This window comes from Choloepus didactylus, chromosome 19 (genome assembly GCF_015220235.1).
Source record: "Choloepus didactylus isolate mChoDid1 chromosome 19, mChoDid1.pri, whole genome shotgun sequence".
Lineage (NCBI taxonomy): Eukaryota > Metazoa > Chordata > Mammalia > Pilosa > Megalonychidae > Choloepus > Choloepus didactylus.
Genome location: NC_051325.1, coordinates 60,615,756 through 60,750,913, shown reverse-complemented (window position 1 = coordinate 60,750,913; position 135,158 = coordinate 60,615,756). Strand labels below are relative to the sequence as shown.

At 44.5% G+C, this 135,158-nt stretch overlaps 2 protein-coding genes and 1 pseudogene across 2 annotated transcripts; all 3 read left to right on the top strand.

The window, feature by feature from the left end:
- The first annotated feature begins 14,086 nt into the window (after positions 1-14,086).
- On the top strand, positions 14,087-76,550 carry LOC119515322 (putative serine/threonine-protein phosphatase 4 regulatory subunit 1-like). Its single transcript, XM_037811169.1, is given in 12 exon segments — positions 14,087-14,145; positions 26,134-26,297; positions 33,106-33,121; positions 37,806-37,912; positions 39,186-39,328; positions 65,930-65,967; positions 65,969-66,055; positions 66,859-66,919; positions 68,749-68,904; positions 69,518-69,666; positions 70,606-70,717; positions 76,275-76,550. Coding segments are annotated over 12 exon segments (1,368 nt in total).
- A 4,980-nt stretch (positions 76,551-81,530) lies between these two features.
- On the top strand, positions 81,531-92,423 carry LOC119515321 (annotated as a pseudogene).
- Positions 92,424-94,251: 1,828 nt separating this feature from the next.
- ANKRD60 (ankyrin repeat domain 60) lies at positions 94,252-105,776 on the top strand. Its single transcript, XM_037811397.1, has 4 exons — positions 94,252-94,556; positions 98,570-98,700; positions 100,267-100,432; positions 102,485-105,776. Exons 1-4 carry the CDS (start codon positions 94,412-94,414, stop codon positions 102,784-102,786), a joined length of 744 nt encoding a protein of 247 aa, XP_037667325.1. The 5' UTR covers positions 94,252-94,411; the 3' UTR covers positions 102,787-105,776.
- The last annotated feature ends 29,382 nt before the right edge of the window (positions 105,777-135,158 follow it).

The following is a 135,158-nucleotide window of genomic DNA, read 5'->3' as shown; positions in this document are numbered from 1 at the left end:
TCTACTCATCTGTCCATACACTGAATAAAGGGAGTGTGAGCCACAAGGTTTTCACAATCACACGGTCATACTGTGTAAGCTACGGTTATACAGTCGTCTTCAAGAATCAAGGCTATTGGGTTGCAGTTCAAGAGTTTTAGGTATTTCCTTCTGGCTATTCCAATACACTAAAAACTAAAAAGCGATATCTATATAGCACATAATGTCCTCCAGAGTGAACTCTCATCTCCATTTGAAGTCTTTCAGCCACTGAAACTTTATTTTGTTTCATTTCACTTCCCCCTTCTGGTCAAGAAGATTTTTCTCAATCCTATGATGCTGAGTCCAGGCTCATCCCCGGGAGTCATGCCTTGTGTTGCCAGGGGGATTTACACCCCTGGGCGTCAGGTCCCACATAGTGGGGATGGCAGTGAGTTTACCTGCCGAGTTGGCCTAGTTAGAGAGAGAGGGCCACATCTCAGCTACAGAGAGGTTTTCTGGAGGAGACTCTTAGGCACAATTATAGGTAGGCTTAGCCTCTCCTTTGCAGTAACAAGCTTCATAAGAGCAAGCCCCAAGATTGAGGGCTCAGCCTGTTAAATTGGTAGTCCTCAATGTTTGTGAGAATATAAGTAATAACCCAGGTGGGGAAGTCCCACATTTCCACATTTTTCCCCAGTAAGGAGCCAGGATATTAGTCCATACAAAGGAAAATGTTTGTTTATATTAAATAAAAACAAACTAATTTTCAGTGCTGGAATAAAAGACATTATTCTTGCATATGAATATGACCGTATTATTAGTGGGGATATATTTCTTTGATTATACTAACCCAGTATATTTCAGATACCAGTCATCATGTGTGTACCATTATATACCGCATTTTTCTTTATATCAAATAACTTATTTTATTTAAAGACATTTTGGAAAACTCGCATTGGTTGCTCTAAGTGAAACTTAACCAAAATGTCATAAAACAAAAAATGAAATAACAAGACTAAATGCCAGGTAGATAGAGTTTCCTGCCAAGGTTCTGAGCGTGAGAACTGTTCTGTGTCAAAAGGGAGATTAATCAGTACAAGGGAAAGTTTCAAGACACACCAACACTGAAAGGAAACTTTTCTTTGATTTAATTAGAGCCGAGAAGGGAATACTTCTCACTGTGTGATTTAGTGATATTTAATGAACCAGTTCATGTGCCTCATGTGGGGACACGCTACCCCACATTGTCCATGCTCTGAGCCACATGCCCTTGGTGACCAAGCTTTGCCCGTGCAGCACGTTGGCGGGATCAAGGCTGCCGTCCGACAGTGAAGAACCAAGCGGTGACATGATGAAAGCCAGTTTTCCTTGACTGTGCTCAGCTACCAGCAGTCTATTAATGCAAAACTCCATCAGGGAGGAAGTGATTACACAACCTGGTTCTTTGTTCCATAGAGAACTAAAGTTGTAATTCCATTTCTTAAAATAAAACAAAAATTCCTATAATACGGATTTCTTACTATTTCTGACAGATTTTACATATCTTTCCTTTCTGTGCCCCTCCGTATGTATTCAGTGTGAATTTACCAAAATTTAATTCTTCAACCTGCATTGTTAGGGTGATTGAATACTTTTATTTAACTCATGCACATTATGTTGAATGTTACAATTCAATAATTTTTTTTTAGCTGTTAGTTAAAAACTATGATAGTTTTTCTCATGTTTTGAAACTAAGATGCCTCATTTTTGTAAGCAGAAGTGAATATTTCAGTGTCTTTGGTTGCTTTATACCTCAGGTTGTGGGTATGGGTCTGGGTGGCTCCAGGCTAGGTGCTGTACCTCACGTTTGTTTTTATGGAAACTAAATTTTCTCAGCTTTCTCAGGGGCTATTAGGCTCTCATAAATTGAATCCTGCTAATCACAGGAGACTGATTTCTACAGAAACCAATATTTGTTAAGTGCTTCCTATGTGCCAGGCACTCAATGACATGGTTCCAACTTTTAAAGGGCCTCCAAGTCTTACTGTGGAGACAGAAACTGTCTACTTAGTTAATATTGCCCCACTCTGTAAAATGTTAAAACCAGACAACTGATGGGTCCATTTATTGCCCCCTTCCATACTTTGTTATAGTTCTCATATATAGTACATCTACATATGTTATAAATCTCACAATACAAGGTTATAGTTTTTGCTTTAAACCGTCATACATACTTTTAAGAAATTAAGAGGAAAAATAGTTTTTTATATTTACCCATATATTCACCATTTTCAATGCTCTCAATTCCTTTTGAAGATACAGTTTTATACCTGTATCGTTTTTCTTCAGCTTGCAGAATTTTTAGCATTTTTGGTAGTGCAGATTGGTTAGTAATAAATTCTTAGTTTTTCTTGTTGGTTTGTTTTTGAATTTGATAGTGTCTTTATTTCATCTTCATTCCTGAAGTGTATTTTCACTGGATATAAAGTTCTGTGTTGACTGTTTTCTTTCAGCACTTTAAAGATGCTGTTTCCCTGTCTTCTGCCTCCACTGTTTCTGGCGAGGAGTCAGAGATTATTCAAATCATTACTCCATGTATGTAATGTTTGGTTTTCTCTCCTGGTTGTAAGATTGTCTTGGTTATCAGCAGTTTGACTATGGTGTGTCTAGGTGTAGTTTTTCTGTGTATTTATCCTCTTGGGGCTCAGTAAGATCCTTGAATTTGTACCTTTATGTTTTTCACCAAATTTGGGGGAATTTTGGTCATTATTCCATCATTTCCATTCTTCTAACTATACTTGGTGAATTTTTTTTCCCCACATATTGTTCCAATTCCAGAATTTTAATTTGGTGCTTTCTTATAATGTTTTTTTCCCCCCTCTGAGATTCCTTACCTTTTCATTCACTATAGGCATATTTTTCTTTATGTCCATAAGCATAGTTATAATGGTTGCTTTAAAAATCCTTGTCTGTAATTCCAATATCTGGGGCATCTCTGAGTCAATCTATTTAATTATCTTTTCTCTTTGTATTAGCTCATGTTTTCTTCTTTCTTTGTATGTTGAATAATTTTGAATTATAGCCTGGATATTGTGAATGGTATGTGTTGTAGAGTCTCTGGATTCTGCTATCATCTTCCAAAGGGTGTTGATATTTCTTAAATTTATTTTTTATTTTATTAGGCACTTAAATTGACTGTGGTCAAGCTGTTAACTCTGTCTGTCCCCTTCTCCCATAGTGGCTAGTAACCCAGAATTTCAGTTCAATTCTTTTAGCCCTAGCTATGCTTAGCTATGCTTCTTGGAGTCCGTCCCATAAATGCATATATCAAGGTTCAAGCCACAGTTTTGGCAGATTTTAATATGGAGGTTTTCCTTCTCTGATTCTTTCCTTTCTGGAATCTCTCCCCTAGTACCTTCCCTCCAGCTGCCACCTCCTCAGCTTTCTCATGGTTGTCACTGCCCTGAACTTTTAGGACAGAAAATAAACAAAATCAGTAATATACGATCAGTGATGTAATAATAACAATACCAACAACAATAATAGCAGCTGATATTTTCAAAGTGCTTGTATGTGTCAGATGCTATGTGTATTTCTCTCATGTGATTTAATCTGCATTACAACAACTATCTGAGGAAGGTTCTAGTATACCTATTTTAAGTTGAGGAGACTAAGAATCAGAGAGGTGAGGTAATTTATCCAGTATTACACAGAGGCAGAGTTGGATTTCAGAATCAGGTCTTCTGAACCAAGGCTTCACATGCTTATTGATTGTACAGTTTGCCTCTGACATCTCTTATGTGGGAGATCTGGGATTTAATCTTAATTTTTTCTGTTTTGTTTTCTTTTTAGATGTGTTTCTTTGCCTTTGATGCATCTAGGAGTGGTTTTGCTTTTAATTATTCAGTTCAGGATTGTACTTCAAATTGAATATTAATGCCTTTTTTTCAGTTGTGGAAAATTGTTAGCCATTATTCTTTGAATATTAACTCTTCCTCATTTTCACTAATTCCTCTTTCTGGAATTTCTGCTGCATTTATGTTAAACCTTAGCATTCCATTCTTAATGTGTCTTAATTTCTGTCTCATATTTTCCATCTCTATTTCTCGATGCAGATTTCTGTGTGATTTTTCAGATTAGTCTTCCAGTTCACTATCTTTCTTGAGCTATATCTAAACTGCTATTTAAGCCAGCTACTGAATTTTTAATTACATGGTCTCTAGTTTTCATTTCTAGTTGGTTCTTTTTCAAATGTACCTGTTTTTCTCTCATATACTCTCCTTTTCTTTCATTATGATTTCTATTTTTTAAAACCAAGTCGTTTTAAGCATAATTATTTGATAGTCTATTTTCAGAGTTTTTCTAATATTTCTAACCTCGGGTGCAAATTCTTATTTGTTGTTTCTATTAACTCTTCCTCATGAAGGCTTGTAACGTGTAGTTTGAAATTTTTTACTGCCAGATTGGGAGTTGTTTTATGAAGGGGTTGTTTTATGAAGTTCCATGTATCTTGGGTTGCAAAAATATCTCTTTAGAACAGTTTCCTCTTTGCTTCCACCATGGTGCTTGTTATTTGAATGAATCCAGACAGTGATCCTGTTAATAGCTCAGCTTGGGCGCCTGGATTTGCACGTGGTGTAAATCTGGACTCTACATTCACAGGTGGTACAGATCTGTGGTTTTGGTTTTTCAGGAGTGACTATCCCTCTCTGTACTCCTATGCCAACTAGTCCCCTTTCCATACCTGTCTTACACTGGGGGCTTGGTGTTAAATTCATTACCATATCTTTTATCCCCAAGTGGGTATCAGAAATTCAGCCTTTAGACTTGTTACCTAGGTCTTAAATGTTGACCACAGAGTGTCAGCTTCTGATAACTACTCTCATTTTTATTTTTATCTTCCTTTCTGGCACTTGGGGATGTCCATCCTACTCTCCCTTCCTTCTTCCTCCCTTCCTTCCTCTTTTCCTCCCTCCCTCCCTTCCTACCTTCTTTCCAATATGTATTTTTAAATATTTCATCTAAATTTCTGTGTTTTTTTCGGGGGGAGTGGATTTCATCATCTTCAGCTCCACCATCAAGTTGCTGGAAATTCCAGTAACTGTGATTTGAGCCCAGTTCATCTGAGGCCCCTGCTCCATTTGGTGTACTACACTGAGTTAGGGTAGTGATATTGGGGATAGAAAAAGGGTACTGATGTCGGAATAGAAATCAGAATGTCAGTTTACTATTTGTTATTGTTGCCTAGAAGGCTAAGATATTCAGGTTGATATATCAGTAACTTCCACTTCCCGCTGGACAAAGTCTAGAAGAAGTGAGAAGTTGATAGTGCTTTTTCATCACATTCAGGGGAAAATAGGACCTTATCCACAAATATTATTAGCCTGAAATTTTAAGATACCTTCTTGCATAGTTTTAAAATGAATGAAAATATCCCTGAAGACTCTGCCACTCCCTGTGGTCTCATTTCATAAGTACTATGTGTTTCTCTGGATCTTAATTGGTATTCTCAAGGGAGATCGTTAAGATCACAAGATCATAAATATGGAATCAGAGCAAAGGGAGTTAGATACTCTTGGGGTTGTTTTTCATCACAGTGGTGCCAGCAAACTTGCCAAGTAGATGGGAATTCACTCTGGTCTCCATAAGAATGGGCTTGGGACCCATAGAAGAATGGACACATTTTATGTCTTTCATTCATCTTCTTTTCTTTTTTTCTTTTTTTTTTTTTTAAGTCACCTTTAGAAGTATAATTCACATACAGTAAAATTCGGCAATTTTAATTGTACTGTTAGATAAGTTAACACAACCACGTGACTACAATCAAGATATAAAACATCTCCAACACCCCAAAATTCCCCTTGCCCCATTTGCCATCACTCCTTTCTCCACCGCTGATCCCAAGCAATCACTGATCTGCTTTATATTATATTTTTTACTTTTCTAGAATTTCATATAAGCAGAATTATGCAGTATGAAGTCTTTTGTATCTGGCTTCTTTTATTTGGCATAATGCTTCTGAGATTCTTCTGTGATGTTATATGTATTAGTAGTTCATTCCTTTTTATTGATGAGAGGTATTCCATTGTATGAATAGACAAAAATTTGTTTATTCATGTATCAATTGATGGATATTTTGGTTAATTCCAGTTTTTTTCTATTATTAATAAAGCTCCTTTGAACAGACAAGTACAAATCTTTGTGTAAACAAATAGTTTCATTTCTCCTTGGTAAATACCCATGTGTGGGATTTCTGGGTCATGTGTTAAGAGTATGTTTAACTTTTTAAGGAACAGCCAAACTGTTTCAGTGGCTGCACCATTTTGCATTCCCAACAGCAGTGTATGAGAGAGCCTGTGACTCCACATTCTTGGCCACGTATTTGGTATAGTCAGTTAAAGAAAAAAAATCAGCCTTTCTATAGTGGGTATGACGTGTTATCGCGTGGTTTTAATAGGCATTTCCCAAATTACTAATGACGTTGGACATCTTTTCCTGTTCTTAACTGTCATTTGTATATCTTCTTTGGAGAAATGTCTATTCAGATCTTCCATCTGTGTTAAAAATCAAGTTATGCTCTTTTAATGAGTTCTAAGAGTTCTTTATATAAAATCTGGGTACATGGATGGAGGTGGCCTAAGGGTACATTGACTATGAACAGAATGGTGAACTGTGAGGTATGCATACAATAGAATATTGAGCAGCTACAAGAAGGAATGAAGCTGTGAGACATGCAACTAGGTGAATGGACTTTGGACTTTGAGTACAGCATTTTGTGTGAAGCACACCAGAAACAAGAGGACAAACATTATAATGCCTCTCTAATATGGACTAACTATAATGTATAAACTCTGAGAACTGAATCTTAGAGCACAGCCTATCAGGGGAACACTTATTGTAATGGTCTATAGATTGTAAGCTCTTACAGCAGTGACATCTATTCCTGAGTGGTAATGGTTATCTCTGAATCCTGAGATGCTGAGCTCCTTCTGCATAAGCTGGTCGGTCTCTGGAACTTTGGGTATCTGTGTGACACATGAGACTCAGAGCTAGAACTTGGCAGCAGTGAATGTCAGTATTACCCCAGACGGCAACTGTTGAAAGAGCTGAAAAAAAATTGAGACTTTAATTAGAGATATGAACAAAGAGGATCTGGTTAGGATTAAAGCAAATCAGGCCCAAGGGTAAAGGACGATACTTATTGGGTTTTAAAACTACGACTTACGTGTGAGACCAAGGAAGGAGATGTTTATGTGGTGCAGGATCTGTATTTTCTGTAGCACATTAGATAATTTAACTTGTACCATCAGTTTGAACACCATAGGTGCAGGGAGTAGTGAATGAGAAGCAGGATTTGGTGAGTTTGTTCAGGCTGGGTTAAATCCCGATACATCCTGAGTGATATGGGCAGAGAGTATAAGTGTATTTGTGGGGCCCCCTGAGGAACTGGGGAGAAATGCGGAAATGTTGGACTTCCCAACCTGGGCTAATGCTGATTTTCCCGACAACATTGAGGACTGCCAATTTAGTGGGCCGAGCCCTCGATCTGGGGGCTTTTCCCTGTGAGGCTGGTTGCTGCAAGGGAGAGGCTAAGCCCACTTATAATTGTGGATTGCCCCCCAGGGAGCCTCTTTCTTGCTCAGATGTGGCCCCATCTTTCTCTAAGCCCATGCAGCAGGTGAACTCACTACCTTCCCCCCATGTGGGACATGACTCCCAGGGGTGTAAATCCCTCTGGCAATGCGGGAAATGACTCTTGGAGATGAGCCTGGACTCAGCACTGTGGGATTGAGAGGATCTTCTTGACCAAAAGGGGAGAAACAGATGAAACAAAATAAGGTTCCAGTGGCTGAGAGATTTCAAATGGAGTCGAGAGGTCATTCTGGAGGGTATTCGTATGCACTCTGTAGATATCACTTTTTAGTCTTTAGTGTGTTGGAATGGCTAGAGAGAAAAACCTGAAACTGTCAAACTGCAACCCAGTGACCGTGATTCTTGAGGACAGCTGTATAACTATGTAGATTGCACAGTGAGACTGTGTAACTGTGAAAAGTTGTGGCTTGCGCTCCCTTTATCCAGTATATGGACAGATGAGTGAGAAAATGGGGACAAAAATTAGATAAAGAATAGGGTGGGATGGAGGGGATGGAAAGATTTAGGTGTTCTTTTTTGCTTTTATTTTTATTTTGGAGTAAGGAAAAGATTCAAAAATTGATTCTGGTGGTAACGTGCAACTCTTTGATGGTGCTGTGAATAACTGTACACTGTGGATGACTGTAGGGTGTGTGAATATAGCTCAATTAAACTGTATTAAAAAAGTAAATGAACAATGGGAGGGGGAAATGGGATGTTTTAGATGTTCTTTTTGTTTTAATTTTAATTTTATTTTTTTGGAGTAATGAAAATGTTGAAAGTTTGTGGTGATGAAAGCATAACTATATGACGATACTGTGAACAACTGATTGTACACTTTGAATTATTGTATGTTATGTGATTATATCTCAATAAAATTGCATAATAAAAACAATCTGGGTACAGATATTGCAGGTATTGCAATTATTTTCTTCCCAGTTGTGGTTCAGTATTTCAGTTTCTTAACAGTGTCTTTTGAAGAGTGAAAGTACATAATTTTAATGAGGCTCGATTCATCAGTATTTTCTTTTATAGCATGTGCTTTCTGTGCCCTTTCTTAGGTTAAATTTTTGCCTAACTCAAGAGCACAAAGATTTTTCTCCTATGTTTTCTTCTAGGGTTTATCATTTTAGATTTTGAGTTCATGTCTTTGAACTATTTTGAGTTAGTTTATATGACGTAAGGATCAAGGTTCATTTTTACCTACTTGTTTGTTCAGTTATTCTAACTCTGCTGAAAAGACTGTCCTTTCCCCGTTTAATTACCTTGGCATCTTTGACGAAATGAATTGACCTTATGTTAGTGGGTCTTTTGATGGATTCTCTCTTAGGTATCATTATCTGTATGTTTATCCTTACACCAGTACCACAATGTCATGATAGTAAGTCTTGAAGTTAGGAATTGTGAGTCATCCGACTTTGTTTTTCTTCTTCAAAATTGTTTTGACTATTCTAGGTCCTTTGTATTTCCATGTAAATTTAGAATTAGTTTGTTGATTTCTACAAAAATAATTGCTGGGATTTTGACTGGGGTAACATTAAATCTCTAGGTAAATTTGGGAAGAATCAACATCTTAACAATATTGAGTTTTCTGATCCATAGAAGTGGTATATCTGTCTTTTAAATAATTAAAAAAATTCTCTCAGTACAGGATTTGTACATATTTTGTTATGTTTATCCCTAAGAATTTCATATTTTTGATGCTATTATAAATGCTATTTAAAAAAATTCAATATCCAATTGTGTTGCTGTTATACACTAGCCTTTTTTTAAAGCATTTTTTTATTGTGAACTTTAACATATATACATAACAGTGATAACTTTCAAAGTATGATTTAACAAGTATTTAGAGGGTAAATTTCAAAGAATGTCATGGGTCACAGTTCTACAACTTCAGCTATTTCCATTATCGTAAAACATAACATACATACTTCCGATGTACATCTCAACAAGCAGTTATAAAGGGAATTTCAAAAATTGTTATGGGTTACAGTTCCACAGTTTAAGTTCTTTCCTTAGTATGAAATAGAAGGTATATTCAGAAAGTGAAGACTTTCAAAGCACAATTCAACAGGTAGTTATAAAGCAAATTTCAAAGGATGTTATAGGTTGCAGTTCTACCATCTCTTTTACCTCCTTCCAGCTATTCCAACACCCCAGCATTGAAAAAAAGATATATAAAAATATACATTTATATATTTATGTAAAGTTTCAGTATTCATAGACCTTTGTTAAATCTTATCTTGTTTGTTGCTATCGCTTCTTCTCACTTAATCTCTTTCTCCATCTTCAGGGATGTCTTGGCAGTGAGCACCCTAACTTGTTCATACTGAAAGGTGGTGTCGACAGTATGGGGAAAGGGGCTGCATCTGGTTGTTGTTCTTAAAGAGGCTGTTGCCTCTGTGTGGTTTTAGGACTTGTCTGGCATAGGAACACTCTGGTAGATCTAAGTTTCTGAAGATAAAACTTAGAGAGTGTGACTATTTTATAGAATCTCAGATAGGGACCTAGGTATTTGGGGGCTACTTTTGATAAGGGCATGGTTTACTGTGGCCATTTGGGATGTCTAGCTGGAGCTTGTAAGAGAAACCTCCAGGACAGCCTCTCGACTCTATTTGGGATCTCTCAGCCACTGTGACCTCAGCTTGTTACCTTTCTTTTTTCCCCCTTTTAGTGAAGTAGGGATTTCTAATCCCTCACTGCCAGGGCCAGGCTCATTCCTGGGAGTCATGTCCCACATTGCCAGGGAAATTCATTCCCCTGGGAGTCTTGTCTCTCATGGTGGTGGTGGTGGTGGTGATGGTGGTGGGGGATGGCGTTAATGAATATATTTGCTGAGTTGGGCTTAGAGATAACAATTGCCTTTTATATATTTACTTGTATCCTGCAAAACTCACTATTTCTATTTACCTTTTTGTAACTTCCACCTGGACGATCATGTTATTTAAGAATAAGGATGGTTTTACTTTTTCATTTTTCCAATCAGTATGCCTTTCATTTTGTTTTCTTACCTTATTGCTTTGTACTTCTACATACGCTATAAACCCTACAATACATTATTATTTTTGCTTTAGTGGTCTGTTTTCTTGTAAAGCAATGAAGAAATGAGGAAAATGGTTTTCATATTTGGCCACATCTTGAGCATTCCTGCTCTTCTTTATTCCTTGGGTTAGCTTCAGATTTCCATCTTGTATCGTTTTTCTTCTGTCTGAGAAAATTCCTTTATAGTGCAGGTCTGATGGCATTGAACTCTTTCAGCTTTTGCTTGCTTGAAAAAGTCTGTATTTCCCCTCAAATATTTGAAAGATATTTCACTGGGTGATTCTTGGTTGATGATTTTTTTAAATTTCAGTACTCTGAAGATATCTCTCTTTTCTCCCTGGTAGCATGTGGTTTTTTGACATTAAGTCTGGTGTTCTTTTTTCATTTTATTAATGTAATGTGTTGTTTTCTTCTGCTTTTAAGATTTTTACTTTATCACTGCTTTTTTTTTTTAGCAATGATTATGATGTGCCTTGGTGTGATATTTATGTGTATCCTGCTTGGAGTTTGCTGAGTTTCTTGAATCTATAGGCTTACAGTTTTTATCAAATTAAAAATATCTTTTCAGCTATTATTCTTCTAATATTTGTTATGTTTTCTCCATCTCTTCTTTCCTTCTGGGACTCTAATTACACTATATTATTCTGGTTTATCTTATTTCCAGATAACTGATGCTTTATTCTTCTTCTTAGCACTACCCCCCACCCCTGATTTATTTTATTTCTGTGCTTCATTTTGGATAATTTCTGTTGCTAGATCATCAAGCTCTGTGATTTTTTTCAGTTGTCTAATCTGCTCTGAATTCTTTTCAGTATATCTTTCATTTCAATAATTGTGTTTTTCATTTCTTGAATTTATATTTGGGTTTTTTTATATTTTCAATTTCTGTCCTCAGTATTATCATGTTTTCCTGGAATATTTGGAACATTCTTTTAACAGCTATTTAAAGGTCATTTTCTATTAATTCCATCATCTCAGTCATTTCTGGGACTTTTTGTGTTTATTTATTTTTTTCCTGGTTTGGGTCATATTATTTGGCTTCTTTTCATGCTTGGTAGTTTTTTTTTTGGATTCCAGATTGAGATTTTGTGGTGATAATTGCTACATTTTATTGTATTTCCTTAACATTGGGTTTTATTATGATGTGCAGTTAACTCTCTTGGATTAAGTTGTATCCTTTTGAGGCTTGTTTTTTTTTTTTTAAATTTAGTTTTATTGAGATATATTCACATACTATACAGTCATCCATGGTGTACAATCATCTGTTCACAGTACCATCATATAGGTGTGTATTCATTACCACAGTCGATTTTTGAACATTTTCCTACACCAAAAAGAATAAAAATAGAATAAAAAAAAAAGTAAAAAAGAACACCCAAATATTTCCATCCCCCCATCCCACCCTATTTTTCATTTAGTTCTTGTCCCCATTTTTCTACTCATCCATCCATACACTGGATAAAGGCAGTGTGAGCCACCAGGTTTTCACAATCACACTGTCACACCATGTAAGCTACATAGATATACAGTCGTCTTCAAGAATCAAGGCCACTGGGTTGCAGTTTGACAGTTTCAGTTATTTCCTTTTAGCTATTCCAATACACTAAAACCTAAAAAGCAGTATCTATATAGTGCATAAGAATGCCCTCGAGAGTGACCTCTTGTCTCCATTTGAAATCTCTCAGCCACTGAAACTCCATTTGGTTTCATTTCTCTTCCCCCTTTTGGTCAAGAAGATGTTCTCAATCCCATGATCCCAGGAATCATATCCTGCATTGCCAGGGAGATTTACACCCCTGGGAGTCAGGTCCCATGTAGTGGGGAGGGCAGTGAGTTCACCTGCTGAGTTGGCTTAGAGAGAGAGGCCATACCTGAGCAAGAAAGAGACTCTCTGGGGAAGACTCTTAGACCCAATTATAAGTAAGCTTAGCCTCTCTTTTGCAGTAAAAAGCCTCATAAGGGCAAACCCCAAGATAGAGGTCCTGGTATACCAAATTGTCAGTCCTCAGTGTTTGTGAGAATATCAGCAGTAACCCAGGTGGGGATGTCCAGCATTTCTGCGTTTTTCCCCAGCTCCTCAGGGGGGTCCTGCAAATATATTTTTATTCTCTGCGCAAATTACTTCGGGATGCGTTGCTATTTCACACTAATGTGTACCAACCTACCAGATCTCACTTCCTATTCAAAGTACCATGTAAGTATGGTGTTTGAATAAACTGACCATACAAGTTAAACTATTTAGTGTGCTGTAGAAGATTTATATCCCGCACTGAATAAACATCTCTTCCCTTGGTCTCACACAGAAGTTGAAGTTTTAAAACACAGTCAGAATTGTCCTTTGCACTTTGGCCTGATTTGTGAGGCTTGTTTTTAAGCTCTGTAAGGGTGGGCCCAGAGAGGACCTTTGTCTAGACTAATTTAGCTAAGGCAATACCCTTTTTGAGGATTCTGTTCCTGTATTACCAGGTCTTTGTTCTCTGGCTTGGGGGAATACAGACTGCTCCTCATTTTGCCGGCTCCTTTCCGATGGTTCTTTCCTCCGCCTCGAGGAATTTTCTCTCATGTATGTCCTGATCAATACTCAGCTAAACTTGTAAGAGGATGGTCTGTTGATCTCCGCAGCTCCCTCCCCTCTGGTACTCTGTCCTGTACATTCTAACTTCTTTGGCCTTTTCAAATTTCCATCTCTGCTGCTGGAAACTGCCTCTAGGTGGTAAGCCACTGCAGTCGTGGGGCTGCTCTTGTTTGTGTCTTTTCTTTGAAGGTTCATGATCATCTGCTGCCCATTGTCTTGTGCCTGGAAACTGCTGTTGGTTTGTTTTTCCTGGTTTTCTAGTTGTTAAACAGGGAGCCTTGTTAATCACATCCCTCTTGTTCCATTTTGGCTGGAATTGGAAGTCTCTCTCACCTCCCTTTATTTGCCTCAGAGACCGTAGCCCTCCCCTTTGGCTTTGTTATTCTTTCAGCCGTCATCATAGTAGATTTTCCCACATATCCCTTGAAAGAACAGTGGGCTGGAATGCAGACTTCCAGGTTCTAAGAATTCTAGTTCTGCCACTGGCTTTTGGAGCACATCTGTTTACCTAAAGTTCTAAGCTGCCTTATAACTTCCTTATTTTTTGATTATACATTAAAATATTCAGTTTTTTCAGTATTCCTTTTCATTCATTTAAGCTTGTGGTGATGGTGTCATTCTGTCATTGAATACTTTATGGGCACTTGCTACTTGTCGGGTACGCTGCTGGGTGCATGGAGCTTGCCGAGTGGTTGGGAAGCAGGCATTAATAATCACCAGACCTCTGTCAGCACCCGCGTGGCTAGTGTCAGGAGGTAAGAGTCCATGGCACAGGGAGAGGCTGAATTGGAAGACGGGCCTTCACCATGGGTTCCTGGAGAGCTCCCTGGAATACTGACATTCAGGTTGGGAAGGGGAAGAGCAGGGAGTATGGGTGTCCCAGGCAGTGGGGATAGCATGTACGGAAACCCTGAGGTGAAAGATTTGGGTGCAGTTGAGGAACTAAGGGAAGACCAGTATGTCTGAAGCCCAGAAAGGGAGGTGGCAGGGATTTTTTGTGTATGTTTGTGTGTGTGTGTGTGTGTGTGTGTGTGTGTGTGTGTGTCTGTGTGTTTAAATGAAAATTAAAATTTAGGTTTCCTCTCTTGCAGTATAGCAGTATAATGCGATGTCTAGAGTCTCACTGTTTCGATTTAAATTCTGTCACTCTCTAGCTGTGTGACCTTAGGCAAATGTCTTAACCTCTCTTAACCTCTTAACAGAAACATGAGAATAATATGGTTGTTGTAAAGATGAAATGAACTATTTCTATACCAAAAGCTCCTAGCACAGTTCCTGGTTTACAGGAAGAAACCAATAAGCATTGGTTATTATCCATTATTTTATTGGATGGTAGCTTTTATTTCCTTGCATATTATTAGCATAGTTTCTTTTTGTTTTTAATCATTACTATTCTCTAGTGAAACTATTCTTTGGTGGAACTAATTGCTAAGTTCTTTAGTTCTCTGATAAACAGTTTCTTGAAGAGTGAGTATTTGCTGTCATTTTATTTATTTATTTTTATTTTTTATTTTTTTTCAGATTCATCTATGTATTTTTATTCATAAAATATTTTTTCATATCACATTGAAATCATCAGTAATTTTTTTTTAAACTATGTTCCCTCTAATTTTTCCCTTTTCATTGCTTCTTTCCTCCATATGCTTGTTTTTTCTCCATCTTTAATGCTACAATCTCCTCATATATCTTGTTATCATTGGTGCCTGTTCATACTTATGTACTTTGGGTAAACAGCTGAGTAGAAGCCATGTGCAGGTAGGGCCAGTGTCTTTTAGTGCCCATCTGTGGGTTAACTGTGGCACTTTACCCTTTGCATTAGCAAATGCACATTTTATCTTTTAGCAGTGTTTGGACACTGTCCTGTTGTCAAAACCCCTTATGTTTACTTCCTTCTTTGGGGCTTAAACCTCAGTTATTCCCCTAGCAATGTGCTGCTGGAGAAAAGGAAATAAGTGAATTCCCAGCCAGGTGTGAGAATAGAAATCAGCATAGACAATTCCTACTTCCTGGGAGAATGTGGCCATCTGAATAACAGGGTATCTTTTTGGCCACAGGTCTGCATCACTCTTTTTTTTTTTTTTTTTTTTTTGATTTTTTTTTTAATCTTCATTTTATTGAGACATATTCACATACCACGCAGTCATACAAAACAAATCGTACATTCGATTGTTCACAGTACCATTACATAGTTGTACATTCATCACCTAAATCAATCTCTGACACCTTCATTAGCACACACCCAAAGATAACAAGAATAATAATTAAAGTGAAAAAGAGCAATTGAAGTAAAAAAGAACACTGGGTACCTTTGTCCGTTTGTTTGTTTGTTTCCTTCCCCTATTTTTCTACTCATCCATTCATAAACTAGACAAAGTGGAGTGTGGTCCTTATGGCTTTCCCAATTCCATTGTCACCCCTCATAAGCTACATTTTTATACAATTGTCTTCGAGATTCATGGGTTCTGGGTTGTAGTTTGAGAGTTTCAGGTATCCACCACCAGCTACCCCAATTCTTTAGAACCTAGAAAGGGTTGTCTAAATTGTGCATAAGAGTGCCCACCAGAGTGACCTCTTGGCTCCTTTTGGAATCTCTCTGCCACTGAAGCTTATTTCATTTCCTTTCACATCCCCCTTTTGGTCAAGAAGATGTTCTCCGTCCCACGATGCCAGGTCTACATTCCTCCCCGGGAGTCATATTCCACGTTGCCAGGGAGATTCACTCCCCTGGGTGTCTGATCCCACGTAGGGGGGAGGGCAGTGATTTCACCTTTCAAGTTAGCAACAAAGAGGCATTCGGGAGGAGGCTCTTAGGCACAATTACAGGGAGGCCTAGCCTCTCCTTTGCAGCAACCGTCTTCCCAAGGGTAAATCCTATGGTAGAGGGCTCAACCCATCAAACCACCAGTCCCCTATGTCTGTGGTCATGTTAGCAACCACTGAGGTGGGGTAGGCCAATACCCCTGCATTCTCCACAGGTTCTTCAAGGGGGCTCTACATATTTTTTTTCCTTGTTTTTTTTTTTTTTTTTTTTTTTTGCTGTCATTTTAAAACAGCAGTTCTCAACCTCTGAAGTACAGGGATGACTTCAGGGGTCTTTTGAAACCCTTAATCTTGCATGAAAAGTTCCTTGTGTATATACTGTGGGCGTTTTCAGGTTCCAAAAGCTATCCATGATCCCAAAAGTTTAGGAGCCATTGCTTTACACATTAATGTTTTCAGGTGGTGCCAGGCCGAGTCAGCAGGCACTGTTAAACATTTGTGGGGTGGAGGCTGCATGCTCCTCCAAGATCCTGAACTGTACTGAGAATGGTGCACATGAGGTAGCTGTGCTTGTGGGGCTTGCTGTGCTGGGTGTGGACTATTCATCCAAAGCAGCGGCAAGGCAGGGGACCGCACATGTGTTGAAAACTGCATGTATGGTTTATTAAAATTTTAAATAAAATTTAAACATTCTGTTAAATATTTAAATCTTTATTAAACTTCTCTGAGTGTCTGTTATACATGGTAAACTTTTATTGCGATTTTATTGAGATATATTTACATACCAGCTAATCATCCAAAGTGTACAATCAGTGGTTCACAGTATCATCATATAGTTGTGCATTAATCACCACAATCAATTTTTGAACATTTTCATTACTCCAAAAACAAAATAAGAATAAGAATAAAAATAAAAATAAGGAAAAAAAAAAAAAACACCCAAAACATCCCTTACCCCTTATCCCTCCCTATTATTTATTTATTTTTTATCTTTGTTTTCTTACTCATCTGTCCATACACTGGATAATGGGAGTGTGACTTATAAGGTTTTCACAATTACACAGTCACACCTTAAGAGCTATATAGTTTTACAATCATCTTCAGGCATCAAGGCTACTGGATTACAGTTCAACAGTTTCAGGTATTTCCTTCAAGCTATCTCAATACACTGAAAACTACAAAGGGATATCTAACACGTAAGAATAACCTCCAGAATGACCTCTTGACTCTATTTGAAATCTCTCAGCCACTGAAACTCTATTTTGTTTAATTTTTCTGCCGTCTTTTGTTCCAAGAAGGCTTTCTTAATCCCACGATGCCAGGGCCAAGCTCATCCTTGGGAGTCATGTTCCACATTGCCAAGCAAACTTACAAACCTGGGAGTCAAATACCACATAGCGGGGAGGGCAGTGAATTTAGCTGCCTAATTGGCTTAGAGAGAGAGGCCACATCTGAGCAACAAACGAGGTTCTCTGGGGGTGACTCTTAGGCATAATTTATAGGTAGGTTTAGCCTCTTCTTTGCAGGAATACGTTTTGTAATGGCAAGCGCCAAGATTGAGGGCTTGGCCTATTAAATTTTTAGTTCCCAGTGCTTGCGAGACTATCAGGAATTCCCCAGATGGGGAAGTTTAATATTTCTACCTGTTTCCCCAGTCCCTCAAGTAGGCTTTGCAACTACTTTTTTATTCTCTGCCCAAATTACTCCGGGATGAATCGGGGCATCCCACTAACCTGTAGAGACCAACAAGGTCTTACTACCTATTCATGGTTCCATGTAATTATGATGTTTGAAAAAACTGATCATACAAGTTAAATTAGATGATATGCTGCAAAAATATAAGTTTTTGCACCAAATAAACATCTCTTCCTTTGGTCTCACACAGAAGTTGAAGTTTTAAAACACTGTCAATATTGTCCTTTACCCTTTAGTCTGATTTGCCTTAGTCCTAACCATATCAACTTCATTCATGTCTTTAATTGAAGTCTGATCTTTTTTTCAGCTTTTTAAACAGTTGCTGTATGGGATAATACTAACTTTCAAAGCTGCAGAACTCTAAGCTCCTGAGTCTCAGGTGTCACACAGATATCCAAAGTTCCAGGTTATGACCAGGTTGCCCAGCATCTCAGAATTTAGCAATAAACTGTAACAACTTAGGAACAGATGTGACTGTTGTAAAAGTTTATAATCTAGGAACCTTTACAATAAGCTTTCCCCTGATAACCCATGCTCTCAGATTCATTCTCAGAGTTTGCACATTATATTTAGTCCATGTTATTGAGTGGTTACATTAGTCTTTTCTTTTCTGGTTTATATCACTCAACATACTATCCTCAGGGTTCGTTCATCTACTCTCATGCCTCACAACTTCATTTCTTCTTGCAGCCGCTCAGTATTCCGTTGTGTGCATACACCACAGTTCACCCTTCCATTCTTCAGTTAATATACCCTTAGGCCACCTCCATCCATTGCAAATCATGTGTACTGCCACCATAAATAACTGTATTTAGATATCCATTTGTGTCCCTGTTTTCAGTTCTTCCAGGTATATACCTAATAATGGGGTTGCAGGATCATATGGCAGTCCTATACTTGGCCTCCAGTAGAACCACCACACTGCCCTCCAGATGGGCTGCACCATTTTCCTTCTCCACCAACAGTGAATAGGTACACCTATACCCCCTCCCTATATTTTCTCCAGCACTTGTATCTTTCTGTTTATTTTTTAAACAGTTTTATTCACACACCACACAATCCATCTGTGCTGGTTTGGATGTATTATTTCCCCCAAAATGCCATTATCTTTGATGCAGTCTTGTGTGGAAAGGGAACGTATTGGTGTTGATTGGGTTGGAGACTTTTGATTGGATGTTTCCATGGAGATATGATCACTCAACTCTGGGTGAGATCTTTCATTGGATAATTTCCATGGAGGTATGGCCCCGCCCATTCAGTATGGGCCTTGATTAGTTTACTGGAGCACTATGTAAGCTCAGACAGAAGGAGCAAGCTTGCTACAGCCAAGAGGGACACTTTGAAGAATGCACAGGAGCTGAGAGAGGAACTGCAGTGAACAGAGACATTCTGGAGACGGCCTTTGAAAGCAGACGCTTGCTCTGGAGAAGCTAAGAGAGGACAAACGTCCCAAGAGCAACCAAGAGTGACATTTTAGAGAGAAGTTGAAGCCTAGAGAGGAACATCCTGGAGAAAGCCATTTTGAAACCAGAACTCCAGAGCAGATGCCAGCCACATGCCTTCCCAGCTATTAGAGGTTTTCCGGATACCATTAGCCATCCTCCAGTGAAGGTACCTGATTGTTGATGTGTTACCTTGGATACTTTATGACCTTAAGACTGTAACTGTAACCAAATAAACCCCCTTTTATAAAAGCCAATCCATTTCTGGTATTTTGCATCCTACAGCATTAGCAAACCGGAACACCAAATAATAGAAATAGAAAAATAGTAAAATAGAAATAAATAAAAAGATAAAAATAAAAAGATAAATAAAAACCACCAAGAATCCCATACCCCTCCTTTATATCCTCCACTTATTGACATTTAGCTTTTCAATATTGCCTTTGTTACATTTCATGGAAGTATATTACAACATTACTGTTAACTGTAGATTCTAATTTGCACTCATTGTCTTTTCCCATATACCATCCCATTTTTAACACCTTGCAATATTGACACTCATTTTTTCTCCTTCATGTAAAAACATTCTTATATTTGTACACTTAATCACCATCTTTTTCCACTCTACTTTTGCTGAGTTATACAGTCCCAATCCTTATCTTCTTTCTTCCCTTCTGGTGTCATACATGCCCCTAGCCTTCCTCTTCTAACCCTACTCACACTCAGCTTTGTTCAGTGTACTTACAATATTGTGCTACTGTCTACCATTTTGTCTTTGGATTTTATATGTGCTATCTTATTTTTTTATTGTTTTTCCTCTCTCTTTTTTCCCTTACTGAAAGTCTTCATTTTTATACTCTTCTCCAGACTTCTCTTTCCTGTCTTTTCCTATCTGCCTGTAGTGCACCCTTTAGTGTTTCTTGTAGAGCAGGTCTCTTGTTCACAAACTCTCTCAGTGTCTGTTTGTCTGAAATATTTTAAACTCTCCCTCATCTTTAAAGGTCAGGTTTGCTGGATATAGAATTCTTGTTGGCAGTTTTTCTCTTTCAGTATCTTAAATATATCAGACCACTGCCTTCTTGCCTCCATAGTTTCTGCTAAGAAATCCACACGTAGTGTTATTGAGCTTCCCTGGCATGCGATGGATTGCTTTTCTCTTTCTGCTTTCAGAATTCTCTGTCTTTCACATTTGACAATCTGATTAGTAAGTGTCTTGGAGTAGGTCTGTTCTGTTTGGGGTATGCTGCACTTCTTGGATCTGTAATTTTATATCTTTCCTAAGAGTTGGGAAATTTTCAATGATTATTTCTTTCATTATTCTTTATTATTTCTTTTCCCTTCTTTTCTCCTTCTGGGACACCCATGGCAGGTATATTTGTGTGCTTCATGTTGTCATTCAATTCCCTGAGACCCTGCTCATATTTTTCCATTCTGAAAATCCTGCACACAAAAGAACAGCTAGGATTTCAGATGTGCTGTCCTCTAGTTCACTAATTCTTTTTGCTGCATCTTCATATCTGCTGTTGTAAGTCTCCATTGCGTTTTTCATCACCTCTGTTGTGCCTTTCATTTCCAAAAGTTCTGCCAATTGTTTTTTTTCAAACTTTCGAGTTCTTTCCTATGTTTGCCCAGTGTCTTATGTCCTTCATCACTTTTGCCATATCTTCCCTCACCTGCTTGATTTGATGTTAGAATTGATTTAGCATATTTGTTTGAACATCTTTAATTAGGTGTTTCAAACTCCTGTTATCTCATTTGAAGTGTTAGTTTGTTCCTTTGACTAGGCCATATCTTAGTTTTTCCTAGTGTGACTCATAATTTTTTTGTTGGTGTTTAGGCATCGGGTTTCCTTGATTCATTTTTTTCTGGAGGTCATTTTCAGTCTTTTGCCTAGGTTTTCTTGTTGGTTTGCTTTGTTCTCTATCTGTTCTTTGGCATTCACTTCAACTCATTGTAGACTTCTAGCCTAGTGTCTGTTTAACTGGTCAGAATTTTTCATCTCCTGTTATTCTGGTTCTTATCCTGCCTACATGGAACCACTTTTTTTTAGGAGGGTCTACCCAGATACAATCGACCCCAAACAGATTTTCCCAGATCAGGCAGGCCCAGGGCTCAGGAGGAGGGTGTAATCAGTATCAAGTTTCCCAAGGGATGAGACCCAGTAGGTTGTCAGACTTTCCTGTGAGCCCTCTAGACTCTGTGCTTTTCTATCCTGTCCAGCAGGTGGTGCTTGTCAGCCCGTAGTTTCCTACTAGGGTAAAGAGGTGTGGTCCCTTTAGTTCTCAGTGGACCCTGTTCCTGCCAGGGGCATGGTTGAGACAGAGTGAGAGGTAGAAGGGAAGCTTAAGCTGTTTCTGTCCCTGCCCCTCCCCCAACCCCCGGGATCTGAATTCTCTGAAGGAGGTCTGCCACTTGAGCTGGACCCTACCCCCCTTTTTCTTGGGGAGGATACACCCTTTAGGGAATTACATCCTTCACTTGACTCCTTACTTATCTGTCAGACCTATCTTAACTCCATCCTTGCCTGGGTCAGTGCTGACAATTGAAAATGTCTGAGACTTTCTCTGGTGAGCTACTTCAAATAGTTTTAAAAAGAGAAAAAAAATTCCCTTTTCACAGTCAGTCCCCCAGCCTCCCCATTTCCACCATTAAAGAGCTAGAGTTGGTACCTGGCTCTATGAGTCCGTTTTTTGAGGTCACAGCCTTTTTCCAGTATTCTGAGCTTGGCTGACTCCAGAAGCCTGTGTTTTAAATTTGTTTATTTTATTATTATTTTTTTTCCTGTTGGCCTTGCATCCTCTCTGCCTAGAGACACCTCAGGGTTCCTTTCCATATTGCTCTGGGTTTATCTGTGCTTATAGCTTGTATTGAGTAGTCCAAATTTGTTAATTAAATCCACAGTTGGAGCCTGATTGAGGTACCTTCCCTTGCTCCCAGCAGAGACTGCTTCTTTTTCCCACAGGGAAGTGTTTCAACTCAGCCTGCCATGCCAGTGGGAGAGGGCTCCAGCTCCACAATTGGGGGCTTTACTTACAGTTCTAAGCTGAGGTTTCGGCCCTGTCACTCATTCCAGACTGGTGTATGATATGTGTAGCTTGGCTACCCACTGCATTGGCAGGGTGGTAAAGCCTACCCTTGGTCAGGATTCAGGCAAAAGCAGGCCTAACGAGGGAGGGTAAGGATGAGCACAGGTTCATTTTTGGTTTGGGTGAGTTGGAGGGATACATTAGACACCTGCGTGGTGGCATCTGGTGGGCAGTTGCAAGGCCAGAGATGTGCATGGATGGGAATTGATATCATAATATGGATGAAGTTATATGAGCATACTAAGGGCAGACTTTCTGTCAGATTCTTGCTAATAAGGCCAAACATTTTTTTCCTTTGACCATTTTGAACTTGTTTGAATAGAACTACAGCACATGACAATTATTTCGTAGAGGAGACCCTCTCTGTCCCTTTGCTCCTGAGTTCCCTAATGGAGGTTGACTAGAGGTGACTTATATACGAGGCAGACAGCATTAAGCTAAGGGTGTCCAGCTTTTCCTCATGACTTTGCATTACCCCCTTCTCTTTGATTGTACAACAGCATGCTGCATTTTAGATGGATTCTCGAGGTTGCACTTCTCAAAAGGCTTCAGTTGGAAAGGGCTGTGAAGGTAGACAGCATCCAGCAAGGCCATGTCTTCCTCCAAGTGTAACTTCTCACAGTTGGGGTACACTTCTGGGTGGTTTTTTTTTTAATTTTCATTTATTTAATTTTATTTATTTATTTATTTATTTATTTATTTTTATTGAGATTGTTCAGATACCATACAATTATCCAAAGATCCAAAGTGTACAATCACTTGCCCCTGGGTACCCTCATACAGCTGTGCATCCATCACACTTAATTTTTGTTCAATTTTTAGAAACTTTTCATTACTCCAGACAAGAAATAAAGTGAAAGATGAAAAAAGAAAAAAAGAAAAGGAAACTCGAATCCTTCCCTATCCCTAACCAACCCCCCTCAATTGTTGACTCGTAGTATTGATACAGTACATTTGTTACTGTTTATGAAAAAATGTTGAAATACTGCTAACTGTAGTATATAGTTTGTAATAGGTATATAGTTCTTCCCTATATGCCCCTCCATTGTTAACTTCTAATTGTATTGTCATACATTTGTTCTGGTTCATGGAAGCGATTTCTAGTATTTGTACAGTTGATCATGGACATTGCCCACCATAGGATTCAGTTTTATACATTCCCATCTTTTGACCTCCAACTTTCCTTCTGGTGACATATATGACTCTGAGCTTCCCCTTTCCACCTCATTCACACACCATTCGGTGCTGTTAGTTATTCTCCCATCTTGCTACCAACATGCCTGTTCATTTCCAAACATTTAAGTTCATCCTGATTGAACATTCTGCTCATACTGAGCAACCACTCCCCATTCTTAAGCCTCGTCCTATATCTTGGTACCTTATATTTCATGTCTATGAGTTTACATATTATAATTAGTTCCTATCAGTGAGACCCTGCAATAATTGTCCTTATGTGTCTGGCTTATTTCACTCAGTATATTGCCCTCAAGGTTTTTTCATCAACCCATTTTTTTTTTTTAATATGGTTTTGTTCACTCACCATACATTCCATCCCAAGTAAATAATCGATGGTTTTCTGCATGGTCATACATTTATGTGTTCACCACCTTCACCACTATCTATATAAGAGCATCTATATTTCTTCCACAAGGCAGGAGGGAGAGTCAAAGAAGGTAGAGAGGCAAAAGAAAGATGAAAAAAAAATGACAGCTAGGAAGCAGCAAAAGGAAAAATAACCTTAAATCAAAGTAGAATAAAGAATCAGACAATACCACCAATATCAAGTATCTAACATGCCTCCCCTATCCACCCCCCTTACCTGCATTTACCTTGGTATATCACCTTTGTTACATTAAAGGAAGCATAATACAATGATTCTATTAGTTACAGTCTCTAGTTTATGCTGATTGCATCCCTCCCCCAATGCCTCCCCATTTTTAACACCTTGCAAAGTTGACGTTTGCTTGTTCTCCCTCGTAAAAGAACATATTTGTACATTTTATCACAATTGTTGAATACTCTAGATTTCACCAAGTTACACAGTCCCAGTCATTATCTCTCCTCCTTTCTTGTGGTGTCTCACATGCTCCCCACCTTCCTCTCTCAACCGTATTCATAGTTACCTTTGTTCAGTGTACTTACATTGTTGTGCTACCATCTCCCAAAATTGTGTTCCAAACCATGTACTCCTGTCTTCTATCACCCTGTAGTGCTCCCTTTAGTATTTCCTGTAGGACAGCTGTCTTGTTCACAAAGTCTCTCATTGTCTGTCTGTCAGAAAATATTTTGAGCTCTCCCTCATATTTGAAGGACAGCTTTGCTGGATACAGGATTCTTGGTTGGCAGTTTTTCTCTTTCAGTATCTTAGATACATCACACCACTTCCTTCTTGCTTCCATGGTTTCTGCTGAGAGATCTGCACATAGTCTTATTAAGCTTCCTTTGTATGTAATGGATCGCTTTTCTCTTGCTGCTTTCAGGATTCTCTCTTTGTCTTTGACATTTGATAATCTGATTATTAAGTGTCTTGGCGTAGGCCTATTCAGATCTCTTCTGTTTGGAGTACGCTGCGCTTCTTGGATCTGTAATTTTATATCTTTCATAAGAGATGGGAAATTTTCATTAATTATTTCCTCTATTATTGCTTCTGCCCTCTTTCCCTTCTCTTCTCCTTCTGGGACACCAATGATACGTACATTATTGTACTTTGTTTCATCCTTGAGTTCCCGGAGATGTTGCTCATATTTTTTCATTCTTTTCTCCATCTGCTCCTTTGCGTGTAGGCTTTCAGGTGTTTTGTTCTCCAGTTCCTGAGTGTTTTCTTCTGCCTCTTGAGATCTGCTGTTGTATGTTTCCATTGTGTCTTTCATCTCTTGTGTTGTGCCTTTCATTTCCATAGATTCTACTAGTTGTTTTTTTGAACTTTTGATTTCTGCCATATACATGTCCAGTGCTTCCTTTACAGCCTCTATCTCTTTTGCAATATCTTCTCTAAACTTTTTGAATTGATTTAGCATTAGTTGTTTAAATTCCTGTATCTCAGTTGAAGTGTACGTTTGTTCCTTTGACTGGGCCATAACTTTGTTTTTCTTAGTGTTGGTTTTAATTTTCTGTTGTCTAGGCATGGTTTCCTTGGTTATCGAAATCAGGTTTTCCCAGACCAGAACAGGCTCAGGTCCCAGAGGGAAGAAATATTCAGTATCTGGTTTCCCTGAGGGTGTGTCTTAGAAAATTGCTCCACCCTGTGATGCCTCAGGTCACTGTGCTTTTCTGCCCAGCAGGTGATGCCTGTTAGCCTATAATTCTTGACTGGTGGGAGGAGGTATGGCCGTGTTCCCCCAGAATCTTAGGTCTGGTTCTGAATGGAAAGGGCCCCACCCCTTTCCTCCTAGAGAAGATAGACCCCCTAGGGGGAGGTCATTAGCATTTCAATGGTCTCTCTCTCTGCTTGTGCTGTCTCCACCCTTCCCCGAGTCACAGCCCTGGAAACTGAAAATGACTGGGGCTTTCTCCACTGAGCCAAAAAAGAAACAGATAGTCCCCTTCAGACCCAGTCCAAGGCGACCCTCCGGCTCTCCCAGGTCAGTCATCACCCAAAGCCTCTGTCTGTTTTTTGGGGATGCGTACCTGTAGTGAGCAGTTCACACTCGCTACTTAAAACCCCAGTTGGAGCTCAGCTGAGCTATATTCACTTGCTGGGAGAGAGCTTCTCTCTGGCACCATGAGGTTTTGCAGCTCGGGCTATGGGGGAGGGGGTCTCATGACTTGGTTCTGCAGGTTTTACTTACAGATTTTATGCTGTGTTCTCAGGCATTCCTCCCAATTCAGGTTGGTGTATGATGAGTGGATGGTCTCGTTTGTCCCCCCGCAGTTATTCTGGATTATTTACTAGTTGTTTCTGGTTTTTTGTAGTTGTTCCAGTTGGACTACTTAGCTTCCACTCCTCTCTATGCCGCCATCTTGCCCCTCTGGGTGGTTTTATAGTTGTTTTTTTTCTTCTCCCCTTAAGATGGGTTGAAGACTACGGTCCAGATTGTGATAGCGTGAGGCTCACTGCCTTCTTGGACATTCTGGGCCAGGATAATTTGCCTCCACTCACTCACCTGGAAAAGTATGCTTTCAGAGGTATCATCTGCTGGGAGCATTCGTGCGGTTACAGCCCACTGTGGTTTAAGCTGACACTGATGGCCACTTCTCTGGAATGGCTTCAAGGGGACTCATGTATAAGATGTGGGATGTGGACTGTCTCCAGGATGCTGGGATTCTGTCTGAATGGCAGAATTTTATTAGGTTTCTCCATGACTTTTGTTACTGTTTTACCGATCACCTGGTTAGAAAGGAGGGAAATGGTGATGAAATTTAATGACGTTTCAACAATTGGGATTGCTAACTGGGTTTCTTTCATACACGCAGTACTCAGAATAGTAAAACGCATCACTTAATTGAGAAGCATCTGTTGGGAGCAGTGTCTGCTTGTTTTTTTGTTGTTGTTGTTTTGTTTTGTTTTGTTTTTTTCTGCTGTAAATGTTCCTATGATCTTTTTTTAAATTTTTTTTTATTTTGAAATAAATTCAAAGTTACATGAATAGTTGCAAAAACAATACTAGCCCCATACACAGAATTCCATCATACCCTGACCTCCCTCCCCCGATAGCTCAATCCACCAACTTTAACATGCTGTCACATCACTATTGCTTTCCCTCCCTCCCTTCCTCCCTATCATCCATTATCTATTGCTCTGTCTTCTGAACATGAGAGTTAGCTGCACACATCCTTGAACATACACTATAATTCACGTATGTACTTCCCATGAACAAGAACGTTCTTTTATGTAATTCCATTAAGTGCAGCTAAGAAGTGTAAGAGATTCAACAATGATACAATGCTTACATTCTATATTTCCTTTTCCTTATGTCTCAACTGTGTCCCTTTGAGCCACCTGTCCTCCACCCTCCAATCCCATCCAAGTTCATCCTTAGCATTCAATTGTCATCTAGTTAGACTGTCTTTTTTTTTTTTTCTTTTTTCAATTGTGGAAACATATACAGCCTAAATCTTCCCATTCCACCCCCTCCCTAGCCTTCCATTAGTGGGATTAATCACATTTAGAATGATGTTATGCTCTTTCCCACCATGCATTACTAGAAATTTCTCTTCACCTCAAACAGCAACCCTACACTCCTTTCTTAACTCCCCATTGCCCCTTCCCCCATTTCTCCTAACCCAAACTCTACTTTTCATCTCTATGGTTATATTCTCTGATAATTTCTTTGTGTTTACTGTCGGGCTTAAAATTAACCTCTTAAATACCTATCAATCTTGTTTTTCTTTGATACCACCTTCACTTCAATAGGACACATAAACTATGTTCCTATACTCCTTCATTCCCCCACCTTTATATATTTGTCTAAAATTACATATTTTACATTGAGTTCAGAACCACTGATTTGTCCTTAGAGTTTGTGTATTTTTTATCATGTAGGAAGTAAATAGTGGAGTTATAGTTCAAAAATTATTGACTTCTATTTGTATTCCATTGTGTTTGGAGAATGTTCTTTGAGTATATTCATTTTTTTTTTTTTTTAAATTTCTTGAGGCTTGTTTTATGTCCCAGCTTATGGTCCCTTCTGGAGAAAGATCTGTGATCACTAGAGAAAAATGAGTGTCCTGGTGATTTGTGATGTAAGGTACTATATATGTCTGTTAAAATTCTCTATATCTCTTTCTACTTTCTTTGTCTCTCTGTTGGGAGGGCTTCCTTTAGAATCTGAAGTAGGGCAGGTCTTTTATTGGCAAAGTCTCTCAGCATTTGTTTGTCTGTGAAAAATTTAAGCTCTCCCTCAAATTTGAAGGAGAGTTTTGCTGGATAAAGAATTCTTGGCTGGAAATTTTTCTCTCTCAGAATTTTAAGTATGTCATGCCACTGCCTTCTTGCCTCCATAGTGGCCGCTGAGTAGTCACTACTTAGTCTTATGTTGTTTCCTTTGTATGTGGTGAATTGCTTTTCTCTTGCTACTTTCAGAACTTGCTCCTTCTCTTCCGTATTTGACAGTCTGATCAGAATATGTCTTGGGGTGGGTTTATTTGGATTTATGCTATTTGGATTTCGCTGGGCATTTATGCTTTGTGTATTTATATTGTATAGAAGGTTGGGGAAATTTTCCCCAACAATTTCTTTGAATACTCTTTCTAGACCTTTACCCTTCTCTTCCCCTTCTGGGACACCAATGAGTCTTAAGTTTGGATGTTTTATTTTATCTATCGTATCCCTGAGATCCATTGCGACTTTTTCAATTTTTTTCTCCATTCTTTCTTTTGTTCTTTCATTTTCTGTTCTGTGGATTTCTAGGACACTGAGATGCTGTTCAGCTTCCTTTAGTCTTGTATTGTGAATATCCAGAGTCTTTTTAATTTGGCCAACAGTTTCTTTTATTTTCATAAGATCTTCTATTTTTTTATTTACTCTTGCAATGTCTTCTTTATGCTCTTCTAGGGTCTTCTTTATGGCACTTATATCCTGGGCCATGGTCCTCTTGATGTCCTTTAAATCCTTTGCCATGTTTTCATTCTTTGATTGTAGTTCTTTGATTAATTGTGCGAGGTACAATGTTTCTTCCTAAATCTTGATTTGTGTGTTTGGAGCTAGATTCTCCATATCATCTGGTTTTATCATATGCATTAAGATTTTCTGTTGTTTTCGGCCTCTTGGCATTTGTTTTGCTTGATAGGGTTCTTTCAAGTTGTATCAAAAAAAAAGGATATCTATCTAATTTTTCAGAGACAGAGTTTGGTGACATACACTTTCTCTAACTAACCAGCAGATGGCGTCTGTGAGTCACCTATATCCCTCAAGTCAGTTCTCAACCTTTTTCCACAGTGTGTGGGGAAATGATTCTTGTGTGTTCAGTTGGAGAACTCAGTTTGGGTGTGTTGCTGGAGCCATCCGCCCTGAATGTGGGGCATGTATATGGGTGGCCAGGGAGGAAGGGCAGTTCTACTGTTCAAATATCCCGGGTTCCAGGAGATTCAAGGCCACTGCAAGAGTCTAAGCCTTCATTTCATTTCAGCCCCAGACTCTCTCTTTTGCTGGCCCAGAAACCACCAGACTTGGCATAGTGCCCCTGGGTTCTCCGAGCGGATCCCCCCTCCCAGCCATGATCCTCCCTCATCCGAGGGAATGCCGTGCTACGTCATCAGTGTGCGCCGTCCCTCAGGGGAAGCCCTGGGCCGCTGGGCTGTGCCGTGGGGCTCTCAGTTCGTTTCAGAATGGAGAATGTCTGAGGCTGTCTTTACTGCAATGCCTTGAGGGCTGAGAACAGCTGAGGTTTTCTCCACAGAGAGAGAGCGAGGGACAGAAAAACTCCCAGGTTCACCCATCAGCCAGATATAACAGCCAATCCTTTGGGCTCCCTATACTGAGACAGATATGTCCCCCAATTTTCCCAAAGTCAGTTGTCACCAAAAGCCTCTGTCTGCTTGTTGAGGATTCGCTGTCTGTATTGAGCAGTTAATATTAAAACCTCACTTGGAGCTGGGCTGAGAAAGTGCACGATGCGGCTTCTGTGAGGGAGGGGCTCCCGGCTCTAGGCTCTCGGCTCTCATCGCGGGTCCGCAGTTTTACTTACAGATTTTATGCTGTGGCCTTGGGCATTCCTCCCAATTCAGGTCGGTGGATGTTGAGTGTACAGTCACGTTTGTCTCCCCGCTACCATTCCAGGTTATTTACTGTTTTTTTGTTCATTTATGAATTGTTCTGGGGGAGACTAAGTCTTCCACTTCTTTCTATGCCACCATCTTCCCAGAATCTCCTGTGATCTTTTTGTGTGTGTGTGTGTGCCATTGCTGTCCTCTGTTTTACTTCCATGTATGTTATAGACCTCACAATACATTGTTATTAGGGTTGCTTTGGACAGTCAACTGTCTTTTAAAAGCAACTAAACATAAGGAAAACATCTTTTATGTTTACCCTTATTTTTACCATTTTTGATACTTTTTATTTTTGTAAATGCACGTTTCCAACTGATATCATACTCCTTTTGCCTGAAGAACTTCCTTTAACAATTCTTGTTAGTACAAGACAGCTGTCAATGAGTTCTCTCAGCGTTTGTTTGTCTGAAATGATCTTTATTTCATCTTCATTTTTGAAATGTATTATTTCTGGGTATATAATTGTGGGGTGTTAGTTTTCTTTTTTTTTTTTTTTTTAATTTCAAGACTTGAAAGATTTTGCCACATTGTCTTTTGGCTTGTGTAGTCTCTCATGAAAAGTCAGCTGTTATTCTTATTTTTGTTCCTCTGTATGTAATGTGTCTTTTTCTCTGGCTGCCTTCAAGATTTTCTTAACAGTTTATCTTTGAGGTGTCTAGGGATGTGTGTGTGTGTGTGTGTGTGTGTGTGTGTGTCTGTGTCTGTGTGTGTGTCTGTGTGTCCGTGTTACTTACTTCTCCTGTTTGTGGTTGCTGAGCTTTTGGATCTATTTATTGTCCTTTAATACTTTTGAAAAAATTCTCAGCCATTATCTTTTCAAATATTTCTTTTTCCCTGTTCTTTTCTCCTTCTCCTTCTGGGACTCCAATTATATCTTTCTGCTGAAATTCCTTAGCTGTTCAAGCATGTTCAGTGTTTCCTCTAGACCTTTAATAACATTGTCTGATACTCCCAACATCTAGGTCTGGCATTCTCACCCCTCCATGTCTTTGTGACTTACTTGTGCTTATCCTCTCAGTCTTACCTATTTGACTAGCTCCTCTTTGTTTTTCTTCTCTGATTAAATAATACCCTATAGGCAAACAGTATCTCATCAATATTCATCATTGATTTTCTTGCCCACCTCTGGGCCTAGACTATAATAAGCTCCCTTAGGGCAGAGCTAGAGACTTGCTCACCTCCATATCCCCAAGCTGCTTGTGCTGAGTGTGGAGCTAGTTGGCCTCAACACGATTGTAACTCAATGAGTGGGCAAGGGAAGAAGGAACAATGGAATGAAGGGTTATATGAAGCTTTAACCTTACTCAAAGAGAGATCTGGCCTTTGCTCTTGGCTACTGGGAGGTGATCTCCGGCCTTTGGAATGTAGTACCTGATAGGGATGTCTTGTTTTCCTGGGGGTTTTGGCCATCAGACAGTCTAACATTATGATTTGTAATGGTGGCTTTGGACCATGTGTTATCAGTTCTGATTCTGGAAGGGACTAGAAACTGAAGGTATTAGCCTGATCTCTGGGAAGGTTGGAGACTAAAGGTCAGCCATGAGGACAGTATATGAACGAGCCCCCATAAAAACTCGACACCAAAGGCTTGATTGAGCTTCCCTGGTTGGTAATATATTCCATGCATATTATCACATATCATGCCAGGAGCAGTTAATACTATCCGTGACTCCTCAGGGACAGGACAACCGGGAGCTCTGCATATGAACCCCTCTTGGACTCTGCCCTGTGCATCTCTTCCCTTAGTTGATTATAATCTGTATCCTTTGCCTCCAATAAACCGTTGCCATGAGTATAACAGCTTTCAGTGAGTTCTGTGTGTCCTAGAGAATTTTGGACCTGAGTGGTTTTGAAAATTCCCTGAACTTGCAGTTGGTATCAGAAGTAAGGGCAGTCTTAAGAGGTCTGTGCTCCCTCTAACTGTAGTTGCTGGAACTCCTCAAGTTACTTCTGTGCCTACATTTCCAGGGGAACATTGGCTACATTGTAATCTGAAATTGACCGCCCTCTTTTTCTTTTTCTTTAAAAAAAATTTCACAAAACACTCCTTGAAATATTCAGCAGTTTCAAGAGTGTAAGTAGTAAGAGTTGCCTTTTCTCCCCTGTTACAATCTTAGGTAATAGCTGTAAACAGTTCGGTGTACATTTGTCCAGACTTTTTTCTAAATGAGTATATGTATAGATGTATGTGTATATGTACATACTTATTGCACATATATACTTAAATATAATTTGTGTTAAGACTCCTACTATATGTAAAGTTCTTCACTTTATTTGTTTTGCTTACTGTATCCTGGGCATCTTTCTAACTCACTGCATTATTTAGCGGTATCTTTAAAAATGGTTCCATAGTATTCCAGTGTATGGATACATGTGAATTTATTTAATATTTTGTCTCTTGATAGATATTAAGGTTGTTTGCCGTTCTTTGCTTCTAATTGCTGACACTATAGAGGGCTTACTGAGTGCCAAGTACTGTGCTCAGAGCCTTTTATGTATTACGTCATTTAATCCTCCTAACACGCTTCCGAGGAAGGCTCTGTCATTCTCTCTAAAGGGCTTCTGTCTCCTTTTGTCTCATTAACGTAGTTGACAGCACAGAGTATTGAGGGTGATGTTTCTGGACTCTGCTTAGCCACCATGATCTCTCTGAGTCATGCAGATGAAAAGCAGCCAAGTTTTCCAAAATGGTATCACACCAATTTGAGTCTTCAGCGCTCTCCTGTTCTGTATTTGCACTGTATTCACTGCTGTGGATTTGTTCCTGCTTTGGAGCCTTCTTATCCCTTTTCTCTCTTTCCTTAGAAGGACAGGTCCCTTGTGAGCACTTGAGGCTGGATGCAGATTTGTCTGTCTGTTCTATGACCCTAGAAACAGATTGGGGATTGTGGTTGCTTGATTTCCTAGGGGAGGCTGATATAAATGTGGTTCAGTGAAATGTAATCAGTGACTTTCTCTCTAGTGTCTATTTCCACTTTCCCAAATCTCCCGGCTGCCAGGTCTTGACCTTTCATCCAAGGGTGGTGTAAGTCTCTCCCAGTACAGGCTTGAGTTGATGGATTTCTTCCTGTGTACTCTGGACCAAAGGACTGCCTCTTTGAAATTCACATTTCTAGTCTTCTTTTCCTGCAAATCAAGGTGGATTTTTGACTTCTGCCTATTCTCTTTATGTCTGGCCAGAAATGACTTGTATTATTCCTGGATTGCCAGTGGCTCAGAGGAACAGAAAATCCTTTCCACTCGCTGAAAGAAACCTTTCAGGGAGCTCTGGTTCCTCTTGCTCCCTGAGTCATCCAGGCCACCCTAGGCAGCTGCTGCCCCCACTGACTTTCCCTCCATTGTTGGTGTCTTTTTTTAAAACAGCTTCATTGAGGTATAGTTTACATACAGTAAAATACACTCATTTTAAGTGTAGAGTTGAATGAGTTTTGGTAAATGTACACAGTCATTGCAACCACCACTACAAATCAAGTTTTGAACATTTCCACCCTAAAGTTCCTTTGTTTGCCACTTTGCAGTCAATCCCTGCACTTCCCCCCCGCCCTGGCCCAGTCCCAGGCAACCCCTGATCTGTTTCTGATGCTAAGGTTTGCCTTTTCTAGAATTTCACATAAATGGAATCATATAGAATGTAGACTTTTGTGACTGGCTTCTTGGCAAAACACATTTGAGATACATCCATACTGTTATCAGTAGTTTATTCCTTTTTATTGCCTAGTAATCTTTCATTGTATGGATATTCTGCTTTTCATTTATACATTCATCAGTTGATGAACACTGAAATTTTTCCATTTTGTGACTATTAAGAATAATGCTCCTATGGACATTTGTGTACAAGTCTTTATGTGAACATATTTTTTTTCATTTCTCTCGGGTAGATACCTAAGAGTGGAATTGCCGAATTAAATGATGTGTATATTTAACCTTGTAAGAAGCTGACAAACTTTTTTCGAAATTGCCTGTGCTATTATTTTGCATTCCTACCAACAAGGTATGTGAGTTCCTTTTGCTTCCTAGCTCTGCCAGCACTTGGTATTGTCATTTTTTCTAATTTTTGTTCTAGAGGGTGTGTAGTGGTATCTCAGTATAGGGTTGGGTTTTTCTTTGGGAGAGAGAGGGTCTTTTTGTTTTGCGTTTAGGCTTTTTATTTTGAAATAATTTTAGATTTACAGAAGATTTACAAAGATAGTACAGAGAGTTCCCTTTTCCCTTTGTCTCAGCAACCTCTAATGCATTGGTTTTCAACCAGGGATGATTCTCCAGGAGACATTTGGCAATGTCTGGAGACACTTTGGGTTGTCACGATTGGGAGGAGGTTGCCACTTACAACCAGTTAGTACAGGCCAGGGATGCTACTAAGCATTGCACAATGTAGAGGAAAGGTCCCACAACAAAAAATTACCTGGCCTCAAATGCCAGTAGTGGCAAGGTTGAGACCTCTGCTCTAATGTTTGCATCTTACATAACCATGATACAGTTATCAAAACTAACGTTAACATCAGTACAATGCTATTAACTAAACTTCAGACTTTACTTGGATTTTACAAGTTTTTCCACTGATGTCTGTTTTCTGTTCCAGAATCCCAACCAGGGTGCCACTAAATTTAATTATGTCTCCTTAATCTCCTCCAATCTACAACAGTTTCTTGATTTTCTTTGTCTTTCATGACTTCTCAGTTTGTCTGTCATTTGGGGTTGTCTGATATTTTCTCATCAGAGGTTGTGAATTTGGAAGAAGAATACCCGCGAGGTGATGTGCCCCTCTTATTGCATCATATCCAGGGTTCCAGGATGTCAACATGACTTATTAGTGGTGATGTTAACCCGAGCCACATGATTAACATGGTGTCTGTCAGGTTAATTGTGATTTGCCTTTTCCTAAAAACCTGTGATGGTCAAGCATTTTTTCTTATGCTTGTTGGCCATTTGTATATCTTATTTTGTGACATTTCTGTTAAAATCTGTTGCCCATTTTTTTTAGATTGTGTATTAGTCAGGGTTCTCTAGGGAAACAGAACCAACAGGAGATATCTGTAAATATGAGATTTTATAAAAGTGTCTCATGCAACTGGTGGGGATGCATGAGTCCTAATTCTGTAGGTCAGGCTGCGAACTAGCAACTCTGATGAAGATTTTTGATGAACTCCCTAGAAAAGGCTAGGTGGCTGAAGAAAAAATGAAAGTTTGCTCTTCTTCCTTAAAATGTCTTCAATTGATTGGATTAAATCCAACTGATTGGATTCTCTCATTGTGAAATACACTCCCTTAGTTGATCATAGATGAAATCAGCCACAGATGCAATCAGTTAACTGATGATTTAATAAACCAGCCTTCTGGTTTATTAACTAGCCATGAAATGTCCTTGCAGTAACGATTAGGACAGTGCTTACTTGACCAAGATACCTGCGCACCATCACCTGGCCAAACTGACACATCAGTCTAACCATTACAGATTGTCTCCTTCATAAATATATTTTGCATATGTCTTTTTCAGATATTCTCTCTACTCTATGGCTTATCTTTCATTTTGTTAAGGGTGTGGCTTGATGAGCAAAAGTTTTCAATTTATCAACTTTTTTTCTCTTATGGTTTGTGCATTTTAGGTCCTCAAAAATTTTGCCTAACCTAAGGTCTCAATGATTTTCTTCTGTTTTTTTCTTTTCTAGAAGTTTTATGTTTTAGCGCTTACGTTACATTTATGGTCCATTTTGAATTAATTTTTATGTATGTGTGAGGTAAGAGTCAAGGTTCATTTTATCCCATATGAATATCTAGTTATTCCAGTACCATTTATTGAAAAGACTATCTTTTTCCTATTTAATTATTTTGCCACCATTGTCAAAAAATCACTTGATCCTATATGTGTGAGTCTGTTTTGGACTCTTACTTCAACTTTTATCTATTTCTCCTTGTAGTTCTATTGGTTTTTCTTCTTATATTTTGAAGCTCTGTTATTAGGTAAGTAAATATTTAGGGTTATTATATCTTCTTGATGAGTTTATCCCTTTTCCATTATGAAATAACCTTCTTTGTTCCTCTTGATATTTTTTGCCCTAAAATCTATTTTGTCTGATATTAGTATAGCCATTCTAGCTTTCTTTTGAGTAATGGTAGCATGGTATGTCTTTTTACATTCTTTTACTTTTAACCTGTCTATGTCTTCATATATAAAGTGTGTTTCTTGTAAGCAGCATATAGTTGGGTCTTGTTTATTTTTTATCCATTCAGACCATCTTTGCCTTTTAATTGGAATATTTAGGCCATTTACATTTAATGTGATTATTATTATGGTTAGGTTTAAGTTGATCATCTTGCTATTTGTTTTCTATCTGTCACATATTTTGAGCCCTTTTTACTCTTTATCTGCCTCCTCTTGGATTAATTGAGTGCTTTTTTGTGTTTTCAATTTATCTTCCTTATTGGCATATTAGCTATAATTCATTGTATTGTTATTTTAGTGGTTGTTTTAGGATTTATGCTATACATGTTTAACTTATCAAAGTACACATTCAAGTGATATTTTACTCCTTCAAGTATCTATAAGAATCTTCCAATAGTGTACCTCCATTTCACCTCTTCTGGTCTTTCTACCATTTTTGCCGTGCATTTTATTTATACATATGTTATAAAGTCGCAATACATTATGAACTTTTTTTTAAACTGCCAATTACTTTTTAGAGTTTAAATAATAAGATAAAATCTTATATATTTGTGCATGTAATTACCATTTCTGGTATTCTTCATTCCTTTATGTGGCTCCAAATTCCCATATCATATCATTTTCTACCTGTCTGAAGAACTTCCTTTATCATTTTTTCTAGCACAGGGCTGCTGGTGATGATTTTTTTTCCCATTTTTGCATGTTTGAAACAGTCTTTATTTCTCCTTCATTTTGGTTTCCTGTCTTCAGGTCACCCAGGGCCACCCACCGTTCATATTGTCTTTCTGAGTCTGTGGGTCCACTGTCACAGAAGGCACCACATCTTCAGGATGCCTCATCTACTAATCAGAGGAGTTATTTGGCATTTAGGGTTAGGTCTGCAGGTCTGCAGTAGCTCAGATCATGCTTGCACATGTGATATTGTCACTTGGCCCTATGGTGACAACTACATTTTCTTCCCTGATGGCCAGAGAGGGCTTGTATTTGCAATGCTCAAAGAGCATTCAATTCTTTGGTTGCTTGATCTCTTGTGGGGAACAACCCTCAACTTCTTTTGCTAAGTCTAGGCCTGACCTGATCCTCAGCCCCTGCTATCTCACTGTTTTCCTGTCCTTTGCTGCAGGCCCTGGAAACGAGGGTGGCTTCTTTTTTTGTATCTGCTACCATCAACTCTGTCCCTTGGCTCTCAGTTCTCTCAATCAGTCCTGCCTGCATTGTGGAATGTGGTCTCCTAGCTCCTTCTTTTCCTTACTACCCTCAAAACCAACAAACAAACTCCTCTCACTTTATGGGTTTACTCAGCACAGGAAGATGGAAAAATAAAAACAACTGTGGGGACATACCTGAACTTAGAAAAAAATCCCTCAGGGCTCTAGTAATCTGTCACTGAAAGGGCCATTGGCTTCCTCTTTGGGCCTTTTCATTCTGTATTATTGGTCACTTAATTTCCTCCCACTGCCATTGGGCCTCTCTTCTATATATATATATATCTAGGCCTGTGTATTAGAATAGGAGAAAAGGGTTTTCCGTTGTCTAAAGTGGAACATTTGATGATTGCCGGACTGGTGAATATGGGATTTTGACCCACTTTGGAATGGCCATCTCTGGATGTTTCTTGATAGTCTCCCTCATCCCTCTAAAAAAGGTTACTGACTTTCTTTTGCTTCAAGGTTGTATTATCTGCACTTAGCACAATGCCTGGAACTTAGCAGACCATCAGTAAATGTTGTCCAATTAACATGATGGATCACTTCTCATCTCCATAGTCAGATTACTGCCAGAGGACTACTCGGTATCTTCCAGGACTTTCGTCACAGTGAGGAAGGCTTCTTCACGGTAATAGAGGTTATGCTTGGATTGTCAGAAGATGCAGGTTTGTATAATAATTGTAGACTTTCATTTTTCTAACTTGTGTGTTTCCAAGAAATTGTATATAACCTATGGTAGATAATTTTTTAAAAACTGTTTATTAATCAATAATTTTTAAGCACCGTCTAACCACATGTGGATTTTGTCATGAAGAATGGGCCTCTTATTTAAATGTGACTCAAATTATCCTTATTTTCAGAAATTAGAATGACTAATGGCCGTGAATTATATTTGGCCTGGCAGTTAGGCCATTGTATTTCATGAATTTTGCCACACTATCGATTGCTAAGAGATCTCAAATCAAAAGAAGTCCTTGGGGTTAGAAACATCCCAGTCATTCATTGTCCTCACCTGTGATCTCTGCAGGTAATCTGTCTTTCTCCTTCAACCTCACCCTGATTGCTGCCCTGGAAGAAAAGCACACTGCCATGCGGTAGACAGTGTGATGTTGTTTTCCCCACACACAGCAGAGATGAGTAAGATGAGTAAGTGCTGGGCTTGCCAGAACTGACAGCTGCTCTGCAACTCCCCACTTCCCCACATTTATAACGAATGGTGAACAGCTTTGGAAAGTTTTGTAAATCTTAGGTTTACTTAAGAATTTCATCATTTTAACTGAAAATGGAAAATAAGCTTTCCGTATCTCTCCCATATTAGTTTAAAATATTCATATGAATGTGACACATGCTTTTAAAAAGGCCCACATGGATGTTTTTGAGTCTTTAAATGGATTCCCTTTGTAAGCGAGTCGCCATTGATGGTGTTGCAGCAATTATATATTTGTGTTAAATTTAATGTGTTCTATTAGAGCTAGAGACTGCTCTTTTGTTTAATGCTTTGCCTCAGAAATAATTAGGGTGCGTGGATTGTGGGGGAGTGCATTTATGAAGGAATTATTTATAATGTATACATATTATGGCTGGAATTTAAATAAGCACAACCCATAGGTCTGGTATAGATGCCATTAGTTGTAATGGCTTTTGGATAGTGGCCCAGCATGCAGACTTCTTGCTCCCTCCTCCATTTATATATGGCTTGTTATAATAGAGTTGTCATTCTCTCTCTTTTTATGTTTTTATATTGCAGTATAGCTTATTAGCTTTTTAAGCCTGTCTGTAGCATAAATACTCTAAATGGGAAATGATTTTTAAACTACATTTGTCTAATTTCCTTGATGAAGTATTTTAGCAAGAAAGGCTGGGAGTTATCAATATATACTACATAGGATGCTTGGTTTGTTCTTAATATAATTCTTTTTTTTTTTTTCACTGCTGCAGAGCCCACAGTATGGATGGAATTGATGGAACAGATTCCTCTATTGTCATTTTTTTTACAACAAAACAGATCACATTTTCCAGTGGTGTTCTCTGAATATCTTGTACCTATTTTAGTGAGGTGCCTCATAGATCCAAACATTCAGGTTTGAGAAATTTTGACCTTATGATCTCTTTAGCAAATTTTCTTTAGTCTTATTTTGTCTAATATTCATAATTCAGACAAGGGTTTTTACAGTTAAGTGATTCAAGAACAAAAGGTCATTTGTGCCCAGTTCCTCTAATGATGTAGGAAGATAGACAACATTTATTCTTATCATCATGAGATATTCCATTTAAAAAAAAATTTTTTTTAATATGGAAAATTTCAAATACACATAGAAGTGGAGGGAATATTAAAATGAATACCCAGGTACCCGTCACCCAGCTTCAATCATCATTATCATTTGACCAGTCTTTTTTAATTTATCTTACCCAGATAAATTCAACCCAGAAAAAAAGCAATTCTTAGACATATCATTCCAACTGTAAATACTTTAGTATTGCTCTCTAAGAAATAAAGACTCTTTTTTAAAAAACATAATAACAGTATCATCACAACAATAAAAATTTTCATTGATTCTTTAATGTCATCTAATTTCTAGTCACTGTTCTTGTTTTCCCAGTTCTCTGATCTGTGTATTTTTGCAGATGGTTTGTTTAAATCAGAATTTAAACGGGGTCCATGTGTTGCACTTGGTTGATATGGATCTTAAATCTCTTAATTTAAAACAGTTCTCCCTTCCCCCTTTTCTCCTTGTTATTTATTTGTTGAAGAAATCAGGTCATTAATTCTTTAGAGTTTCTCACATTTTAGATCTGACTGATTGTGTGTCCATGGTGTTATTTAAGATGTTCCTCTATCCCCAGTGTGTTCTGTAAAGTGGTAGTTAAGGATGGAGGCTTGATCGGATTCAAATTTTCTGGTTTAGCAGGAGTACTTTGTAGGTGGTACTCAAATCAGGAAGCACAAAAGTTCTCGTGGCTTTCTTTTCCTGTTGTTGAATTTGGTCACTGGATTCGGATGGTGTCAGCCCGACCCTTTCATCTATCTTTAACCTAATGATAGGAGCAACCACTAATAGGCATTGTCTAGAGCCAGTATTTCATTAGAGGTTTCAAAATCGTCATAGTCCAATTCCATTATTTCATTTAAACTTAATAGCAGGAGTGCTTCTGTAAAGAACTTCCCCAGTCAACTGTTTGGTAATCCTGAAATCCTGTTTACATAGGAAAAATGGGGTAAAGTCTTTATTCCCCCCTCCCTTTTTTTTAACTAGTTCCAGAATAATTAGTTGATAGCCTGATAATCTACAAAGATTACCACCAGTTAGGTTTTTAAAATTTGTTTGTTTTGAATATTGTTATGAACTTCTGAATTTTAATATATTTTTTATGTTTCAGTCCATTGTAATTATTATTCTTTAATATTCTTTTGAATGTTATTATTCAATTCTTTCAAATTTTCCCAGCTTTGGTCAGTGGGAGCTCTAAATCTTTTTTTGACAAGACCCGGTAGACTTTGATAGCTCACCTTTACCTGAAATCAACCATTTCTCCTTTTTGAGAGAAATGATAATAAGATACCAGAGTCTCAGTGCTGAGGGTGCTCATTGCCACAGGGTTGGTCAGTGCTCCTTGTAACAGTGCTCCTTGTAACAGTGCTCCTAAGTCTATATTGATATTTCTAACTCAAATTAAGGATTGCAGGGTTTTTAGTTAACTTTGTTGATCTTATATTTGTATCTTTTTTAATGATGTCAGTCTTGCTTTTTAATGATATTAACATGGCTTTGTATCCTTTTCAGCATAAAAATACCAGCATTATTACTAACATTAGGGTCACTGAATACAGTTCAAAATTTCTTTGCAGTTCTCTTTGTCTCCCACTAGAGATGTGCAGTCTTATTACTGTGTTTTAAACTCACTTGCACTAGCTCTTCTCTTTATTGTGAAGCCACTAACTTGGTACACAGGCGCATTACTTTTCATCTTATTTTTTACTTTTAGTTATTGCTTTGGTTTTCACATTTTGATTTATAATTATTTAAAATGTTTACACAATTCTTAATTAAAAACTATAAAGCAGAGTACTTTCAGAGAAGTCTGACTTTCATCTCTGTCCTCCCCTTACCCCCACCCTCATTCTCTCCCTTCCCTGGTAGGTAACTATTTTTATTAGGTTTTGATTTATTCTTATCTTAACAAAAAAAAAGAAAAACAACTCTAAGCAAATCTATGCATGTCCTTGTATTCCGCACCCGCTTGTCTCTTTCTTAGATACAAGGTGGCGCAGTACATCCACAGCTCTGTACCTTGCTCTTTTTTTTTTTCCTTTTTAATTTTTATTGGGATTGTTTAGACACCATACAATTATCCAAAGATCCAAAGTGTACAATCACTTGCCCCTGGGTACCCTCATACAGCTGTCATCCATCACACTTAATTTTTGTTCAATTTTTAGAAACTTTTCATTACTCCAGACAAGAAATAAAGTGAAAGATGAAAAAAGAAAAAAAGAAAAGGAAACTCGAATCCTCCCCTATCCCTAATCAACCGCCCTCACTTGTTGACTCATAGTGTTGGTATAGTACATTTATTACTGTTCATGAAAAAATGTTGAAATACTACTAACTGTAGTATATAGTTTGTAATAGGTATATATTTCTTCCCTATATGCCCCTCTATTATTAACTTCTAATTGTATTGTCATACATTTGTTCTGGTTCATGGAAGCGATTTCTAGTATTTGTACAGTTGATCATGGACATTGCCTACCATAGGATTCAGTTTTATACATTCCCATCTTTTGATCTCCAACTTTCCTTCTGGTGGCATATATGACTCTGAGTTTCCCCTTTCCATCTAATTCACAGACCATTCGGCACTGTTAGTTATTCTCACATCTTGCTACCGACATGTCTGTTCCTTTCCAAACATTTAAGTTCATCCTAGTTGAACATTCTGCTCATACTAAGCAACCGCTCCCCATTCTTAAGACTCGTCCTATATCTTGGTACCTTATATTTCATGTCTATGAGTTTACATATTATAATTAGTTCCTATCAGTGAGACCCTGCAATAATTGTCCTTATGTGTCTGGCTTATTTCACTCAGTATATTGCCCTCGAGGTTTTGTCATCAACCCATTTTTTTTTTTTTTTATATGGTTTTGTTCACTCACCATACATTCCATCCTAAGTAAATAATCGATGGTTCTCTGTACGGTCATACATTTATGTGTTTACCACCCTCACCACTATCTATATAAGGGCATCTACATTTCTTCCACAAGGCAGGAGGGAGAGTCAAAAAAGGTAGAGAGGCAAAAGAAAGAGGAAAAAAAAATGACAGCTAGGAAGCAGCAAAAGGAAAAATAACCTTAAATCAAAGTAGAGTAAAGAATCAAACAATACCACCAATGTCAAGTGTCTAACATGCCTCCCCTATCCCCCCCTCTTATCTGCATTCACCTTGGTATATCACCTTTGTTACATTAAAGGAAGCATCATATAATGATTCTGTTAGTTACAGTCTCTAGTTTATGTTGATTGCATCCCTCCCCCAATGCCTCCCCATTTTTAACACCTTGCAATGTTGACATTTGCTTGTTCTCCTTCGTAAAAGAACATATTTGTACATTTTATCACAATTGTTGAACACTCTAGATTTCACCAAGTTACACAGTCCCAGTCTTTATCTTTCCTCCTTTCTTCTAGTGTCTCACATGCTCCCAACCTTCCTCTCTCAACCGTATTCATAGTTATCTTTGTTCAGTGTACTTACATTGTTGTGCTACCATCTCCCAAAATTGTGTTCCAAACCACGCACTCCTGTCTTCTATCACTCTGTCGTGTTCCCTTTAGTATTTCCTGTAGGGCGGGTGTCTTGTTCACAAAGTCTCTCATTGTCTGTTTGTCAGAAAATATTTTGAGTTCTCCCTCATATTTGAAGGACAGCTTTTCTGGATATAGGATTCTTGATTGGCGGTTTTTCTCTTTCAGTATCTTAAATATATCACACCACTTCCTTCTTGCCTCCATGGTTTCTGCTGAGAGATCTGCACATAGTCTCATTAAGCTTCCTTTGTATGTAGTGGATTGCTTTTCTCTTGCTGCTTTCAGGATTCTCTCTTTGTCTTTGACATTTGGTAATCTGATTATTAAGTGTCTTGGCATAGACTTATTCATATCTCTTCTGTTTGGGGTACGCTGTGCTTCTTGGATCTATAATTTTATGTCTTTCATAAGAGATGGGAAATTTTCATTAATTACTTCCTGTATTATTGCTTCTGCCCCTTTCCCCTTCTCTTCTCCTTCTGGGACACCAATGATGCGTACGTTATTGTACTTTGTTTCATCCTTAAGTTCCCAGAGATGTTGCTCATATTTTTTCATTCTTTTCTCCATCTGCTCCTTTGCACGTAGGCTTTCAGGTGTTTTGTTCTCCAGTTCCTGAGTGTTTTCTTCTGCCTCTTGAGATCTGCTGTTGTATGTTTCCATTGTGTCTTTCATCACTTGTGTTGTGCCTTTCATTTCCATAGATTCTACTAGTTGTTTTTTTGAACTTTTGATTTCTGCCTTATGTATGCCCAGTGTTTTCTTTACAGCCTCTATCTCTTTTGCAATATCTTCTCTAAACGTTTTGAATTGATTTAGCATTAGTTGTTTAAATTCCTGTATCTCAGTTGAAGTGTACGTTTGTTCCTTTGACTGGGCCATAACTTTGTTTTTCTTAGTGTAGGTTTTAATTTTCTGTTGTCTAGGCATGGTTTCCTTGGTTATCCACATCAGGTTTTCCCAGACCAGAACAGGCTCAGGTCCCAGAGGGAAGAAATATTCAGTATCTGGTTTCCCTGAGGGTGTGTCTTAGAAAATTGCTCCACCCTGTGATGCCTCGGGTCACTGTGCTTTTCTGCCCAGCAGGTGATGCCTGTTAGCCTATAATTCTTGACTGGTGGGAGGAGGTATGGCCGTGTTCCCCCAGGCTCTGGGGTCTGGTTCTGAATGGAAAGGGCCCCACCCCTTTCCTCTGAGAGAAAATAGACCCCCTAGGGGGAGGTCATTAGCATTTCAATGGTCTCTCTCTCTGCTTGTGCTGTCTCCACCCTTCTCTGAGTCACAGCCCTGGAAACTGAAAATGACTGGGGCTTTCTCCACTGAGCCAAAAAAGAAAGAGATAGTCCCCTTCAGACCTAGTCCAAGGTGACCCTCCGACTCTTTAAGGTCAGTCATCACCCAAAGCCTCTGTCTGTTTTTTGGGGATTCGTACCTGTAGTGAGCAGTTCACACTCGCTACTTAAAACCCCAGTTGGAGCTCAGCTGAGCTATATTCGCTTGCTGGGAGAGAGCTTCTCTCTGGCGCCACGAGGCTTTGCAGCTCGGGCTATGGGGGAGGGGGTCTCGCGACTTGGATCCGCAGGTTTTACTTACAGATTTTATGCTGTGTTCTTGGGCATTCCTCCCAATTCAGGTTGGTGTATGATGAGTGGATGGTCTCGTTTGTCCCCCCGCAGTTATTCTGGATTATTTACTAGTTGTTTCTGTTTTTTTTTCAGTTGTTCCAGGGGGACTACTTAGCTTCCACTCCTCTCCATGCCGCCATCTTGCCCAAGCTCCTGTACCTTGCTCTTTTCTGCTGTACAGTGCATCCCGGAGATCAGTCCAGAACAGCATGTGGAGATCCTCCAGCTTCCTTTCCACGGTGGCACAGGATGCCAGTCTGTGAGGGTGCAGGGTGCATAGCATAGTTTACTGGTAGATGTTTGGATTATTTCTAGTCTTTTACCACTTTAAAATTTACTGAATAGCCTTGCATCATTTCTGTCTGTGCCAGTGTATTTTGGGGATGAGTTTCCACAAAGGGTAAATGCATTTCTAACTTTTGATATTCTGCATTTTCATTAAATTCTAAAATTTTGGCTGGTATTTTTCCCTTGATTGAAGCATTTCTAAAAGGATAAACACTCACTTTTTACTGTTATACAATGTGATGGGATTGAAGGAGTTTTCAAATAAGGAAAAGCATCAACCTATTTCCATTCTCCTAACATCAGTATTTTGATTATTTTTGTGTCTTCCTCTCTAGGTGCTTACATATTTTCCCACAAAGGTCTAATCATAATATGACACAACTTCTTCCATTCATTAATTTAGTCCCTCAGTTTCTGAGTGCCCATTAGGAGCCAAGCGCAATGCTGGGTGATGGGGTAATGAGATGAGCAGGACAGATTTTCCACCTTCAGAAAGCTCATGTACGTGTCAAAGGCATTTTACTGTGTTTCTTCGTAATCTTCATATTTTTAATTGTGTTGAATGCTTAGATTTCTTCTATCTTTTTTTTTTTTTTTTTTTTTTCAGGATTAAAAAAATTTATTGAATCAAAATCAGTACTTTCTTTTTAGTATCTACCAACACTGAATTTGCTTTATTCAAGAATGAAAACAATGTACAAAATGTATATTTGTATTATAAAAATGTCACTTTTGTCTACTGGGCACTGAACAGACATCACTTTAAACAAAATCAAGACACTTCTATATAATTCTTTGAGACTAAGTTCTACACTGCTCTCTATAATAACACTTCTATAACTTAATAACAAAAGTGAAGGTTAATATACTCACAAAATCATTTTAAAAGCCCACAGATAATGCTGCATTGCAAGTTGTGAACTCAAATCACTATAGTTACATTTATGATTTTTGCTCATTGTCACCACTTCAAGTTGTGTCATGGAAAATACCTCTTTTGATCACTGTTAATATAACCCATGTGATAGTTAAATCTTCAGTTTTTCTGGCATAACAGTTATTAACATGAATTTTGGCAAAGTATTAATAGCCTAATAATTTTGAGTAGGAAAATCCTTTTTATATATTACCTTTTATTTTAAAATGAGATGCATTTTTATGTGGAAAAATGACATTACAATATTTATAATCCAATTTATGAATGGGGGAAAGTGATCCCTGCCCACACTTTCACACTCAAGTACCCTCAGTCCTCCCTAAAATATGTGTCCAAGGTTAATATCATATCTCTCTCTCTCTCTCTCTCTCATCATTTTCTTTTCCCTTGCACTGATTGGCACCTTCCCAGGAGCCCTTAGCAGATGCTCTCATATAAAATACAGTTTCTGTTCCTATAAAGTCAGTGGCAGCTGCAGAACAGATACAGGCTGAAGACTCCAGCCTTTGGCTTAGCACTGGATAACACACCAATGCTCATGGGAATATTTGGTCCTTGGAGAAGCAGAAAAGATAGAACAGAAATAATAAAATAACACAATGAGTTGGGAAAAAAGAGACCCCAGCCCCTTCATTGTTGATCCAGGGGTTATGTAGCAAGTTCAATAAATTGCACTAATGTTAAAAGTCAAAACAGAAATAAACTAAAGAGCATCACACTGACTAATGCCAGTAAAATGCCACCTATACTTTAAAGGGCTCACATATAGCACTGCCACTGGCAGGAACCTGATTCTGGCTGGGTAGAATGACAACGGTCCTCAGGCAAATCCCAAAGTATAATATCCACACAGTGAATTAGTGACAACAAACAAATTAAAAATTAGAAGCTATTGAACTACAAAATAACTATTTTGATTCTAATTATGTGACTCCTAAGATCTAAACATTTTTTCTAGACTGATTCTGTCTGCATTTTGTTCTGACATCTCTCAATGCTGAAAATTGCAGAAATACCAGTAAGAGTATTCTGGAACACCACTTGTACTGGGGTAAGTTAACTTCAAAAGATCCTTTCATGTTTTGCCTACATAAAACCTAACATTTTTTCAGTACTTGTTTCACAATATTCTGGGATTAAGGTGAGGAGGTTGGGATAAAAGAAAGCAGAAGATAAATGATTGCTGTTTCTTTATTGAATTACTTAATTCCTTCTAGCTCTCCAAATCAGTTCTCAATTAAGCCCACCTTGCTGCAAGAAATGCTAATCCTGTCAAATGTAGTTAGATGTGGCTGAATTAGATATATGATTTAAGCATTTTAATGAGAACATGAACTGGCTGTTTTACACAACCCTTATAGGGAAGGAGGAACTTTTACAGAAATATTTGAACTGTTTAATATTAAAATACACTGTTCACAATTGGTGAAAGTATAAATATATCTTGGAATCCGAGAAAAGGCTTCTTACCAATACCATAAATAGTGATCTTCCAGGTTGGTTTCACTGGCAATGATCCAGCCAGGTCTACGTATTGTCCTTGGCAACTTCCATGGCCCCCAAATTATGATGGTTACAGAAAAGTCAATGTTTCAGAAGGTCTACAGTGTGTAGCAGAGTCCTGAAGTTCAACAAACTGCCACTGCTGAAAACTTCACTGAAGGATGGCCAATGGTGTTCAGTAAACCTCTGTTAGCTGGGAAGGCAAGTGGCTGGCATCTCCTCCAAAGTTTTGGTTTCAAAATGGCTTTCTCCCAGGATGTTCCTCTCTAGGTTGCAGTTCCTCAAAAATGTCAGTCGTAGTTGCACTTGGGGTATTTGTCCTCTCTTAGCTTCTCTGGAGCAAGAGTCTGCTTTCAATGGCCATCTTCAAACTGTAGTTCCTCTCTCAGCTTCTGGGTGTTCTTCAGAGTGCCCCTCTTGGCTGTAGCTCCTCTTCAAAACATCACTCACAGATGCACTGAGTTCCCTCTGCCCATCAGCTCATTTATATGGCTCCACTGATCAAGGCCCACCCTGAATGGGTGGGGCCATGCCTCCATGGAAATATCTCATCAGTTATCACCTTGGTGCTCGCTCTGCAGTCGCAGACGCTGGTTGTACAGACTCTTCTCGGTGAGGCGCCGGATCTTCAACAGCCCCTGCACAATCTGGAACGCGGTGCCGTCGAGCAGCGCCAGGGCCAGGTCGCTGAACGTGGTGTAGGACAAACACTGCTGGAAGGAGCTGCGAGCGGGCGAGACGTCAAGGCCTGCCGGACCCGGGCCTTGGCCCGCCACCGCCTGCCTCGCAGCACACCTGGACAGCTCCTTGACCAGGCTCTGCAGCGCCAACAGAAGCTGCTAGTGCGGCTCCTGCTGCCAGGTCCCATCCGCCGCCTCCTCCAGGACGCCAACATAGCGCTCCATGGCACCCCTCTGCTGCCGTGACGCTTTCACCGCCTCTGACCTCTTCTATCTTTTTTGTACTGTAGATGTAGTGAATGTCCTGAAGAGTGCAATTTTGTTCTTCTATTGACTTTTCTTTTTCCTTTGGATAAATTCTTGAAAATAAGATTACACTGGGTCAGGGGATCTGACATTTTCTTGGCCTTTGTCGTATGTTATTGCCATATATTTTGTTCCAGAAGGGTGCAGGCAGGATCAAGCCTGGGGCCTGCCACTCAGCCCATGTTTGCTGGGCAGTTACCTTCAAGGCCGAGAGCAGGGGCTCCCCGCTGTTCCCGCAGCTGCTGTGCCCTTGAACGGCCGCCTTGCCCACGCCCACTATTGGGTCGGCTTCCTCATGCCTCTGGAACTGCCTTATCTCTGAAATCCCAGAGATGGCTTTCCACTCTCCAACCACCACCCTCGGCCTTCCTGCCCCGATGGCCTCTGGCTCCCCGATCCCCATAGTTTTCCTCCCTTCCCTTCCTTTTCCTCCGTGATTGTTCCCTCTTGCATCCACCTTTAGGGCAATCCCTACCATCACCCTCCATTTTTATCCTTTTGGCAGTGCTTCTGCTATACTGGCTCTGCCTGCCCATCTTCAGCCCGCCAGCTTCCTCCACTCCCAGGGTGCTGAGCTCAGTGGGGGGGGTCAACATGGGGTATCGATTGGTGCCATTGCAAATTTATGGAATCCAGTCGCAGCTTGTCCCTCATCAGCTGCTTTTCACATTATCCTTGGCAGCTCTTTTAGACCTTTGCCACTTTCATCAAGCCTTCTCACCTCGCCCCGCCTTGCTCCAAGCAGGTGACCTTGCCTTTCACTTCACAGAGAAAATAGAGGCCTTCAATCTTCATCCCCTATTTCAATGAATGAATCCACCTTCTATTTGCTCAGTTCCCCAGAGCTGCAAGCTGGGGACTGTCAAAATCCTTTTCTCCCTCACATCCTACATGCAGTTGGAGCCCCAGCCATGCCTTTTTTATTTCCATAATAGAAACACGATCTCCTGAATGCACCCCCCTTCTCCATCCCCATCATCGTTTTTAGTCAGTCATGTTTTACTAACATTTTTCAGACTCCTTAATGCCCTCAGCTCTGACCCAGAATCGTTAGCAAGGCCGCCTGTACCTTTCCACCTTAGATCCTATGGGCATCTGCCAGGGCCCTTTTCATTCTGAAGCTTCTGACCTCCTTCTCTTCCCAGATGTCCCCTCCTGCCTTATTGCCATTGGTCTTTGCTCACTTTAACTGAGGCCAACCCTTCAGATATCCATATGTGGGCCACTGGGAGTACCCTGAAGGTGCCCATGAGTTGGGATTCTTAATTCGACAGACACAGTCAGATTTTTTTGCATGTAGGAGTGACGATGCCAAATCTCACCCAGCATCTGTGTCTCATGCCATCCTGTTCCCTGCTCATTGTCAGGTACTTTTCCTGGACTTTAAACATGCAGTAACTTGTGGGACTTGTGAAATTCACAAATTTGGGCATGATATCAGCATTACTCCTACAACTGCTACTACTGCTACCAGCCATCCTCTCTTGAGCTCTTCCTATGTGACAGGCACCCCATGCTCCAGGATTAGTGTGGACGACCTCATGTACTTTCCTAACCACCCTACAAAGTATGAGAACCTTTACTAATTCATCACTGCTTTATCAGTTAGGAGACCGGGGTGCAGAGAAGTGAGGTCATGTGCCCACACCCTGGAGGGCGTAGGCAGCCAAGCTGAGCGGGGGCATAGGATGTCTGACCCAGTCTCATGAGGGTCATCAGTTGTATGTTTGCAGATTGTCAGGGCCCCACCAGACACTATGCTGTGAGTCCCTAATGGTAGGAACTGGCTTATTTTATTATTTAACTCCATGACCTAGCTCTGGGCTGGCACCTAGTAGATTTTTAGTAAAGATTTGTGGGATTACGTCAGCTGTAAACTCTCAGTTCCCTCTATTTTCTAACTAGCCACATTTCTTCAGTTGTTCTGAGCTAATCCTCTTCTGCCTCAGGGGAAGGGGCATCCCACCCCCTTTTCAAGCCCAGTGTCTTCATTTCTGTCTTTGCTCCCATCTTCTTACCTTGTTGCTTGCCTTCCACTCTCTCTCTTTGGCTTTTCTCTTTCAGTTATTATCTTGCTCCATCTCCCTCATCCTGCTGTTCCCTGGCCTTGACCCTGAACTCTCCAGCCACTCCTTCCCCTACTGTGAAGCTTCTGGAAAGAGCAGTCTCCCTGCCCTGCCCCTGGCCTCCCGCTCAGGCGTCAGCTCGCTGACCTCGGTGGCTCTGCTCCTCAGAGCTGGTTGACAGGTGTCTTGCCAAGGTTGCAGCTAATTTTCTCATTGTAAAACCCAGGGTTGCTTTAAAAATTTTTTTTCAATTTTTAAAATATGAAATATTTTGATACACAGAAGAAGATGGCATAGTCAACACTTGTACTTACTGCTCATGCACAGATGTTAACTGTTGGCACTTTGGCCTTAAACCTTTTTATTTAGGGATTACAAATAGGGTTAAGACTGCTTTTTATTGCCGCACCCCCCCCATCCCATTCTCCATCCCTCGTTTTCATAGGAATCCAGCACTCTGAGCTTGTGCATCTCCTTTCCATCCAGGTTTTTGTAGTTACACTGCTGTGTAAGTGTCCCTGAATGGTCTAGTAACTTGTGTGGGTGCTTCCAGACCTCAAATGTATGGCATCACAATGTTCATTCCATTCTGCTGCTTGCTTTCACTCTGTTTTATAGATCTCTCCACATTGATCTGGAGGGCTCTTGATCATTCATTTTCACTGGTTGATAGTATTGCATTTTTGCATTTGTATTTTTTTCCCACAATGTATCTGTTCAGTGACTTCTCTTCTTTTCTCCTTTTCTTAACCCATTTGCACTAGTTGTCACTGTAAACTACTACTTTTGGTTCTTTGAAGAACTTTATTGGGTGCCCACTAACTTTTCATTTTGCCCTACCCTAGACAGTGGGCTGCGGAAGTGATGAGGACATGTTCTGATCTTCCTGGAGCTCATTATCTGGCAGATTTGGACTGGGGTCCTCTTAACACTTTCTTCCCCTGGCTTCTAATCCTGATTTGAAAAACAATAATAGCAATGTTCCTTTGGAACATACCACATGCTAGGCTCTGTTCTATACCCTTTCGTCTATCAAGTCATTTCATCCCCACAACAACTCTGAGCTAGGCACATTATTATCCAGTTTTACAGGTGAGGAACTGAGGCTCAGAGAGGCTTAGTCATTTGCCCAAGATGACTCAGCTAGTCAACTGCACAACATGGATTGAGGACAGCTCAAATTCTGCAGCCAGAGCCCGTAACCTCTGCACTGTCACCTCTTGGGCTCTTGGCTGTCCTCCTCGGCCTTACTCCTTGCCCTTGTCTCCTCAGTCTTTGTTGCTAGCCTCTGGTCCTCTGCCCACCTCTAAGGATTGGTGTTCTTCAGGGTATTGGTTTTGGTCTTCTTTTCCTCACAGTTCCAGAATTCTCTGGATGATGTTGTCTGTTGCACGGCCCAGGGAGAATCTACATGCTTGTGACTACAGACGGTGCTTTCTCCCCCAGCTCTCTAGAGTTCTTCAGTCGCTGCCCTCTGTCTCCACAGGCTTCTGGAGGGCTCTACCTGGAGAACCGTCGTATCACATAGCGTGCAGGAGTCCAGAGCCCAGGCCTGCCTCTGTCTTTACCCTCAGTCTTTCTTTCCTTCCGTTTTCTCCACTTCATTACTGGTGGCCTGAGGCAGAGGCGTTAGTCATCTTTGGTTCTCTGGGATGGTGCTCAGCAGCCTCTTTCAGCTATCTGGGGATCTCTCTCAAGTCCACCCTCTCTTTTCTGTCCCCTCAGCCCCAACACCGTGCTGTGGTTAAAGCCCACAGCATCTCTGTCCAGGAGCCCCTCATCACATGGTGTTTCCAAACTGTTACCCTCAGTGGAACCAAATCTGAGCTTGTCAGTTCTTGGTTTTTAACTCCATGGTGGCCCACTGACCCAGGAGAATCCCCAGAGTTCTTAGTGGAATATGGAAAACTTCTTCCAATCTGTCCTCAGCTTGCCCTTCAGCCTCAGGTTCTGCCACTCACCAGGGATTCCCTTGTCCCTGTCATCCAGAACCTCTCCTGCTGTCCAGGGGATGTGGGCCCAGGTTCCATCTCTCTGTGCCTTTGAATGTGCTCTCTCTGCACCTGGAAGGCCCTCCCTTCCTTGGCTAGTGGGACTCTAACCACCCTTTGCCCTCAGGCTCTACATCTCCCGCCCAAGGCCTGTCCCCCCCACTGGGGCATCCTCTCGGTCCCCCTGCCCTTCGTGTCCTTGGCGCATCACGTGAGTGCAGTGTGGGGCGATTGCGTGGCTGGTCCATCAGTGGCCCTTCTGTGCTGTCAGCTCCCGGGCAGTGCTGACTTCTAGAGTTATTGTGGCTTTTGCCTCTTCCAGTCGCACAGCGGGTCCCCCCAGTCCTGCCTGGGAATTGTTGCCAGGGCCTCACCTTTCCTCCCTGCTGTCAGCCCGGCCTCATCCCCTCCCACCTGCAGTGTGGCAATAACTACTTTGCTGACCTTTTGGCTCCCAGTCTTTCCTTGCCTCCAATTTACTCTGAATGACACTGCCAGAATGATCCTTCTCAAATTCTGTTTTCATCCTGTCACCTGTTCTCCTCTGTGGCGTCAGTCTTGCAGGCAGGCCATGTCGCCCTGGTCCTCTTTTATAACCTGCTGTTGATGAATCCGCTACGACTCTGTCAACACACTCTGGACCTCATTACTGTCTTCCTGCTGAACCATCACTTGTGATGAGTTGCGTGTTTCGTTTCTTGCTCTGTAGCTGGGAATCTCTTGTACTTTCATTTCCCCAAAAATGTCTCCTCAGCTTCTGAGGACCCTCTGCATTGTAGTGTTTACACACTCCTTGTAAGCCATGCACACTGCAGAGGATGGAGAGCTCAACCGTGGGCTTCTCTGGGCTGCCGAGCCTGTTTTCTGTGGGAGTGGCTCTTTGGGCCCCTTTCCTGTAGTATCTGTCATCCCAGACATAATTCTCATTTCCGATAGGGCAAGCCAGGGTTTTACCAAGTGGTAGGAGAATGGTGCAGGGTTTTCCAATCCCTATGCCTGTGGAAGGAAAAATACACTAAGTCGTTCATTCACTCAACAAATATGAATTGAATGCACATATTCTGCCAGATGTGGCCAGGTCCTGAGGGTGCACTAGAGAGCAAATTGGGCATGGTTCTGCCCTCTGGAGTCCATTGTCAGTGGTGGGGGAGACAGCTGGCAATTGAGTAACCATACCAAATATATATGTGTGTGTGTGTGTATATATACATATATATATATATATATATATTTTTTTTTTTTTTCCCCCTGGGGTAAGAGCTGTAAAGGAAAAGAGCAGGGTGCTACTAGAGATTAGACAGTAGAATTGTGACCTGACCTGCTCGGGCTGGGATGGGGTTCAGGGAAGGAGGAGAGCAGAAGAATGGGCAGGAGTCAGTTAGGCAAAGGGACAAGGGTGTTTCGGGCCAAGGGAGATGTGTATTCACAGGCCTTGGGAAGGAAGCATGAGAGGCAGCAAGATCAGCGTGGTTCCCGCGCACACAGCAAAAGGGAAAGCAGGCAGGGCCAGCTTGGTGATGCCTGCTTGGGGAGTTTGGTCTTGACCCTAGGAGAAATTTCACTTGTTTTGTGTTTCACCTTTTGCCTCTTTCTCTCTTCTCGGTTAGAAAATCAAGTCAGGAAGTGCTATTGATTCTATTGGAACAGGATCTGATTTTTCAGCACGACATTGAAAACAAAGTGTGCCCAATCCTGCTGGACTCTCTGCCCCAGGTAGTAATGAAGAATATAAAGCAGAAGCCATGAATGTGAGTCTGTCCAAGAAATGGCTGCCCAGCACCTTTCTCAGGACTTTCCCATGAATTGGCTCTTGCATGACTTGAAGTCTCGCCCGCATTGGATTTTGGTCAGCACTATTTCCATGAACAGGGTAGCTGGGTGATTTGGCCAGGGCCAGAGGAAGCTCCTGGCTGAGTTCCGAGCACAATTTTGATCACCAGTTGCTTTAAGAAAGTAGAGATTGGGGAATCACAGTGATTTGAACGTAGTTGGCCTAAATGTCTACTGGGCAAGATGCTGAGATTTACAGGTAAATCTCTGAACCTACTTGGATCATGGGCGTGATTCCCAAAGGAAGAAACCCAGTGTGGTATGTGAGATTACTTTAGGTGATACTTGGAGAATTTTTAAAAGAAATTTTTATCAGCACATATATCTGTTTTATAGATTAGGGCAAGACTAAAGGAGGTCTACAAGCAAACAAGTAAAAGAATCATTTTGAAGAATGCAGCTGTGGCAAAGATGTTTATAGCAGTTTGGGAAACAGTTTTGAAGTATTTGTACATTAAAGATGTACAATTCAAGGAATAGTATAAGTACTAAATGTCATCTACATTTAATAATTAATGTGTTATCATTGGGTTTGTAAGAGTCTGTGTCCATTGTGAAATGAATTGTACAATCAAGGACTTTCTCCTTGCTTCCAGAACCCTCGTTCTAAGACTAGTTGTTGCTGAGCCGGTACTGGCTTTCTTATCCCACCATTACCCCAGAACTCTCCCAGGCTGGGCTCCAGCTCTGTCTGTGGCTCCGGGGAAGGTACCCTACCATCAGGGGCATCTTGTTTTCTTTCGCCATCTCCCTCCCATCCACCTGAGCACAGATGCTGCTGCACGACGTGGCCCTTCCTGTAGGCATCAGGGAAGCAAATCGATCCAGGGTTATTCTAGCATTTTACGGAAAATTTATACATAGGTGATTTAAAAACTCATAAGCCTCAATTATGAGTACAATAAAAGATATGGAAAATAGTAATTTTCTTGGTTGGAAAAGAACAAAGTTAGAGAAAGGAATTTTTTCTTTTTCCCATTAAACACCATGGAGCTAAAAAATTGTATTACAGCATCGGAACATTTGGCAGTTATTCTTAATTTATGTAAAAGTTTTCCTCAACTGTGTGTTAAAGGTCTGGCTTTTAAAAGTAATTTAATTTGTTTGCATATTCCATATGTTTATAAGATGAATCATGTTGAAGAATAATTGATTATTAAAATTCAAATTCTCCAGTTTTTTTTGTTTTTATAATTTCAAGTTTCCCTACAAGAAATTAAATTTATTTTGCAAAATGAACCTGGATAATATCATTTAGTTGGGGTATTTGGCAGTTAACCAGTGAACTTTGCCAGCTAGATCTTCTTTTCTGTTTGAAAGTTGGTTAGGCGAGTTTCCAAGGTCACGACTGACAACCAAATATCTTATCCCTGAAGACTGGTAATACCACGAAAAATAATGCTGGGGTCATTTTTGTTTGTTTTTTATTTTGCGTTGTTCCCAAACACTCTACTCTTGTCAGCAATATTATTATTATTATTATTTTTTTTGTTGGTAGAAATTTTCGAAAAATATAACAAGCCTTCAAAAAGCTATCGACAAATCACTTGCAGAACAGATTAGTTCACATAAATTGTATTTTTCATTCAAAGTGAGTTGCTGATATCATTATTGGAATGTATAAGCTTTCAAATGTGGCTGCAAAGAACAGGAGCACTCTCAAAACCTTCCCCAGGTTAAGCACCCATCTGCAGTCCCCATGGTGTCCCTGGAGGAACTCCCCTTTTCTTCTCATGGAGCAGTGATGGAAGCAGTGTTTGTGGTGTCTTGTCTAGCCCATGCATACTTTGGTGATTCAGAAACTGTTTTGACTTCTTTCCCTGGGAGTCTGGAGGCCAATGGGCCTTAGGCACTTGGGGGCCATGGAGCAAAGATGGATCTATCTTCTTTTTTGGAAGGAAATGAGAATATGGGTGGAGAGTGGTTTTCAAGAAAGAGAAGGCCATATGTGTGCCCCTTATTGCTTCCCAGAGCTCCCCAAGGATGTCAGGCTTTGGATTTATCTGGGCTGGGAGTGATACCCCAGACATTGTGGGCACCAGCACTAGGTACTATGTGATGAGTCAGGGAGCTGTAGGCTTGAAGGGTTGGTGTCTGCTACCCTCTGTGCTTTCAGGCTCTTTTTGCTGCCATGTGGTTTGAACACTGCTTCCTGCATGTTCCTAATCACACACACACTCAGAACCATGCCACTTGGAGGGAATTTCTTCTTGCTCCTGAAGAAAATGCTTGCCTACATGGCCAAAATATGTGTCTGTTCATTAGACTTTTCGTTTTCATTGTAAATTATAATCAGTAGCTTCTGATGCTAGCAACTGTAGTGTACATATGATTGGGAAAATCAAAGATCACTTCCTGCATGTGCCCTGGGCATTTAAAAATTGAGTTATGCATCACAATTTTCATATATAATGCCATGTATATATGCGTTTTCCTTTGGAAAGTCTTTCTAGGTACTCGAAGCAAAGTTAGTCACTCCCACTTTATGCAGTCAGAAGGCTTGGTTCAAATCTGTCTTCTTTCACTCTGCAATTGAGTTTTAGTTGTGAAGTTCCATGTGTTTATTTCTCCCTCATGATGGTGAGCTTCTTAAACATGGGGCCCCGTCAGCTTTACATCCTCAGCACCTAGCACTGTGCCAGGTCCAGAGTCAGTACTAAATAAATGTTAGTTGTTGAATGAATGAATCGGTAAAAACTGGAAGAGCTGTATCTTGTAATTATATCTAGACAGGATAAACAAGTCGCTGGAGACCAATTATAATTTCCTCTTGCTTGCAGGAAGGCCATTAGCATTCTAAGATTATATCTAATTGTTAGAAGCCTATTTTTCTCTTCCAAAATGTTTTCACATTAAGGCTTTCTCATTTTTTGTCATCATTCCTATTTTTAAGCTCATTTTTACTTGTGCATTTATTTAAAAAGAATATTGTAGTTGTATATGATAAACAATAGTTGGCTCCAAGCAACTTGGTGAAGATCGTCATTCTATACACTTGGTTCCCAGGGTCAGGGGAAGATCACTGCTTGTCACTTGGTGTGCAGACTTTTAATGACTCTGGATTTGTCTTCTACTGTGTATAATAGAGGTCATGTGGGTGTGGTAGACGGATGGGATGGATGGAGACACTGGGAACCCTTTAGCTGCCTGTTATCCGGGATACAGAAGCCTCACATGCTCAGTTCTTGGGCCTGCCACGTCGTACCACTCTGAGAAGCACCCGATTAGAAACAGGGGTCCTGTAAGTTCTAAGGATGCAAGCTTTTTCCTCATCTGTGTTACGGAGATAGTCTTCCCCACCCCTCCCCCACCGTTGGCTTTCTTTCCCCTTTTTTCTGCTGGCATGCAAATTCCAAGTGGAGTAATGGATGGGCTGTTAACCCAGGACTTTCTCTACTGGAAAAAGTCGGTACTGGGTGGTGGGAAGAGCGTAGACTTCAGAGACAGGAAGATCTCCATGGAAACAAGGCCTTCGGCTCTCATCTTCTTCCCTCCTTCCCTCCCTCCCTCCTTCCCTTCCTCCTTCCTTTCCTTCCTTCCTTCCTTTTCCTTTTTCTGTTTTTTGGGGGGTGGGAAAGTTCTTTTTAAAATCTGGTAACATTTAATTTTATTATAATTTCAAACTCATAGATAAATTGCCAGAATAGTAAAAAGAGCTCCCACCCAGCTTCTCCTATAGATTACATCAAGATCTATTTATTTTATCAAACTGCCTCTCTCGCCATATATATATATATATATGTATATATGTATGTATATATCCCTGTGTCATTTATGTAAATATATATGCATGTGCCCACACATATGTATATATTTTTTTCTGAACCATTTGAGAGTAAGTAGGAGACTTTGTGCCCTTTTATCCCCAAATACTTCAGTGTAAATTTGTTAAAAACAAGGAAATTCTCTCTTCTGCAGTCACAGTACAGTGATCAAAATCAGGAAGTTTAGTATTAATAGAATACTAATAACCACAGTTCATATCAAATGTAGTCAGTTGTCCCAGTAATGCTCTTTACAACTACTTTTCCACCCAGTCCAGGATCCAGTTGGGATCACGTATTGTATTTAGTTGTTACGTCTCTTTAGTCCCTTTAATCTGAAATAGTTCCTGAGTTTCTTTGAATTTCATACCATGGACATTTTTGAAAAGTACTGGCTCTCTCGTTGATAGATTTTCTCCTGAGTTGGGTTTGTCTGATGTTGCCTCTTGAGTGGATTCCAGAAGCATATTTCTGGCAGGAATATCCCAGAAGCAATGTGTTCTCAGTCCGTCATGTCAGGAGGCACGCGATTTCAGTTTGTCCCAGTATTGGTGATGCCAACTTTGATGACTGAGTAGAGGTGGTGTCTGCCAAGTTTCTCCAATTTGCTGTTTCTATTTTTTCCCTTTGGAAGTGATAGGAGGAGTTACTTTGAGATATGCTGGTCTTCATCAAACTCTCACCTACTAGTTTTAGTATCTGTTGATGATTCTAGTTGGCATACTACTGTGAAGAAGAGTGTTCCTTTCTCCATTATTTACTAACGTTTTGTTTAGGATTTTTACATCTATATTCAAAAGGGCTATTATAGGCAATTTTTTTTTAGTATTTTTTTTTTCTTTCTTAGAGAAGCTATTGGTTTACAGAACAGTCATGCACAAAATACAGGAGTCCCATATACCAGCTGTGCCAATTTGCATGTATTACGTCCCCTAGAAAAAGCCATACTCTTTGATGCAGTCTTGTGGGGCAGACGTTTTTGGTGCTGATTAGATTTGCATGGGAATGTGCCCCACCCAACTGTAGGTGATAACTCTGATGAGATATTTCCATGGAGGTGTGGCCCCACCCATTCAGGGTGGGCCTTGATCAGTGGAGCCATATAAATGAGCTGACGGGCAGAGGGAACTCAGTGCAGCTGAGAGTGACCTTTTGAAGAGGAGCTACAGCCAAGAGGGACACTTTGAAGAAAGCACAGGAGCTGCGGATGAGAGACATTTTGAAGACGGCCGTTGAAAGCAGACTCTTGCTCTGGAGAATCTAAGAGAGGACAAATACCCCAAGTGCAACTAAGAGTGAGATTTTTGAGGAACTGCAGCCTAGAGAGGAACGTCTTGGGAGAAAGCCATTTTGAAACCGGAACTTTGGAGCAGACGCCAGCCACGTGCCTTCCCAGCTAACAGAGGTTTTCCGGATGCCATTGGCCATCCTCCAGTGAAGGTACCTGATTGCTGATGTGTTGCCTTGGACACTTTATGGCCTTAAGACTGTCACTGTGTAACCAAATAAACCCCCTTTATAAAAGCCAGTCCATTTCTGGTGTTTTGCATTCCGGCAGCATTAGCAAACTAGAACACCAGCCCACTGTCAACACCTTGCATTGATGTGAAGTTTTTATAATTGTGCTATTAACAATAGTCCATGATTTAATTTAGGGTTCACTGTTTGTGTAATGTAGTTCCATGGATTTTTAAAAAAAAATTTATTCTGTTACCAATACAATCTAACATTTCCCCTTTTAATCACATTCAGGTATATATTTCAGTGCTGTTAATTACGTTTACAATGTTGTGTTACCATCACCACCATTCAAAACCAAAACATTTCCGTCATTTGAAATAGGAACCCTGTACATTTTAAGCCTTAACTTCCCATTCCCTATCCCTACCCTATCCCCTGTTACCTATATTTAAATTCTGAGTCTAAGAGTTTGCTTATTCTAATTATTTCCAATTAGTGAGATCATTCAATGTTTGTCCTTCTGTGTCTGGCTTATGTCACTCAGCATGATGTCTTCAAGTTTCATCCATGTTGTCACATGTATCAGGACTTCATTCCTTTTTACAGCTGAATAATACTCCATTGTTATGTATATACCACATTTTATTTATCCATTAATAGGTTGATGGACCCTTGGATTGCTTCCATCTTTTGGCAATTGTGAATAATGCCTCTCTCTACATTGGTATGGAAATACCTGTTCGGGTCCCTGCTTTCAATTCTTTTGGGTATATACCTAGTAGTGGGATTGCTGGGTCATATGGTTCTGTACTTAGCCTTTGAGAAACTGCCACACTGTCTTCCACAGTGGCTGTGCCATTTTACATCACCACCAACAATGAATGAGTATTCCTATTTCTCCACGTCCTCTCCAACAATTGTTATTTTCCATTTTTTAAATAGCAGCCATGCTAATAGGTATGAAATGGTATCTCATTGTGGTTTTGATTTGCATTTTCCTGATGGCTAATGATGTTGAGCACCCTGTCTTTATATATCCTAGATATTAAACCTTTATCAGATATATGGTTTCCAAATATTTTCTCCATTGTGTAGGTTGTTTTACTTTCATGATAAAGTTCTGTGAGGCACAAAAGTTTTTAGTTTTGATGCAGTCCCATTTATCTATTTTTGTTGTTGCTTGTGCTTTGGGTGTAAAGTCTAAGAAACTGTTGCCTAACACAAGGTCCTGAAGATGCTTCCCTGTGTTTTATTCTAGGAGTTTGATAGCTCTGGCTTTTATACTTACGTCTTTGATCCATTTTGAGTTGATTTTTTATAAGGTGTGAGGTAAGGAGCCTCCTTTTTTTTTTTTTTTTTTTGCCAATGGAGATCCAGCCATCCCAGCACCATTTGTTGAAGAGATGATTCTTTTCCAATTGAGTGGTCTTTGTCCCCTTGTCAAAAATCAGTTGACCATAATTGTGAGCGTTGCTTTCTGGGCTCTCCATTTGATTCCATTGGTCTATTATGTCTTTGTTAGAACTTGCAATCAGTCATGCTGCCCTCATAAAATGAGAGGGAAGTATTCCTTCCTCTTGTGTTTTCTGAATGATTTTATTTAACATTAGTATTATTTTTCCCTTAAATATTTATTATAAGTCCTTTAAATAAAACATCCTGTTCTAGAGTTTTCTTTGTGGACAGCTTTTGACAACAGATTCAATTTAGGTATAGGCCTCTTCAGATTTGTTATTTCATGTGTCATTTTGATAATTTGTGTTTTTTCAGGAATTTATTAATTTCATTGAAGTTGTCAAATTTTAAAATACGTGTAGGATCTGCAGTATTATCCTCTTTAATTCCTGATATTGGTAATTTGTGCTTTTTCTTCTTCTTGATCAGTCTTGCTAGAGGTATATCAATATTTTGTTAATGTTTTCTAAGAACCAAGTTTTGGCTTTGTAGATTTTCTTTATTGTTCGTTTTATTTTTCATTGATTACTATTCTTTATTATCTCTTTCCTTCCACTTACTTGAGTTCAATTTGCTTCTAGTTTTTTAGCTTCTTAAAGAGGAAACCTAGTAATTTTAAGCCTGCTCTCTTTTCTATTATAAGCATTTAGAGCAAAAAATTTAATTTTTATGTCTTCATGATGTATTGACTTTTTTCCCTTGCAATTTTATTGAGATAGTCACGTACCATACAATCATCCAAAGTGTTCAATCTGTTGTTCACGGTATCATTATATAGTTATGCATTCATCACCACTATCAATTTGGGACCATGTTATTACTCCAAAAAATGTAATACAAATACACATAAAAACAAGAATAAAATAAAAGTAAAAGAGAACACCCAAAGCATCCCATGCCTGCCATTATTCTTTTACCTTTTTGTCCCCATTATTGACTCTTTTATAATTAAGAAATGTCTTTATCTCCAGCATTCCTACATTAACTGTTTGCATAGTATATTTGTTTACATCTTTTAACTCTTATCATTTGTTTCTTTACATTTAAAGTGTTTTTGCTTATGTAAGCGTATGCTTACATAAATTGCTTTTGTAATCACTCTTGTCAGTTTCTACCTTTTAATTGGAGTATTTAGTCCATTTACATTTAGTGTAATTTTTGGTATGTTTGGATTTATTTCCACCATTTTGCTGTTTGTTTTCCATTGGTCTTATCTGTTTTTGTTCTTCTGTTACTTTTTTCCTCTCTTCTTTTGGGCTGTGTATTTTTTAGTATTGTACTTTAATTCCTCAATTGAGGATATTTAATATTCACCTATACCTGTTTGTAATATTATTTTTCCTTTTCGTATTTACTCTAGCTATTATACAAAGCATCTTTAACTTATCACAATGTATTTAAAGTCTGTATTGTACTACTTCACATAAAATATTTGCAACAGTATGGTTCCATTTACCATCTGTCATCCTTTGTGTCATTGTTTTCATATACATTATATTATGAACCAGCCAAAAGAGCACAATATGTATTTTTTTAACATTTGTATATTTTTTGAAGAAATTAAGGGAAGAGAAAAAGTTATAGCCTTTTATGCCCACATTTTTACCATTTTTGGAGATCTTCATTGCTTCCTTTTAGAATTGAGTTACTATCTGGTTTGGTTTCTCTTTAGCCTGAATAACTTTCTTTAGTAATTTTTTGTAGTTGAGGGCTGCTGGTGATGGAGCCTCTGAGTTTTAGTTTATCTGAAAATGCCTTTATTTTGCCTTCATTTTTGAATGATAGTTTTTCTGGATATAGAATTCTGGGTTGACAAGGTTTTATTTTGTTTTAATTTTTCTTTTTTTCACTTTAATGATATCCTCCCATTGTCTTTTGGCCTCTTTTGTTTCTCGTGAGAAGTCAGCTGTCACTTACATTGTACTCTTGAATATAAAGTATACTTTTTTTGTGGCTTTTGGCACATTTATCTTTGTTTTTTAGCAGCACGAGTGGTTATTCTACTTTGGGTTCATTGAATTTCCTGATGTGTTGATGCCCTTCACCTAATTTGGGAAGTTCTCAGTTATTGTTCCTTCAGCTCTTTATTGTTTCTGTGCCATTCTGTCTCTCCTCTCCATCTACGACTTAGATTACACAGATGTTGGACCACTTGATGTTGTCCCACTGCTCTGTGAGGTCCTGTTCATTTTTCTTCAATCATTTTTCTCTTTGATGTTCAGATTTAACAATTTTTATTGATCTATCTTTAGTTTAATAACCATTTTTGTCATCTCCAATCTGCTGTTAGTTCTATCCGTGAATTTTTTATTTTATTATGGTTTGCAGCTCTAGAATTTCCACTTTGATCTTTTTATGGTTTCTGTCACTCTAGTGAGATTCTCTATCTGTTCTTCTTTATGCATATGTATTCCTTTTAATCTTTGAATATATTTATATTAGCTCCCTTAAGGTCCTTGTCTGGTAGGTGCAACATCTGGATCATCTTGGCATTGATTTTTTTTGACAGCCTTTTCTTTGTTAAGTATGAGTCATTTTTTTCCTGTTAACACCTGTGCAGTGATTTTTGACAGGACATCAGTCATTATAAATGATACATTGTAGAGACTCTAGCTTCTGTTATATTTCTCTAAAGTGATTTTGCCCCAGCAAGTAGTTACCTTGACTGATCCCCGACTCCAAACTGTCTCTCAGCAGCTGAAATCTCTGCTCAGTTTGTTTAGCTTCTAGCTGCTTTTTTTTTTTTTTTTTACTTGGTCTTCTGGGATCTCCTCCCATGCATATGTAGTTTAGCCATCAGCCAAAGATTTGAGAAGATATTGTAAACATATTTTGGACCATACTTGCAAATCTCTTCCATTGTTGTCCATCTTTGAAGAGTAGCCTCCATTCCAGTTTATGCCTTTTGGTGGCTCTCCAGTGCTTTAAAATGGTTGCTTTTTTATGTTTTGTCAGAATTTTATCATTGTTATCTGCAAGAGGGTTAGTCTGACTTAGCTACTGTACTGTTACCAGAAGTCTTGGTTCTGTTTTATAGTTTTCTTTTGTTTGATGAGACTTCCTATCTGTTTTTTCAATATGGACCTGCTTTACTTCACATTATTTTTAGTATTTATATTCATAAATTTATATTTGTTTATAATAGCTGCTTTAAAGACCTTTTAAAACCTGCTAATTCTAACTCCTGGGTGTTCTGTGGGTCTGTTTCTATCAACTGATATTTTTCTTTACTTTGGGCAACATTTTCCTATTTTTCTCCTGTCTGTAATTTTTTTTCCCTCTGTTGTATCTTGTTGATGAACCATTGAAGAAACTCTGCAGGTCATTCTTAAGCGCTATACAGATATGTGCTATATAGATATCCCTTTTTAGTTTTTAGTGTATTGGAATAGCTAGAAGGAAATACCTGAAACTGTTAAACTGCAACCCAGTAGCCTTGATTCTTGAAGACGATTATGTAACTATGTAGCTTACATGGTGTGACCGTGTGATTGCGAAAACCTTTGTCCAGTGTATGGACAGATGAGTAGAAAAATGGGGACAAAAATTAAATGAAAAACAGGGTGGGATGGGGGATGGAATGCTTTGAGTGTTCTTTTTTACTTTCATTTTTATTCTTATTTTTATTTTTTTTGGAGTAACAAAAATGTTCAAAAATTGATTGTGGCGATGAATGTACAACTGTATGATGGTACTGTGAACAGTTGATTGTACACTGTGGATGATTGTATGCTACATGAATATATCTCAATAAAACTGAATTAAAAAAAAATCTCTCAGCCACTGAAACTTTATTTTTTTCATTTCACTTCCCTTTTTGGTCAAGATTTTCTCAATCCCACGATGCTGGGTCCAGGCTCATCCCTGGCAGTCATATCCTGTGTTGCCACGGAGATTTACACCCCTGGGAGTCATGTCTCATGTAGAGGGGAGAGCAGTGAGTTCACCTGCAGAGTGGGCTTAGAGAGAGAGGCCACATCTGAGCAACAAAAGAATTGGGAGAGCATTGATTTTTGTTCTAGCAAACACTTAAGTTACCTAGACTTAAACCTCAGACTCTGCTTCCCCTGTGGTAGGAAACAGCTCAAACAACTCAGCCTTCAAGCCACTGCTTTCTCAGAGTCTCTGCTTTCATGTACAGTTCAGAGATCAGCCAAAGATTAGGGAAGGATTTAATCACAGATTTTGGGGCTCTCCCTTTTGTGGCTCCTTTCTTCTTTTCTTTCTGGGATTTCTAACCCTCACTTTCCAGCTGCTCCGATAGCCTTAAACTCTTGTCTTCTGACTCCTCTAGCCAGCAAAACCTTAGCTTTTGCTTAGGTCTACCTTGTATAGCCAGGCAGACTGGGGAGTGCCTGCAGGCAAAAAGTGGCATAAATGCAAATTTTACCCAGGGTAGTTCATGTCTTTCAAGGGTTTACTCTCCTTTAGTTTCTCCCTGCTTTTGACCACTCTTCAGTGCCCACAAATCATTTTTTACATTGTGTATAGCATTTATAATTGTTATCTATTTGAGGGTTAGTCCAACATATCCTTCTCTGCTATTATTGTATGTCCTGCTTCATCACTATTTATTTTTGGCCACGTTACTTAACTTCCTTGAGCCTCAGTTTCCTTTTCTGGAAAACCGAGGATAAATAATACATATGTCATAGAGTTCCTAGGAAGATAAAATGAGCCAATGCATGTAAATTGCTCTTTTACATATTGGCACGTTGTAGGTGCCTGGCAAATAGTAACTCTGGGGACTTCAGGAAAACCCTATCTGAGTCAAAGTTGAAAAAATACTTGGTCTTGTTTTGATTATGTAACTTGACAAAACTCAAAAGAAGGAGTTCTGGAGTTTTACTTCTTGAACAATTTGGCACTATTTTGAATATTTAGTCTTTGAATATATCTTGTTAGTGATACATGTGACTTGTATGCTTCGGTATTTCAAGTGATTCTAATTTTCTTGTTATTTGTAATTTGCAAAATCGCTTCAATGCTGAACAAGAGCACAAACGGCTACTCGATTCTATGAATTGTGTGGTGCCGGGAAGGTCTTTCAAGTTCAGAAGGTTGGAACATATAGTTTCAAAACTCTTAAGTTAAAAATTTCAGAATCAATTCCTCTAAAGTTTCTGGATTTCTTCAGTAGAAACAGTCTGGAAGGAAAAATGCAGCTAGTGTGCGCTGCATTAGGAAAGTATCTGAACTGTGTTGCCAGTCTTTACTGCGCTAGGGGATGCATAGAAACCTGGAGATGAGATTTTGTGTCAGTAAACCTGCTGCTTTGAGGCACAGGAGGGTGAGTTATGGACCTTCTTGGCTTGGGTTTAGATGCCTTTGCACCAGACCTGCAAAGTCTTTCATTATCTGGAGTGATTTGTTCCCAGGTTCTTAGTTGTCTTTGCAGTTCTGCCCGACCCCCCACCCCTTCTGCCCTTTTAGCCACGTGTCATTTGGTTGTCAGATTCTTCCTTTTGAAGGCCGTTGCCGTCTCTCCTTAAACAACCTCATCTTCCACCTCCCTGCTTAACTGGCCAGCTCTGCGTCTGGTCTCATCATGACTCATAGCAAGACAATAGGTCTCATTTACTTGCGCAAAGAATGTTAAGGAACGCTTTTGCCCTATTGCTAACTAAATGAATTATGTATCAAGATCAATTTGGAGCAAAAAAGAGCTAGAATTTGGTTACCCTTTTGTCAGTCTTGTGTTTTGATGCACGGAGGCACCTGGTGTGGTGCCGTGGGATGGGCCTTGGATTCGGTGATGCTTGTTAGCTGCCTGCTTGGAGCTGTAATTGCCTTCCTGGGTCTTGCTTGTTAGCTTTTACAGTTCGTTAAGACAAAAAGAAAGCTAAGAATAATGAGTGTGCCTTTTGCCTTTTAAAGGTGCGTGCTACAAAGTTTTGGTGATATTTGTCATGCCGTTGGACAGGAAGCCACTGAGAAATTTTTGCTATGTGAAGTTTGATCAATTGTAATTGCTGATTCACTTCTTAGTGCACTTTCAAAATCATTTGTAAAGTTTTGTGTTTATGATTCTGTTAATTTTGAAGGCAGCATGCATCAATTTTGAATTTCTCAACTTCTGAAGGCAACATTAGCCAACTGGTCTCCCTAGCCCCTCTCAACTAGTCTTTCTAGAATACCTCTCCACCACTTCACTCCTGGGCTTCAGGACTGTTGGGATTTCTTCTCAGGCCCTTAGTGGGCCTTCAGGTCCCTTCACAGTTACCTTTCCGGCCTTAACTCTAGTCTCCTTCTTCTGTGCTGCACATTGCCCTGGCCCAGGTGGGCTCACCTCTGGCTGTGTATCTGAATCTTGGGTGGGGAAGGGAAGGCAGGTTAAAATTCAGATTCTAGTTCAGTAAGTCAGGGGTAGGGCCTCGGTATCTGCATTTTAAGTAAGTCCTTTTGTGGTTCTGATGCACACGGCAGAGTAGAGGACCACTTCTCTTGCCAAACCAGGTGGCTTGTTGCCCCCTGGGGCTGCACTGCTCTTTCTCACCTCCTCAGCTCTGCTCATTACTGCCTCCCTACCTGGAGGGGCCCTGCTCACCCTTCAAACCCCGCTTGAATAGGACTCTGTCGGATTTTTTTCTTGATCAGATGCGTCTCCCCACTGTGCCAGAAAGCATTCATTGCTCCCTTTTCAGCATTCCCATAACATTTTGCTAACTTGGGGGTTCTGGAGGGGAGAAGCCCTATCTTATTTATTTGTGGTCCCCAGTGCCAAGCCCAGTACTTGGCACCTATAGAACTACATTCAGGTGTAGGTCACTTTTATTTGAAAGGATATGCTACCTGTATGGTTGGGATTTAGCCTCAAAAAGTATCTTTAAATTGAGTTTTAAATTTAAGTTCTGAAGCTTATTTTATTTAAAGTATAAGCCATGTCACTAGAGTTCTGACTCAAGAAAAATTTTTCATGGGCTGTTGCTTTGACTATACATTGAATATTATCTTCTGCTTAATGCATTTGAATGAAGAACAGCAGTGGCCAACAGACTAATCTTTCTATAGATGGCTATTTCCGTGATCATAACTTATTCCCATTTGTGAAACGTTTTAGTCTGATTGTTTTGTGTTAGTATATTAAAAACAAGTCTTTTTAAAGGATACAATTTAAATATAATCATGACTTTCATACAGATATAAGATGAATCTGTGTCAAAGATTGATTTGATTCATTTACTAATGAGGGAACCAATAAGATGTTACAACAGGTTTAATGGAGAACTCAAAAGTACCACACATCTATAGTCAGACTAAGAAATACTGAAATGAATTTACAAATGGATTCAAAAGTGGTCAGTAACCAGGGTGATAATCAGTTTGCATTCCACTAGACACAATTTGCATTTCTGTGGACCGGAATTATTTGCATTACTATCAGTTTTTAACAACTTACCTTCTATCACTATAAAGTTGTAAAATACCCTAGTCAAGCACAGAGATAATCCCAGTGGGTCAGCTAGGAGGGACACCCACTGAAATTCCGAGTCTTTCACAGTTTTTGTCTGCATTTCACATAGTGAATATTCTAACTTTTGGGGTTTTTTCCTCTATTATCCTGTTACATTTAACCAGTCACTTACTAAAATTAAGAAGTAAAAGAAACATTTCTTTTTTCTACTTATCATTTTTATCTGTTTCAAATGATTCCTTCCAGACCAGTATATTTTCCTCATCTTTGTCATTAATTTATGGCGCTGCCTTAACTACACCATTAAAACGGGTTCTGCCCCTCCTCAGGGTAACCAAGCGTGAGCAGCACCATGTGATTTGCTTTAGAGCCCAAAGTTTTTTGAACCCTGCTTGGAAAATGTTTGGGGAATGCGGAAAGCCTGTGCCGAGTGCTTCATGGTGGTGTCCCCCACTTCCCCGGGGATCCGCAGAGCCCAGCTCCCCCCTCTCCCTGTCAGGCTCATCGGCGACCCCTGTCGATGGGCAGGTGCAGGCAGCGTCCTGTCAAACCTTGACCCCGTCCTTTATTAACTGCCACTCCCCAGCAAGCTTAGGGGCCTCCCCGTGGCTTCTGGACTGGGGACTGTGCGTTTTCTCCCTTTAGTAACCACATGGCATCATCACATTCAGACCCTGTGAGGATCAGGGCACCTGAAATCTCAAAAGAGTGGTTGAATATGAAGACAGCGGCACACACCTTGATACTTTTTAGTGAACGAATGTCATGGAAAACAGAAATCAGAAAGAAAAAAACTATAATTTTAAATTTTTACCTTTTCTGTTACTCTCATCAACATGCCTCAGAATTATTAATATGGCTGTTCAAATACTTGATAAAGTCTGATGTTATTAGATATAGAATCAATATTCTGGAAGAATAAATGCACATGCACATATATAAGCAGAGTAAACTTTTCCTTACGCTCTGTTTAAAAATAGTTTATTTAGGAAATGACTTAGGAGGCAATTAGTATGCTGAGGCATCTTTCGGCTGGCAGTGGTCCGTGTGCTGGCGGCCGTCTGTTTCCTCCGGGGGGGATGTGGCCCCTGCCGCGACCTGAGGCTGTGTTCACCTCGCCATTCCCTCCAGTTTCAGGTGCACCAGGCCACCTTCCAGTCCCTTGGCCCCTTCATTTCCACCTCTGCAAACCCCTCCAGGGGTACCGTGAGCATCCGACCCCCGGCCCAGGACTTACCCTCCAGTTCCCCCTTTCAGGACAGCTGTGGGGCCACCTCCTCAGCCTGGTAAGCTCCAACCGGGATAAATCTCCAGGATCCCCTCTTCACCACGAGCGTCCACCTAAAATCCTAGCAATTATCTTAAGTCTTGAGTTTTGTAATAGTGACCTTCTGGGCAAGATGGAATATTAGAGCTTTAATTATGTAGAGAAGCAAAAGTAATTGCGATAATGATTTTGAAACATGACTACTGGGTTATAAATAATGAAGCTACGGTGTCTCCTAAATTTAGATAAAATATTCATTGAGAGTAGTGATTAAATAACCTATCAAGCACATTTTCTCTTCCTTTTTGATTAATGAAGTTCTTTTGGTAATTTACGTAGGGAAAAATGTGGTCTCCCGAATGTCCTTTTATGACAGGACATTTATACTCACATAAAGGTAACATTCCTGATCCACCTTTAGTAGGTCTGACATGGTTTTCCTAGTATGGTGGTCGGTCTTGGGTTTTCCAGTCCATTCCTCTGAGAATGATGGGTACATACCAACAAGACCATTTGAGGTAATTTATAAGCATACCCTCATGGTCATTATAATTCAGGAGAGTGAGAGTGCATAATTTTGCATCTCAGGTAACACATGTCCTTTTTGAGATTGGTCCAACCCTTCCTTCTTCCTTCCTCCATCGAAATTCATTGAGCTCCTGCTGTATGTCAGGTCCGCTTGCGACATCTTCCTCATCAAGGCTCTCAAAGTGGCTAACAAGTCACCAGCATTTACGAGTTTGACCACCTTTTATTTCCTAATGCATGCCCCCTGGTGGAGGTGCTAATGAGCAGCTAATGGGTGAAATCTTACTGCTGCTAGTCTGAGCAGAAGACAAGGCTAATTTGCCCTTTCTTGGTTGAGGGATTGGCTGAACTCTCTCTGTGGTATTTTCAGTGCACAGAATACTCCCAGAGGGGCAAGGGGAGCTGACTGAATCTTTTATCCTCTTGGAAGTTTTTGTCTTCTGGCCTGGGGAGACACAGGACGTCAGGTGGCTGAGGAGGGGAAGAGGACCAGGGCCTACGAGGGTGTGCACTTCGTGTATCCTCCGTTGTGCGTCCAGTCTGTATGTGGTGCTACAAGTTTGCTTCCCCCCATTTAACCTAGTTCAACAAAGCCTGCGGTCGCAGTTGATTTGTCTGGGGGGGGGGGGCGGCCGGTTGCTGAACCCTCGGCTCTCGGCGTTGCTCGGAGGGTACCGGCGGCGGGGGCTCTTTCCCGGAGGCGAGGGCGAGGCGGGGGACTGGGCCCGGTCCCTGGCGGAGGCGTGCAAGGTGTGGAGGGCGGCGAGAAGGAACAGGCAGGACACGGTTCTTTGAGGGAGTAGAAGCCAAGAGAGTTTATTAGGGGTGAGCACAGGTTATATAGGCTGGCATAGAGGGCGGGGGTTGTTACAAGCCAATGCTGAGGGGATAAAGGCTAGGATTGGTTCTGAGAGGGTGCGGAGGTTAGGATTGGTTCTAAGAGAGCACGGAGGTTGTTTGAAAAGGGGCGGGAGTTGCTCTGGCAACGGTGTCTGGCAACAATGTATGCGCACTGGTGGTGATGGGAGTTGCACTGGCAACGGGGAGTGTCCGGGCAAGATAAGGGGGTGGGGAAAAGGCGGTTCCCTCCGGCAAGCCTCCCCTAACGGTGGTATTTTGGGTGAGGAAATGGGGCCTGCCTCCGGCCTCACTTTCCCAGGCCCGGGGGGCTGTGAAGGGCGCTGTTCACCCGTACCCACTACCCTCCCCAGGGGTGGCCGATCCCCTGGCCCAGGCCCGCCAAGTCGAAGCACGTAATCAGTGTCCCGCATTTCCCCCTTTTTTTCTAATTAAAGGAAGAAGCTTACCGGAGAGGTCCGCTAAAGGATGAGGGAAGGGGAAGGTTGGGGAGGGGAAAAAGGGTTGACGGTGGTTCAGCAAGGCTGGAGCTCAGCGTTGGTGTGGCGCCCGGGCGCTCGACAAGGGCCTTGCTGCTAGCGGGATGGGTGAAGGTGGGAGGTTTAACTGGAGCTCGAGGTTGGTACGAGGTTTAGGCGATTGAGAAGGGCCTCGCGGTCGGCGGGTTGACCGGTGGCGGTGAGGTTGCGGAGGGTTGGTTGTTATCTTGGAGTAGGGAGCGTCAGAGGTGGCGAGTCGCTGGTACTGGATTTGCACGAACGAGGAAAAAATAGCATCTGTTTGTTTTCTTACAAGTTGGACGATTCTGCGGATAATGCAGGGTCCTAAAGTGAGAGCTAGAATGATCATTAGTAGGGGGCCGAGGAGAGGGAGGAGGTAAGGGAGGAGGGGGGTAAAGATGTGGGACCAATAGCTGGTGGCTTCACGGTCTCTCCTACGTTGTTCTAGTCCTTCTCGGACCTTTTTTAGGCTGTCTTCGGCGAGACCTGTGGAATTGGCATATACACAGCACTCTTCTCCTAGGGCGGCGCAGAGGCCTCCTTCTTTGAGGAGGAGAAGGTCGAGACCTCGGCGGTTTTGGAGCACTACCTCAGAGAGGGAATTGACAGAATTTTTAAGATGGGAAATAGCGTTCTGTAGGTGACGAATGTCTTCGTCAACCGCTGCTCGGAAGTGAGTTAGGGCGGAGCCTTGACTGGCTAATGCAGCGATTCCGGTGCCAGCGCCTGCAAGACCTAGGAGGGAGGCAATTGTGAGGGCGGTGATGGGCTCTCGCTTTTGCAGAAGGGCGGGATCTGCAGTTCTTTCCAGGCGGAGGAAGAAGTCTTCCTCGCTGTGGTATAAGACCCTAGGGATAAGGACAATTAGGAGGCAAGTTTCATTAGTTGTATTGAGGGTCTGCACGTTAAGGCAGGGGGTAAGTCCTGTAGAGGAGCACAGCCATTGGGAGGAGTTGTGGGGAATAAGAAACTTGGCAGAGCTGCTGGGAGAGGAGTAGTTGGCACAAGCTGTGAGGCTGGGAGAGTTGCTTGAGCGAGGACGGATGCACTTTCCTGTAAAGGAGACTGAGTGAAAGGTTAGAGGGACGGCAGAGGTATTCCAATTGCATTCCAAGGGGCTGTCCTCTGTGTTTTCTGAAAAGGAGAGGTTGGAGGCAATTGGTTCATATAGGGGGGAAGAAGTGGAGAGGCAAAGCCAACAAGAGGAGGTAAGATAGGGGTTGGAGGAATTCACTGAGGTGAAGGCTGCTTGGATAAGGTCGAGGAGGGGAGAGGAGTAACGAGAGGGGGGCAGAAAAGGTTGGGGTGGTGGGGTTGGCGATGCGTTGTTTGCAGCTGAGGTGCGGCTGGTTGGAGCTGAGGTGCGGCTGGAGAGCTGTGGAAAAAGGGGGTTCACTCGGACTGGGGTCCAGGCCCAGGTGTACTGTTGTCATCTGGTGCACCAGGTTGCGGAGACGACGGCGTTCTCGTCTCGTTAGACGCGTGGTTGCTGGTGGCGGGCCGGATTGCCCTTCCTGGGATCCAGATTGGTTGTGCTGCATCATCTGGGAAAACACAAGCAAACCCGCGCCCCTGGGCGAGGAGTGGGGAGGGACCCTTCCAGGCATTATTCTCTGGGTCCTTCCAGTAAACCATTGGGGCCTGGGTGGGCCTATACGAGGGCCCCCAATGTTTATGTAGGGGCGAAAGCCCTTCTTTATTGAATGTGAGTAGATTAAGGTGAATAAGGGCTGCTATGATAAGGTCCCCTGGAGTTGCCTGGGGGAGCATTGCCCTTTCTTTTTCAATTTGTGTTTTTAAGCGGCGATGGACTGCTTCCACAATGGCTTGCCCCTGTGGATTATAGGGGATGCCAAAATGATGGGTGATGTTATATAACTGAAGAAAGGCCGCAAAGGAGGCACTGCGATAAGCAGGCCCATTGTCCGTTTTTAGGTCCCAGGGAATTCCCATGAAGAGAATTCCTTGTCTCAGGGCCTTGATACAGTGTTTGGCCGTTTCCCCGGCAAGGGGGACTGCATAACACATGGCCGAGAAGGTGTCAATTATTACATGCACATATTTGAGGCGTCCAAAGGACGGAACGTGAGTTACGTCCATTTGCCATCTAGAATTGGGTTTTAGGCCTCGTGGGTTGACTCCCTGAGGTTGCAGGGGGCCAAGCGGTGCAAAGGGCGCACAAGTTGCACAATTGCGGACAAGATGTTTACAGGTATCTAAGGGGAGGCCACATAGATGATGTAACGACATAGCCGAAAAGTGAAACCTGGAATGCAATAACTTGGCCTGATTAACAGCATCCCCCGGAGGGGCTGCCGTGTGGGTTAGCATAGCTTGGGTATTCTGAGTTGAGACCGCTTGGTCTACTATACTATTGCCATTAGCCAGGGGCCCCGGAAGGCCTGAGTGGCTACGAATGTGGCTAATGAACCAAGGATCTTGTCGATGCTCCAGGATGCTCCTGAGGTCAGAAAGTGCTTTATCGATGGCCGAGTTTCCCGGGAAAAAGGTGGAAAACGCGAGGACTCGGCAGACCTGATACGTGTAGAGGCTGTCAGTGAAAATGTTTACTGGGTGGTTACAGTGGGCTTTTATCGCATATGATACCGCCAGAATTTCCCCCACTTGGACTGAATGAAGGTTAACATAACTGAATAGGCGGGGTTCCGGGTGGTCTTGGGAATAAGAGAGGAAGGCGAAACGGGTTCTGGAGGCGTCAGTGAAGACGGTAGTGGCACCCGGGATGGGTGCAGAGGAGGGGAAAGGATGGAAGGGGCTGTGGAAGGGAAGCTTGGCGAGCCCCTGTAACAGTCGATGGCTAGGATCTGAATTCCCCCTGAAATCCTTCCAAGAGGATTTGCATGTCCGGGTTATCACGGATAAGTAGGCGGGTTTGGCCTGCGTCCAGGGGCCAGATAATTTTTTCCGGCGGCTCTCCAAATACATGAACAGCCAGGGTGACTAGATCTGAAGCTAGGCTGATTCAGAGCCACACTGCGGGCAAATTTTCCTAAGCTGGCTTTTAGCAGGGTGCACCCAAAGTAGAGGGCCTGGCATGGGAGTGGGGGTAGGGGCAGCGCTGTCCTAAGGGTTGCCTTGAGGTGTAGAAGGCAGCCAGGGGTTGTTAGTCGGCAGGGTGGGAGGAGTAGCGGCAGCTGCCGGCAGCGGCTCCGAGGGGGAGCTTGTCGAAGGGGGAGGCGGAAGTGGGAGGCCCCAAGCGTCGCAAGATGGCGGTGCGGTGGGCGTGGCTAAGACACAAGATGGCGGACTAGCTCCGCCCTGTGAGAGGGCGGGGTCTAAGGCATAAGATGGCGGACTAACTCCGCCCTGTGAAAGGGCGGGGCCGAAGGCATAAGATGGCGGACTAGCTCCGCCCTGTGAAAGGGCGGGGCCGAAGGCATAAGATGGCGGACTAGCTCCGCCCTGTAAAAGGGCGGGGCTTAAGGCATAAGATGGCGGACTAGCTCCGCCCTGTGAAAGGGCGGGGTCTAAGGCATAAGATGGCGGACTAGCTCCGCCCTGTGAAAGGGCGGGGTCTAAGGCATAAGGTGGCGGACTAGCTCCGCCCTGTGAAAGGGCGGGGTAAAGCGCATGCGGTTTCCGGCCCGGCTTAGGGCTGACATCATCACTAGAGCACTTCCTCCCCTCAGTGGAAGAAGAAGGAGGAAGTTCGCCATTTTGGAGCAGTCTGGGGGGGGGCGGTTGCAAAGAGGTACACGGCGCCAAACAAAGAAAGAAACATACAAAGGACTACAGCAAAGTAATGGAGGGGAAGAGGGAGAGCGTTAGGAGGAATGGGGGTTATAGAAGAAAAGGACGAGAGGCAGCCGGGATAATTGGGGAAGGGAGGAGCGGCTCCGGAGCGGCGAGGGAGAGGCGGCTCCTGACGCGGAGCGGCGAGGGAGAGGCGGCTCCGGGAGCGGCGAGGGAGAGGCGGCCCTTACCTTGCAGGCGAGGAGAAGGGGAGCTGGAGAGGCGTCCGGGCGAGCGAGTGGCGTCACTGGACCGCTGCGTGGAGAGGACTTCCAAGTGCAGGTGCCCCACGTTGGGCGCCAGTTGCGGTCGCAGTTGATTTGTCTGGGGGGGGGGGGGGGGGCGGCCGGTTGCTGAACCCTCGGCTCTCGGCGTTGCTCGGAGGGTACCGGCGGCGGGGGCTCTTTCCCGGAGGCGAGGGCGAGGCGGGGGACTGGGCCCGGTCCCCGGCGGAGGCGTGCAAGGTGTGGAGGGCGGCGAGAAGGAACAGGCAGGACACGGTTCTTTGAGGGAGTAGAAGCCAAGAGAGTTTATTAGGGGTGAGCACAGGTTATATAGGCTGGCATAGAGGGCGGGGGTTGTTACAAGCCAATGCTGAGGGGATAAAGGCTAGGATTGGTTCTGAGAGGGTGCGGAGGTTAGGATTGGTTCTAAGAGAGCACGGAGGTTGTTTGAAAAGGGGCGGGAGTTGCTCTGGCAACGGTGTCTGGCAACAATGTATGCGCACTGGTGGTGATGGGAGTTGCACTGGCAACGGGGAGTGTCCGGGCAAGATAAGGGGGTGGGGAAAAGGCGGTTCCCTCCGGCAAGCCTCCCCTAACGGTGGTATTTTGGGTGAGGAAATGGGGCCTGCCTCCGGCCTCACTTTCCCAGGCCCGGGGGGCTGTGAAGGGCGCTGTTCACCCGTACCCACTACCCTCCCCAGGGGTGGCCGATCCCCTGGCCCAGGCCCGCCAAGTCGAAGCACGTAATCAGTGTCCCGCAAAAGCCTGTGCCAATAGAGCCAGATCTACCAATGGAAGGGACATCCGCAGAAGCCCGTGATTTCCTGCACACCAGAAGCTCCTCTAATGGCCCAATGGGAAGACCGATGGAAGGCTCTGCCTCTGCTAGAGATGAGATGACCAAGCTTTCCCTGGAGGTCAGTGCCTCTTCAAAGCTCCCTGACACTATTGACCTCTCCTTCAGCAGCCACTCTGGACCCGATTCCTGGGCCTGCCCAGGGAGTTCTGAGGATGTGTTCAATAATTTCCTCTATTGGTGAACTCCTCTCCCTGACCTAAGCGAGGACTTAGCGCTGCTTCTGAGCACGGAAAAAGGTTGCAGCCAACCTAAGACTGTGCCTAGCAGCTGTGTGGCCAGTAGTGAGATTCAGGAAGTCCTGGATAGTTTGCAGGGGCGTATGAGGAATGATCCAGATGTTCAAGATAAATGCTGTCTGCTGTAATGAAAGAGAAAATGGGATGTTTCTGTGCTGTACATTGCCTGTCTTTGCTTCCTTTCCCCTTGGGCATGTATATGGACTGATGCTTCTGGGTGTACATATATTCATTTACTCCAGGCACATATTGAGAGAGAGACTTGTTCAGTCTCATCACAGCTAGAACAGAGGTATTTCTGCACACGGACCTGTGCCAGGAGCTGGCGTCTTTGTGCTGCAGTTGTGTGCACAGGCTGAAGTCAGTTCTAATATAAAAGCGCACAGTTCTTAGGTATATCTGTAGCAGTGGAAATTTCTCTGGCTCCTTGGACACTGCTACCTCATTCCCACGTTCTAATGCCCTTTCTAGTTATGAACAGCCGAGGATGGTGCTCCTTTTGGAGCCTATTAACTCAGCCCTCAGCTGAACTTGAAGGTTTTTGTCTTTGTACGGCAAGGAAAAATACAACTTCTTCTTTGGGTTATTTTTCATTTTGTGGCTAGTGCTCCCACTGAGTCTCTGATCTGAGAACCAGACCTTGCAATCCATATCCATTATCACAACTCTTTTCTTTCTCTAAACAGTGCTATATTTGTATTCGTCTTTGAGTTGGAGAAATTGATAAAAACAACACTTGCCGTTGTTACTGGTCAAAGATTTGTGAAGCTTTCAGGACAGGAAATGTGAAAATCCAGTTAGCCCTTTGATTATTCTTTGTCCTTAAATTTGTAAAGAAAATTAAGTCAGTGTTTGCTGAAGATTCCTTTAGCTCTTGTAACGTTTCACTTCTAACAGTTCTAGAGAAAGCTGCCTTTGGAAAACACATTTCCAAAATGCATGAGTCCCTAGTGCCAGGACCTGGGCGAGGTGCTGGGGTAGTGACAAGTGGCACTGCGAGGCCCTCAGGGTCTAGTGGAGGAGACTGTGTCACAGCTGCCTGGAGCAAGGTGTGGCGGGGGGTGTGATAGAAGTGGGCATGGTGTGTACGGAGGCACGGGGCAGGAAGCAGGGACAGAGGAAGTGTCTGGGAGAGGACCTTGCAGAGCAGGGGACATTTGATGTGGGTTCTAAAGGATGTCTAGGAACCCCCATCCAGAGAAGTCTGGGGGGAGTCCCAGAGGCTGCTTTCATTTCCCTGAAACAGTTGCATGTAAAATCTTGGATGTTTGTTCATACATAATTTCTTTGTAAAAAGGGTCCACAGCTCTCATCAGAGTTCGAATGATTCAGAAATAAACGCCATCATGGGTATTTGTGAACTGACCATGACTGGAAATGCCACTTGGGCCATTGGGAAGGGCCCCATTTGCTGTATGTTGCACTAAGGAGGTGGGGCCTTGCCCTGGGTGCAGTGGGGAGCCAGATGCAAGCTCTAAATGTTTTAATGAATCTGGGGCTTACGGAATTTGACCAGTAGAAAACAGGATGCAGGAAGCTGTATGTCTGTGTGTGTGTGTGCATGTGTGTTTTGTGTTTTGGGAGGTGAAGGACATGGAAACATCCAGTTTATTTTTACAGCAAGGTATGTGAAATATGCAACCTTTACTGTGTAGGAGGACTGTCAAGCAGTAATACTGTGGACGGAAAGAATGGGTTTTCAGGGGGGCGTGGTGGGCAAGCTCCTTACTCTTCTCGGCATAAATGGGTTCATGTGTGTGTCTGTGTGTGTATCTGTGCCTGTCTGCAAGTATGGGTGTCTGCAGGTCTGTGTGTGTGTGTATGTGTGTGTGACGGAGAAGGTAGCCAGCCTGCTCCATAAAAGGAGGAGTGGGACACCCCTCACCGAGTGGGTGGACCTCCCACAAATCCTTGTTCAGTAACATTGCTTAGTCTTTCTGTGAAAGATGATGGAGGTGAACTCTGATTTTCCTAATTGAGGCTTTCTGAGTCCACATTTGATGCTGTGTGCGTGGCGTTTAGTTGAAATGGTTAACATTAATGGGCACGCACACCAGCACCTTGCTGAGAGGTTGTTTTGAGACTGCAGAATGCAAAGATGTACAGGATATGGGCGTCTGGTACATACCTCCCAGGGCCCCATGCACGCTGTGCTGTTTTGAAGAAAGACTTCTCTCAAGTAAACTCCCCCAAACCAAAAAAAGTTATGAAATTCTTGAAACTTCTCTTCCCACAGCTCAGGTTCAGGTATTATCAGCTGTACTTAGAGCTGCCCAGCTTGACTCCGTGAACGAGTCTGAGAGTAAACTGATGGAAGATCTAAATGAAGTGCCCATTTCAGATCCTAGCCCTGCTTCTGGAAATCAGATCACTCTGTCTGCTTCATCCTCTGAGAAGGGCTATCCCTGGGCAGGATATTACAAAGCACAGTGAGAATGTGCCCTACCCTCAGCCACCGAGGATGACAGAAATCACAAAGCCGCATTTTCTTTTATTAATATATCCCAGCAGAGATGATAAATGGCAAATTTAATTTTATTCTTAAGGTCATGTTTTGGATAACTAGACAACCAATCAATCAAGTGATTGATAACTCCGATTCTCTTCCCACAAAAATAAGGGAGGGGAGACCAAAAAGCACCTTCCCTCTTCTCCAAAGATGTTGAGGACTGGTTCCTAGAGGCATTAACCATATAAAAGCTCTGTTTCACTGCTAACAGGCATTGATGTCTTTTAATAATAGCGGGGGTGGGGTGGGGTGGGGTGCGAATTCATGCACTTCCCAGAAGTTAAAGTTGACAAAGACCCTCATTTTATAGGAGCCCTTTATAGGTTGCTCCAGTAGTGATACTGCATGGCATGGCTTTTCTTGGAAGGGAGAGTTTGAAAAATCAGTAGTGACCAACAGCTCACCGACTTTTTTCCAGCAGCCTGGAACCAGCCCCTTGTGAGACAGGGGTCCCCGCAGCAGGAGGGAGGAGGGAGCCTGGGACTTGTTTTCTTGCTTAGATTCTCTCTAGAAGTTTTCCAACTCTCTTGTGGTTGGAGGCTCCTGTGCCTAATTCCCTAATTCTTACTAAGCTTCCATTTGGACCTCTTTAGGCTGGGGCCTTTCCTAGGTGGGGGTAAGAATAGAGAATTAAAATCAGAGTGGGGTCAGTGATGACTAAGTCATGCCTCCTCTGTCCGCTCTCCCTGTCATGTGCCAAGATGGATCGTCTCTTCAAACCCCTGGGTCTCCGGGGCCAGAGCACCCGTTGTTACTCCATCCACAAAGTTTATAATTTTATTTTTGTGATTAATAAAATAATCACCTCCCTCGCCCCAGGCCTCCTCCAGTAAAACTAAACAAAAGTTAAAAAGCCCAAATATAAAATGTTTGTAAGAGTCTGGTAAGGTTGTTTCTGATTAGTAAGAAAGGCATTGAGAGCCTATTTTGCTTGTTTGTTAAAAAGAAAAAGAGGCAAGGAAACACGTGTTATTCTTTTTACCTGGAGTGAGAAAAATCACGTGTTAGGTAGAAAGTTATGGTCATGTTTACCTTAGTGGCTTCTTTATCATATACAGAAGTTACTTCTTTTATCATATATAGAAGTGAATAAAAAAAGAGAAAAGGTTTCTCAACGTTAGCTCTTTGGAGTCAGGCATTGTAAAGGGTTTGGATAGGTGAGCCTCTCTCTCACGCTATGGGATGTTAGAGCTCTTGACTTCACTTGTTTGACTCCAGGGTTCTGGTGGGATCAGTCAGAATGCTTCCAGTTGCAAAAGAAGGAAAAGGAAACAAAAAAACCTAAGAAGTCTTAAACAGTGAGGAAAATGTTCTGTCAACATAAGAAGACAGGAAGAAGTGCTCAGGGTGGAGGCTCCAGGGTGGGTTAGCTCAGTGGCTATTACTGATGCCTCCCACCTTTCCATTCTGCCATCTTGTAGTGTGTTGACTTTGTCCTGATGGGCTCATGTTGGTATGAAAATGCCCAGTGGAAGGAGAAGGACTCTCTCTTCCCAGTTGTCTCTTTTGAAGAACAAGGAAAACCTGTGCCAGAAACACACCTGCCATATCCCTCCCCAGTTCCCCCTCACTCTCACTGGCCATTTTGCACCTTGCCCTCCTGGATTAGAACAGGGAGTGGGTAGAGAACGTGCTGCGCAGGAGAAGGGTGACCCTCCAGGACAGATTCGGGGTTCTGGTAGGAAGGCGGAGGCAGGGCGGGCAGCGCTGGTTGCACAGGTGGCTGCTCAGCTTGCTGCTGCAGTGGAGGTATCTCTGGGGGATCAACTCAAGATGCCTTTTTGGGTTGCCTTGACTGTGTAGGGTTACTTCAGCCTTAATTCGGCTCCTGGAATAAGTGTCTTAAATAATGGTTCCACTGAAGACTTTGGAATAAAATTAATCCCTGAAAGGATAAAAATTGATTCCAATAGCATATTTTATTAGTGTATGGAAATTTCTTAACTTGGAGAGATTGAGATCTTATAGTTCTATTTCCTCAGGTCCTCCCTTAAAATAAGCAGTGCATTTCAGTGTAATCCTTGGGAATTGAAGTTTCTGGTAGCATGCCTCTGAGCAGATGCAGCATCTATTGGTATATTAATCGACTTTCCTGGATCATATATTGAGCTGATTTGTTAGAACCCATTAGGCTGGTAGACAGTATGACATTTCAAGTGCAAGTAGGAGATTCATGTTGTGGTGGATGGAGAAGGTCAGGTCCATCTCAGTTAATGTTAATCAATGATCAGAGACCAATATGTCACTGTGGAATGTTCCTGCTCATTTTAATTGTTACCCTAATGTAAAGGTTTATCAGCAAACATTAGGATTGTTTGTACATGTGAAAAACCCAGAACGCTTTTCCAAGTAAATATCCTTTATCAGCCACCTCATTGCACTCAGATTCAGCGTCCCCCGCATCCTCTCAGGCCCAATGTTGCCGCAGCGTTCCCAGGAAACGCTGAAGGTGTTGACGCCACCATTTCTCGCAAAACTCATCTTTCCTTTGGGGTTGTCTGTACCCTAAACACGTGACTATTACTTGGACATCAGTTAACCACACTAGGCTTGGGCTTAGAGAGTACTACCTACAGACTGAAGTTGTTGGGTACTCACCAATGTTAGCCTTCATCTTTTTGTAAGGGCCCCCAGCAGCCTCGAAATTAAAATGGATATCTGTTTTTCTGGCAACTTAAAATGACTGGTCTATGCAGTATCACATACAACTGTGAAAATGTAATTTTAGCATTTGGAGAGAGACCACTGAGTTCCAGAGAAGCTGTGGTCTTGGTTTGCAGAAGTCTTTTCTGGCATTGACAGAGGTGTCTTGAAGGGGGAGCAGAGCAGCTTCCTCCTGTGCAGTGAATTGGTAACCCGCCCCATCCACTCTGCAGGGTCCAGCTGAACACTGTGGAGGGGCCCAGGGTCATCTGCAGACTGAGCAGAGGCAGGACTCAAGCCTGTGTGAGGACCAGGAGTCTAAGTTACAGGTTTGTGAAAATGTTAGGTACTTTCCTTGAAAAGAAAAGCAAACTCACTACTTAATATTTTCTGAAAGTTAAATTTAAGAATGGCCATTAGAGCCAAAAAGTTTTTCCTTGCAGCAATATTAAATTGTTTATCTCAGTTCATCATCTATGTCACTAATATTTCCTCTTTAAGTTAAAAAAAGTAAATTCTAAAGTAGCATTTAAAGTCCTCTGACTAATCTAGAATAGTATTTTAATAAAGCAAACCAAATAAGAGTTTTGTCATCAAAAGAGTTTGAAATGTATGCATTAATATTTAGTGTCTATACAATTCATTTTGCTTTTTTAATCTGAAGTTTTTGACAGCTTTTTCTCCTTGACCCATGTTTGACTTTGTTCTGTCTTGTAGATTGGCTTATTGTCCATAAGTTCTCTGAAACATTTATAGTTATTGTATCCTGTTGCCCTAACAGATATAAACCTAAATGATGTCTGAAGAAGGCAGGGCCCCATCAGTCAGAAAAATGTAGCAATGATTCAGAGTGTAGGGTTCTAGGGACAGTTATAAGAAAAGAGATTGTCTCCATTCTCAAGAGCTGTAGGCACTAGACTAACCAAACATTGCTTCTAGACTTTGTTCCATATCATATCAAATGTTGTACTGATTTTTAAATAATGAGTGGTGGGCATTGCCTTAGCTTTAGTCCAGGTCGAAAGCCCCGCTCCCTGGAGAAGTTTACTGATCTGAAGCCCTTTGGCTTTAGGAAGGCCTTCTGGTTCCTGTCAGATTTCTGCTTTGTTGTTTTCACCTCTAAATTCCCAACCACCTGTTTTTCCAGGGTGCAAGCATGATGGTCTTCCTTTCTTCCTTGTTTCCAGGACATAATAACTCAGTCCCTGCTTGATCAGTACGTGTCGATGACTGACCCGGCTCGGGCCCACCATCCACACCAACATAGCCACGCACTGTGCCTACAGCCTCCTGGGGTGGCTCTTGCCCTGGGCAGGCAGGACTGGCACTGCTTGAAAGACACACATGCAACTATGACTTCCAACACGTAGGTAAAAGCAGCCCCTTCAGAGGCACACTCAGAAATAGGGTGGGCCCCTAATTGGTAAGGAGAGGGAAGCTGCGTCACGGCTTGACCTGCGTTGGATGTGGATACAGACTGGCATTTTTCAGGCCTCTGATGAAATACTGCTTTAAGTGACTCACACCTAGCTCTATTAGCTTTGCTCCAGAGAGGCCATTTGAGATCTTTGTTCTTGTGATTCATGTGTCTGCTGCACACCCACAGTGGAAAGTCCGTTGGGCCCTTGTGTTCTCTGTCAACGAGCTGGCTGTGATTGTTGGGGATCAGTTAATGACAGCAGACTTGGTGCCCATCTTCACTGGATTTTTAAAGACCTGGATGGAGTGCACATAGGAGTTCTTAGACACCTGTATGATTTTCAAAAGGTAGGAAGAAGGATTAAAAATAAAAAACAAATCTCTCTCCAAAAATTTTTTTTCTAACCCTGGATATGTAAGGTAGCAATGAGGGAAAAATCCCAAACAAATGTCTGTTTCTTTGGTTGAAATCTTAAAATGAATGTTCTCTTAGTGAAAGGTAAATATTTTTATATCTTTCCTCCTAATCTTCCTGTCCTTCAGAGTTTTGATTCTGGGGATAATGGTAGACATATAACCTAGCACGCTCCGTGAAAAAAAAGCATCTGAGGCCCCGAGGTAATGACATGGCTTGCCCCGAGATCACCCAGGGGGAGAGCCCGGGCTGACATCCAGTCTTGGTGCTGCACGAAGGGCTTTTTCTGCAAGACTTTGCTGCTTCCCTCCTTGCCCCCCCCCCCACTCCTAAAGGAATGATGAATTTAAAAATACGAGTTTGAAAATGACCTAGAGAAACTAATCACTCACATCCACACAGCCGCGAGCTGCCCTGGATGGACTTGGTACGTCACTGCGCCAGCTCAGATGCTGTCCCGGGTGCAGAGGGCGCCGGCGAGCAGCGTCCTCCCCGGGATGCCGCGGCGTCCCGTAAGACGGCAGTTTCCACCCGGCACATGCAGACTTGGCCTTTTTTTTTTTTTTTTTTTTTTTTTTTTTTAGGTAGGAAATTGTGAAAGGAGGAAGACCTGGGGTCATTAGAAATACATAAGCACATGTACTCTGTACTAACTGGGGAAAAGGTTGGAAACTTTCAAGGATACATTTGATGTCAGTGAGCAGCAACCTTCATCCCCAACCACACCGGATAACAGCTACGAGGTGCTAGGTTTTGAAATACAGGGTTCCTGCTGGTGACAAATGCATAGAAGTGTAATAAAAGGGGGACTTTGGGGGGGGTGTTTAAGGGATTATATATTTTCATTTATATATACATTTAAAAAAATATCTGCTTCATGCAGACAAGAGAGAATATCTTTGTCAGCTTCAAGAATTTGTAGTGACTGATAACAGCAGGAATTGAAGGTTTCGATATGAACTAGCAGAGTAAGTAAAACCTGTTTGGGGATATGGGAAGGCAAATTAGATTGAATAAATTCTTAATTTTCCTACCTGATAATTGATTTCTTAACTAGCAGTAATAGTATGTTTTTTGGATAAAGAGATTATGTTTTTATTAAGGGAAGAACTGAATTCCAAAGCTTCAAGTTACAAATACCACAGTCTCCAGGGAGACATTCATTTTCAGATGAAGACAGGCCTAGAGTCACTTTAGAATTAGAGTGTTCTGCTGTTCTATAAGGCAATTTATTCGAATCAAAAAAAGATGAATCACCCGCTCTTCAATGTTTTTCTATTAATCGGAGCCCTTTTTGCTAAAGCTTTGTGGAACATTCTGAGTGTCATCTTCTCTGTCGGGTACAGTGTGGTTTACGTACTTCAGCTCCTTAGAAAATTATGCTGCAGTGAGAGACATGAAAAGGTCTAATCCTGATGAGACAATGATGAAATAAAAATGTCCCCAAAAAACATCCTCATCTCTGTACATGGTTTTGTACGTGAGGATGTTATTTAATTCCATTTTGTGCTGGCACAGGGAATGTTAAAGGTTTTACTGATTCTAGAAGAGTGAAAACATCACTTGAAATACTTCTCCTTCCCGATGTGTATAGTGTGCTTTCTGTGGTGTTGAGCAGAGTTGTTTGTGGTGGTGGGTGGTTGGGTTTTAGTTTTCACCGGGTTGAGATTCATTTAGGTATCTTTTTAGTTTTCATTTTTCTTAATGGCACCTAGAAATCTCTTAAATAATTGTCTTCCCTGTAGAAATTCATCAGCCTTCTGCAGCTATTCAGGGTATGATATGACCAATGCCAGGGGCAAACTGCAAGATTTTCCCTTTTGCTGCGTTCTTTAATCATTATGCTTAATTTGAGAGATTGAGGTTTTAGTCATTATGCCATGTTCCAGCTTACTGTTCTAAAAGAGAGAAAAACAGACCCACGTTTTTCATGAAAGCATTGCGACCTCTAGCGGCAGCCTGCGGGACCTCAGTGGGTTTTGCGACTCGTGGCCAGCAGCCCTGCTCGCTGGTGAGACCGAGACCGGGACCGAGACCGGGACCCGGACTGAGACCGGGACCCGGACCGGGTCCGAGCCCGAGATCGGGCCGGGAACGGCTCCAGTCACCCCGACAGCCTGATGTCTGAACGCTTCCTATCTTCCATCTCTGCTGTGGATATTGAAGCCAGGGCTGCTGATATGAATTCTGTGCTCCCGTGCCCATAATATTGGTATCATTTTTCTGAAAACAGGGCTTTCTGATATGAAAGTATTCACGGGCACTCCTGGCTTCTGGTTCTAACTTCCTCCCAATATCTTTTTCATTTCCTTTTGTTGCCTGTGTGGCAATAATGCCATTTATTTTCATACCCATCTCCCCCAGTCCCAATTAGGAAATAGTGAAAGCTGTGGTTTCAGATTTTTCCAGCCGGCTCTCAGATGGATTGTGTTCTGATGGAGTAAAGAGCAAGCACTCCCGGTTCTCTCTAAGCGGACCTAGCTGGATTTAAAAAGGCTCCTGTTCCGTGCCTGCCGTGTGCAGGCAAGCAGAAGCCTACAGTTTAACTTGCAGTTTCAGGAGCACTCAGGAGGCAGTGAGGGCTCACTTAAGCTTTTCTTCCTTCTGCTGATCTTTGAGAACTTCGACATTCTAGCTATTTTGATGTTGCCTGGTTTTTAAAGTTTTATGTGCCTTTGAACTGATAACCTCTATTTGAAATATTGGATCTGAATTCATAAATTTCTCAGCCTCTGTTTTACAAAGTTTAATTTATTTACTTTGGCTGGATTTCTGTTTGTTTGTGATGGAGAATTAAGATTCCTTTTCACATTTCTTTGCATAGCATCTCTCTCGGCTTTCTGCTTTCGGCATTTTCCTGACTGCAGACCTCGTCAGGTCTCCCTTGTTCATTCCCCAGCCCAGCTATTTTTATAAGACAAAATGAGACCAAAGAGACATTAATAAGGTGTTTCTGACCAAAAGAATAATTTTTTTTTTAAGTTTCAGACAGCTGATATTGGAGCGCTACAATCCCAGTGATGTTTACAATTACTTAATACATACTGCTTTAAAGTTATGTGCAGATAAGGTTTCTGAAGTCTGGTGGATTTCCTTCAGACTAGTAAGGAATCATTGTCTTTTCTGTATGTGATTTTTGGAAACAGAAATGTTGATGTATCTTCCATTTTAACACCTTAATTTTTTTTTTTTTTTTTTTTTTTTTTTTTGGTCTTAATTTGGCAGCATTACCTTTGAAGCCAGTTTTTAAATTTTGAAGTTAGGAATGGTATTACAGTTTTGTCAATTTGCAGAATAGCTCTTCTGTTAAGCAGTATGCTTCAGTGATGGAAATTGTAGATTAATCTTTTAATATACGAAACCCTTTAAACAATGGCTTAGTGTCTTTTAAAAATATAGGTTGGGCTCACTTTGTGGCATGGTTTTGTAGAACTGTATTTAGGAGCAAAGATTCCAGCATAAAAAAGCTGATTCTGTTTCATGTGAACTTATACCAGCTGGATACTGATGGAAAAATCTCATTTGAAAATATTGATTGACTAAAGTACTCTGATGGTATTAGGATCTTATGAAAATGACATGTTCCTAAATATGATTTAGTTATTATGCAGGGAAGGTATTCTAGAATTTGGAATCTTAAGATTAATAATATATTTTTCTAATGCTGGTCCCTTTTTAATCTCATTTTTATGAAGGGTTTTGTGTGAGTGAGTGAGTTACGACATGTGTGTGTGTGGCCATATGTTTAAGTATCTTTTTTCTCTGTTTTCTCATGATTACTGTGACAAAAATTCCTTTCTTCCATACTTGTAAATTCATTTTAAAGGTGGAAGGGTGCATAAAAATGTCTGGTTTCCAGGTAGAGTGGTATTCGTAATTCAAATAGATGGCAGCATTTAAAATTTGGTCTTCAAATATTTTTCACAGGTTGTGGCAATTCTGTAGAAGTTCTACTCAAACAGTGAAAGTGCACTGGGATTAAATTTTATCAGTGAGCTCATCCTACGGTTCCAGCACTGTCCTAAGTGGGTTGGGAGGCAAGCTTTCACTTTCATTTGTCAGCTTAGCGTGGCCTGGGGGAGAATCTGCCCTGGGTATATGTTTGCCGGGTGTTGATATCAGGCTCACTAGAGTGAGAATCCCAGGCCTTGAGTACCAGCTGGGCACTTGGGGATCAGTGGACCCTACCCCTTCATCTTACAGGAGTTGGAGGGACTTGCCCAGGATTACCCAATGGGGACACTCAACCATTCCATTGATAGTGATTGAGCACCTATTGTATGCCAGGCACACCCTGGATGCTGGAGACAGAAAGTGAAAAAGGCCCCTGCTCTCCAGCACCTTCCATTTGGTCAGAGGAGGGCCAGACTCAGAGTCCGGCTCCTGCCACCCCCGTCCAGGGTCGTGTCCATTGCTGTACTCACTTGAACCAGATACCTTAGAGGGAAGGAGGGATGCAGAACAGAGCAGTAAGTTAGGGCAGAAATTATTTAACCTCTTTAGCATAAAACATGAAATGGCAGATTTCTAACCAATGGTTTATAGTAGCATAAGAAACAGATGAGGAGTTCACACCGGCCTATCCAGCTGCCTCAGGTCATTCCCTCTAGCTAGCATCTTGGAAATGATGATGTGATTTATGTTTGGATGGGGAACGTGGCAGTGCTAATGGCTACCATTTCTTGAACTCCTCTGTGTCTGACATCTAACCGTCAACAATAAAAGCAGCTGTATACCAAGCATGGCACAACCAGTTACCTTAGACCAGTTATTATTTTTTTTAATGAAGCAGTTGAAACCCAGAGAGGTTAGGTAACTTGCGCAAGATCACTCAGGAAGTATACAGGCATGGATTTTTTCCCTGCTAAAGTGTTACTTTACAAGTTTTTACTCTTTATCATGCCCATTTTCAAGCATGAGTATTCATGAATCCAGCACCCAGCTTTGCTGATTGGACAGTAAAGCCATGGTTGAGTGGAATCTGACCCCAGACCCAAAGCTCTCTCCCTCATAACCACCCCTACCAAAGGACTCGCCATGGCTCCCTGTTGGGCATGTGGGGCATCACAGAGGGCACTTGAGGTGGAGGGTATATATCATACTCGAACCATAGGCCTGATGCTGCAGCCTTTTGTAAAGAAAATGCCAATGCTCCAGATCATTTTGTGGAAAAAGCATAAATAAAATAATTTTGCTTTTACTTTTAAATTCTTAATCTGAGATTTAGAAAATCCATGATGAAATAGACAAAAGGAAAGGCACCAATTAATTTTGATAAAGAAAAACAAATGAGATTTCTTTTCTTGCATTCGCCAATTAATCGTTAAAGATTTAGAAACCCCACATAAGCAAACAAAAGGAAGGGGTATTAGGCCAGGTATACCTCTTAAGGACCATATTAATTATCATTTAAATGCAGCCCTACAGAGGGGGATCAAAACCTGGAAGTGAAAAGGGCAGGCTTTGGAGTCAGAACCACTTGGTTTGAAGCCTGATTGATTTCACTCCCTCCCTGCTGTGTGGCCGTGGGTAAAGGAGCCTCTCTAACTTCACGTGCATCATCTGTCACATGGGGGTGACAGTGCTACATACCTGCTTCTTGTGCTGTTGCGAAGCTTTAGTGGGATTCTACATCGGTGTTACTGAGAACCCAGCATGTAGAAACTAAACACTTGTAAACCTCAGCTGCCATTGCCACAGGATTCACCACTACAGCGGGGCACCCTTTATTGTAAAGAACTGCAGGGTTTGGAATCCAAATAGCTGGGCTGGACTCTAAGCCCTTCTGCCACTTGTTGGTCATGAGCTCTTTGGGTGTCACTCCCATGTGAGACTAGAATGTTCTCATCCATAAAACTAGGCTAATTTTGATTCCTGAGGTTGGGTCTGCGAATTAAATGAGATAATGCATGTAAACCTGTCAGTTGGGAAGCATTGTGCAAATGCTGGTGTTTATTTCAGGAGCAGTGTTTACTAGTTATTTGCAGAGGGCTGGGTGCTGGGTGAAGCTCTGGGATTTGGCCGTTACTTGACAGGTGCGGTCCTGCCCTCAGAGCTCGTGTTCTGGGAGTGACAGCAGTGGCGGTTCTTACCTTACTGGCAGGCCGGATGTGGCGCGACCATACTAGAAGCTTTGCATAAATCACCTGCATCCTCACAACATCCCCATTATACAGATGTGGAAACTGGGGCTCAGAAAGTTTAAGCCACTTACCCAAGGCTATGTACCTAGTAAGTAGCCAAGTTAGGTTCTGAACCTGGATGTGTCTGGCTCCAAAGCCTATGCTTTCTTTACTACTTGTAACCCAGTGCTGGGTAATGAATGAAAATAAAATGTTAACTGTGTTTCTAACCAAATTCAATGGAGCTTTAAAAATTCACATGCAAACACACACACACACACACACACACACACACACACGTACCGCTCAAATTTACAAATCCTGAGATTACTTCTTTGGCATTACAGAAGTGTATGTTTTTGCAAAAACTATGCCTATCCCTACTGAAAATGTGACTCTCTGGCTTTGTCTTTCTTTTCATCATAGGCAGTGGTGAGTGAGGAAATGTATCCCTGTGGACCAGTTTGTTGAATACTTACTCCCTAGCCTTTTAAGCCTCATATCAGATCCTGTGCCAAATGTCAGGGTTTTGCTGGCCAAAGCTCTAAGGCAGACACTATTGGAAAAGGGTACGTAGACCACTTTTCTGAATGTGTATGTTTTAAATGATATCACTTGTTAAAGCAGCAACTAGATTTCCTCTTTAGATGTGTTTGTAGCAAATACTTAAGATTTATGACTGTAAATTAACACTAACTTTTATGCACGATATTTATGTTATTCATTAAACAACTAAGGAAATGAATGTAGTTCAGGTTTCACATTTAATAAGCAAATGCTAACATGCAAAATATTACATAGTCTTCTAGAAATGAAAGGATCTTTTGTAAATGTTGAGTTACAGGACATGAAGAGAGATCATAGAAGCTAAGAAAGGTGGCATAAGAAACTATGCCTTAACCACTATTAAGTTTTAATGGTGTTATTTTGTAGTCGGTACGAAAACATTGACAGCCAATGTATCAGTTATTTTAAACCTGCAGGACTTAATATCAGATTTGTTTTCTTTGGATAGTTCTTTTCTACACTGCATATGTAGAACATCTTAAACCCCGCCCTGCATTTATACATCCCGTTTCTGCGGAACCCCTGCCAGCAATCCATTCCTCCTGCATGTCTTGCCAACTCTTTTGTATTGTAGGGAAGAAGAGATAATATTAAAATATTTTTAATTATACTATTCAAAATATGCACGCCTATGCTTCAGAATGCGAGAAATGCTCTTTCATTAATGCAATTTTATCATTTTTGAGACAATGAAGAAATGATTTATTGTCCTGAGAGGTGGTTTAAGAAAACAACAACCACAACAAGAAAAACACACTAGAGTGCATTTTAGAACACAGTTCTTGGCATATGTGATTCAAACTCATGTTTTCTGTCGTTAGCATATTTTAGAAATGCCGGTAACCCTCATCTTGAAGTCGTTGAAGAGACCGCCTTGGCTTTGCAGTCTGACCGGGACCACGATGTTTCCTTTTTTGCCACCCTGGAGCCCAAGTGGCCGAACATTGTAGACACTGCTGTGCTGGAAAAACAGAATTAACTACTCTGTGGCCAAAGGCAGCCTGGTCATTTCATTCTTGGCACATTTTCTTATCCTTACCTGAAGGAGCACTGATTGTTTCATACCTGCCGAGAGAGAAAAGATTCCTCAAACTTTGATACCATGCACTAAATGACCTTTTTCCCTTCCACAGCCACCGGGACTACACCCAGGATAGTCGCTCAGAGGCTGGGCAAACTTTGTGTGTCCCCTCCCTTATGAGTCTGATCAGGAACAGTCTGTTTAAAGGTTGCAGAGCCAGTGGCTGAATATATTTTGGGACCTCCATAGCCTCAGATTGCCTGCTGGTGATTTGTTTCCCCTATTATCTACTATTTTATTTAAAGTCCTCCCCACAATAAAGTAGTTTATTATAAGTTTTAAGTCTTTAATAGACTTGCATATTTGCCTTCCCTTATACTTCCCTATAAAATATAGTTTACGGTGTTTTATTTTTAACTGAAATACTGTACATATGTAAATAACTCTTGACAGGAAGAAAATATATTAATGTAACGTTAGCCTCCTATCAGTGAACAGAACAAATTCATCATTTAAATTTATGCTCCATTTTGAGATGCTGCAAATATAGCCTAATTTGTTTACTTTTGAAAAATGTAATGTTTTAAAAAATCTAAATGATTTATTGCCTTCTTTCTAATATTGTGCTTTTATTATAAACTGTACTTGGAACTTTTTCTCAAGCACTCACTGCCCTACCCTTCTTGCAGGAACTGTTTCCATAAATATATGTATTGGTTCTTGATGGAGGTATAAAGCTGAAGGATTTTTCATTTTTATATGGATATATTATCATGTTTAAGAAATTTTGCATTGGTATTAAACTCTTAAAAAAATTTAGGAATCCATGGTTCCAGTCAGTCCATATACTTGTTCCACAAATACCAGTGGTTTGGGGGGTTAAATTATGATATTCTTGCTTTTAAAATTTAAACTGAGAGAAAGATGCTCTAGAATTTAAACAGGTTGTTCATTAATAACAACTTCATTCTATAAACATTTGAGTAAATTCTGCATACATGTATACTCATGTTATTTGTCTTGCTGTTTTTATGTTCTTAAAGGTAGGCATAAGGGAAGGAAAGGAACAGTTCATTTGGGGTTCAAGAGCTAGTACAAGAGGGCATGTAAGCTATCTCCATTCTTCCCTTGATCTTTTTCTTGTCTTTCTTTTCTTTCCTTTTTTTTTTTTTTTTAATAAAATATCTGGAGCTATATATTGAATTTCCTGGTATACAGGATGTTTTTTTCCCTCCTCAAATTCCATTGAGCTGATTCCTTAAAAAGAAAGGACAGAATCTATACTGTGCCAAAGAAAATAAAGTACATGTGTGAGAATTTCAAATTGTAACCCAGGGTAGCATTTTGGCAACTTCAGCAGAGTGAGTTAATCAATTGGAGGCTATGTATTAAAAAAAAAAAATCCATCTTGTGTTCAATACTTGCCTGAAGTAAATAGATGGAGGTATTGTTTTGCTTCGGTAACAAGTGATTTTAATTTTAAATTTTTTTTATTGCCTAGAAATTAAGATTGTCATGTTGTTAAAGTCTGTTGATACAGCAGCAAGCAGAATTATTCAACTGGAATCCTGTTTTCTGTGCAGAGCCTAATTTTCCATTAAGGAAAAAAATTACCTTTGGTTTGTGTTGTCATGTGTAGAATTTGCATGCAGAATCACAACATGCTCATAGAGATGGTAGGCAAAAACACGATTCTTTAGTAAATAAATAATCTAAATTCTAACATTTCACCTTACAGGTGAGCATTTTTCTTTTATTTAATATGAATGTCTTTCCAGTGCAGAGTTTGTTTTTTAATGACTGTAAATTTCTCTTGCAAAAAATAATTTTAAAGCTTACAGATTTCTTCACTTTTGTAACAATTGAGATTTTTCTAAGATTGTTCCGGTTCTCTGTGGTTCACCCCCCCCACCCCACCCCCCCACCCTGGCCACATCAGTTTATCTCTTGATGTCGTTTTAAATTGCTAATAGGTAACTGGTTTTGAGTGTTTGTAATCTGATCATTACGTGTAAGCTTCCTGTTTATGTGAACTCTCTGCCCCCTCTTGGATGGAATTAACTGAAAAGCGTGGATGGTTTCTGTCCAATGGAGCTCACTTGAAAGGTATTTCAACAATAGAACAGTCTGAGCCTCTACCTAATGAGCTTTCCAAATGTACCTGAAGGTGTATCTCCTCCTCAGGGGTGGAGAGGGCTTGGGCTTGCCCTGGCGGGTCGTTGCCGCCCATATCTGCTGAAGGGAGCCGAATTCCGTGATTTTTTTTCATTCAGGTTAGAAAATGATTTTTAAGCACGACTAAAGACTGCACATTACGACTCTGTAGAGGAAGCATGCAGTGATGATTTAGGGAGTTTTTCACGCATAGTTCCTCTACGTGGTTTGCTCCGAATTATGCAAAGATTGCGTTTTAATCGGAGAAAGGGCCACATTTTCCTAACAGCGTCAAGTATTCTGTTTTCCCGGCTAAAGGAATTGAATGAACAGCAGCTTAGAAGCTGCCAGAAGGAGTTGGGGTCGTGGCCGGGAGCTCGGCCTGCGGCGGGGCCCCCTCGGCGGCTGCCTCTGTGTGCGTCTCGGTGCACCCCTGGGTTGTCTCGGGACGCGCCCGCGCCCTGTGCCGTTACCCGAGAACCGTCTCCAGCGCCCACGAGGACCTGCCCTTGCTCGCGCAGGCTCCGCCCGGGGCCACCTTGGTGGTGGGGGGGGTGATGGTCTCCGCCCGTGGGGGTCTCGCCGTGTCCCCTGGGGGCGGGCCGCGGGGTCAGCGGTCCGGGGGTCCCGGCGGGGGGCGGCGGGGGCTGGTGACGCGCGGGCCCCGCACCCAGCCGGATGACGCGCGGCCGGCGGCGGGGCTATGCGGCGGGCGGCGGCGGGCGCGGGGGGCCGGCGGAGCGCGGCCGGCGGGGACCCCGGGGGCCGCCCCGAGCCCCGAGCCCCTCGAGGGGCAGCGGGGCGGCGCGAGGGCCGGGGCGCCGAGGCGCGGCGGGTCCAGGGCGGGCTCGGTGGGCCCGCAGCCCCCCGCCTGGGCCGGCGGCCGCAGCCTGTGGCTCGGGAGCCACCCGCGGGCGGCGAGCCGGTCGCCGGACTGGACCCCTCGTGTCTTCGTCATGTGGGTGCGGCTGGAGGAGACGGGGGAGATGTTCCGAGCGACAGACTGCCGCGCTGACATGACCGTGCGGGAGCTCAAAGAGGAGCTAGAGCTCATGGTCGGCATCCCCTTCAACCTCCAGCGGCTCCAGTACCTGGATCAAGGTGGCCCTGCCCGACGTCTTCTCTCTGCTCACCCGGGGGGGCCCAGCCCTTTCTGAACCTGAAGTCCCAAAGGGAAGCCAGCCTACGTGAGGACTCCCAGACCCCTTCAGGCCAGGACTCCCGACCTCAAAACCAAGCCCACCCCCCCTCAGAACCCCAGATAGAAACGCAACCCCTGGCTCCATGGGAGCTTCCCAAGCCCAGACCTCAAGCCAAACCCTGGGCAGAGCAGGACCTTAGTCCACTAAACAAACCCCACAGGCATCAGGACAGCAAAGTGAGCTAGCTACATCAAAACCACCAGCCCCAGCAACTCTTGTCTATAGCAGGACCCCAAATCCCAAAGCAGACCCACCCAGCAGGATTCCTCAGCCCCTCAGATCCTCAGCCTCCTCAAGTTTCATAGGGACCCCAAGTCTCAAAGCAGCCACGTCCACATAAGGCTTCAAAGTCTGAGGCGAAGCCTGTCTTCAGGGGACCCCCAGGCCAGGGCAAACATGCCCATGTTGGGACTCCAAACTCGTGAAATCCCAAGTGCCTGTGTTGGACTTGTGACCATCCAAACTCCAAGTCCTCCAGCAACCGTGTCCACTCCGGGACACAACAGCCTGAAGAGACCTGCCCACCTCAGGACCCCCAAACCCAGAACATCCCTGCCCCAGACTGAACCCCAAATCTCTAAGCTAGCTGTGACTACCTTAGAACCCCAAATTCTCCAACAGCGATGTCCATGCCAGGATGCCAATGCCGGAAACAGACCCGGCCTACCTCAGGACCTCATGCCCCTGAGCAAACTGCCCACGTTTGAACCCCAAATCCCCAAGCTGTTGCTCGCTGCAACAGAAGCCGAAATCCCAGAGCAGACTCCACCCATGACCTTAATTCCAAGGCAGACGTGCCCAATTCTGAATCCCCAATCCCCAAACTAACCATGTGTGCATCAGAACCACAATTCATCAGCCAACTCTGTCCCTGTAAGGACGTCAAAGCCTGGGGTGATCCCTGCCCACATCCAGACCCCAAAACTCAGAGCAAGCTCTGCCCACATCTGAGAGCCAGTCCCCAAGCTCCCCCGCAACTACACCAGAACCCCAATCCCAGAACAAACCCTTGCCACACCAGTCCCCCCAAACCCAAAGCAAACCTTGGCTTCATCAGTATCTCCCAAACGAGCAAATTCTGCCTTCGCTGGGACCCCAAATCTCAAAGCAAACCCCATCCATGTTTGAACCTCAAATACTGATGCTAATCCACTCCATATGAGAACCCAAATCCCATGCTGTGTCCTTGTCCACATTGGGAGCTCGAAACTAGCCCAACTGGAATCAGAACCCAGCACCCAAAGCTCCCCATGGCTAAGTCGGGTCCCCAAAGCCTCCTTCCCTGACACAGCCCATGTGGTCACTACCCAGTGGGAGGCAAAGACCCTAAAGCCCATCCCTCCCTCCATCATCTCCTTCCCTCCACCGGAGGACGTGGCTTTCCTTGTCCCGAGTCCCTACAATATTTAGGATATGAGAACAGGATCAAAGCCCATGGGCTCCACCATCTCCCCACCCAGTTGAAATCAATGCAAAACACTTCAAGAAAATGAAGATATAAAAAAATCTCTGGGCTGCTGCGCAGCAAACGTGAAATGGTGCAGAGGACTGCAGATGTACTGCAGGGGCCGAGAAGTGATGGAGACACACAGAGATCTGAAAGCTGCCTGTCTCCACAGCTCTGTCCTCACTGGCTCTGCCCTCCTGGGGCTCAGTTTACTAATCCCGAGAGCGGAGCCCTTGAACGGGTAGAATTCTTTGCGGGGTCCCCCTGGACTTAGATAGAAATGACTTAGGAAACGCGACATGTCCCCTGCAGGCCAAAATACCTTCCTTTGCTCTCCTTGAAATAGGTTAAGCATTTTTAATGATATATTTATTTTCCTATATGAGTATTTGAAAGGTATATTTGGACATATTTTTTTGAGGCTTTATGTAGAAAGAAATGGATCTTGAGGCAGGTCTGTATTTAACATGTTAAAAAAAAAATGAGGTGAATTGTTGAAGGACTTAGTAAGACTTCTGAAACAAGTAATTTGAAAATTATGTGTCCTGAACTACAAATGTCTGGAACCCCCTTTGGTTAATTTATTTACATGGATGAACTTTGCTGAGCCATCATTTCAAGGAAGCTAAGAGGGAATGAAGAAGAGGGGATGACTTAACTCTGATGTCACAATCCTATCACTCAACAAATACTTAGCAACTGGTAGAAGCGTGACCTCCTCAGCGGTTGCAAAAGAAAATGAGAGGTGCTAGTAGCTTGTGAGAAGATATTTAGATCACTGCCTCTAAACAGCCTACCCACCTCAAAGGTTACTAGGGAGGATTTTGTGAGATAATGCGGCTGAAGACCTTGAGACACACAAATCTAAATGGGGTCAGCAAATCCACGGAACCGTCTGGCCCTCACTCACCTGTTGCCACCTATAATAATTTATTTAGCTGGCAATAATTAGTACCTGTCTAGGCCGAAGGCAGCTGCTGCCTACCTGTGAAAGAGAGCACGCTCTGATTTCTCCCTGAGCTGCACAGGGTGTGCGAATGGCACTCTTGTACTTCTCCGGAAAACACAGCTTTACTTGGTATTTTCAAAGTTGTTAGGGAGTCAAGTTGTCTGACTTAGCCTGATTACTGATGATCCTCCATGTTAGAACAAATGGGACCCTAACGAACAGATTTGCTAATCAGTATGCCCAGTTTACTTCCACCTCCAGAAGCTTCTGGAGCGGTGCTGGCAGGGGCCGTCCGGCCCATCCCGGCTTTGCCCCTTCCTGGCTGCTTGGGCCTCAGGTTGCCGTGGGCAAAGGGAGATAGACCCACCTTGCAGAGTTGCCACGAGGCCTTAAAGGATGTAGGTAAAATATGTAGAACAGGTGCAAAGTCAACATTCGAGCCTCAAAAACAAAACAAAATAAAACAACTCATGAATTCCACTCACTTGGAATATGTGATAATCCACCTTGGGCAGAGCTGAGACTTTGCCTTTATGTGTTGCTTATGAAGAAAGCAAATTATACTGTTATTTTAAAGCAAGGCTGTAGATGGCTATGTAAGGAAGCGTGTATGTTGAATACAAATGCACTTCCTTAGAACGTTCTATAATTCCCTTCTAATCCTGACAGTCCTCCTCAGAGAGCCTGAATTTATGAAGTGGTAGGAGATCCCCCGTCCATTCCTTCATATGAGTAAGCATGGTCCTGGGTGTTGGCCATAGTCAAAAGGTGATCTAACACCCAACGCCAAGTTGTGGTGAATGTCACCAGGGGCTACTTATCTTACCATAGGCTCTCAACTAGGGCCATTTTGTACCCCAGGGAGCGTGTGGCAATGTCTGGGGACGTTTTTGATTGTCATGACTTGGGGAAAGGGTACTCCTGGCATCTAGCCATGCTGCTAAACATCCTACAATGCACAGTCCCCATCCCGCTCCCAACAAAGAATCATCCAGTTCCAAACATCAACAGTGCCGAATGGAGAAAACCTGCCCTAGGCTATCATTTGAAAGATCCAACACCTTTTTGTCTTCCTTACCCCTCAAGCCAGCTAATGACAGCATTACCCAGAGTTAGTATTTTAGTTTAACGTATATAACTTGCGTAATAACATTGTGCTGTTTCTAATATACAGTTACTTCAGGTTTAAGTAGTTCTATTTGTAGAGTTTGCCTCATAAAATGGCTTTACTGACTCATGTATTTTTTTTGCCATAGGAGAAGTTATAATTACAGAATTCTATGAATTGTCGCCATTGTCTTTTTTGGTTGGCTTCTGTTTGAGCTGAGCCAAATTAATTTTCTAAAAAGCATTAACGACAACAAACAGACTCATGCGGAATCAGCAAATGAGATTAGTGTCCGAGGTTCTAAAATTATCTTTATGGTATCCAAGGTCAGATAATCTCTTAACTTAACCAATGTAATAGTTTATCTTTAATACCCATTTTTTTAAAGGAAAAAATTATTCCCCTTAGGAGTTTTGATGGATGATACTACATTAAAGTTCCATGATGTTGTTCCTGGTGGAATTATTTCATTATGTATCTGGCATTGTGATGGATGGACAGAACTGGTTTTGGCGGCTGTGGAAGGGGATCTCAGTAAGGTGTTTTCATGCTCTTTTAATGGATATTATACTTTACCAAACAATTGGGGGTGGGGGTGGGGGGCAGGAGTGGTATCACTTAGTTTTTAATGTGAATATTGAGTAAATAAAAGTTTCAGAGTAGGGGAAAAAGATAAGGACTCATGTCATAATGTTTATCGAAACCAGTATTTCCATTCTCTCTTTTGGTTTGTGATTTTGTTGTTTACTTATTTATGATTTATGACCCACCCCTCCCAAAGGAATCAAGGCAGTGCATTTTCTATTCCTGGATGTGTTTCATAAATTTGAAACCCTAATTTGACACTCAGCAAAGAACTCCAGATAACTGGATTCTGCCCAGCCCCAAGCAGGGCCTGTGTATCGTGCGACGATAGTACAAAACTCAGAGGGGAAAGATCATCAGTTCCTTGCAGAAACAGTGGGTGCCTACTCTTTGCCAGGCCTTGTGCTTGGCTCTTAGCTGGCTCTGGGGGTGGCTGGGGGGTGATGGTGGGGCCTACGCACCAGGATGTTTACCCAACAGTGATGATGAATCACTCTGACCCGAGGTGGCAGGTGCACTTTCTGTAAAAGAGGTTTCCATGACCTGATGAGGAACTATGGGATTGTAGCGAAGGGCTGGGAAAGGGCCAGAGGAAGGCTGGGTGCACGAGGGCTGTTGGGATTCGGTCTGGGAAGGAGGCGTGGGGTACAGGGAGGCAAGGCTGGGCTGCCGCAAGTCTTCTGTCTGCACTCATTGGGCCTTGGAAGGAAGAGGGGAGCTCCCGTGCTGGGTTTTTGCCACCTCCATCCACTTCTTCACCTGCTTTCCCTCCTTTGCACCTGCCTTGTCTTCTCCCACCTCCCCTCCACCACCAACAAGCTAACTAGTCCATGGTGGGTTTTCTGGCCCTTGGTTTAAATGTGGGGTCTTCCCCTCCTGCCCTGACTCAGGTTTGTCATCCCTCTTGCCTTCTCCATTCTTACAGGCTGCTCCCCTCCACCTCCTTCCACCTGACTCAGCATCAGGTGGAACCTGGAGGCCTCCTCCCCTGTTCCAAGACCCAGTTCCCCCAAGAGGATTATACCAAGGGGCCATTATTCATCTGTGAGTGGAGTTCAGGGTGTTCCAAAAGTTAACGGAGACAATAGGCACAAAAATAGATCGGAAGGTCAGAATCCGTCAAGTCTCCAAAGAATTTTGTTCCTCTCTGGGGAGGCCTTTTCGCGTTGCCTGGTGTCTTCCTTAATGGCCACGACCACCTTCCTCTGGACACCAAAAAGCTATTTTCTCTTCAAAACATCGACAGGAACAATTTCCTGCCTCCCGAGCCTGACTGATGGTAAAGTAGTGTTTCCTGAACATGTAGGGAGCAGTGCACAATGACCTCCCCCATCCTTCCCTGGGGATTTTCCCACTCTTCAGTTTGGGTTTGCACCTTTCTGTTTCTATCACGAGCCTTAACTTGGTATTGGAACCAAACTTCGCCCAAGAGTGTCCAGTCATCCGTCTAGCAAAGCGCATCTCTCCTTTTGGAGAATGACTTGAACTCACTGTGTCCTTATTCCCTTTATCTTGCCCAGCTATCATGTCTAGGTATTACTGAAGATTCTTTCTACCGAACTGCTAATTCTCAACATTTGAAAGACAAGAAGTGGAAGAAATGGGCATCTCAGAGGGCGTTCGTGGCATTGTATATCGCCTCGCACAGAGGCCACGCGGATGCTGTGCAGTACCTTCTAGAACACGGTAATGCTAATGGATAGCTTAGTATATTCAAGAATTGGGGTCTGTTGCAGGGAGGAGGACAGAGGGGCTTGTCGTCCTCATCCCTTCAGCGATGGTTTTCTGGCTGCATCTCTGGTCAGCCACCCACCAGGGTGTCTGTTGTGCTAGGAAACCCTGTTTGGGCACATTTCTTAGGACGTGCTTATCAGAGGCTGTGCCCGCGACTCTTAGCCAGTTCCCGAGAAGATTCTTTGTGCTGCAGCAAGATGGGACATTCAGGACACCAAGACACGGGGCGGCCCAAGGGGTGTCCTGGCTTATCATTTCCAACTGGACACACAGCTGGGACATCCCCATGTTGTTTGCATTAGTTCTAGCCCCACCTGAAGTTGGGATTTTGGGATGGTCCGAAGGGCTCCAGCCCCAAGATGGCATTGCTTTGCTGGTGGCTGGCTGGTGGGCCAGTCTCCTTTCTCCAAAACTTTTATTTGTTTCCCTCAGCAGACACCCACCCCAAACTCTTGTTGCCTCTGTCTCCCACCGGAGTGCACATCTCTCTCCCTCTGTCAATAAACAGAAGCTTTAGCCAGTGTTGTCTCCTGATGATGGGGCTTTGCAGGAGAGATTCTGCAGGAGTATACTTTATCCTCCCTTCAGGTGGTGTATTTTTTGGGAAAAGATGCCCTGTGATTGATTGAGTATGGGTATTCAAGAACAATAGACAGTAGTTTCAGAGTGGCCAGCCCACCTGCTCCTTGGAAAAAGGAAGAAGCTGTTACGTGGTATTCGGTCAGTGGTCTGGGACTCAGAAGGGGTTACTCTCCAAAATAGCCCCCTTTTCTCTTGCCTGTGGCCAGGACTCCAGCCTCCCTCTGCCCAGTCTGCTCCCTCCCCCATTTTCCTCCTGCCAACCGATGTGGGAAACTTCTGGGGCAGAGAATGCCTTGGGGAGATCGGGTTGCGATGGTTAACAGTTGCCCCAACTGCACTCTCTTCCCCCTCCAATGCCATTCTCCACTCTCCTGTTATAAAATGACATATGGGCTTTTCACAACCCAGCAGTCCTTTAAGCTCATAAAAAGTCATTTTTCCTCTGATGGAACTGTGATGTATTTGAAAGCACCAGTTAAAAGATTACAGCCGGCTTTGCGAAGTTTTCTGTCCTCTGCAGACGGCCTGCTAGGAGGAGGCACCACGGCCGACGCCGGCGTTATGAGAGTCTATTTAAAACTTTTACCTCACCAGCCAGCCATAGCTCATAAAAACTGTCTGCCGAAATGTCAGCTGAATTTAATTGAATTGCCTTGTTTTCTGTGTCATGATATTTGTTACCCAGAATTTGATTCAATTCAACAAGTCCGTATCGGACACCTGCCTTTAGCCCATCCATCTGCAGGAGGCGAAGTGAAATCTGTCCATGAGTCAGCCTGCCCGTCGTCTGTCATTTCCCGAGCGCCTGTCTTTTCCAGGCAGCGCCCTACGTGCTGGGGATGAAAACAGCAGTGATGAAAACAAGCCTGCATTCCTTCCTCATGGGGTTTCTGAGGGGCAGTCAGCAGATTGTTCCCAGTGATTCATTCCATGGCCAGTGGTGTCCGGGGGCTTCTGAAAAAGCCGAAGGCCGATGGAGCAAATATGGGGAGATTCACGGCAGCGGGGAGGGGGTTAAAGAAGGTTTTCCCAAGGAAGTGGATGAAACCTAGCCCAGAAAAAAAAGAAGTGAAAGAGAGTGTTGCTAGCACAGGAATCACCTGTGCAAAGGGCCCGGGGCAGGATGAGGGAGCACCATAGATTTCAGGAATGAAGAGAGAAGGGGAGGTGATGCTGGGGTGCAGGGGGATGGTGGGGTGGGATGGAGTCTGGAAGAACCTGGAACATTACCCCACGGGCAGTGGGAAGCCGGCGAGGTTCCTGGAGCAGGAGGGTGACACGGGCATTCCAGCGCAGTGGTTGGCTGCAGAAGGGGATTGGAGCAGAGGCGAGGCGGCCTCCAATGCTCAGGGGTTGCAGCACGTGCTCCCCACCCTCGCCACTCGGGAATTCCCACCTGCAGCCCGCTTCCTTCTCTTACAGGGGCCAGCTGCTTCGGCAAAACCCCATTGGGCAGGATGGCCCTGCACGCGGCTGCCGCCATGGGCCAGGTGGACTGCATCCGCCTCCTCCTCAACCACGGGGCCTCCATCAACGAGAGAGACGCCAAGGGCGAGAGCCCCGTCTCCATCGCGCGGCGGCTCAAATGCAAGCAGAGCGAGTGGTGCATGCTTCTCTACCAGTGGATGGCTGAGGCACGGGCAAGGGGCCCGTCGGACTTGGTCATGAAAAGGGTTTTTCAGAGAACAAAGTCTGGGTTTGGCTCCAAGAAGACCAGAAATTAGCTGCCACCGGGAACTTTTGCATGCCGAGGTTGACTTGGGTAACTTTTCAGAGTTCAATTTCACAGTGGCCCTTGGTAAGCAGAAAACAGGAAAACACGGCAATTAATCTGAATCAGATCCTGAATTATCTGTCCTGTTCGCAAATGACCGCAGGAGGGTGATGATGGAGGTGGGTCAGCTGGTGTTCCTTTGGCCATCCATTACAGACCCAAAGCCCCGAGGCAGCCTTTAATTCCAAGCTATTTATATATTGTGTCCAATAACACTATTCAGGGTGATGAGAGCCAATTCCCTTCTCTCCCTTATGGAGAGGGCCCGTCTCATCTGCAGAGCAGGATTATAATGATAATGATAATAACAGTATTGTTATTGTACAAAACAAGCGCTAGCAGATGTCAGGAGAGTGCACTAGGGTGGGCTGTGGATTTCACTTTGTAAAATTCCTGGGACAAAAGGCTCCTCCGGCTTATAGTGTTCCAGCAGTTTCCCTGAGCCACCTTTGAGGGGTTTGAATTGGGAGTGGAAGTGAAGCTGGTGCGGGGGTGATGAGGAGCGGGAAGTGGGGGGGCTTCTCCAAACATGCTCTCCAAAAGGGGCGCTTAGTACCATTGCTCAAAGGCAAGGCCTTGGCATTAGACCTGGAGGAAGCAGTGTGAGAAGACAACAGTCTCCTGGAGAAGGGGTTGCAGAGCTGGCACCCGCTTTCCTTCTGCTCCATCCTCAATGGCACAAGCACACGCCCCCACCCCAGCTTTCTCCCTTTCCTGCCAGCACTGGGTGGCTCCCTCTTCCTTCTACTGGGCAGGCCACAGCTGTGGTGTGGGGGCCTCATTCTAGGGCCCCCACGTTACAGAAGCTGCAGACCCGGCCCTGCCAGGGCCCGGCCTCCATGGGGGTGAGCAGGGTGTGGCAAACAAGAGGGAGAGGAGAGGACTGTCTGAAGGGGGCTCCATGACTGGGTTCCAGCAGAAACATGAGCCACAGATGGCTAGACCTTTTCAGAGCTAGAAACCCAGCTTCTTGATTTATGTTAATGCCTGATTGTCGAGTGTGGCCTGGTACAAACGGAGCAAGAAGGTTGAGGCACATGGGCTGCTCCCTTGTCAACCGCTAACTTGCCCCACTGAAAAAAGTGGTGGGAGTGACCTTGGACTTGCTAGAACATTCCGGGGCTCTGAGGCCACCCTTTGGAACTGCCATGGGTCACACCGGGCAACGTGTGTGGTCCACCTCCTACCCCCAAGGGCCATATATGTTCTCTAATGCCCTGTAACCTATGCAACTTCCAGCATCGCAGTATGTGGGGAAGGTCTCTTGACCCCTGGAATTCCATTGGTGAAGTGGTGGAGAGCAGCCTGTGCCTCTCGGACACCCTTTGTCCCAATAACTGTGCGGCTTTTAAGGTAATTGGCCGCATTTCCTGCTGTCAAAGCAAGTAAATCTGTGTTGATGATGTGGTTTTACACTCAGTAGAAGTGGCCATGCCCAGCTCAGCGATCTGGTTGACAAAGAAAAGTCAGGAGAAGAATAGCTCGGCATCAACTATGCCAAAACTGGGATCTTGTTTTTGGCACACTTTCTCCAAAGTCAATAGGCAGATATTAAATAACCCCATCCAATGGGTCAATTAATTTAGCTAATGGGTCGTATGGGGGGGGTGCTTGGGCATTCTTTTAATTGGCATCACTCAACATCACATGTTTGCCAGAACCCTTGCTATGCTGTCGTTTTGGTTAGATGAGCCAAGCAGCAGACACCAAAATTTAGGGGGCAAACACTCTATTTTCACTTGCCTCCAATTCAATTAAATGCTTGGTTGGACATCCAGGCAAGTTCATAACTCTTCGTGGGCGACATTTTGCTCCATCAGCAGCTGGGTGTCATTTGAGCACTCTTGAAGGTCCCGGGGACTCTTCATTTCAGACGGTCCCTTCTTAACATCCTACCTGTGATAGTAAAACAGTCTGCGTCACATACGAAACAAAATGTGTCCACAGCCATAGATAAGAGTTGAGTTATGATTGGTTGATATCGTGTTACACCTTTGTAGCTATTTCATTAAACATTTTATTTATTTTGACCTCTTTTTCATGTTATGGAGCCAGCAGAAAAAAACAATTGGCAGAGGGGTAGACTTCAGACCCTTTTGTAAGACCCTGAAAACCCTGTAGCCCCATGGCGCTGAGTGATGGACTTCAGCGGTGAAAGAGCTCGGCTCTGGGATGACCCAAGCAAACCTCACGTCTGCGTCTAGAGGGGATGAGCCTCCTCTTGAGAGAGGACACCAGCTAGTCTTCTGGTAGACGTTCTCCAAAGTCCAGCCCAAACCTCCATCCCCATGTGAGGCTGGCCTTGCCGTCAGCAGAGCAGGAGGTGGTGGGCACACAGGGTTGGGGGTCAGTGTAGACTTCATGGTGAACCTTGCTGGCTGTGCCACAGGGCGTTGGGTGGGTTCTCTCCTGCTCTGAGCAGGTTTCTTCCATAAATAAGGATGGAGGATAATCATAGAACCTGGTCCCTATGGAGTGGACAGGCCTGGGAGATAGGAAGCTCTCAACAGGAGCAAGCTATTGATGCCTGAGGGCTTGGTTGGGAATTCTTGTTGAGTTATGGGTGAAATTATTGGCATTTGATGCCTTCCCTGGGTTCTCCAAGTTCTGATCAGAAAACAGCAGTGACCTAACTCTTTGAGCTCAGTGCCCCATTGGTGCCATGCACACCCTTGGGTTTCTTGGAGGCCGCACGGAGAACGACTCATTGTTATCAGCAATGTTGCCCACCAGTGTGCCTTCTGTCAGTCCAGAAAACAGTCTGGGAAACAGCTGGCCTCTCCAGAGAGATGGACACGGTCACTTTAGGCAGATGATGACAGCTTTGTTGGCAATCCTGTTTCCATTTTCCTTTGGCTGCCAGGAAGCTCAGAGCCAAAGATAGTGCCCATCTATAGCAAATAACCAACCTGCACTCCCTTGACCCTCACTTTATCTCTTTGCCTGAATGAATTATAAATTCTCTCTTTAAATTTTCACTGTCCTGTGTGTGTGTGTTTTATTGGAAGTTGCCTCAAGTCCTTTTTAAAAGTCATTGCAGCATAAATTTAAAAAAAAAAAAAAAGTAATACAAACTGGAGGTTTCAGAGGGTGACTTGAATTTCTCAACCAGGACTGGCTTGGCTGACCTAGCCCCCCAGGACACCCGGCCTTTGCTTGCCTGCCTGTCCCCCACCTCCGGCCCCCACCACTGTCTTGAGAATGGCTCCTGAGAGGCACTGAGCTTTCCTTGTCTGCTCCAGTCTGTTGACCTTGCCTCCACCATCCCCAGAACCTTGGCTGCCCCCTGGTCCTGGGCACGTCTCAGACACTTCTGCCACCTCCTGGGCCTCTTGAGCTCTGCCCTGGTCTGGGCATTTTTCTTTCTCCAAAGAATTGTCCACAAGGCTTTCAGCCGAGGGCCTCGGCTCTTGCTTGTTCCTTCTCCTCCCTTGTGGAGCTTCACCCACCTTGATGGCCCCTTGCCTGAAGCAGGTTCACCAACCAAGGGTTTCTGAAAGAGAGAGCCCTCTGGCACGGCATTAGATAACACTGAAAAGTTACCCCCCTTTCAACTCACTCTCCGCCAGCCCTTTAGTTACTACAAGCAGAAAGCCTCAGTTTGCTGCTAGTATGTTTTAAATACCTCCTCGATTTCCTCAAATCACCTTTTTAAAAAATACAGACATAGCAGGATTTCCCAGGCAACAGCATTTTGTGAGGATGTAAAACATCCTCGTGCCTCGGGTACACCAGTGGGTGAGGATGTGACGCTTTTCCCTCGCCTCGCTGGTCGTGACCTTGGGGCGACTGTCGGCTCCTGAGGGCCCCCACGTCTTCCTCTGCCACGTGGAGCCCACGCATCTCCAGCCAACCTGGTCGTGATGGCGACATGCAACGAGAGGTGGGAACTGCGTTTGGAGGATGTGAGGCCCTGCTGCGGAGACCCCTGCAGAGCAGTGGAAAAGACAAGGGTCTGGGGCTGCTGGTTTGGAACTCTCCTCTGCTGCTGTCTGTGTGGCATTGGGCCAGGCAATTTCACATCTCAGAGCCTCGGTTTCCTCGTCGGTAACATTTGGACAAATAAAACCTGCCCCGTGTTGTTGTTGGAGGGATCTAAGGGCACAGAGCAGACACCTGGAAAATAGCAGCTAGTGTTATTGGTATTGGTGCCACCACTTAATTTCCTTAAAATGTTTACTCACTGGGAATCAATACACTCTTGGATTCCGAAAAGCCTCATAAATTTTCAGCAAACCTTACAGAATAGGTGTCTCCATCCGGAACTAACAATTCCCAAAGTGGGAGATAAATAATTTCCCTTAAGCTTGCTGATTTTTGTATTAGGTGGAGGCCTCCCTCAGCAACTTGCAGAAAGTGCCTTCTGAACTGAAAACTCCAGGGCCAGTTCTGCAGGGGAGGAAAAACACTGAGAGTGGAAAATTCCAGTTGCTGGGCTCTGCCTCCGCAGTGCCGCACTGACGACAGAAGCTTCCAGCAGAGAGCACAGAAACCCATTAACATTCAGAAAAATGCGGGTGTTTGTGCTGTTGGAAATGTCAGGGCTGCGGCAGGCTGCCCCGTGCGGGACCCTCGGGAGCAGGGCTCAGGAACCTGGGGCCACAGGCCAGCCTCCGTGCCTGGTAGCTATGAACCCCTGAAACTGCCTGCAGAACGTGTGTGTGCACGTGTGTTTTCTGGGGAGAACAACTATTGTTCTCATCATACCGGGAAAGAGTCTGCGAATCTCCCCCTGTACCCCCAAAGACTCAGAACCAGCAGGCTCATCCTCAGGTGGCAAGAAGTCAAGTCAGTACAATGCCATGACACACCCGTGTGGTTGGTGGGTGTTATCAATTTGCAATTGGAAGAATGATAAACACTGATAACATCTGGTGCATCTGTGTGTATGTGTGTGTGCGTGTGCATGAGACAGAGGGAAAGAGGAGAGAGAGAGGAGACAGAGGGGAGAGAGAGGAGACAGAGGGGAGAGAGAGAGAGAGAGAGAGAGAGAGAGAGAGAGAGAGAAACTCTTACACTGCAAGGGGAGCCTGTACGTCCCTATAGCCTTGCAGGATTGTGGTCTCACAGTATGTGTTCAAATTGACTGTAACTTGACCTAATTACCCCAGTTTGTTAATCCACCCTACAGGGACCAAACCCAGTACCCAATGAGAGGCATTTGTGAATGTCTGTGATGGTTGCTTATGATGCAAATGCCTGGAAACCCTCCAAATGCACCGGCAGGAAAGGTGTTGGCACTTGGGCAGGTATTCAAAAGCGACTTGCTCTGTATGTATAGGCCAAGGGATGGCCAAGAGGGGTGTTTGTGATACGGTAACTGAAAGCAGAAATTGCCTAGGAAATGTGAGCTCATGGAGTTGGAATTAAGCAATAAAAAGATAAACCCAATATAAGGGTTTGAGCATAAGGTTACACCCTGAAACCTTAGTGTTACTTACATCAGGGCAGTGGGCTTGCTCTCTATGCCTCTGAACTGTTACAACCAGCGTGTCTTTTGTAATATATATATATGTCAAATTTGTGTATATATGAAAGGGAAAGAAAACACACACCTGAACTTGTCAAAGTTAAAGGAGAAGTATAACAATAATTTATTGGGCATTTTTCAGGTACCAAGTATTATCTCACTTAGTTTTCTCGACAATACTGGAAGTCAGAGGTTCTCTAACTCATGAGGAGGGCTTGCCGCCTCCCACAGATTCTGGATGATTCAGTAGGTTTGGGCTGAGCCTGAGGTTCTGCATTTCTAACAAACTCCTGGGGATGCCGGTGCCGAGTTGCACGGAGCAAGTTCTTTTCCAGGCCCAGTTTTCATGGAAGAAACTGAGGCTCAGAGATGCTCAGCAACTTGCCCAGGGTCACACAGCACGTCAGTGGCAGAGTGTGGATGCCTGACCGTGAGCCGTGTTTTCCCCAGCACCTGAGAGCGTGGGTGGCCAGCTCACAGAAGGTGCCCCCGCTCCGGGGGTGAGCTCAGGTCCCGCCTCACTTTGGGACAAGGAGGCTGTGGGGTCACCTGGCCTGGCTAGACTGCTTGGGGCCCACACCTTGGTTACTTCTGTAAGTTCCCCTCCCTTTGTGTAAAGTACAGACAATCTTGGCACTCGTTCTCAAAGCACTGGGTGAAGATCAAATGAGGGGGCCCAGGAGGTCCTTGGCCAGCTATGTACCCATCGCAGTGTGGCATGCAGGAGGGAGAAGCAGGTAATCAAGCTGCACGGACACGTCCTCCATGGGAATGGAACCAGAGCCCCAGGGACCCCAGAAACCTGAGAGCCCGGGGACCCCCCCCTCGGCCCGGCAGCTCCGCCAGGTGGCGCTGCTGCGTGCTGCCGCCTCAGGTGGGCAGGTGCGGTGGCCACCAGGTGTCGCCGCGAGACCACAGATGAGCGCCCAGCTCCGCAGCGTCCCAGCCAGACTCACGCCCAAGGCCCCCGACCCCAGTGGGAGACCCTGTGGCATTAATTTTCTTCTCTTCTCTTAGACCCTTATAACCCAAGGATTTTCCACTCTCGAATACTCTTTTGATCTTTGTAAAACAGAATATTTTTAAGAAGATGTAACTTTATGTGGATAGTATTTTTATATAGAATAAATAGTATGAGAATTTAGAAGAGAGCACAGTTCTCCAATTCAAAGATTCCTCCTCCAGGGGCTCCGTGAATTATGGTGTTAGGGTTGGGGTAAGAGCTAACCAATTTTAGAGATAAATTTCTTGTTGTTTTTTTAAAACCTAGAAAGGGAGGAAAAGTCTAGAACATTCCTTCCAACTCGTAATGAGCATTTTAATTAATGCTCGGATCCCCAAGAGAGGCTGCAACAAGAAGAGCCAGAAAGACATACGCTACCTTAGCTGTTTTGAAACTTAAAACCCTCAACACTATTTTCCCCAAGAGAAGTACAAGGCACCGCACACAGGAATTTAAAATGAACACACATCAGAATTACTATTTTTACCAAATTATACTTTCAAAGAAGTTCATGATTTGTCTCGACCTTTCAGCAAACTGTGGAATATTTTATACCTGGTTCATCCCACACACCGTTTAAGAATTTAATATTTAAATAATGAAGAGAAAAAAGGGATCAGGTCTCGTTTTGCCAGCTCCGTTACGTACCTCATTTGATTCTTGTAACGACCCTGTGGGGTGTGATTGCTCCATTCCACGGGCAGACAGACGCAGAGGCTCAAAGAGCCAAAGCCCCTTCCTTTGAAAAGAAGTGACTCTGTATCCTGCTTAAAGATTGGAGGACGGACAGACCGACGGACACATGCCCTGGAAATGAGATAAGGCATCGAACATGCTACCCACCTGTTCAGTTAACAAGTTCAATTATTCTGCACTCACGTGCTCTAGGCCCTGCCCACTCCAGATGGACACGGTCAGGAAGGTTTTGTTCATTTCTCCCCTCCCCCTGTCCTGCCCACCCACCCTGCCCAGGGTAGACACCAGATTTTTTGGCTGTTTACAGGTATTTTCATGCCTCTTTTTCAGATTTTATCAAGTCCAAGGGCTCCAAATGGAAAGTGCGATCTCTCCTCTCACTTAGCACCCCGCTGCACCCCACCCCACCCCATGCCTGGCTCAAGGCAGACCCTGGAGATGGCGGAGGGGCCAGCTCATCCTTACTCTTTGTCCCACCCCTCTCCCAGATGTTTCTGGAGCCCCCAGGGCTGGGTCTGGTGGGCAGGAGTTGGGTAAAGAGGCTGAGGGCCTCAGTCAGGGCTGTCTGTGACTCTCCCCCTTCGGTCGGGGCAGTGCCCAGGCCCTCATGGGTGTTTGGGGACCCCCACCAGGGCCTCTCACACTGACTGTCCCCTGCTAAGGGTGATGTCATCCCCTGCCCACCTCCTGAGACCCCTCCTCCTTCCCCTGGCTATGCACCCGCAGCCTCTGTGTGCTGGGGCGGCTTGGGCCGGCAGGCAGGGCTCTGGGGTCAGGGGGCAGGCGCTGTCCTTTCTAGACCCCAGCTGCTCCCTGACCTGCCTTCTGTGTATCCACTTGGTCCACAGGGAAACAGCCCTTGTCCCCATAATTCTTGAAGTACTGTTAGTTGTTCCCACAACCCTGCCAACATCCCCTCGGGGCTGGGGGTGAGAATCAGGCTCCTTGGGGAACCCTAGTCACTGTGACGGTGTCTCATTTGGTTTTGGTAGCAGTGGGCAAGGTGGGGAAATGCCTGGGGTCCCTGCAGGCTGATACTGTCTCCTAAGAAGCTCTCAGTCGCTGCACTGAGTTTCTAACCTTCTAGAGGTAACGGCCAGCTGGGGAGGGGGCAGGGCAGGGTCTCAGAGGCTCGGCCTCTCCCTTAGCAGCTGGGCAGCTACCGGACTGAAGTGGAGCCCCTCTTTAGAAGCTGGGGAGCATGCCGCTTACTGTTCTCGGCTGTGGCCTTCAGAAATCCCAAGAAAACAGGAGGCCCCTCATTTAGCGTACTATTAAATGGTGGGGGATAAGTCAGTCCCTGCCCTTGGGGGGCTGCCGGTTTAGAGGGGAGTGACACTAGCAGGGAAGTCCACAGAATAACGTGGGGTCAGCCTCCGATGGGGTGGAGACAGTGCGGCTGTTCAGAGGAAGGGAAACAAAGCCAAGACTTGAGGAAACCAAAAGTGAAATTAGAAAGTCTTTTGAACTGACTGAACGTGGACACACACCTATTGAAATTGGTGAGATGCAGCTAAAGCCGTACTTAGGGGGAAAATTACAACACTAGATGCTTGTGCTAAAAAAGAAGAAAGGTCTCAAATCAATGACCTCAGCTGCTTCTTTAAGGAACTAGAAAAAGAAGGGCAGATAAAACCCAAAGTAGGTTGTTGATCTTGCCATATTTGCTTCCTCTACGGGAAGTTATTTGAAATAACTGAAACTTCGCCCCTGAACTGGTTAGTCAGCGTCTTCCTGAAATAACAAAGCACCTCCTATCACACCCTAACAAAGAACAGTGATCGCCAGAGTGCCTGGCTGAGGTCTCTGTGGCTGCTGTAACCAGTTACCACAAACACAGGGGCTTAAAGCCACGTAAATGTTTTATCTCACAGCTCTGAGGTCAGAATTCCTAGTGGTCTTAAGGGCTGAGATGGAGGGGCCTGGAGCTGTGTCCCTTGTGGAGGCTGTGGGGGGAGAATCCATTTCCTTGCCTTTTCTAATGTCTAGAGGCTGCCCACAGTCCTTGGCTCATGGCTCCTTCCTAGCTTCCCTCCGGCTCCTGCATCTGTTCTCCCATCGTTTCTCTGGTGCCAACTCTCCTGCCTCCCTCCCCACCCAGGTAGTGCAGGGCCACCTCCTGTCCCGAGGTCCTCACCTTTGCTACATCCACAAGGTCTCTTTGGCCATTAAGGGGACATATTCACAGGCTTCGGGGAGCAGGGCGTGGATGGCTTTGGGGGGCCACTGCTCCAATAGGCAGTCCAAATTCAGATCTCCCCATCGTTCCCAGATACCTGTTGCAGCCAGCTGTTTCAAAGGGGTTCCCCTCAAGGACCATGCCCGGCATGTGGTGGTTTTCTTTCGACTCTCTTTAGATCTGGAATGGCGGCCCCTCCATCCCCACCATTCCCCTGTCGCAGAGACCAGCCTGATTGTCTGCAGAAGGTCCCACATCCTCAGCGTGTCCGCTGCTCCCATGTGGTACCGCTGAGCCTGTCCCCCTGTCCGCTGTATTTCCCAGGAGCAGAAGGGGATCTCGCGGTTGTCCGTCTCGGGTTGACCTCTTTTACAGGCCCCCTTTGTGGGTGAGGCCGCATTTGCCCGGGGCACCCCTTCAGGAGACCCCGGATGTGGGGGGCTGCCCTCTGACTTGAACTCAGAGCACCCACAGCCGCCCCTCCCCATTGGGGAGCCGTCTTTTCTCCTGCAGGCTGATCCTTTCACATCCTCTGAATATCGGTTCCCTGTTTTCTTTTTTTTAAACAGCTTTATTGAGATATAATTTACACATCATACATTTCAGTCATTTAAAGTGAGTAATCTAATAGGTTGTAGCATGTTCAGAGTTGTGCAACCTTCGCCATGATCTATAAATCATTGTCACCATCCTACAAAGAAACTGCACCTGTCAGCCATCCCTCCCCAATCCCTCTTCCCCAGCCCCTCACAGGCACTCCTCTAATTCCTGTCTCTCTAGATTTGCCTATTCCGGAGATTTCATATAAATAGACTCATATTACGTGTTATCTTTTGGGTCTGGCTAGTTTCACTTGGCCCAATGTTTTCAAAGTTCACCCACACCATAGCCTGGATCAGTACTTCATTCCTTTTGATGGTGGAATAACATTCCATTGTACGGAGAGACCACATTCTGCTTACCCCTGAACATAAGGGTTGTTATGCATAAGGCTGCTATGAGCATCCGTGTCTGAGATTTGTGTGGACATACCTTTTCAATCCTCTTAGCTATGTACTTAGGGGTAGAATTGCTGGGTCATAGGTTAACCCTATGTTTATCATTTTGTGGAATGGCCGAGCTGTTTTCCAAAGCACCTGCACCATTTCACATTCCCACCAGCAATGTCCGAGCGTTCCAGTTTCTCCACGTCCTCACCAACGTTTGCTCTTGTCTGACTTTGATTCCAGCCATCCTCGTGGGTGTGGCATGCTGTCTTGTGGTTGTTCTCCTTCCGTCTTTAATCGAATTGGCACTCTTTGAGCCAATTATTTCATGGAGGTTGCAGAATGGTGAATTTCTAATTGTATCATACCTTCTATGTTTCACTAACTGGCATTCTTCTGTAAAGAAAAGGTTTGTCTCCTATTCTGGGTTACTTGGTTCCCCTGAAATGCAGGTCCAACCAAAGAGGCTTAGTTCTTGATCATTTCGGATACATGTATGTTTATGTATCCTTGTGTTTCAACCAATTACAGTGATTATTATTTTTATTGATACCCAGATAATTCCAAAGTTGGCCAGTTGGGTGTGACTCACTTTTTAAAAAGATATTTTATTTTTTTATTTTATTAGAGAAGTTGTAGATAAAATGCAGGATTTATCATGCATAAAATACAGGATTCCATACGCCACCCCACCACCAACCTCTTGCATCGGTGGTCTGTTACAATTGATGATAGCACATTTTTATAATTGTACTGTTAACTTGGACTATAATTGGACTATTAACTATAGTCCATGGGTTAACTTAGGGTTCACTCTGTAGTGTAGTTCCTTGGATTTTTTAAAAAAGTTTTTATTATGTTACCTTAAATACAATCTAACATTTCCCCTTTTAATTATATTCGGATATATATTTCAGTGCTGTTAATTGTATTCACAACGTTGTGCTTACTTTTTTTTTTTATCTTCATTTTATTGAGATATATTCACATACCACGCAGTCATACAAAACAAATCGTACATTCGATTGTTCACAGTACCATTACATAGTTGTACATTCATCACCTAAATCAATCCCTGACACCTTCATTAGCACACACACAAAAATAACAAGAATAATAATTAGAGTGAAAAAGAGCAATTGAAGTAAAAAAGAACACTGGGTACCTTTGTCTGTTTGTTTGTTTCCTTCCCCTATTTTTCTACTCATCCATCCATGAACTAGACAAAGTGGAGTGTGGTCCTTATGGCTTTCCCAATCCCATTGTCACCTCTCATAAGCTACATTTTTATACAACTGTCTTCGAGATTCATGGGTTCTGGGTTGTAGTTTGATAGTTTCAGGTATCCACCATCAGCTACCCCAATTCTTTAGAACCTAAAAAGGGTTGTCTAAAGTGTGCGTAAGAGTGCCCACCAGAGTGACCTCTCGGCTCCTTTTGGAATCTCTCTGCCACTGAAGCTTATTTCATTTCCTTTCACATCCCCCTTTTGGTCAAGAAGATGTTCTCCGTCCCACGATGCCAGGTCTACATTCCTCCCCGGGAGTCATATTCCACGTTGCCAGGGAGATTCACTCCACTGGGTGTCTGATCCCACGTAGGGGGGAGGGCAGTGATTTCACCTTTCAAGTTGGCTTAGCCAGAGAGAGTGTGCTTACTTTTTAAAAAATATCATTTTTTCTTAGATTTTATTGTGGCAACATATATAAAGTACAAAAATTGCCATTTTAATTGTTTTTAAATGTACAATTCAACGGCATTAATTTTATTTACAATGTTGTGCTGCCATCACCAGATACATATTTTTCAACAACTTTATTCAGATATAATTTACATAACCCTAAGTTTAAACTGTTTCAAGTGTACAATTCAATGATTTTTAGTAAATTTATCGACTAGGGCAACCACCACCACAATTTTAGAACATGGGATGTGACTTTAAAGTGGTCATGATGTGCGTTCTCAGTCCCCATTTCCCCCTTTGGCCCAGCACTCGTGTCGTGGTGTCTGCTGTCAGTCAGCTGGTGCATTCCGGGACTTTCCTCCACCTGCATCCTGGGACTTTCCTTCACCAGCCTCTTGGAACCTCAGTCCTGGGGTGTGGCCCCAGGACCAGCAGCCTCGGCCTCACCTGGGAGCCTGTTAGAAATGCACAGTCTCTGCCCCTGCCCCGCTGCTGCATTTTAGCAGGATCCCCAAGGGATTTGCATGAGAGTTGAAGTCTGAGCCTTGCATTGAGCTAGGAGGTTTCACTCGCATTTACGTGAGTGCAGGGTGGCCCTAAGGAAACCCTCACCCAGGCTTGGTGTGTGTCTCTTCCAAGTCTTCAAGCCGCAAGAGGCTGAGAAGCAACTTGGTTATTCATCTCAGTTCCAGGGCATCTGCAGGGTGCCGAGGTGTCAGGGGAGGGAGCCACCTCCTCTGAGACATGTGGTCCTGCCTGACCCTCTGATCTTGGTCCATGCAGATGGCTGCTAGATCATTCCTCGGGATGCCAGCAGGTCCTGCCTGGTCCCATACTCTCTTGCCACTTCACATCTATCCTCAGGGACCCTGGCTCACTGAGCTGCCTCCATGTTGCTTGGAGCCTCTTCGAGGACCAGGAAACTGCGAAGCCACAGCCCGGCTACCCCAGGCCATCCTTGGGCTACCTCTGGCCAGGCCTGAGCGTGCCCCTGTGTATCCTTGTTTTGCTGGGGCCACAACAGCTCCAGGAGGCTGAGTCACATCCTCTGCCTGGGCAATCCAGGTGGCCTCACCTTATTGGGGGTCTTTTCCCCTCGCAAGGGGTCCTTCCTGGGAAGAGAGGCCCAGATACACTTTACACTAAGATCCCACTGACCCATCTGGGGTCTTTAGGCCTAGAGCCCACCTTTGCCATGGCCTAAGTCATTGACTCCTTCCTGGCTTCTGTCTCCCTTCCACTCTCCTGGGCCCACCACCCACTGACCCCCACCTCCATGAGGAGGAACTTTACCCAATCTCAGGGGTGGACAGGGGTGGGAGTGATGTTTTCTAGGAATCTTTACTTTAGATTAGACCTGTTCCCAGCACTGCCCTCCATGGCTGGCGTTCTCTCCCCTCCTCTAAGGACCAGACTTTTGAAACTCAAAAGCCAAGAACAGATTCTTGTTCTTTTCTGCTTACCACCTTCCTTCTCTGAGGCAACGGCCGCACGTGCTCAGTCCTCACACTAGGAGAAGGGTCACAGGGGAAAACGAAGATGGAAAAATTTTACTTTGATGCAAATTTGAAATTTTAATTTTACTCAGAGCCTCATCCCTCTGGGCTGGTGGTAAACTCAACTTTGGTGAGTCCCGGGGACCCTGCCCCTCTGGAGGGTGGTGGTCATGGAGCACACGTCCAGAAGGAAGTCTGTGCCCATTGTGGGGTCACAGGAGTCTTTGGAAAGGCCAAGAACCTTAGGAAGCAGCTGCCCTCTTCCGAAGTTTGTCCCAGTCCCTGCCACTCCCTATTGCCTCTTCCACCCAACCCTGCCATCCTGAATGGGTGACTTGCCTGGTTCTTGAACACATTTCATATGAGATGAATCGTTTAGGCTTTTGAAAAAGGTTTCTTCCCAACTAAAGGCATTTCCAAGTCTGCTTAAAGGGAGGGGGAAGTGAAAAACACAGAGACACCAAATAACTGAGTATTTCCGTAACTCCTGCTGTCACGAGCTGCTGGTGATTTATTTTGAGAAAGTCTATAGATTGAGCAGACCCCCCCTGCTGCCTCTCCTCCAGGAAGTTTAGAATTAGAACCAGAGGATATGATCCTATTGAACTTGTGCCAGGGCAAGTTCAAGACGGAAGACCTCGGCCTCTTATATTCAGCTTTGGACCCCATGACCCTCCTTTTAGAAGGAAAAAAATATCTCTGGCATCTTTATATATATATATTTTTCTTTTTTAGCAAAGTTTTGCTAAGTCCTTGGGAACGAGAAACCCCAACATCCTGTTTTTAAATGTCCAGAGTGAAAGATAAGGATCTAATTTAGATCCGACCCCGGAGCACTGGGGCACAATTTGTACAGGACGGCGGGCTTCTCCTTTCCCAGAGTCTGTCACCGCCGGATCAAGGTCATGCCTTCGTGGTTTGTGAAACTTTCCTTTCCCAGGGAACGCTGAGGTCAGAGCCAGCCCAGGGCAGGGCAGGGCGGCAGCCCCCTCTGGAAAGGGGCTTAGTGTCCGTGGCCCCCAGAGACCCTGGTACATCTCAGCTGGTCATTTCACTGCTGATGCTGGGCCCCCCACAACCAGGCAGACCCATCAATTTGGGGGGTGGGGGTGCACCAGGTGCATGAGCAGAATTTCAAATCACCCCTGGAGTGCCCGCAGGCGTAAATCAGATGCCTCTGAGGGTTGAATCCCAGCCAGTATTGACTGAATCGAGCCCTGGTAATAAATCGGGTAGATAAATCAGTTGGGAATTAAAGCAGGCAGGGCATGCTGGTTATAGAAAACATTTAAGTTTAATGCATTGACCGTGAGTGGAGCATAATTTCACAATGGCGCCAGTTTGCTGATGAGATGAGATAGCAAGTGGCAGACACCCCGAGGAGTGGGCCAGATGCATTCTAAATTTTCTGGGGAGACACAATGTGGCCAATGAGTGGCCTGTGCAAGTTCACTGCTGAGCTGCACTGGATAATGAGCTCAGGGCCCGAAAGACCCCAGCAGCTCTGGCCAAATACTGTGCAGATACCAGGCGGACGCTGCCAGGGCCCTGGCTGCCCCCAGGCTGCTGCTGCTCCATGCACCCCAAGGTGGAACGGCACCCCCACCCACCTGTCCTCCTTGGCGTCTTCCTGCTGTCACCCCCACATCCAACCCTCCTCCAAGGCCCGTGGCGAATCCTCCTGTCTCTCCCAGTGCCGCTGCCTCTCACCCAACCCTGCAGTGCCCCCCTTCCAGTCTCCACCCAAAGGCCAGGGTCATCTTTAAGGAAAAAGGTTTGAGCCTCTCACTGCTCTGTTGGCAACTTTCAGTGGCTCCCCATTGTGGGGAGGTCAAACTCCTCACTGAAGGCTTCAGAGCCCTACATGCCCCCGACATCAAACCATCTTCATTCTGGACCATGTTCCTTCCCTCCGAGTCATGGGGTCATGGGGTCACAGGGTCGTGGGTCATGGGTGCCTTTTATTTCCTTCCTGCCTTAGACCCTGTGCACGGGCTCTTCCCTCCGCCTCGTTTGCTCTCCTGGCTGACTGCTCCTCACCCCCTACTCTGCAGGGCTCTCCACTGCCTCCCCATCCTTGGAGCCCCTGCCCCTCTTATCGGGGTCTCAGCTGCACGGGGAGTTGCTGTGCCAGCTCTGCTTAATTCACAGAGAACAGCCCCATGAGGGCAGGGGCGGGCTCCTGCCTGGCTGCACGCCGTACCCTCAGGAATGCTATCCAAAGGCGGCCCCTCAAACCCAGCCCGCGAAGGGAGACAGCCACCAGGCTGCCTGCTGAAAGGCACCGTTTAGATGAAATGTCTGGAATAAGCTAATCGACCGAGTCAGAGAGCACACTAGTGGCTGCCGGGGATGGGGGAGGGCGTGTGTGGCCACTGATGGGGTTTCTTTTGGGGGTGACGAAAATGTTCTAAAAATGAGGTTACGGTGATGGGTGCACAACTCTGCAAAAATGTTAAAAACCATTGAATTGTACATGTTAAGTGGCTGATCTCTGTGGTCTGTCTACTATGTAGTTCAACGATGCTGTTAAAGGAGAAAAGGCACCCAGCAAATATTTTACAAATGAGAGGTTGTGGAGTCGAAGAGAAAGGGAACTTCCATGCAGAAGAGCAGACTAACGGGTCAGGGACTGTGTATGGGCACGTGCCGGTGGGATGGAATCAGAATAGGGAAGGACGTGACCCTGTCCTTGTGGGTCCGCTGCCCCAGGAGTGGAGACAAGATAGTGGGCCGGAGAACAGCCAGGGAGACCCCGGCTGGTGATGGGGTGAGCGGGTGCTGTCGATGAGCTGGGGCCCCGGGTGGGGCAGCCTGGGGGTGGGGTCAGGCACCCGGGCTGAGGGGCTCAGTCGTGGTGGGGCCGAGTGTCCGGCCAGCGGGAGGTGGCCCCGGGCTGGGGCCTGGAGACCTAGGTCTGGGCCTCGTGGGCCCATGGGTGGTGGGAGCGGCTGGGACCCCACAGGGAAAGCTGGTTGAGTGAGGAAGAAGAGGACGAAGGAAGGAAACCGAGGAGGAGCATGAGAGCTAGGTGGAGGGGGGTCCTTGGAGAAGCAGCTGTCAGGACGAAGTTCTCGGGGTGCATGGGGGTGGAGATGGGGCTGGGGAGGCGGGAGGGCCCTCTGAACGCCATGCAGTCCGTCTGCTTCTTGGAAGGAGAGCGGGAGGAAGGCAGGGTGGAAGGATGGAAGGAAGGGAGGAAAGAAGGAGGGAGGGAGGGAAGGAGGAAAGGAGGGGAGAGAGAAGGGGGACTGGGGAGGGAGGGGAAGATGGCAGCACAGCGTCGTGCAGGAGCCGACCTGCCGCAGCGTCCCGGCTGCGCTGAGCTCAGCCACGGTTGGAGAACAGCCTGTGGGGCCCTGGATGACTTTCAGGATGACCTTCAGGGTTTGGCAGCTGAGGCTGCCATCAGACACGTGTGCTCCAGCAGTCGGGAGCCTGAGGGTGCATTTTCACAGCCTTCACGTGACATCCAAGACTGAGAAGAAACAAAGAAGGGGGAGCATAAGATTTCCGTTCATTCTTTCGCCCATTCACTAAATGCCCTTGAGTGCCCACTGACTGCCAGCAAGATACTGGGCAGATACAGTAGTGGACAAAATCAACAAATCTCTTCCCTCATGAGGCTTACAAAATGATCTGTGCACACAGTCCAAGAGGGGAGAGAATTTCAAGTAGAGTGGTCCCAGAATTGGATAAAGGGAGGGGTCATGTAGGATGAGGGTTGGAAGGATCATTGGGACGGGGCGCACGGCGGCTGTGGGTGGGTCGCATCAGGGCGGTGGGGGCGGGGAGCTGGACGACAGTGGGCAACCAGCGAGTGGAGAAGGGCTGGTGAGGGCCGGATGGAGCCGATGCAGGTGGTGTAGGCTCTTCTTTTGATTCCAGGAGCTTGCTGAGTTATACAGACATGAGAGGCATAAAGAGTGAAAATCTATGTCATTTATTCCCCTGGAGATAATCAACACTAACCCAGGATGGGTTCGGGGCAGACATGGAAGATTGGTTGACCTTCTGAACCACTTCCCAACCCCCTTCTCCATTGCCTGACTTCACTCTAAAGTCTGAAAAAAACCTCAACCCTCAGTTTCCCAGCCTCCCTTTAGCTAGGGGTGGCCTTGTGACAAGTTCTGCATGGTGATGTCTGCCAGGGCTGCTGGAAAAGCTTTTGCTGTCCTGCTTAAAAGGATGGGCATGGCTACAGCTGCCCATTGCTTTTTACCTGTTGTGATGACTGGAGATGTGGCAGCCATTTTGCAACCATATGACCAAGAAAATTGCAGAGCCTCCAGCTCTTATTTTTCCGTGGAGCTGCTAAACCAGTGCCAGCAGCTGCCACTACCTTTTTCTTCTTGTGAGAAAATCACACTCATTGATTTGTTAAGCCATGTTTGTGGGGATCTCTTGTTATTTCAGCTGAGAGCTTTGTTAACCTGATTACAGTCTATGTTATTTCAAGGCCTTTTTTTTCTATATGAATATTCTTTTCATGCCTCCTTCCTTGCTTTCCTTCCTTCCTTCTTTCCTTCCTTTCCTTCTTCCCTTACTTCCATTCTTCTTTCTTTCTTTCTTTCTTTCTTTCTTTCTTTCTTTCTTTTCTTTCTTCTTGCTTTCTTTCTTTTTTGCTTCTTTCTACTTTCCTTCCTTCTTTCTTTCTTTCTTCCTCTATCATCATCATCATCCATCTATCTAGTATCCATCCACCTATCTAGCCACAAAAATGAGATTATAGTACACATTATGCCCTGTGACTTTTATGGTGGACATCTTTTAAATAATTAATTTCAAGAATTTTGGACCATATTCATGGGCTATACTTTATTTAATCAACTCCTGACTGGTTATTTGGGTTGTTTCCAATTTTTTGTTACTAGAATGTCCCGGGTGCTGGCATAGCTATGTCCTGCAGGGTTTACTCGGGTGAGTCTGGAGTTCAGGAGGGAGCCGGGCTGGAGTCCCAGCTGGGAATCTTCAGTCCCGGGCCTGACGGAGATGTCTGGGTGATTGCTTTATTGGCTCCAGTTTTTCACCTCCCCATATCCACCTCCTTTGCCAGGTGGTGCTGCAGTTCCTTCCACTGAAGGGGCAGCATATATTTCCCAGATCCTTGACTTTGGGTTTAGCCACGTGACCGACTTGATTTGGCCGATAGAAAAAGGCTGTAGAGGCAGTGTGCGTGTTCCGAGCTTAGGGTTGTGGGGCCTCGCGCGTTGCCACATGCCCTCCCTGTTTCTGTTTTTGCTGTGAGAGGAATACGCTCTGCCTTTCAAGCCCAAGGAGGAGGATGAGCGACTCGTGGCATGGACCATGCCAGCCAGGCCCAGCTGTGAGCAGCCAACTCCACGAGGACCCACGAATGCATAAGCCATGTATGTGCTCGTATCTGTCTGCCTCTGGGATCCTGTGGTTGTTTGTTATACAGCATTAGATGGTGACAGCTGACAGATACAGTGGTCCAGGGAGGGGAGTACAGCAAGGAGAGAAGAGGGCCAGAGCGACTCCAAGATGAAAGGGATTCTCAGGCTTGGAGAAAACTGCAAAGGCAATTGAGAAGTGAGTGTTTCTGAGTCGAGCTTTTGAAGCAGTTCAGCAGTAAGGGAAAAAGGAGCCTAAGCAGGTTCCTGGGGCTGGGGTCCCAGCTCTGCTTCTGCTCAAGGCAGGAGGAGGCGTTCGCAGATTCTGGGGTGCGGTGCTCGGGAACCCGCGGGTCGGGCACAGATCTCGCTCCTGGCTTTGGGTCTGGCTTGCAACCAAGAGGAGGCCATATGGCCACCCGCCTGGGAGCTCCAGCCCCTCCTCTAATGGGTGCTGGGTTTGGCCCCCTCCCCCTGCCCCTGATGGCACCCTGGGCAGACTGCAGGTCACATGACAGTGTTAAAACACCCGGGTTAGTGGAACTAAAAACTCCGATCTCCTCCAGCTCTGAGCCTCCCACGCTCCCCAGCCCAGGCTGCACGGATGTGGGCCCAGCATGGGGGGGCGGGTTGCCTCCACTCGTCCTTGGCTGCCTTCTCCCCTGGGGCTGTGGGACCCTAGAGGTGGGGAGCAGGGTGAGACGCGCTGTCCCCTGGGTGTTGAATGCGCTCTGCCTTGTGGGCGTCCAGAGGCTGCTCTTTCACGGGGTGCATTCAGGTGCTTTGGGGGTACTGTCTCCAAACCTACTCCCACTTAGGTCCCATTCTTCTCTTCTGCAAATAGGAACGAAGGCTGCTGCTGCTGGGAACTGGCCTTTGGGGACAAACGGGCCACCTGGGTGGTCCATGTGCCACCCCGAGACTTGCTCTTGCCACCTGCTCATCTGGGGCCCCAGGAAACTCCCGTCCCCACCCCCAGGCACTTCCGGGAGGGTCCTGCTGGTTCCCCATGGGCCTCTCTGTGTGTGGCCATCACTAGCCTCTGCTGATGTCCCTGGGCACTGCCACCTGCCTTGGTGCCCCCCCGCCCCCGACTCCCTGACAGGGGCCACGAGGCTCCCCTCCCCCTAATCTGGAGCTCCCTCTTTCACTCTGTCCAGCCAGAGAAACTGAGGAAGAGGGAATAGCTTTGTGTTCCACTCTACACTGGAGAAGGCACCAGTTGAAACACACATGGAGATGGTGTTTGGGAGAGAGGGTTGTGTAAAAAGGATTTTCAAAATACAAGCAACTTATTCTTACTGAACCCCGACTAGCTACTAAATGCTTACCACATCCCCAGGGGGTGGTTTTATTATTCCGTTTACAGATGAGGGAACTGGGGCACAGAGAAGTTAAGAAACTCCTCTAAGGTAACACAGCTTATAGGCAGCAGAGCTGGGATTTCTGGCTTCGAAGCCATGTGGGGACCCTCAAGTCTCTCCTTACTGCTTCCTCTGGAGGCTGTCAGCAAAGAGCTGCAATCGCTTTCGGGGCATTTTGGAGAGAGATCTGTGTCTCTTTGGGCTGGGTCATCCTGCTGGGTCTGGCTATGAGGTGGCCCAGGGCAGGTGGCCCCCGAAGGGTGCTGTGGTCTTTGTGAGAAGGAGGGACACTGGGGCCATGAGGTCATGTAACGGGGCAGCTGGATCAGATTTGGGGGTCAGGCCAGGCATTGCTGGGGAAGGGCCGCTAGAGAGGATGCTGCAAGGCCAGCAGGAACAGGCCACGGGAAAGCGGGCAGCAAGTGTGGCTTGGCAGTGGGGTGGGCCTGGCCCCAGTGGGAAGAGCAGGGGCAGTGACGGGACTGACGGGAGCCCAGGGTGGCTGCCCGAGGGGAGGCGAGGCAAGTTCTACTCCCATGGGCTCTGGTGGGCCGGGGCCTGGCCTCTTTCTGCAGGTGATGGGGGGTGTGGAAGGTTCAAGCTAGAGATCACGGGGCTGGCGCTGCTGCTGTGTCTGGCCAAGCCTCTGCAGGTGGAGGTGGCCCCTGTTTGAGAGAAGTTCCCACTGGGTGTGCAACAGCCTGTCAGGACCCCTGTGCTCCTGGGCTGAGACCTGAGGGCTGGGCTGGCCCTGCCACCCCCAAAGGCCAGTGCCTGCACCCCAGTCCCCACCTGCTTCTTTACACGGCTGTGGTAGCTTGGACACTGTACTGGTTTGGGTATATTATGTTCCCCAAAAGCGATATTATTTAATGCAATCTTGTGGGGGCAGATTTGTTAATCTTTTTGATTAGGGTGTGACCTCTTGATTGAATGTTTCCATGGAGATTTGACCCTGCCCATTCAGGGTGGGTCTTGGTTAGTTCTCTGGAGTCCTTTAAAGGGAGCTCACAGAGCAGAGAGATGAAAACACCCTGGGATATGCTGAGCCAGGACACCCCAATGCTTGCTGATGCTTTGAGATGCTAGCCCAGAGTTTGCTCCAGAGAAGCTAAGAGAGGACAAAACTCCCCAAGAGCAGCAGAGAGAGACCTTTGGAGAGATGCTTGGGAGCTGACAGAGATGCCCAGAGCTTGGACATGCAGACAGAGGACATTTGGAGATGCTAAGCTAAGGACGCACAGAAGCTGAGACAGGAGCTGAAATATAACCTGGGACCAGCAGACGCCACAGCCACGTGCCTTCCCAGCTGACAGAGGTGCTCCGGACGCCGTCAGCCTTCCTTCACTGAAGGAATCCTCTTGTTGATGCCTTAGTTTGGACACTTTTTTGGAGGTAGAACTGTAAATTAGTAACCAAATAAATCCCCTTTATAAAAGCCAATCCATTTCTGGTACTTTGCACAACAACAGCTCTCGCAAACCAGAACAGGGGCTGACTCTGGAGATGTCAGACCCCACGGGCCGAAGAGGCTGAGCCAGGCTGCGGGGTTTGTTGTGGGGACCCAGGAAGGTGTGGGGACTCTATTTTTATAGACTATTACAAGCACTTTTTAAATCTAGCTTTATCAAACACCAACATTATGCCAACTTTGTAAAGAATTAAATTATGCAGGTATACTTGAAGGCCCCTGTATTCCCTCTTTATTATTTTTTTCAACAGTTTTATTCACGCACCGTACAATCTACTGTGGGGCCAGGGATGGGGAACTCGCCACACGCCTGCCGCTCAGCAGCTCCCCTGTTTTCCCGTCTCCGACAGGGGCTGTGTACACAGGACCACAGGGTGGGTGGCTCAAACCACAGAAGCCTGTCGTCCACAGCCCTGGGGGGCCACACATCCCAGATCAAGCTCTGGTAGGGCCGGCACCCCCTGCGGCCCATGCGGGCTCTTCCTTGCCTTTTCTGGGTGTTGGTGTTTGCCGGCCATCCTTGGCGTCCCTTGGCTTGTGGGCACATCCCTGCACCTCAGCATCCTCTGTCTTCCTACAGCCTTCCCCATGCTGTCCGTCTGTCCCTGTGCCCACGTTTCTTCTTCCGGTAAGGACACCGTCCTATTGGATCCTGGCCCACCCTTAATTAGCGTGGCCTCATCTTAACTGATCACATCTTTAAAGACCCTATTTCCAAACAAGGTTGCAGTCCTGGGGCGGCAAGTTAGGGCCTGAACGTGTCTCTCCCGGGGGAGATGCAGTGTTCTGTTCTGGGGGAGCGGAGCACCCCAAGGCCCCGAGGGGCTCTCCAGACACTGTCTGTATCCCCGAGGCTTTGAGGCAGCGAGGAAAGGGCTCATCTCTCTTCAGGAGGAAGCTAAGGTTTCCTTCCAGAGGAAAGAATGACAAATAATGTCTTTTTTTTTCCCTCTACCCCCAGAGTAGCATCAGCGATGACTTCAGAACTCAATAAAGGAAACAAAAGCAGGGGGTTTAAGAGCTGTTGTCAAACATCAGGGTTGGGACCCCTTTGTACGTTCTCTGGAAGCTCTGACCTCTCCCTGAAGGGCTGTCACAACCCGCCTCGGCCACTGCTGTGTTGTTGTCTAATGGCTGTGTCCTCTGCTCGGAGTGAGACCTGCCTTTCAGGGCTGCCCTGCTGGAAAGAAAGAAAAGAAAGAAAGAAAGAAAGAAAGAAAGAAAGAAAGAAAGAAAGAAAGAAAGAAAGAAAAAAAGAGAGAAAGAAAGAAGGAACCCAGCAAACAAAGAAGGAAAGAAGGACAGGAAGGCGGGCGGGCGGGAGAGAAGGAAGGAAGGAGGGAGAGAGGGGGAAGGAGGAAGGAAGGAAGACATTCTTTATTGGTCAGGACATTTGGGGATGTAACTGACAGAAAATCAGCTCAAAGTGGTTTAAGTCCAAAGAGGACTTTGTTGGCTCCTGAAACTTAAAAGTTCACTGCTGGGTGTTGGAGCTTCAGGGACTAGAATGATTTCATCAGTGTGCCACTTTGGATATATTATGCCCCAAAAGAAAAGCCATGATCTTTTAATCCAATCTCGTGGGATATTGGGATTAGGTTGTTTCTATGGAGATGTGGCCCACCCGACTGTGAGTGACACTTTTGGTTAGGGTGTGACCTCTGATTGACTGTTTCCATGGAGGTGTGGCCCCGCCCACTCAGCATGGGCCTTGATTAGTTCACTGGAGCCCTATAAAAGCTCAGACAGAAGGAGCTTACTGCTAGCTGCTGCTGAGAGACACATTTTGAAGACACTGCTGAAAGCTGACATTTTGGAGAATGCCATTTTGAAATGAAACCTGGGAGCAAGCAGATGTCAGCCACGTGCCTTCAGAGCTAACAGGTTTTCTGGACACCATTGGCCATCCTTCAGAAAAGGTACTGATGCCTTACCTTGGACACTTTATGGCCTTAAGACTGTAACTTTGTAACCAAATAAACCCCCTATATAAAAGCCAATCCATTTCTGGTATTTTGCAAAATGGCAGTATTAGCAAACCAGAACAATTGGGTTCTTCTCTCTCTTTCTCTCTCATCTCCAATAATCTTTGCTTTTCTCTACATCTTGTCACCATTCCCTTTTCCTTCCAGATCAGCCCCTCCATGTGTCAGGGACAATGGTGGCAGGAAGATCCTGTTGTGTTGCCTTCATAGCTCAGGACCCCAGAGAGGAGAAACTTAAATAGCATCAAATCTTGGGGAGTCTCTGAATGGCCCGCTCGGGTCCCATGCCCATCTTGCTCCAATCCTATGGCTCAGTAGGATGGAATTTTCTAATTGGTCAGCCTGGCTCATGGCCTGCCCCTCTACATGGGTTGGGGGTAGGTACTGTGATTGTCATGTGAGCGTCAGATACGGCGGGACCACTGGAGTGGGGGGAGGGGCTTACCCAAAGAAAAGGCTGCTGAGCAGAAAAAAGATATATTTTCTATCCATTACATTCTTTTGTAATTAAAAAAGGCAACATTTATCTCTTTTCCTAGATTGACCTAGTGAGAAATCAAACTTGACGTGTAACTCTTATGTAACTTTGAGAACTTTCACAGCTCTTGTGACATGGGAAACTTAAAGCAAACCAAAATAAAACAACGAAACAGTACAATTCAGTGGGAATTTCCTGGTGGTCACCTCTTAGCTTTTAGCTCTTCCATACACTAAGCGAATGTGAAGCTTTAACTCAAAAAATGTGGCCCCCAAATGGGTTTTCTCTGCTATTCTGGACTGAGAGTTGGGTTCTGGGACACTCTATCCCAAATGCCACTGAGCACAGTAAATGGAAAAGATCCGCTCCCTTGTGTGCTGGGGAACGAGGAATATATGGTTGATCATTAAAAGTCTTAGTTGAAGGATGTTTTTTTTCCCCATTAACAACTGAAATTGTGCTGAAAGCCACGTTGGCTTCCCTGGGAGGTGGGTGAGTTTCACGTAGCTGTCGGGGAGGAAGTGAGTTTCAGCCCCTAAACTGGGACGTGTGTGGCGCTCTGAGGGGCTCTCGGCTCTGCTGCCTGTGACGCTTGCAGTTCCAACTGTGGGGTCTTGGCCCGATCCCCCAGCCTGCACGATGCCCCCCGACTGCCTCTGTGTAGCCCCATCTCCTGCTGCTCCCGGGGGGCCTGGAAACCCTCCTTTCCACATTTGTCTCGGTGCAGTCTCAAAAGGAGGGTCTTTGACTTGAGTGTAATTCCTTTGTGTTCTGGCTCCTCTACTTCCAAGCTCCGCACCCCTGCCCCTCATCTGGGAAACAGATGCCCGTGAATTCATTTACAAAAAATACTCCTGAATATAGGGGGACCCTAAACAAAGGGAAATTCTCTCCGCTTCCCTAATAGCATCTAAAAATGAAGAAAGCATATTGGCAGAGAAGTAGATGAAATACTCAACTATGAGATTTATTTTATGAGCTATACATATAAATTTAAAGTCCCGTGAGATGTTAATTTGGAAATACGGCCTTTTCCCTCTCACGTGTCATGAAAGGGTTTTGTGCCAACAGCTCCCCGGCTCTCCTTCGGCGTCCCTCCCGCCGCCGCGGCCCTCCAGCAGTCTGAGCAACGTTTTCCAGAGCTCAGCATCTCCACTCCCACCCGAGTTGCGTGACACACGGCACTTTCCGAATCCCCTGTATGAAGCCGTCACTCAACGTTCTGTTGTAAGGCACGTTTGCATAATATTAGGACAGTTTCCCACTTGTCCTGTAGGTGTTCCAGGTCTTCCTAATAGGCTCGTTGTGAGAGGCGTCTGTGCCGCACAACAAATCACCACGAGCTCCGTGGCTGACAGTTCTCCCTGATCACCTGCAGCTTCCGTGGGGCAGGAGCCCGGCCACCGCTTAGCTGCGTTCTCCGCTCGGGGTCCGAAAAGGCTGCCCTCGGGACGTCGGCCGGGCTTGTCCTCGTTGGGGGCTCAGCCAGGGCACCGCCTGCTCCCGGGCTCCCCTGGCATGTTGGCAGGGATCGCTTCCTCGCGGCTCTAGAGTCCACGGCAAACCTAGGCACACGCCTGGCATACTCGCTCAGCCCCTCGTGACGGCACCTCTGGGGGGGGTTACCGTCAAGGTTGTCCCCCCAGGTAGCATTCACCGAGACCCCTGCCCCACCACACACCCCCCTCTTCAATATCATGCCTCCCCCAAACGCGACTTTGTGGTTAACATCGGGCATCGATGATCCGAGGAACTTCGTAAAGGGCTCTGTCATCAGGCGAGTCCCTCTTCTCTGAGGATAAGTTTTGGAAACATGTTTTGCTGATACTGGAGGTAACAGTGTTCCCTGAGCATCTCTCTCTGGAGTGCAGGGTTTGTTAAGAGACCTGCCCATCTTGGAGGTTCTCCACCCAAAGTGGAAGAGGCAGCCGAGGAACACTGCGGGAAGGCCGGGAACCTGCAGAAATGGGGGTCTGGCTTCCCCACACCACTCTGGATGTCCACCTCGGGGAGCAATCACTCTGCACTTTGGTGCAATCAGCTGAGAGGGTTGGCAGGCAGTGTCCATGCATCCTGGGCTCCCCAGAGCCAGGTTATGGAAGGTCAAAGAAACTGGAGGTTCAAGCTGAGGATCCCTGCACTGGGGGGCACGGAGGTGGGCGTTACAGGGCTGTGGCCAGATGCTGCCAGCTGGGAATTGGACAAAAGATGTGGAGCTGACCACCAGGGCAGGGGGCGCTTCTGTCTTCCTCCTCCTGCCCAGCGCCAGAGTGGCGGGAGCACCAAATTGGGGGCTCGGGCAGATCCTGAGGCCCTTCTCCCTCTCCGGGGCCCAAGCCCACCTCTGCTTGGGAGGAGGCCTCCAAACTGAATATTCGGAACTTGCTCCACCACAAGCCAGGTGCTGTGCAAATCACATTGCAGTTTGGAAATGAATGGGACTGAGTCTTATTTTTTAATTTATATTTTAATCAAAGTAGTTACTACACTTGGAGTCGAATATTTCTGCAAAGATAGAAAGACAGCCAGTGTCCCTCACACCAGCCGCCATTTCTCCCTTCCATTGATTTTACCCGATTATTTCACAAATTTTTCTCTTTGCACCTAAATCACATGCTTGGTGTGTTGCTCCTTGATCTTGCAGTCTTAGGCATTATCGATTGCTCCGTGGTATGGAAATGAGGATCTAGCTCTCTTTCCACTCCCCTCACCCTGTTGGGTTGGATGATAATGTTGTGTAGATCAATACTTAGCATTTCCGCTATTATGACTTATAAACTAGCGTCACAGTCGAGCCACATACTAAGCAATGACATTCTCCCCTTTCCTGCCCAACTTTCCCTTTCCCCGGGGTTAATAACTACCATTTTTCTTAATTTTGCTTAATTTTTTATGTTCTTCTGATGAATTCAACCCTGACTTTTCACCAGCTGCTCAAATCCAGTAGTTGGTCCATAAATATCATCCTCATGAAGAAGTTCCAGGTATTTCCGAGCTGGTTGCCGTCTGCCTCCTTGCCCAGCTGTCACCCCAGGATCTTCCTTCCCCACTTTCCTGGACTCCCCTGTCTTCTGGAGCTGGGGGCAGGGACCCTGGCTTATAGGGGTGCTCTCGGGAGAATGGGGGAAGGAAGGGGAGGGTGGGAAGCAGTCGGTCCCAAGGCTGGGACCCTCCCTCGTCCCCTACCCCCATCCCCACCCTGTGGCCTGCACTTCTGCTGGTCTGTGTGGCCGGCCAGGGGGTGATGCGGACCCTCATCTTGGAGGGCGCCGAGTCCAGGGGGCTTGTGCAACTGGGCCATGGTGGCTGTTCTTGTCCATTTACAGCCACCATGGGGCAAGGGTGTGTTGGGGAGTCCCAGGATGGGGGAGCCCCAGGATAGGGGTTCCTGGGTTGGGAGAGTGCCATACGAACCCCTCCTTGACACATTCGTGGAGCAGCAGCCGCAGCCCCTTGGATGGCCGGAGTCCGTTACCCCTGTGCCAGAGCACGGCGTGGGTGATGTGTGCCCTCTGGCCTTGATGTCCTTCCCCCTCCCACAGCGGGATGTGCCCGCAGCCATCTGGCGAGGACTTGGTGGCTCTGAATTGCCATCCTTGGAAGGGCATCTCTGGCCACGTGGTCCCTTTGTGTCTCATGCCCCAAGTGCAGTCCACCCGAGTCCACACAGGAGCTGCTTTTTAAATGTTATTTCTGCTGTAGAAGACATGACTTGCCCCTGACGTCACGCATCGGTGTTCTCTCCCCCAGCCTGGGGGCCATGGAACTATTGGGTCTCGCGCCTCGAGCAGCGGAGCGGCCGCCTGGCGCTGGGCAGAGCCCTTTCTTGTTCTGGGCTGGACCCCCGCACAGCCTTCCCCGCCACCCGGTGCCCAGATCAGGGCAGTGTTCCCGAGCGCCAAATTCGGGGCCTCGGAAACCCCAGGTGGCACCCGGTCATCGTGCTCCTTTCTGAGAGGTGGCCGCGTGAGGCACAGGAACTTGGCCTTCACAGTAGCTTTGCATCTCGCTCTGGAGGGCTGGCCCGGCCCAGCCCAGGTCCCGGGACCCTCTGAGGTGCGGCCTCCACGGAATCCTGGCGCGGCTCACCTGCTGTGCCCTGCTCACACGCCGTGCCCTGCTCACACCTGCCGTGTGTCCCGCCAGCGCTCACCGTGCACCTGTCAGCGTGACGTTGTCCCCCCGGCAGACCGCGGGGCGGCTGCAGGAAGGGCCTCTGCTCCCACGACAGGCTCAGCCCCGCCTGCTCGGAGCCCTGGGGGTGGCCCTACATTCTGCCATCTCCCCGAGGGTGGATCTCGTGCTTGACTTGCTGTCCTGGTCGGGGAGGGGTGGTTTTAGGGCCTCCTGGTGGCCTTTCCTTCTGCGGCTGCTCTCACTCCACCGGTCAAGGAACCGACGGGAGGGGTCTGCCACCTACCACGTCGCCACTCCAAGTGCACACTCAGGAACTAGGGGGCTGACCCCCAGGGCCACCATGAGACTCAGGGGATTGAGGCTCCATTTATCAGCAGCCCCCACCTGCTCCCGCCCCAAGGTGGGCCTGAGGGTGCTTCAGCTCCCAGGTGTCGGCATCGCTCACCCTGATTAAAGCAGCACCCCTTTCTCCAGTGCCCACGACGGGGCTCAGGGGCATGGGTCCCCAGGGGAAGGACTGAGATCACTGGTCCTGTGTGCTCGGTCACAGGGGGCCCCAGCCTTTCCCTCGTTGGTGGCAAGGAGCCTTCTGCTCAGTCATTCTGGATCTTTTTTTTTTAACTTGAAATTTTCACTGAGGTGATGGTAGATTCGTATACAGTTGTAACGAATAGTACAGAGATGTCCCTTGCACACCTTTCCTGGTTTCCCCCAAAGGTGACATTTTGAAAGGCTGTAGTATAATATAACAAATAGGCTATTGACATCGATGTAATCTGTGGAGCTTATTCAGGTTTCCCGAGTCTTACTGGTACTCGTGTGAGTGTTTTACGTTCTATGCAATTTTTTCATCTGCCTGGGGTCCCGTATCCACCACCACCGTCATTCCACAGGGCGGTTCCGACCCCCCAAGCTCCTTTTCTTGCCCTTTTATAATCACATCCTCCTACCTTCCACCCCTTGTCCCTAACTCCTGGCAACCACTTATCTGTTCTCCATGTCTAAATTTTGTCATGTAAAAAATGGTATATAAGTAATGCAGTATATGAACACTTCTACAGTTCCATAAATCACCGTGAGAGATGAGCTTTTTCCACCTAGCATAATTCTCTGAAGATCCACCCAGGTGTTCTGGTTCCTTCCTTTTCAATGCTGAGTGGCGTTCCGTGGCATGGATGTGCCATGGTTTGTTTAATCTCATACCCGTTGAGGGGCACCTGCTCGATCTCTTTAGATCAGAGATATTTGGCAAAGCTGGTGGTGGCTGCCCAGCTGCCACCTGTTCCTAGGAGCCCTGGAGCCTGTAAGGAATCTCTGCAGGTGCCTGCCGGCCAGGCCCTCCCCCCAGGTGCCATTCTGGTAATTGCACCCACCTGGCTTCTGCAGGTCTGGGGCCTTTCATCCCCATTGCTGCTAGGGAGCTCCATTCTGGACGGCATCTCTAACAGTAAGTCCCAGCCTGCAAAGGACGGCCCCCACTGGGTGGTTTAGCAAGGTTGGTGTCCCTCGCTGTCCCTCGCCAGCCCATCCCCTATCAGCCTCGGTAGTGAAGGTCCTGGGACACTCCGCTCCCTCCCGCCCTTACTCGGAACATGGCGGGTGCGGGGAGGCGGCATCCCTGGTGTTTTTGAGTAGACCCTTCTAGCATTCCCGCTTCTCTAAGCCTCTCGCTCCCCCTCTCACAGCTGGTATGGGAGCTTCTTCCAGGCCTGGGACAGTGGCGTGTTGGAGCTGTCCCCTCCCCACAGGGCCTGCGGGAGTGACCCATGCTGACAACACCCTGCTCAGCCAGCTCTCAGCATCTTCCCCTTGATCCCCTCCCAGGTCGTCTCTCCCAGCTCGGCCAGAGCAGCCAGCCAGGCCCACCCGGCAGCAGCCCCCTTCTCCCCGAGGGGAGCTGTGCTGGGATTTCAGCCTGGTCACGGCTCTGGTGGGGGCAGATTCCAGGAGGGAGGCACTGGCTTATGTGGCAGCAACCCCATGGCTGTGCCTTCCAACAAAGTGGGGTTGTCACTACAGAGCCAGAGGGTGCAGGGGAATCTGGGGTGTCAGGGTTCTCACATGCATCCACTCAGCTTGGTGGTGTTCCAGTGTGCTGAATCAAAATACCCTTCATTACACAAAATACCAGGGATTTATTAGGTTACAAATTTACAGTTCTAAGTCCATAAAAGTGTCCAAACGAAGGCATCAACAAGAGGACACCTTCACTGAGGAAACGTTGATGGCGTCTGGAACTCCTCTGTCCGCTGGGAAGGCACGTGGCTGACATCTGCGGGTCCTTTGCTCCTGGGTTTTAGTTTCAAAATGGCTTTCCCCAAAACACCTCTGGGCTTCTGTCTCTCTTAGCTTCTCTCAGCTCTCTGCTTGGTTCTCCCAGGGCATCTGGGGGTCCTCTCTTAGCTTCTCTGGGGCAAACTCTGGGCTTCATCTCTTAGCTTAGCATCTCCAGACATCCTTCTGTCTGCATCTCCCAGCATCTCCAAATGTCTGGGTCTGTGTCAGCTCTTAGCTTCTTCCGGGGGCAAACTCTGGATCACATATCTTAGCTTCTCCCCAAAACGTCTCTCTCAGCTTCTCTGAGCTCCTTCTCTGTGAGCTCTCTTAAAGGACTCCAGCAATCCAATTAAGACCCACCCGGAATCAGTGGGGTCGCATCTCCATGGAAATGATCTAATCAAAGGTCTCACCCACAGTTGGGTGAGTCACATCTCCATGGAGACACTCAGTCGAAAGTTTCCACCCAACAACATTGGATTAAAAGATCACGGGTCTTCTGGGGCCCATAACAGTTTCAACGCAGCACAGGTGGCATCTCTCTGACCCTCTTCCATTGCTGAATCTCTCTCTGATCTCCGCCAGAAAGCTTTTCCCATTTTAAGGTCTCATGGACTGCACTGGAGGCACCTGGGTAATCCAGGATGCTTTCCTCATTCAAGGTCTGTACCCTTCACCACACCTGCCCAGGTAACACATCCACAGGTCTGGGGACTAGGGCGTGGCCGTCTCAGGGCCGTCATTCTGCGAACCACAGTAATCGAGACGCCTCATGTACAGATGAGGCCTTGGGACCCGAGCAGGGCAGGCAGCAGCCCCGGGGGACTCAGCAAGTCAGGGCAGGATGGGGACGGGGAGACAGCCCTGGCCTTCGGATCTGACCGTGCTGCTGCCCCTTCTTGGGCATTTGGAACCTAGAGACCTCCCTGGTCCAGCAAGCCCCCAGCAGGCAGGGTTTATTAAACACCCCACAAAGCTCAGCCCTGGCTGCCTGGACTTGGGGATCTAATTTCTTTTCCCCTGCACTGGGTGACCCCCAGCCCATTTCCTCAGGAATCTAGGTATTGGGTCCATCTGTAAATAGGGACATAGTGCCCTATGTGTGAGGAGGGCGTGGGGGTGTGGGGACATGCCACATAAAGTGCCCGGCAGATGGTCCTGTCCACGTGAAATCACAGTCAGTAGATGGTCAGCTGGGCATTCGCTGTGGGAAGATGAAAGACGGCTTTCGCTCCAGGTGTGTCCGTGCTCTGACCTGGGCCTCCAGTGCTTCCCGAGGTGGGGCTGGGAGGTGGGTCTTTGATGGGGGGGAGGAAAGGGCCGGCCAAGTCCTCCTGGATAAAACGCCAGCACTGTGCTTTACCAGGTGCAGTGTCAGCAAGAGGACGTGCTTGTCTCGCGGCTGTTTCTCTCTGAGACAAGACTGGGACAGGGTCCTCCCTTGCTCCCTTGCTCTGATGCTGCTCCTAGAGGATGTAATCTCTCCTCTCCCTGCCCCCATCTTTCAGGGCTCTCGGCTGCCCACACAGGAGCCACCCCAGCAGGGATAAGCAGCAGTGGTATTTATTTTGAAAGTCCGTTAGTATGCACACAGACTCACCAGGTATGGGAGAAACAAGTCCAGGCCCAGGGCCTTGGGTCCACCTTGCAGAAATGGCCCAATGACGAAACCTTCACCCATGCTCCCTGGATAGCAGCATCCTGTCCCCCCATCTCCCAGATGGAGGCTCCCTGTTGCATTT

What these genes read in the sequence shown, in the direction of transcription:
- ANKRD60 (XM_037811397.1), top strand. Translation starts at nt 94,412, where the DNA reads ATGTGGGTGCGGCTGGAGGAGACGGGGGAGATGTTCCGAGCGACAGAC. An exon ending in GCTCCAGTACCTGGATCAAG is followed by an intron (nt 94,557 to 98,569) that starts GTGGCCCTGCCC and finishes TATTCCCCTTAG; the next exon opens with GAGTTTTGATGGATGATACT. An exon ending in TGGAAGGGGATCTCAGTAAG is followed by an intron (nt 98,701 to 100,266) that starts GTGTTTTCATGC and finishes TATCTTGCCCAG; the next exon opens with CTATCATGTCTAGGTATTAC.